This window comes from Prosopis cineraria, unplaced genomic scaffold (genome assembly GCF_029017545.1).
Source record: "Prosopis cineraria cultivar Desert tree isolate PC_DT_omini unplaced genomic scaffold, ASM2901754v1 PC11, whole genome shotgun sequence".
In the NCBI taxonomy this organism is placed as follows: domain Eukaryota; kingdom Viridiplantae; phylum Streptophyta; class Magnoliopsida; order Fabales; family Fabaceae; genus Prosopis; species Prosopis cineraria.
In genome coordinates this window covers 26022577-26166755 of record NW_026555342.1, presented here as the reverse complement: position 1 = coordinate 26166755, position 144179 = coordinate 26022577, and the positions used below count along the sequence as shown (strand labels likewise).

Here is a 144179-nt window from a genome sequence, read left to right as displayed (position 1 = left end):
CCCTACTAGTTATAGTTGATGAATGTTTATAATTTTTAAAAGGTGAGAATAACATTGCTCCTCTAAAAATAATTTAGGAGTAAAATTTCACCATAACTCTTAAAAGTGAGTCCCATTAGCTACAATTAACAAACATTTAAATAACAAAAGCAGCATTGCTCCAATTTAATTAATTTAAGGAAAACATTGTTATAATGAATAATTAGTAATTTACTGCTAACATTGCTCCTCTAAAATAATTTAGAGATAAGATTGTACTTTAATCCTTTTTTCTTAGGAGCATTTTTTTAATGAATATGAGTGCAAAAATGTTCATGAATTTATTTTAGTTAGTGTAATTTTTCCCTAAAATGTAAAATGGCAAACATCCATTAGTTTTGTAGGGTGGGTCCCATAGTCATGCTAGGTGTTAAAACCAATGGATGTTTGTTATTTTCATGGTTTGAGAAAAATTATTTTTTTATGGTTCGAGAAAAATTGCATTCGTTAAAATAAGTTCACAGATATTTTTTTCATCCCTATTTATTTAAGAATATTGGATATGCTCTTGGAAAAAAAAAATTGATGAATATTTTTGCTCTTTGATCCAAAAATGTTCTCTGGTTTCTATGTTCATTGATTTTTGGTTTCTTCAAGAAAGAGAACTGTAAAGCCATAACTATTCTCTTAGTTTACCAAAATGTCAACAATGAAGATGAAGAAATTATTACAGAAAAATGATAAATAAGTCCTTTCAAAATAGATAAATGATCAAATAGTACTACAAAATGAAATAATAGGTTTCAAACAGCCATGCATTTTTTATTTTGTTAGGTCAAAAAAATAATTTCAGAAAACATTATGTCAAATTAGTCCCTTGAGATTTCAAAGTAGTTATTTCATTTTGTGGTACTTATTTGTCATTTGTCTATTTTTTTTGGGGTCAATTTCTCATTCTCACAAATTATTATCTTCTCACCCGAAAAATAAAAAGGAAATGAAAAGGAAAGAATATCTAATAAACTGTGTGAGGTGAAAGTGATCCCTAATCTCAACTTTTAAATTGATATTAATAAAGGTTGAATAGTAAAAGAAGTTAATTTTTTACAAGATGAATTAAAATTTAAATTTTTAATAAAAAAGTACTCATATTTAATAATTAATAATACCTCGAACAAAATTACTTTCAATAAAATGATACTAATCAAGCCAAAAAAAAAACTCACCCTTCATTGGTGTTAGTTTTATATCATAGACAAAATTGACATAGATGGTTGCACCGACAAAACAAAAGGAAAAAAAAAAAAGAGTGACATGGATGGAATACAACAATCTAGAACGCCCAAAGTAATTAGGAATTTTCTGACCCGTTAGTTGACAATGCGTTGTTCATTGTTGACCAACCTTTTATTTTTCCTTCTTTGTATTTTTTCAAGTCGTTCCTTGCCCGACCGACCACCATACCTTTGACCCACACATGCGTGTAATTTGAAGATTCTTCCTATAAGCTGCCTAGATTGAAGATTCTTTTTTTTTTTTTTGTGAAAAAACAGAAGGAACAAGACACGTAGGGCACGTAAAATTGTCTTCATTTCCTTCATGATTGAAAACACTAATCTCACCTGCCACAATGATCACCATGATTTAAGGAGAAATATGAATCGTGATTCATGTCATTTCAAAGGTCTTTTTTGCTAATAGTCTTGTAACCTAGGAACATATGAACTTCCCTCCAAATAGGAGAGTTGTGGATTCAATCCTATCATAGGTTATTTGTGCATGTCCATTTAATTCAAATAAAAAAAAAAGTTATCAATTATCATTCCCATCACTCCATTATTCTATGATGATCATATTTAGTGTTCACAGTGCATTGAACAAATCAATTACTTCCAGTATAAGATGACATATATAAACAATAACAAAAATTCTAATAATAGAAGAAAACATGATTGTGAAAGACATGCACAGTTCCCTTTGAAAATTACATGGATCTGCATCATGTGTTCACCACACACACTGACAGTCACTTGTCAACATATAAATAAATGTATCATCTATACATAATCACTTGTTCAATTTCATAGTGTATTGTACATAATTCTTCACTCTTTTTCTTTCATTCTCACTTCATATTTACCTGCTTAATTTATTATTAAATAGTTTTCTTTTTCACCGTGTATTTAGTACTTGACAAATTTTTCTTTCTTAAAATAAGTAGGGACACGTCAAGTTTCATTCTTTCCGAGTGTAGACATTTAATTATTATGAAATGCATTTTAGTACCTGAATGGAAAAATTATGAAAATGACTCCCATGAAATTACGTCACATTTAATTTGTTCCGGTAGAAATATTCCTTACAGTCTCAATATACCTATGAGTTTAAGAAAAACATAAGTTAAAACGTTAAATTGATAAAATTTGCACCTAAAATTATAATCTTTTTCCCAAAGTGAACCTACTTATTTAACTTCAATATATTTTTTTCTTCGTTTTTTGTGAGAAAACTTAACTATATGTTTTTTTTTTGCCAGCAGAACTTAACTATCTAATTAATGGAGGATATTATCGAAATAAATTTATGTTTTTTTCAGATATTTTGGATTAAGTCAAGTATAAATGTCCTATACTTAAGAGCAAATTTAATTCCCACTTGAGATAGAGAGAGGAAAGATAAAAGAAAATTAATACTCCTATAGTAAACGGACGGTGTCAGTGTCAGATTTGACCTCTTTTTTGTCATGTTTTAAAAAACAAGTGTGCCTTTTTTTTTTTTTTTGGGACCGACAACAGTAAATGTGCCTTTGAAATTAAGAAGGGGGGGGGGAGGACAAAGACCCGAAGAGACGACACGAAACGGGTCCGGTCGGACGGTCTAAATTTATAGGTTTTACTTTAGAGAAAATGGCACTTAAGCTCTCAAATCAAAAAAATTTACAACTAAAGCCCAATAGTTTTAATTTTTTTTTGTAAGTCCAAATACCTTAAACTTATGTTTTCTGGTGAAAAGACTTATTTGCCCTTTGTTTAACGTGTACAAGTTTTTCAAATAATAGAATGTTCGCATATAACATGAAAAAGTCTATACATGACAACACACTGTCCGTTCATTATATATTATTTATATAATTTAGTTGAATAATAATGTACAAATTTTCCAAGCATATGAACAATATAAAATTCATGTATAACATAACAAGATCCATATATTAACAATACAATGTCCATTCATTATACATAATCTACATGGTTAGTTGAATAATGATGCACAAATTTTTCAGATATATGAATAATAGAATGTCTGTATATAACATGACAAGATCTATATATTAACATACAATGTAATATCCATTTATTATATATAGTCTATATGGTTTAGTTAAACAATAATGTACAAGTTTTTCATGTGAATGAATAGAATGTCCGTATATATGACATGACAAAATCCATACATTAACAACACAATATCCTACGTGTGGCATTACTTTTTCAAACAATCATTTCACCAAAAAATATATTTGTATGTAAGGCCTTTGGACCTGCAAAATAAATCTAGAGTGTATTGGGCTTAATGTGCTAATATTTTTGATTTAGGTGTTTTAGGTGTCATTTTTATGGGTAAAAATAGGTTAGACCCCTTTCAGGCAGCCTATGGCCTGACTGGCCTGTTTATAAAGAGGCCAAACTTAAGGCCTATTTAAATACCTATATACCTAAATAGGTTAGGCCTAAATTTTTAAAACTTGACCTATAAGCCTGCGGGCCTGGCCTGTTTTGGGGGGTGTTACATACTTATGTTATTATATATTTAAATAATTAAATTTATATACTTAATATATTTATATATTATGTTGTATTTATATATTATATTATATTTATTCTAGGTTAATTAGCTTCATTTATCATTTTCCTCTTCTACCCCAAAATTTATTTGGCGCCATGCGTTCAACCTCTCACCTTCTATTCTCTCCACTTGTTTGTCTTCCATCGCTATTCTCCTATCTCCACTTGCCTTCTATTGTTCAAACGATTCATCCCCATACCCTTCGATCAGATTACTTCTCACTTGTGCTTGTTCATCCTTCAGGTTTGTCTGCTTGCACTTTTGCTCTTGTTTTAGACTGGGAATGCTGACATTGCTCTTGACTTTTATTTTTCCTTTTGTTTCTTTTGTGCGTTCTTTCTTTTTGGCCACCCTTTTGTTTTTTTCAAATGTTGTGTTTTCACTTACTGTTTTGTCTTATATGTTGTTTTGGAGCTTTATTTAATTAATTAAACTGTGGAATCAAGTCATCTTTTTTACCATTAAAAAGTATTGTCTCGTTTGGTGTGTGTGAGATTGCAAAGAAAAAGGTAATACTGTACGTACTGCACCTTATATTCACTTTAGTCACAAAATTCATATTTTTCTTCAATTCTTTGATCTTTAGTTGGGTTTCTAATTCCTGGGTCCGTTTTGGATTATATATGTAAGTTTTAATTTTATGAAGAAAATATTATAATATGGGTCAACAAAAAGAAGAAAAAAAATTAATGTTCTAATTTTCTCCCATCAGTAGCAATATGGTTTTTTCTCAATTTCTAATTGGCATGAGAAAGAAGTTAATGCTCTTGATGGAAATTAAAAACCGATTTAGGTTATACCTGATATTTGCATATTCAACTAAAGCTATTCCTATGAACATCCAACATATATGATAAGATCATTTAGATTTAGAGGATTTTTTTATCAATTATATTATGCGATTGTCATACTATATTAACTTTTAATTAATTTCATTCTCAGATTGCTACTTGGTAGTTGTATTATAATGGACAGCAACAATGTTACAATTAAATCTACTCATCTTTAGGAGCTCTACCTGAACAACAACTTAAGGTCCATGTTACACCTCTATTAATTGCTAGTTCAACTCATCCACTAGAAAATAACCCTAGCAACACTGCTGCTCAACAAAAATAAGTCAATAAAGATGGTAAAAATTGTGTCATCACAAAAAAAAGTATAAAAAAACTTTACCTGTATGAAATAAATTTGAAGAAATTCAACTTGCTAATGGTGTTAAGAAAACAGTATGCTTATATTGTAAGGAAAAATTATCTACTGGTGGAAGAGGTGCTAGTACTAGCCCTCTCAAAAGGCATTTAGAGATTTTCTTGCACAGAAAGTTGGCCGTTTCTCGCCAAAATAAGTAAACTACTTTACAATTTCGCCCATCTAGTGAGTCAGGAAGGCATTCAGTTCCTCCTTCCAAATCAGAGTTAGAAATGTATATTGAAGATGATCTTTATATTCCAACTCATGATTCTTCTTCATCTTTTTGTGCCTTAGAGTGGTGGAAGAATAATAGTGTAAAGTTTAAAGTTTTATCAAAGATAGCAATTGATATATTACTTATCCTTATCTCAACTGTGGCATTAAAATCCACATAAAGTTCTTTAAAAAGTAATATATCAATTCATATGGAGTTCTTTAAAAAGGCTTTGAGCCAGGCCAGGCTTATCATAGGCTTAGGCTTAAGCTTATAACAAAGCTTGCATACAGGCTCAAGACTAGGCTCAAGCTTAAGGTTTAGATTATAGGTTCAAGCTTGTTTAGTTTAAGCTTGGCCTGGCCTAACCTATTTTTATCCCTATCATTTTATCAAAAATCAAAATATTAGATAAATTCCTTGAAATTAAATAATTATTATTATATTTCATGATATTTAATTGTCCTTTGCATATTTCATTGTCTTTTGGGTCATTCTCCCTTCTTTTATCCTTGTACAATATATTTTATACTCCTTTTTATTTCAACTTTGTTATGAAAAATAGAGATTAAGAGGTGAGAAGAGAGAAACCCAAAAGAAGAGGATGGAAGAATGAAAGAATTGGAAGATTTCTCATTTTAATGTGTAAAATATAACTGAAATACCTTTTATTTATATGCACAAATGTAATTGACTAAATCAAGTAAAATATAAAAAATAATAATAATAATCGAAAGATGTTAAAGTAATCAAAAGATATCATTTGTTATTGAAAGATATGGAACTAAATCAATGATAAAATTATTCAAATTTTCATAAGTTCTTTTACAACTGAATTATAAATTATCCTAAATACTCTTGCTATTCCTTTCTAACTTTTACAATCATTCATTGTAATGATAGTAGAATTTGAATATCAAAACATAATCCTTATCTATCATAAGCAAATTACAATTTGTCATACACTACAATCATTATAAGAAAAATCAACAAGTCAACTATATGTACATATAATTAAAAAAATTTAAGGAAAAGAAAAATATGTTTTCTTGTTCACCTCCTTCCAGAGAATTCTTTCAAGAGAAGATCATTCATGTCTAATTTCTTTCAAAGTTAATCTCCAAACACTCTGAGATGACTCTTAGAATTTTTCTTGAAATAAATTTTCTCAATAAAATAACTATAATTACCTATAAATAAACACTTGCATAATTTATTATTATAATGGTTTTTCACAGCTATTCATTGACATTTTCTCAACACCTTGCGGTCCTTTATGGCATAATAATCAGAATCGGTATTAGCATGAATATGTTGTGATAGATTTTCAATCCATCACTAATAATAACAATTAGTGATAAAAATTTTGTAACAGACTAAAATTTATAACTAATTACATGAATTAGTAATGGATTAATGATAGATATAGAACATCATCATATTTTTATCAAATTTTACAAATTTAATGACAAATTTAAATCTGTCACTGATTTATATCACTAAATTTTTATATTAGTGATAAATATTTTTAAATAAAAATTTAGTAAAATTTATTTAAATATTTTATAAATTTAAACAATTATAATATACATAGGAATTGGCATAAAAATATTCAAAATTTCCAAACTAAATAATTACGTAATATTTTTATATTATAAGAAAATTAAATAATATAAAATGATAAATAAAAATATTTATTTTAATAATATATATTAATTGATTTTAAATAATATATTTATTTATTAATAATATGTATTGATTTATATATTTATATGTGCTAATGTATATATAATAATGTATTATCAACATATTTACATAATAATAATAATAATAATAATATATGAAATATATAAAAAAGTACATGAAGTTAAATATATGTGTTCAATTATGTAATGTGTATATACCTATATATTAAATTTTGTATATTGAGATTGAGAGGTCATCATAGCTCAACTAGTGAACAGTGCATATGAAAAGGAAGAGGTATTGGGTGTGAGCCAAGGCAATATCACATTTAAAAGGAATTAAACATATCCTTGACATGAGGGTGTTAATAAATAATAGACATTTTGCCTATATGGTACTATAACATTCCAAATTTTTAACCTGAGATTAATAAATTAATGAGAGTTGAATTAGTAATTTAATGCATTAATTAATGAGGTGTGAATTTTTAACATTCCGAATGACTAATGTGCTTGTTGAAGTTTTTGACAATTATAGAATTGAGTCACTTAGGCTCAAATTAAGATGAAAAACTTATAATAAAGCCTTCTATGCAATATGTTGCAGCATATTGCATTTACATCATAACATAATGTCAAAAATCAGGTTTTTGAAGTCTTGAGAGCATGATTGAAATAGAAAAGAGGAAGGGGAGAATGCAATGGGGACTCTTTGGCTATGCTAGAGTTTACTTGGGATACTATTTAAAGGAGGATTTGATCATGAAATCATCAAGGTAACCCTCTCATTCTATTCTCCTCTTTCCTTGTACGAATTTCAACTAGATTTTGGGTTGAATGGAAATGACTTTGGTTCTTAGAGGAGGTTTGAACGTACCCATTGGTTCTTATGGAGCAATTAGGAGTTGATTAAGGGCCCGTTTTGTATGATGAAAATAAATGGTATGGAAATTCTTGTTTAGCATGATGGAATTGCAAAATTTAAAAAGATGAGAAATAGGAATTATGTCACCATAAATGTTGATGAAGAGAAGAGAGAAAATCAACACAAAGAATTTATCATAGTTCGCCTAACGACTTGTCTACATCCAATTTCCAAATCTTATCACTTGAAATTTTTCAAGTAACTTTCCCAAGATTTATCCGAACTCTTGAAAGCCTCAGTACAACATAGACTTTTCATCTAAATCACTTTCTCTTATAAAGATAATCAAATAACCTGCTTAAATTCCCAAAACTTAAGACTTAGTTTCAGTATATAAAAATTAGGGATAAATAAACTAAATTAGATATGTTTATTGGCATAAGTATTAATTTCCAATCCAATAATAGAAACGCATATCCAGTGATGTCAAGAATAGTAAAACATTTATGCCGATAATATTTTATAAAAATAAAGATTGAGAGGAGAGAGAAAACAAAAGAGAATAAGATAATGGAAAGTTTTTTTATTTAAGTATGCAAAAGATAATTGGGGTTTTTTTTTTTCTATTTATCGACACAAATATAATTGAATAAATCAAATAAAATATATAAAGTAATAATAATCAAAAGATATCAAAACAACTGAAAGATATAGACATCTACGAAATCCTCTAATATTCATATATAACAAGTTCAACTTTGTCAATTAATAAATTTAATTATTGGATTACTTTCATTTCATCAGCCATTGGTAGTCTTAAGTCTTCACACGGTAACTAATCTTGAGAAAACATTGAATAAACTTTCATTTTTGCATAGAAGTGGTAAATAATTTTTTTTCTTTTTCCAAAAAATACGGTGGCTTGTTATTTCAATTGATATGACTCATTAAAATAATGAAAATTAGTATCGAGAAGAACTAATATAAGTGGGTCAATTTAATTAAATAATTTAATTTTTAATAAAAATTTAATACAACTAAGTTAACTAGGATTAGATAAGGTTGGTTGTTGGTGCCCACCATAATGATGAACACTACGTGAGATTTGAACTTTTTATTTTTTATTTTTTTTTGCACAAAGATTTCAATAGCTCAAATTAGATTTACATGACTGGTATTTAAAAATTTTAAATTATAATTTTCCAATATTATTTTTTTTGTTATACAATGATAGCCATAAAATTATGTTTATTTTAATTTTTTTTATAAAATCAAAATTAGTAAAAAGAATAACTAATATAAGTGGTTTTAATAAAAAAAAATTAATGCAACCAAGTTAACGATAAGATTAGATAGGGTTGGGTGTTGGTGCTTACCATAATGATGAACATTAAGTGAGATTTGAATGATTCAAATTCGATTTATATGATGGGCACTTAAAATTTTTAATTTATAATTTTCAAATAATATTTTTATTTTGTTATAGAATGATAGGCATAAAATTATGTTTATTTTAAATTCTGCAATAAAAAACTAGTAAAAGTATAAAACTTAAATGATGATGATGATGATGATGATGATGATGATGATGATGATGATGATGATGATACAGACCAATTTTAATTTGCATAGTCTATGGTTGGTTCCTATCACTCGATAGTGATGAGCAGTGAAACTCAATCCCAATTAGAGCGTATAATGCGCAGCAAAAACAAAAACAAACCAAACTACCATTGGACCATAATCCGATTAATAAGTCCTACAACTTTATATAAACCAAATAATTTAATTAAAATTAGTTATAAGTTAATATTTTAAAATTCCAAAACTATGTTTAATTAATGAAGTTGATTAATTACATGGAGTTTTTTACTTAGTTATGATGTTATTTAATTAGTAGTGAAAAATTAAAGCAAAAAAAGATTAATATTATTTCGAACAGAAATATATTAAAGAATATATAAAAGTTTCTAATAATAAAGTGGGGAGTAAATATTACTCTATGTTATACTCCCTCAGTCTCTCCAATTCCAAATATGGTTCTATTCCACCTACCTGATTGTTTCATATTACGAAAATTTGGTTTTATTTATAATATTTTCAAAAAGAAATGGTAATTGTATTTGTTCCCTGTTTCTATCCTTATTTATTGATGCATTGAAATCAAAAATTAAATTTGGTGTGTAATCTAACATGTAAGGATTTGGTTTATAATTTATAAGATTATACATTCAAATCTTGTTGCCAATATGAGGATTTTATTGATAAGTAATATATAAGTATTTTTATAAGTGCTCTTTAAGTTTAGAGATATGTCTTGATTTTGACAAGTACTTGAAAGCCAAATCACCTAAACTTTTATTGATAAAAAAAAGTATAATTAACATGTAATAATGCTTATCACCTTCATGATATGAGCTGAGCCATTCCTTTATATATATATATATATATATAAGAATAATTAACATGAACTAATTAACATGGGTTGACTCTAGCTGGTCAAAAGGGAAAATCTTTCACAACTTGATAAACTTATATTTGAATATATATTTAGATAGGTGATCATATTTAATATCCAATCATATTTCAAATTGGATTACACCAATGCTCAATAAAAAATAGGTTAAATTATACATTATCCCCCTGCATTTTGAATCATGTACATATAACATTCTTAACTTTTGAAACTTTACAATGAACCCCCTCAACTTTTATATTTATGCGGATAATTTTATATGAATAATTTTATACATTAATTATCTACACATAACTTAAAGTTTAGGAGGGTTATTCGTATATCAATCAAAGTTTGTGAGTTTAAATGCATACAAAAATAAAGTTTAAGAAGGTTTATAATTAATGGTTAAGGGTTATTTGCATAAACTTAAAAGCTCAATGAGATTTATTATTAAGTTTTAAAGGTTAAGGGACCCTCTACACGAGCTGATCTTCATGACTAGAGACTGTCTCCTTACCATGTTGAATGTGACTTTATGTTACACTTCCAAGGATATCATTAAGCGTGCAGATTTTATGGCTAAACAGGGATATGGTGGAGCTTGTGAGACAATTCTAGTACCATCTGTTCTTAGGGGATGTGTTGAGTTTATTCAAGATCAGGGATGATTAGTTGGCATGAATTAGTGTCGAGGAGTATCTTCTCCTCATGTTGAGTTTTTCTAGATGTAATTTCCTCTTCCAAGCTTAGGCTTGCCAATTATAATAATAATAATAATAAGTTAAGGGATTTGTTTATACATGATTCAAAGTTGAGAGAAATTGTGTGTGATTTAGCCTAACAAATAATAATAATTAACATGAATTTTAGCAAAGTTGGATTCCATGACTAAGGGGTCCCTTATGCTACGTAATCAGGTCATGATCCTTTAATATTATACTTCCCACTTAAAAAAAGTAAAACGATGGCGATCACTTCGTCATTTTACGTGATTAATAATTTAATAATATTAAATTAGAAAAAATTGCAAATTGCACACCTCATCTCACCTGTTCTAATTTGACCTATGGTCATCCTTAAGTAATGATTCTGAAATACATTCATTACGGGTCGTTTGTTTAGGATTAAAAAAATAAGTTTTTTTTTTTAATTTAGAGATTATATAAAAAGTGATTTTTTTGTGGGGAATTTGGAATGATAAAAAATATTATGTGTTTGGTTACCATTATAAGAAAAATCACTTTTAACTTGTTTAGATAAAAGAATGTAAAAACTATTTTATTTACCAAATTACAATAATGGGCATGAAAAAACACTTTTTAAAATCTTTCCAGTAACATAAGAAGCATTCGAAGGGAAAAGTTGTGGTGAAGATTTCTAAGGCATATCAATTCATCTGCTTTCAATGAAATCATAGACGCATACAACATTTGAAACAAATGAATATGAAAGGAATTGAGACGGAAAATGGTGGTGGGCTTCTACCTATCTTATCTTAGTGACGATCAAAAAGCACGAAGCCTTGGTCATCAATGATTAAATGGAAAATGGGGATTTTTAGAGGGAAACTCATTTTCTGGTCTATCTCTTTCTATAATGCCCAAAATATAGATTTATATGTAAACACTACTACAAAAAAAGGAAATATTGGACAGTTTTTTTTGTCCATATTAAATGGTTATGGCACCGTCATATATTGATAAAATAAATATTAAATAGTTATTACAACCATCTAATATTATAATATTAGACGGTTCAAAAACCTATCCAATATAATTTCAAAATAAGTGATATAGGTATAGAATATATTGGATAGTTATTTTTCAAAACCATCCAATATATGGACATATTGGACAGTTATAATGATAACCGTCCAATATACTGTCAAATATTGGATGATTTTGATCACAACCATCCAATATATTCATTATGTTGGACAATCATCCTAAATAACTGTCCAATATGTTAAATTTTTTTTAAATACGTTGGCTGCATTTCTTACAGCCATCATGCAATAGTATAATGCAAATATATACCAATTTTATTCAATTCAGTCCAATCAACAATTATATTAAACTAAATTAAATTATAATAAGCTAACAATTATATTAAAATAAAAAAATTTATTTACTGTACAATTGCTCAACATAGTATTAAATAAAATAAAGTTGTTTGCTAGATTAAATCAAAATTATTTTAAATTATAAAAACTAAAAAAAAGTGCAGTTCACTTATTTTTGGCCCACAGCTGAAAAATGTACTCACACCATTCCTCAATAACTTCGTTGATGTGATGATCCTTGAATTCTTCACAGTATGAATTAGGATAATATTGCAATAATATAATATGACAACAAAGCTAATTACTTCAGCAAATTAAAATTCATAATCACATATAATTGAATGTAAATAACATACATACCATAGTGGGGATTAGAGTCATACTATAAGCGATGATATCTTTAAGAAATCTTATGACACAATATCCACAATCCTCACTATATGCTATTTGTCATGGGCACTGCAGAGAAAAACCAATAAACATGTTATTAAATTAATTAAAAAATTAAAATTGATTGTTAAAATTAATAGTAATAAGTACCTTTATTATCTTCCAATTATGATAGGTTAGATCATATGACTTGTACCTTAATGATATAAGAAAATTCTTTTCGGTGTGATAAAGCACCACAGCCTTAATAAGAAAAAAAAGTTAAAATTAGAAATTCAAAATGCAAAATATAGAAATGTTAATCAAAATATAAATTTACAAATTAAATAGTTCCATCATGTCTAGTCTATTATTTGGCTACCCACTAGCAAAATTCAAGTAGTAAAACTTTACAGTTTTAACAACAATCGGCATAATGCTTATCAACATCTAGTGGCTCCTAAAACAATTTGAAAGCACATGTTATGAAACTTAAAATAATAAGATAAATTAAATAAATTAGGATACCACTGAACTCACCTTTGTACATAAGGTACTAGAAATAATGTCCGCGTGATAAGGTTCTTTGCCTCGAAGTACTTTGGTAACATTTGAGCTTGGCTATGCCACACCTCAGTAGTGATGTTGCGATGAGTGGAGACATCATGAAGACAAACAAGACAAATTTTGACACAAGATTACTAGGGACGATAAAATTTTTTACAGGTACCTAAATAAAAAAATAAACAAATTTTCATGCTCTAATGTAAATCTAATGAACTTGTTCACCTCGTCCACATATTCTGTTGTGACTCTATTCGCAAACATCCATTTCCTGTCTATGATCTTTCTCAATCTAACAAGAATAGTTGAGGAAAATGATATTAGCGATTCAATCATATTGGAAGAGTTAGTTTAATGAATATATTAATTACTAACTTAATCAATCATGAGCTACATACTTGCACATATATGTATCATCCCTCTCTAAGCTAATTAAATTTAAAATAATACTTATAATTATATTAAACTAACTGTAAGTATTTTTTTTCTTATGCGAAAACTCGCCAACAAGTAAATTCTTTTATTTATAAATTATAAATAATTTATAATATTTATTTTCATTATTTTTTTAGCGTTGTATTCGAATATATATATATATATATAAAATTCAAACACCATTAGGGTCCTTGTGTCTACGATTAAAATTTTTTTTAAGAACTTTACAGATTTTATAAAAAGTGATTTATTTTGTAAACATCTTTTAAAAAATTGTAAATTATTTTATGTTAGTTACAACCATAAAAAATCATTTTTTACTTATAATAATAAGTAATATATATATATATATATATATATATTAATATTAACATTAATAAATAGGCCCAACTGTTACAAAAGTTATATATCATTAATTTATAAAAGATGATTTTATTGAAAATTTCCATCTCTATTAGAAAAAAAAAAAAAATTCTTGTATGAAAAAAATTGCCTTTAAAAAAAAAAGCTTAAACAGAAGAGCCTTAAAATGCCAAACTAATAATTTCAAATGAACATTCAACAACATAACGGATAAAAATAAAATTTTTCTAAATATTTTGCCCTCATTTCAATCACATTATCATCATCATCAAAAATAGCAATATCATATACTATTTAAAGCTAAAAATTATGCATAAGTAACAATTTTGAGCAAGTTAAAAGTACTCATACACAATTCCAATCACTATGAAACTTCATATGCTACTCAATCATCAATCAAAGAATCAAACAATAAAAATTTTTCACTCAAACTAGTTAAATGTTGTTCAAATGAAAAATACATAAAAAATAGACAATAAATTTGGATAAAAATAAAAACTAAATATAACTTTCATCTAATCATATATTATTGGTCGAACATGTATTTTCAAGTGATTCATAACTTAAATTTCATGTGAATTTTTTCTAAAAGTTATTTTTTCAATGAAGCATTTCATCGAACACCTTGTATGCGACAATAATAACACAAAATTAATATAATGTAATCTAACAAACTAAAGCCTAATCAAAAATCAAACATGGCCAATGTATTCCAGAAAACAATCAAATACAAAACTAAGTTAAATCATTTCAGAGAGCAATCAAAAGATTTAGAAGAAATGAGAAGAAGAGAGACATAACACTTACAGAATGACGCACTTGAGGAGAGACAAGAGGGCATGGGACAGGAAGAGACACTGTAAACCAAAGCTGAAGGTCATCATTGGTGAAGAAATGGCAGAGGAAGAGAAGAAAGGCATGGGTAGATGAGAGACAACGCACCAAACAAATCTGATTTTTGGGGGGAGATTTCTGCCAAACTAAGTTGATTCTATGGGGGCACTGAATTGAAATCTGTTTATGGGGACGGGGGTGTTGCACTGAAGTGACTTGATCTTTGAGGAGGGAGGACAATCGAAGGGGTGCTGTGCCGTGATGAAGAGATGCTCTATTTTTTTAGGAGTGGTGCCGAAAATAAACCCCTGTCTAGAGTTGGAAGATGAAATAAAGGAACATATTAGACGGTTGAATTTTCAACTGTCCAATATAATACAATCTTATTGGATTTTTTTAAATTTTTTTAAGAGGTTGTCAAATTGAAACATATATTGAACGGTTCTTTTAATAACCATCTAATATATTAAATCAAATTGAATATATTGGACGACTATTTTTAGAACCGTCTAATATAATTACTTATTGGACGGTTATAGATCCTATAAGACTTATGATTTATCTTAATTTTTGCAGTAGTGAAAGTAAAATGCTGGGCCAAAGATGAAAACTACTCAACCAATTCTATTACGATCATGGATTGGTCAATTAAATGCAAAGGTTTGGAGAGAAGAGATTGAAAACCCATATTCAATAATGGAAGAGATTGAAAAAAGAGAAGAGGGGTAGAAGGTGAGTTTCAGAGGTGGTAGAGGGTGCGGTGTTTGTTGGTTGTGTTAGAATTGATGGAGAATGATAAGTTCTTGGCAGGGTGTGAGAGAGAGAAGGAGAGAGCATGACAGATAAGGTGTAAAATGAGTTAAGGCAATTTTGTCCAGAATGTATTAATAGCACCATCTTCAGTGTTTTCATCCTCTTCCTCCCTCACCCGCCGCTTGCATTATTCAGAGAAGCTAATGAAGGTAGCTTAGAAAATTAATCTGAAAATAGCTTTTTTCATATTTTTCTTTTTGATAAAAGTTTAAACAAACAACTAACAAATTTTGAAATTTTTTGAGGGTAAAGTAGCAAATTTAGCCATAAACTATTTTTTGAGGAGCATCTAGTAACCTAAACTATCAGATGGTGCAAAATAAATCACGAACTTTAAAAATAGAGCATCCAATAGCCCGTCATTAATTTAAGCTAACGGATGTTATGTGGGGCTCACAATGACACGTGACATGACACAGGCATGACACGTTAGCATGGTAAAGGTGCAAATTTAGACACAAACTATTTTTCTCAAAGTGCTGGGTAGCCTTTACTATAAAAAAATAGATTATCCAACACCTTCCCCTCAATTTTGATCAAATACCATTTATTTTCATACTTATAAGGCCATAAAGCATTAATCTCTCCAATCTTCTTCCTTCATTCTTAATACAAGCTTCAGAAAAGAGGTTCAATGAGTTCTTATTTGAAGACATTCACAATGACGATGCTAATGAAGTAGAAGCTTGATTTTACTTTGCATGAGAAAAGCTTGATTCTAGCTTAATTTAGTCATGAATTATTTCTTCTACTTTGTTAGAGTCATCTTTATAAATATATTCAAATAAGAACTCTTTAAACCTCTTCTTCTTGAGTTGAAATTGAGAATGAAGGTAAGAACATGAAGAGACTAATACTTTGTGAGCCTTATAAGTATGAAAATAAACGGTGTTTAATCAAAATTGAGAGGAAGGTGTTGGATGATTCGCTTTTTTACAGTAGAGGCTACCCAGTACTCCTTGAAAAATAGTTCATGGCTAAATTTGCACCTTTATCATGATGACATGTCGCAGTTGTGTCATGCCACATGTCATTGTAGGCCTACATAATGTTCATTAGCTGAAGTTAATGGCAGGCTACTAGATGCTCTGTTTTTTGAAAGTTCATGATTTATTTTACACCGTCTGATAGTTTAAGCTACCACATGCTCCTCGAAAAATAGTTTGTGGCCAAATTTGTACCTTTACCCTATATATATAAGAAACTATATAATCGAAAGTGATTTAAACGTGTAAAGCCCCTTTTAGTTTGCATGAAAAGATGAAAATCAAACAGAATAAAATGGCAAGGAATGAAATATTAATTACTGTAAATTTGTTTGATAAATATATGGACAAAATTTATTCGTTATATTTACTTAAGTAAAAATAAAAAGATCAATGTACCCTCATCAGCTAAAGAAAAATCAACTAAAACCAACATCAACACTTTAGAATTTTCATATTATCTTTTGAAAATTTTAATTGCGACTTTTAGGATTTTTAATTATGCATGCATAATGAAATTTTTAGTAATTTACTTTTCTTAAAAAAAAAAGCCATAATGTCAAGACATGATCTGGTGATCATTTTGTATGTAAAGAAGACAATTTCCAATCACTTTGTCTTCTGTTATGACTATTAACAAAGGTCAAGGTCAATCATTAAGTTATGTTGAATTGTATTGTTGCATGTTGAATTGTGTTGTTAAAACTAGTTTTTACCTCATTATTGATGATAAAGATCATGGAAAATTGTACTTCTTTTATTTAAAAATATAAAGCATTTTTAACTGAATCTAGCCCTCAATAAAGTAGTTATTTGTCTTCAAATTAACCCTTTTTTTACATTTACTCCTATTTAATAAGATGTTTTACCCTATAATAAATATAAAATAATTTATTCAATAGGAGTATTTTTGAATAAAAAAATTAATGATTACATTTTAAAAGATTAAAAATACTTTACATTTTTAACATCCAACTTCTCAAAAAATGCCTTACATTTTTTAACAATATTACGTATGAAAAAACGCTCTGTACAATGCATGGGAAGGTGAACATTAGTCCTACAAATAGTAATCAAGGCTTAGAATGTGGTCAAGGAGACATAAGTGTTAAAAATAAATTAGATTTTAGGATTAAGATTCAATTTTATTTTTGTACTTGTTTTTTAAAAGCACTGAGCACCTTATACTCTTTAGTGAGGTAATTTTGCCGTTAAAGTATTTTTATGAGGTCTAAAAAAGCCCTTCTGTTAGAAGGTTGTGAAATCCACCGTGATATCATGATGTATCAACTTGTGGGACCTAAGGAAAATCTAAGATGGCCCTCTAAAATGTCTAAACTCCATTCCTTTAACCATATATGTGGCTTGTCGCTTTAAAATTGAAGGCAATCTCAACCAAGGTCATTGTCTTCCTCATTGTCCTTTTCCGTCCAATTGTATCGACAGCCATTTTAGGTGTTGAGAATGGCTAAGACTTCATCGTCATCAACAAGAAGCAATAGAAGAAGGGTCGCTTTGCTTTGGCAACGTGGCAAGGAATGAGATTACGAGGGTCATCCAGGTATTGTCATTGTGCTTGTTAGCTCTACGATGGACCTTATGGAGCGACGACAACCTAAGGAGAAGGTTTTATGGTTGCCCAATGTATCACCAGGTAAATTGAAGCTTGTAATTTGTTCATTGTATGAGTTTCATCATTTTTTATATATTTGAAACAAAATGGCAAGGAGGTGGCTGTGGGTACTTCTTATGGCATGATGAAAGATTAGGGCTAAGGGAAAAGGAAATCATACATGAGTTGCTAGATGATATTGATAGATTGTATGATTAAAATGCTATTATGGGAGGAAGAGCTGAGAGAAAATTCATATGTGAAAAGCTTAATGTCATTCGGGCAAAGGTAAAGGTATTGAAGAAGAAATAGGGGAAACTTGATAGTGAAGTGGAGCTTGAGAAGAAGAAATATAAAATGGAAATTATAGTTCTTTGTGTTTTCTTGGCTCTTTTTCTTTGTCTAGATAACTACATGACAGTCATATGTAACTTTTGTGAAGGAATGAGGAACACTTAGCAATTGTTATTATTTGTAAGTTGGTGTTAATGACTTTGGTTAACATTAGTATAATAATGTTATGTAAGTGGTCCCTGTCAATTGCTTATGAAATAATATTATGATTAAGTGGTCCTTGATAATTGTTGTTATTTGTAAGTTGGTGCTAATGATATTATATTCATTTAGTTTGTATAAAAGATGGCCAAATACATATTATAACTCATGGTTCATGAATTAATATCTAACCCTACTTTTAAAAAATAAATATCATTAGAATGGAAACCAATGCACTAGTAATCTGATACATGATGGTGATATTCTCCTATGGAATTGAAACATAGACTACTACTATTAACTCAGATTTTACACAGAAACAAAATAAATTAAGTGGAATTGGAACATGTCAATTGGAAACTTAAGTTGACTCAGATTTTACACAGAAACAAAACATGGTGATATTCTCCCAACAATCTGTTCTTTCCCCTCCAAACAAATCAATTACTGGAATTGAAAGCATTTTGAACCACTTTACAAGTATTTAAACAAGGATATGATAACTTAAGTGGTCCTTATAAAGATGTCTTAACTTAAAAGAAATCATACACTAAAATGGTCCCTGCCACATGCATTTGAATAAAAGCATCTACTAGTAATATGATATCATAAAAAGAAATTATATTAACTAACATAATGAAGTGGTCCTTGCCACATACATAGTGAAAATGATCCCTACCATATTCGTTATAGTCAAGAAGATACAAAATAACTTAATCACTGGCACATTAAAAATTAGGCAACAAAAACCAGTCAATATATGTCCTAGGCACATATACAAAATTATACAACATTATATGGCATTCTTAGATTTTCTCCTTGTTTGCATGCCAATCCTCCTCTCTTGTTCTTTTTGAAGTTTATGGTGACCTATCCAAGTGAGACCCAGTAGTGTTATAGGTAAATTAAAAAGTTGTGATGCAACCTGTCCCCTTGCCCGTAACTCAATCTTCCTAGAACAAGAAGGTGCTGTTGAAGTTTGTGCTTTATTTCTTCAAATTTCCTTATTATTAGGGATGGGGAATATAGTCTCTTGGTTAGACTAATGAGTCATATACTTCATAGCAATTCCCTTTTCAAGTACTAACTCAGATCTTTGTCCAGGCTAAAGATGAAAAAAGTTTATTAGCATATGTGAAACACATTTTTTATTAAGGAAGGAAACAGAAGCTTACATTATACACAAGCCTCCCTGTCAATAAATCTACTCTAATTCCATATCCCACTTCTTCTTATCTGATACACAGTTCTTCCTCTAAGTGTCCTCACAACAACACTTGATTGACTTTATTAAGTGGATTGACTTGAAGGATGATGTGTCTGTTTAATGGATTGGATTGAAGGAGATGTCTCAATAGTTGTTGAATGGTGGGGAACTTGACCTTTAAAATTTGAATTACTTTGGCTCTGTGGTGTTTGCTTTGGCCTGCTAAGTGGTGTGGTGGGTGTAGGATTCTGTTACAACATGAGATTGACCATTAGCACATGTAACATTATTTAGAAATGAAATAAAGTATAAATAATACTCACTTGAGGGAATTTTGCTTTTTTGTAGCCTTTTTGTTTACAGTATATGCATGTAATTGATCTACCCTTCCTTGTAATTTTCTCAGCCACCGAAGTTTGAAAAGCAGATGGTTGAGGAACTCTTACAGCATGTTTTTGCAATGAAATTCCTCTAATTCTTCTCCTAGATGCTTGCTCTATCCTTTGCCTCTTCTTTTTTTGGCCTACTAAGAATTATACAAATTGGAGGTGGCTTAATAGGCTCAATGTTGTCCAAGTTCTAAAATTTTTTTTACACACGAGTTGAAATTTTGTTTCATAACTAGCAAGGTAAGAATTCTTATGGTAGTAATGGGAAATTTGGGTTATAGGGTCAATTTTGACATGGTACATCACACACATGGTGTGTTGGCATGGGATACCAGTGATATCCCATGCCCTACATGTGTAAACATTACTATTTAGCATCAGAGTATTCCTATCTTGTCACTCTATCATCTCGTACCCTTGATCCCCATTAAATACAACCCAATAAGACATGTCATCTAACCTATTATGTTTAAATAGCTCAACACACTTGGGACTATAATCAGTTGTCTACCTTCGCACAACATGCTCACTCTCAGCCCATCTAGTCATCATCTTAACTCTAATACCATCAAACATCACAATTACAAGTAAGTATATGTACTCATCAATCGACACATTTAAACCTTCACTAAAATTATTATCTATAACCCATAACTTACACCTACTACTGAAATAGGCTCTAACCCAACCCACAGGATAATATGATATGCTAGCCTCAACAGCTTGCTTACTTAGTTGTCCAAATGCATGTAAGTTATCCTTAAATTCTTCTTCTTGTGCTCCACACACATATGAAGAATCTTTTCTTCAACTCCTAGCCCCTCTAACGTCTGCTCCAATTGGCATAAATATGTCTTGCACACAACCTATGCTCAGCTTGTGGCAAGACTTGCATCATAACATGATATAAGCACTGAAATGAGGTCAACAAAGCATGATAACAAGATTAATGCAATAATCATTAATTACATAAACATGCTAACAACTATCAACAAAGATAAAAGACACGTAGCTAACTTTACATTAGACAAGTGAAAAGAACTCAAACAAAGCACCTATCAGTAAAAAAAATTTGAACAACATGGGGAAGTAAATATGAACAACATGGAAAGTTATTTTAGAGCAAAAGGAACAAGATATTAGATGAAACAAAGTAAATGAGATGGATCAAATTAAGTAGATAACTCAAGTACACATTCATTTAAGTTTATAATAATATGTTAATATAATAAAAAAATTGGAACTCTACTAATTCAAATAGAAAATTCGTAAATTAATTAACCAACTCAAGCTGTGACTAATTATAGACAGTAAAAGTAGAAGTCTACCTTCTGCATGTTAGACATAAGGGTCACGATTGATCCATCTCTAAGGTCTAGAGACTTTTGTAACCATTGTAAGAACCACTTCTAGTTCACACCATTCTCTTTTTATATTAACCTGAAAGCAATGGGAAATAGCTTATCATCTACATCAACTCCCATAGCTATTAATAGAATTGCTCTAGGTTTGCCTTTAAGGAATTTACCATCCAATCCAATCAATAGCCTTCATCCCCTTTTCCATCCAATCTTCACATAACAAAAAACATTAAAGCAGTGAATAGTGAAACATAAGATGGGTAATGAAGCATTGAAGCAGTAAGTAACAAAAAGATGGGTTTTACCAATTACCTTAGAAGCATTGAAGCAAATAAACAACCTATTGAAAACCCTTCAACCTTCTTCCAGACTATCTCTACTAAGTTGAATAGAAATGTTAGATTCAAGATTTGAGAGTCTTAACTCATTACAATATGCTTCTAGCTTGGTGTAATATCTCGATTTTTAATTTCCTAATTTGCTAGCTTAATTAGCATAATTAAATAAGTTAACATAGTGTATGGTCAAAAGAAAATAATAAGTGTTTTTAGTTGGAATTTCATGTATAACTTAGGTCCAAAGTGAAATTGGATCACTTGGGGACCAAAAAGTGGAAAAAAAAAAGTTGAAAAGCCTCTATGCCACATGTCGCAGCACATGCATGGTATGCCGTAGCGCACAAGGCCACAAGGCGAGAGACTTTCTTCTCTTTACCACATGACATAGCATGTGGGGACAGGCACCGTGATGCATAGTGTAAATTCTATAGAGATAAGTTGTAAGCTTATGAGAAAAACAAAAGTGAAGAAAAGGGAAACGGAGGAAACTCACATTTGCTTTGCTAGTGCACAATCTAGGAGAGGATTTGAGAAAATTTGAAGCTTCAAATCATCCAAGGTAAGATTACTAAATCCTTTTTCTTCTTTTCTCTTCTATTTTCTCAAAGATTTGAGTTAGGATTTGGATAAAGATGGTAATTTCAGTTCGTATAGGTTATGGGTCCAAACCTATTAAATCAAATAAAGTCAATTGAAGTTTTTTAGAGTATTTAAACCTAGTATTAATAATTTTAGAATTTTTAGATGATGAGTTCCATTAATATCTAAAAATGGATATTAAATATGTCATTATTATGGTTGTTAAGGTATTAATAGCAATATGGGTATTCAATAAAGCTATATGATGTTATAGATAGATAATAAACCTAATGGGTAGGCTCAAATATAAGCAATATGGGCATTGGGTAATCTAGAAAGGGAAGATTAGAGTTGAAATGTGTAAGATTGGCAGTGTTAATGAAAGTTAACTTGGTAAATTGTAGATTGAGCTCTTGGACACATATTTGGCTTGGGATTTCAAGCTTGAAAGCTATAACATTGAGCAGTAAACCTTTAACCTTTCAAAGGTTTAAGGTAATCGAAAGAACCCTACTTTGGGTAGTTATTTGTTAATTGATTATTTATTGTAGAGTCGTGAACACTACATGCATGAATTGATTTTCAATGTTTGAAAGTATGATTGTGCATAATGTCATTTTTTGGCTTGAAATGCAAGATGTGAAATCAAAATGGTTTTCGAACCATGAATATGTATATGTTTTGGGAAGATGAATGTGGTATTGTGTGGAGGTAAATGCATGTTAATAAAGAAATAGATTATCGTGATAAGTGAGAATAATGTTGTGAAATTTATTGGATGCTCACTTAGGTAGCGCATGATCATGAGCCCAATATGATTATTGTGATAATGAATAAATAAAACTGTGAAAATGAGTGAGCATCATATATGGTATGATTAGTGGGCAAGAGTTTACCTAAGGATTGGGAGTAGAGAAAAATTCATATAGTATTTAAGCTACCCTCCAGTGCATGGGGATATAGCCTTGTCCTACAGTTTGTCGAGGGACTGTCCCATAGTTTGTCGAGGGATTAAAACCTAACTTTCTCTACAGTTTAATGAGGAGAATAACTTAGGGTATAAGACACCCAGAGATTCAAGAGTGGGGGAAATCGTGGTTTGAGAGTGAGTCATATGATCTTTAGCCGGGTTACACCTCATAATTGGTGAGCTTAGATAGTTCGGTCACGCGGATGGAGCCCTATTCAGTGTTACAACTCACAATTTCAGTTTGAAAAAATAAGGAAGGTATAAGGTTAGTTGATCATTGCCTATGTAAAATATATGACGTGTCATATGTGTTGAGTTGTGACAAGTTATGTGGATAATAGGTCATGGTCACATGTCTAAATGTATTGTGACAATGCACCTAGTTTATGTGAGATAAGAATGATATAAAATAAATAATGATTATGGGGGGTGTGAGCATGTTTTTAAGTACTTGGTTTTATATGCATGTGTTTGATTTACAATTGATATATAACTATATAGGGTAAGTTTTACCTTAGTTACTAAGTGGCTCGACTCACCCTTTTCATGACACTTTTTAGGCTCTAATTCTGGTGCAGAAAAGGAGAAGGCTCAAGAGGCTAGAAATTAGTACATTTCTACTGTATGCCCCTAGTTTATATTTATTTTGTGTAACAAAATGTAAATGCCAATTTTAGGTTGCATACCATCACACTTGCACTATTTTGTTATTGTAATATCTGAGTTATATTTTAGATCCTGAGTAATTATGTATGATGATATATATATATATATTGATAGGGCCAAAATACTAGTGCAAGTATAAGAATGTTGCTTTAAACTTGTTACAATGGTTTTTGAGGCAATGCAATGGTAATTGCCTCCCCTTTCTGTTTTTTGGTAAAAAGGGGTTGAAGAGTGATTTTATGCTATATTGGTGTTTAAGTGCATGTGACATGTTGTACTGATAGTCCTAAGTCTAATGAACATGATTTAGGTGTTAAGAAAGGCTTTTGGCACTTATTGTGAGTTTTGGACACCCCTTTTTGTGCGAAAGTTGTGAAAAGTGGTCAAATATATTTGGTGTCCAACTTTTTGGTGTAACTTGTTTTAGAAGTGAAACTTATGCCATTAGCTAGTTCATGAGAAGAGCTTTCCATAAACATTTAAATCATGTCATTCAGATGTTAGATGAAAAATTGGGATGAGTAAAAGTTCCCCAATTTTGTTATCAAATGACTGCAAAATCTATTGATATTTATATACAACACGCTGCAACACATGGTGCCTAAGCCACGGCACATGGCATAGAGAGTAACACGCTGCAGCACATTTCCTTGTTTCATAGTATTTAAGTTGTTTTTCAATTGTTTCATTCTTTTTCACTCCTATAAGGTATGCCATGCTTTCCTAACTTATTTTCACTGATATAAGAGATTTTGATAGATTTAAACTCTTTTTAATTTAGAAAACTTGAGATCCCTTAATTTTGAACTAAAACTAGGTAATCACCTTTATGGGTTAATCTTTTGATTACTATGAATTTTATCGGTTAATGATATTTAGTAGAGTGGGATTTTACACTTGGCAAACTCATCCTATTAGCTTCCTTCCATGTCTTCCATAATTTTCCTCTTAGCTATCTTACATTTAGACTTGCTAACATTAAGTTTCAGATCCATCTACAAATCATTCTTCATATCACTCACCTTGTGTGGTGGCTTCTCTTGAATTTTATCCTTGAAATATTCACAACTAGTCATTTCACACTTGCTCTTAGGTTGTTGAAAACCCTAAGGTACTGATGGTCATAGCATAAAGTATTTACCTTTGAACTTGGGTTGCCACCATCTCGTGAGACAAGAAGCACAAATAGGCACCCTATTCACATTTTTCCCTAACTCTTGTAGGTTCACTCTTAATTAGCCTCAAACTTACACCAATAAAAATTGAATACCTATCTATGGCTTTTCTAACCTCTTCTCTATTGGCAAATATCTGGCCCAATTAGAAGAAAGGCCTACTATCTAACCCAGTCATCCTTTGGCCTTCCATCATCTTTAATAGGCCCAACTTCATCATTTGAACACATTTCTAATTCAAAGTAATTCTCACTATCTAAATCATCATTTTTTGAGCTCTCTTCATTATTTCTTGAACTCTCTCCTCTAATTCCCTCCTCTTCATGTTCCTCATCCTCACTTTCCTCTTCCTCAGTCTCACTTTCCTCTTCCTCAGTGTCATTATCCCCTAAATCACAACCAATCAAGTCAGCAATCCTTGTGTAAGCCTCATCCAAGTACTTCGTAACATCAATAACATCATCTTCATTTCCATCGAATTGTCTATCCTCACCTATATTACTTGGACAATCTGGCTTGGTAGAGACACCCTCACTATCTAACCTCTTTTCATTCTCTCCCCACTTGTACCCCCAACTAGCATGTTTAGCTAACTCCCAACAAGCCTTTGTTTCTTCAACAGCTCTAAGATATCAGGTTACAAAATCAACACTAGCTAGGTCATTACCCTCAACTTTACCCTTCCCCTTATCATCCATTTCAGTAACAGTAAGCTAAAACTTACAACAATACAAGTAAAAAAGGGAGGGCATGGACAATATTTCACTCAACTAATATGAACAAAGAAGAGTTCAATGCTTTTACCTTAAAGATGGTGTCTACTAACTAATCTTTATCGTCTCCAACACCCTCAAGATTCCTTACCCACATGCACTCCACTATACTTCAAGATTTCATAATTGCATCATCCTCTCTGCAACTCTTATCCAAATCGCACAATCTTAACCCTCAATCGTCAATGGGTCCTGAGTAATCTCATATGTTGCTCTCCTTTCCAGTTTGGAATGCCCTAACCCTCTCCATTCTTTTCTTCATTTTCACTTTCTCTTCTGTGCATGCGGAGTGTTCTTCTATTTTTGTCCTGATGTGTCCTCTTCTCCTATTTAGATGCTAGCTTAAATGGTTAGAAAGTCAAAATCCACACCTATTAAGCCACCTTAGATTTTCCCTGACTCCTCAAGTTGCCACACCATAATATCACAATGGATTTCACGGCCTGCTAATCGAAGGGCTTTTCTAGACCTCATAAAAATACTTCAAGGGCAAAACTGTCCCACTAAAGAATATAGGGTACCCATTTCTCTTAAAAGTTAAGTACAAGGATAAATTTAAACCTTAACCTTAGATTTTATACCCATGTAATGCTAGGACATAAATCCTCAATTTGATTAGTGGGGAATAAAGATGAGGGAAGTTTTTAATGATAAAATTATAATTTTAAGTAAAATTACTTAAAATTATAAATTTACATAAAATATTGTAGTTGTCTTTAAAAAAACTAGTTAATTACAAATTAAAAAAAAATGTACTATATTTTTTAACAAAAGCAATACTACTGTTTGTCTTACAACTATATCTTTTTATTAGGAATAGCGTGTTATACTTTTATTTTTCATTACTATTTAAAATTATAAAATACCATGTAAAATTAAAATAAAATATAAGAAATAAAAGAAACAAAAAAGGCCTGATGTCCGACAACAAATACCTAAGAATATAGATATAGAAAAGAAAATTACAAATTAAATACTGTTTATTAAAGGGAAAATGATAATTATGAACTCATAAAAACATTAATGAAAATTGAATATTTTAAATTATTAAAATTTTAATAATAAATTATGATCTTTACTTGCAAGTAAAAAATACAAATAGTCAATTAAAAAATTAACAAAACATACTTAAGATTACTTATAACGTTAATTGAGAATTTAGGAGAGTCAGTTGTAAGTTAAATTTTTTTACCGCTAATATAAAATAAACAATGTACTTGGAAAATCAAAAAAGTAATTTTAAAATTATTTGTGACATTAGTTGAGAAATTATTAGAATTAATAGTGAATCGTAAGTCTATCATTATTAATTTATTTACTGTCAATATATAGATATATAAATCACTTAAAAAATCTACAAAATATAGTTAGAATTATTTGTAATGTTAACTACAAGTTATGAGAATCAATTTTGTTAAAATTTTGAACAGTAAATATTAGCGGGTTATGATTTTATAGTTTAACCTGTTAAACTAATAGTTAAACTAGTAACATAATTATTAAATATAAAAAATATTATACACATATATAATATCTATAAGAAATAAAATATTGAATTGTTAAATAATTTCTTAAAAAACAAATATAGTTCAATGTCATACTATGGTTCAAGGAATCATAATTAAATTATTATAGTTAAAATTTTAAGTTTTTTTTTTTTAAAATAATGCATTCAACTTTGAATCTCGAACAAGATAACGAAGACACATGCTCTGACTAACTGACCAAAAACAAAATTTCAGTCTCCCAGCATCACATCTTTCAATCCTGAGAGTGAAAGGTGAAAAATCCTCTTTCATCCTATTCATTGTTTCTTTTTGTATTTAGCCAGCCTCATCGTCTTCTCTGTTTACCTTTATTCTCTTTCCCTTCTCATTTTTTATTTTTGCCATCTCATCATACATCCATAGGAAGTTTTTTTTTTCTTTATTTAAAAAATATGTGTATTTTGTTTTTTTCTCCGTTCATTCTTTTCATCTAGTTTTCTTTCTGCTTCTCCTTTTCTCCCTCTTTTTTTCTGGGCCATCCAGTTTTCTTCCACCGACTTCGAATCCTGGCTCAAAAGCTAGTTCTAAATAGCTCAATCCAGTGCAATTCTTCAAACGATCCAAAGCTAAAAAATGAGCTAGTAAGGTGGTAAGGTGATAGTCGGACCAATCTGGGCTCTAATTCATTGATTCCAAATCAATTATTTATGATTGTTTGCTATTATTGGAGAAATTAATAAAAAATACTTGAAAATTTTTACAACATTATTAAGAATTTATAAATGGTTATTATAAATCTCAAGCCGGTCAATAAAGAATAATTGATAGTTAGTAAAGACTGTGATCTGTTATTGATATTTTAATAATTTAGAGTCTATAATTGTCATTAATATTTTATAAAGTCTCTAATTATCATTTTTTCCTTTATTAAATACTATTATTCATCAATTAACATCAACTTTTAAAGATATAATAGATATATAACTAGTATATTAGCCGTGAGTTCAACTACATGATGTTATTTTTGCAACTTTTTTAAGTGTTAAATAAATAATTAGTACACATTATATATGAGTTAAACAATAAAGAGAGATAACTACATGATCGGTGATTAATATTTAAAAATCACAACAAATAAAAAGGCGTAGTGATAAATTTTAAATACAGATATGCAACAATTTATTACACTAAATATAGAAGATAGATAAATTGTAAACACGGATAGAGGATAATACAACAATTCGTTACACTAAATAAACAAAGATAAATAAAAATAAAACCTAAAAAAAAAAAAAAGTACAGCACCTTAGGGGATAGATGATTGCCACAAACAGTTAGATTATTGAAAATGAAAATCTTCTTCTTGTGCACAACGTTTGCAGTAACATTTGTGAGCTTACCACTTATATTAAAAATTAACATCTTCAATCTTTTCTGACTTTTGCACTCAAATGACATCAACATATAATTTGCCATATTTAAAGACATGTCTTGGCTGATAAGTATAGTCCAGAATTAAGCAAGCTTTAACCCTTTTTTGTTTATAATCATAGTAAAGGACAATAAAATAAAAAATTGCCTTTTACAGTGGATAAATGGAAGTTGAGAGTCAATAAAGGGTAAAAGAACATTAAATAGATTATTCTTGCATTTTACAATATTGTTCTAATATATATAAGCATTAAATAATAAATTTTGCATAAATATATATTATACAATTAGGATATTAGAACTTGTCATTTATCATCCTCTAATCTACTTATAGTACACCAACCATATAATATTTCGAACATTCCATGCATTATGGCATATATCCCGTGCATTGCAAAAATATATTATTCATTAATTAACATTCAACTTTTAAAATTATAATAGATAATAGATAGACATTTCAAACAAATTAAAGCCTGTTTGTTTTCTTTTCTTATTTTTTATTTTTAAAAACTATTTTGTAATACAGTTTTTAAAATTATTTTTAAAATAAAATAAAATAAAAATTCATACAATTATATCAATTAAAAAATAATTTTATAATTAAAATTGGACTAATAGTGATGGTTATAGACAATTAATAGTAATAATTAATAATAAAAATTAATTAAGCTAATTATAATTTTAAATAATCAAACGTAGTGTATTTTTATAAATAAGAAAAATAAAATAGAAAAAATTTAAAGTTATTTCTATTTTTTTGTTTCTAAAAACAAAAAATAAAAATTTTTAAAAATAATTAAATAAAAAATATTTATCCAAATAAATTTTTAATTGTTTTTATTTTTAAAAATAAAAAATATTTTTTTAAAATAAAAAACAAACAGGCCCTCAAACTTTTTAATGTATATGTTTGGTCACTTGTTCTAATCATCTCTTGTATTCGTCCTCGCTTAATGTAAATAGAATAAAGTAATAATCCAACGACTTTGTGCTCTTCCACGTGCTATGCGAAGAGAGATTATTTCCCAATAAATCAATTTAAGTACTTGGTCCTGATGATGATCGTAAATATACTTTTTTTATCCAATAATAATTTAAATAATTATAAATTTATGAGTTTTAATTTTAAATAAAGAATTTAAGTTTTAAATATAAATTTTTAATTTTTAATTAAAATTTTTGTTTTCAATTGTTTGAATTGATATTTATAAAAAAATTTAAAAAAAAATCTTTACAACCTAACTCTCATTAAATTAATCTTCTGGGATGTAAATGTCTTTCTCCTTATCCGTTCCTTTTTTAAAAAAAAAAAAAAAGACAAAGGTGAAAGGCCCATGAGTGACGCACACTCAAACGACATTTTGATGAACCACATACGCATGCAGTTTGAAGATTCCCAAGCTGTCCAGTTTGAAGATTCTCTGTTTCAAACAACAAGAAATGTCGTGTAAATTAATTGTCTTCATTTCCTTCGTAATGAAAGCACTAATCTCACCGGCCACGCATCCACCATGACCTAAGGAGGAATATGTATCCCTAATGCCCCTTTTAAACAATTAGATGTGTGTTTGATTTTCAGTTTATCAAAAATTTATTGAGTAAAAGTTCATTTAGCAAACATCAATTTAATAAAAGTTAAGTATTATAATAAAATTTGAGTTTGAATATATTTTTTTTAAAAGTCAGTTTGATACATTAAAACTTATTTGAATTATGATAATGAAAAATATTTTTAAATATACAATTATTAAAAAGGATATTAATTTATAATGATTTGTAATTTTATTATATAAATGTATATATTTAAAATATTTAAAAAATATAATAAAGATTTTAAATAATATAAAATTTAATGTATAATGCTAAAAACTTGATCTCTAGTTATTGGTATTTTTTAATTTATAATTTAAAAAAAATGTGATGAAGATTTATAATTTTTATTATACATTAATGTTAAAAATTAACATAATTAATTATTCAATTTATAATACTAAAAACTTGAAACTTAATTATTATTAATATTATTATTATTATTATTGAAATGATAATTATATTTTTAATGAATTAACTATTTGTTAAATAAAGGATTAAGAGATTAAACTTAGAGTAATATAGTTAAATAACATCTTACTTTTTAAATTCACTTTTCAAAAGCTCTATTATTTTAAGTTGGCCAAAAACACATTTAACAACATCTAGAAAAAAACTTTTTAAATGGACTTTTTGAAAAAGATTAAAAACCAAATAATATCTGACTTTTAAAAAATAAAAAAGCACTTTCTGGATGTTAAAAGTTACAAAACTAGACAAACCCTAAGACCATAAAAGTGAAAGTATAAAAATTATTTGTTTGGTGCATGTAAACTTAATTTTCAAGAGAACCCACTTCCACCAAAATTAATGAAACTCAATTCCATCGATTTGACCCCTATAACAGAACTCGATTCCTTTAGACTTGAAAGCTGAGACAAGAGTGAGAATTATACCTTACTTTTATGTGCATGCTAAACACATTTTAAAATCTCATTTTCACCTCACTTTATCTTTTATTTCCTTTTCTTTTTCTTTTTTCACTTTCACTTTCATTAAAAACTTTTCTATATTACCAAACAAGGCATAAGCATATATGACTCGTGTGTGTTTCATCATGTAATTCAAATTTTTCCTTGGGATTTGTTTGGTTATTGGAATTAAATAAAATTAGTTATGTTGATAGTAAATAAAATAAATTAAAATAAGGTCATGAATTAATAGAGATATGTGAATGACAGAGAGAGGACAACCATTGAATAATAAAAATGTAGGAATGAAAACTTCTCTATTACTCCATAACTCTTTGATCTTTCTATCATTCACACCTTGCCATCAATCAAGATTTTATTTTAGTCAATTTTTTTTCTCTATCCACTCATGCATTTTACTCCATTTTCTCCAACAACCATACAAATCCTTAAATAATTAAAAACAATGTATTTTTTTACCTCTCTAACACACACACACATTTATGAGCTTTCAGTACAAGTTAAAATTTGACATTAATTCTCATTTTATATTTAGCTTCTAAACCATCAGCATAGTTTTTTTTTTTTTTTACGGGTAGAACAATATAGTTAAGTTTTAAAAGAGTGAATTAATGACATTTAGGTTCTGATTGATAATTTTTTAAAAAAATAACTTATAAATATCAATTCAAATAACTATAAATATGACATTTAAGTTCTAAATGTAACTTTCATATTTTAATATTAAGATTCTTGTTTGGAACTATCTAGATTAATATTTGCTATTTATTTAGAAAATTTTATCAGTAACTTAATTTTATTACTTATTGTCATTTTTTTTTTTTAGAATTTTACTACTAGTCTCCCTTTCTCGTTTACTGTAGTTAGGACTTGAGTTTTTTTTATTTTTTTAATGATAAATCTACAGCATTTTGTTCACGTCAACTTTCATTTTTCCCCAGGTACTATAAACTATTGTTATGAATTAAATTTTATTACTTGCATGAAAAATTATGAAAAATAACCCCTCAAGAAACCACATTTGTTCCCATATAGAAGTATTTCTTCCGGTCTCAAATACATGTTATACCAGTAAATATCCCACTAAAATTAAGAAAAACAGTTAAAACAGGTAAATTCATTAAATTAATCTCAAATTAAATTTCCCCCAAAAAATACCCTAATTATTTAACTTAAATATATTATCTTTCTTTTTTAGTTAACATGGAGGATATTTGTGAAATATATTAACTGATTTTTCAGATATTTATATAAATAATAATTTATATTTAGCACAAACACAAAGCGTCCTTCCTATTTCGAGTGCCCTATGGCTATATTTATTAAGAGATAGACAGTATTGTTTAATTAATTAATTCCCATTTGAGGTAGAGACAGCAGATTAATACTAAACGTACGGACGGGTCAATGTATTTGACCTTTTTTTTGAAATCGTTGTGCCTTTGGTTTTTTTTTTTTAAATAAAAATGTACAAAGATGGAGAGACGAAGCAACCTGTAAGTAGAGCTGTCAATTAGGGCCAGCCCGGTCCTAAAGGGTCGGTCCTTGAAGGGTCAGGGCCTAAACGGGCTGGCCTTAATAAGCTCGATTGCATGTCAGGGTTTCATTTTTTGAGGCCCAGCCCTAGCCCTCAGGGCTAAAGGGCCAGCCCTCAGGGCCTCGGCCCTATTTTTTTAAAATTATTTTTTTCAATTAAAAATTATAAAAAATATATTTATAATCATAAAAAAAGTTATTATTCATAAAATTAAGTTTAAGAAAATAAATTTAAATTAATTTACACCACAACAATAAAGAAAACTAAAATATTTAGTCTAATATCAAATAGTAACATCAAAGTGAATACCAATAAAAATTAAACTTAGTTAATATTATCAGCTAAATCTTAATAAATAAATGATGGATGGATGAATGCATTTAATATGTTCATTTCTTTGAGTTATGTATTTAATTTTTTATTTTTTTATATTATAATTTTAAAAAAATTATAAACGGGCCTAAAAGGGCCGGCCCTTTTATTTTCAAGCCTAAAAGGGCCCTTTTACCCGATTTACCTTTTTAAAGGTAAAATAGAAGTCCGGCCCTCAATTTTTTCGGCCTAAAAGGGCCGAAGCCCGTAATTGACGGCTCTACCCGTAAGTGTTGGTGTTGACAAAATAGGTTATAATTATTTAAACAAGAGGTTTTAAATTTGAATCCGGCCGTATAAATGTAAAAAAAAAATATTTTTGAAAGAGCTACTTCTAATAAGACCTGTTAATATTCTAATTAGATAATCTTATTAAAATAAATTTTTTTATATAATCCATATTATATGATTAAATTAAGCAAATATCTCAACATTTATTATATCTTGTATTATATCCAATTTATTATAATTATTAATGATATATAATTATATATCAATGATAAACTTCTTATAAATTTTTAATTTTTAATTTTTAATAATAAATTTTTTATATGTATTAATGATAATTTTTTATATATAAATATGAATCGACTATACTTTTAAATTTTTAAAAATTTAATTCATATTTTGTAGATATAAGATTTTTTTTTGTGAGGAAGCTAATTTATCGTAAAATAATAAAAGAGAGGGATGATACGAAACATACCTCCAAGATAGGCATTACCATTTTTATTTTTTAAATCAGCAAGGCATTACCAATTTTGATTTGATAGCTCCAAATAGGATTATACTAATTAAGTAGGATTAGATATTATTCGGTTTTGGTGATCATTACAGTGATCAACACGGCATGATGAGATTTGAATAGTTGAAACTAGATTTAAAAGATCTATATTTAAAATTTTTTAATAATAATTTTTTTTTACAGAGGGATGGTCATAAAAATATGTTTTATTAATTTTAAATTCTGCAATCAAAACCTATTCAAAATAAAAAAAATTAAATAATATCAAGTATGAATTGACCAATTTTAATTTGCATAATCAAGCTTGGTGCCCATCCCTTGACAGTAACGAGCAGTGAAACTCATTCCCAGTGAGACCATGGTATGCATGGATAGAAAGTCATCTATAAATTTTTTAAAAATTAGTTTGAATTGTTAATAATTAAAAAATAATTTATAAATTTTGAATAAATATTTATAAATAATAATATTTAAATTATTAAATATTTAATATTTTAATAATATTTATTAAATTTTATTTTAATAATATTTTAAGGTGCCAGACACTTCTAGAAAAAGATTTTAGACTATCCAACACTTTTAAAAAAAGAGTTCACAGACAAATTAACACCAAAAAAGATAATCAGAATTTTACATATTACTATATATGGACTCCACACACATATCACATCAATAGAAAATAGTGAACTTAACAACTAACTAATAAAAAGGAGTTTTTTGTTTTTAAAAAAAATAATTTAAAAGTAAAATTATTTCACTGATCAATACGGAGTATCTAATGTTTTTAGAAAAAAAATTTAAAAATAAAAATACACCTTAATTCAAGACGAAAAAAAAATCACCATATTATATTGGACCATAATCGGATTAACAAGCTTTACAAGTTACAACTTTATAAAAATTAAAGAATTTTTGTATCAAAGGAAATTAAACAATTTAGTTAAAATTAGCTAATGTTTTTAAAATTAAAATTAATTACCTGCAATAAAATTAATGAATTACATGAAATTTATTACTTAATTAGGATGTTATTAAGAAAATATTAAAGCAAAACAAATAAAAAACAGTAATATTTCGAACAAAATTAATTATATTAAAGACTATAAGAAAATTTCTTTTAATAAAGATGGGAAAACTTCTTATAATCTTTTAAGAAAAAGGTAATTGTAATTGTACCCCATTTCTATCCTTATTTAATTTATTGCATTAATGTCAAAAATTAAATTAAATTCTTTTAAACATCCCTTTCTCATTCATTCTGTTGATCCTCATTATTATTTTTTCGAACCATTATGATCCTCATTATTAATATAAAGGATAAATTAGCTTGCTGGTTGAAAAAATTTTGTGCCCAAAATTATGGACCAAATTTTTAAAAAATTTAAGAGTATAATTAGTTCACATTAATATATAAATAGTTTATGATTAATATATAATGGATTTATTATTAAAATTTAAAAATTTATAAAAAAAGTTTATCATTAATATATAACAGTATATCGATAAAAATATTATAAATTAGCTAATACAAAATATATCAAATGTTAATCTATTTTCTTGATTTAGTCCTATAAAATGAATTATATAGATGTAAAAACCTATATATTAATTAATGGTGTCAATTTGAAAATTGAGTTCTGTTCTTTCTTTGTTTTTTTTTTTTTTTGAAAATTGCACAATCACACCTTAAGTACTAATGAATCCTTAGAAAGCAAGTATAATGGTGAAATGAGAAGAAAATTTTTAATACCTCATCTATCTCAAATTATAAAATACTTTTAGGGGAATTCAGCCTCCAAAATATAAAATATTTTCAAAAAATTAAGATTTTATTAAATAAGTTTATTCTAATATTACCCTTTCCCTCTCTATAATTACTTTTCATTTCTTCTCCTTTCAATATATTAAATGAAGGGTATTTTAAAAAAATTTTGTTTTTATTTTTAAAAGATAAGGTTTTTAAGTGTATTTAATAAGATTTATTGATATGTAAGATTTTATCTAAAAGTATCTTATAATTTGAGATAAACAAATTCCCTCCATCTTTATGTATAAAATGTTTTTAATCGAATGACGCAAACTAATAAAAATTAATTATTTAATTAAAAGGAAGGAAATATTATAATTTTACCTTAATTATTATAAATAAAAAATAAATCTCTTTTTTTAAAATAAATTAATAGAGTATTTATTTTTTTCCAATTTAATATAATGATCCATTCATTAAAAAAATATGATAATAATTTTTTATATTTAGAGATAAAAAACATTTTAAAAAATTTCTTATATAATGAGATGGAAGACGGAAGGAGTATTATTTTATATTTTGGACAAATAATATTTTTAGAAATTTTCCTAAATTTAGAATAGAACGACATTAGTAGAATTAACATGTAATGAGCACTTCCTCTTTTTAGCGGGCGCAGAATAATTAATATGAATTTTGGCAAAGTTGGATTCCATGACTAATGGGTCCCTCATGCTACTTAATCAGGTCCTAATCCTTTAATAACATATTTTCCACTAAACAAAAACAGTGATTAAAAAATATGATTGGATCAGACCATCAGTCCAATCGTTGTTCGAACCGGATTTCAACTCAATCAATATATAAAAATTATTTTGAAAATTGAACTGGGTTGAGTTGTTTTGGCCGACCATCAGATTGAAAATCAAGATTAAGAAGAAAACTGGACTCGATTTTCAAAACTGAATTGTTCAAAAAAAAATTTATCAAATTTTTTAAAATGATCAATTTTTTTAATCATTTGATGTAGTACTGTATCATGTAACTTGTTGAGTCATGATAAACTTAAAATATTTAATTTTATTTTAAGTTAAATAGTAATTTCACATTTATTTTTATATTTAGATTATTATTATATATATATATATATGTATATTTTAATTTAATTATTATATCAAGGTCCAACTCAATTGAAACATGTGAATTGTAAACTGTTAACCTTTCCGATTCAATATCCAATCTGATTTTAAAAACATTGAAAAAAAAGTAAAACAATTGCCACCATTTCATTACTTAATTATGTAATTAATTAATAATTAATCATTATTCATCTCACGTGTTTTAATTTTGACCTATGGTCATCCACTTTAATGATCATTCTAGTTGTACCATTACTGCCACACACACAAAAATTTGATTAGCCTCTAGAAAATACCATTTATTATATATTGCATATTACAATTCTTAGTTTTTGTGTGACTCAAACTCTTCATCTTCCGGGTCAAAAATATTCATCTAGTTGTAATTATAAAATATAAAATCCGTGTGCATTTTTTAATTTATTATGATCTACAATTAAAATATTTAATTTTTTAATATATATATATATATATATATTACAAGAAATATAAAATCTGATAAGATATTGAGATAAAAACAATATCAAAATGTATACGTTGAAAATGTCAAAATCATAAATACAAAAAAATATTTAAATGAAAATAATTCAAACTTAAAGCCCTTAGGTTTGCATGAAAAGATGAAAATAAAATGGAATAAAATACAAGGAATGACCGACAGGCATGGAGCCTACTAGAAAGGGCCATAACTCTTTAACGAGTATGATGTTTTGAGTTTGTATAAATGTTAGAAGAGTTATTTCAATTGTACCCAATAATGTTTGAATTTGACATAATCAATCAAATAACTACGTAAGAACGGTAAGAAATGAAATATCAATTACTGTGAATTTTTGAATTAATGAATATCCTACATTTTAAACTATTATGTGAATAGTATCTGAAACTCTAAACTATTAAAATATGTAAAATCTTCTATCAACATCTAAATTCTAGGCATCTAAAACCTTGCACCATTAAGTTAGAGAAAATGAATATTAATCGTCTATTAATGTAACACTTATTTTGACTTTTAAAAATAAATGACATTTCTCCAACTCGATGGCGGTGTTCCAAGCACTCAAATTTAAAAGTTTAGGAGAGTTTTTGCATATTTCAAGAGCTTAGGGTTCATAATACTATTTCTAAAAATAGTTTAGGGTTTAGGATGCTTATTAATTTTAATTTTTTTATAAATAAAGGGATGAAATTTACTTTTTATATTTAATTACGTTAAAATAAAAAGATCAAAGTGCCCTCATCACCTAAAGAAAAATAAACTACAACCAGATATCAACCAGATTTTTTTTTAGAATTTACATGTTATCTTTTGAAAATTTTAATTGTGACTTTTAGGATTTTTAATTATATACTATGATAATGAACATTTAAATATTTTAGTATATATTCCTCCTCCATTTCTATTTATAAGAAAAATCACTTCTTGTTTTTTATATAATTAAACTCACATTTTTTAATAAATATTTATTGCAAATTTTTTAAATTGTCTCTTATAATTTTATTATTTATAGTTATAAGAGAAAATTAATGAAAACTTGATTACACAATTAATGAAAGGTATTACAGTCTAATTCTTTTATTTACAAATACAATTAATATAATTAATTGATTTTCTTAAATTATGTGTTATAATTTTTTTCTTGTATAAATAAAAATGGAGGGAGTAATACATTAGAAAGGTTTAAATATTTGAATTTTACTCACCCTCAACCTCTCTGTCCTTACCATTTAATTTGAACAAGTAACTGACATATTCAAATTTTGTGATGTGAATTTTCCCGATTTGGAAATCTATTTCAAATCTCTTCCAAGCTAGCGCTTTCATTTTATTATTTAAAAATTAAAAAGGAAATCAATTTCAAATAAGCTATGGTTTTTTTTCAGGTGGGAGCCACTAGGGTCAATGTTTAGTCATAAACTCATAATCTATGTAATACAAACATTAATTATTATTCTGTTTAATAGAGAAATCCTCCGTTCGTATCTCATTTTTAAGATATAAAAATAATATTTTTTGTTTTTATTTATAATCATGCAATTAATTTTTTATTGCAAAATTTTTATTTTATTTATAGGGAGAATTTCACTAACGTTTCTTGGTCATAACATAATTTCAATTGGGTTTCAAAAAATTGCTTGGAGCACTAAACTTAAATAAATTCTTTAGCTCGAATGACTAAAATACCCTTCAATTATATTAACATTACTAACATAACAAATCAAGTTATAATTTTACAAGTAATATTATCAGACTAATAAGTCAAATTATGGTTTTTACAAATATCATTACTATAATAACAAGTTAAGTTATGATTTTTACAAGTAATATAATTGAAATAACAACTCAAGTTATTATTTTTATAAGTAATATTAGTAAAGTAACAAGGCAAGTTATAATTTTTATAAGTAATATTGCTATAATAATAAGTTAAATTATAATTTTTACAAGTGACATTATTAATAACAAGTCAAGTTACAATTTTTACTAGTAATATTACAAGAATACTAAAAGTTAACATTTATTTTATTAATATTAATATTCCTTGTAAAATATGTAACTTGACTGTTATTTTGTTAATATTACTTATAAAAAAATGTAAGTTAATTTGTTATATCAGTAATGCTAATTATAATTTAAGGGTATTTTTGTCATTCAAATAAAAAATTTACTTCATTTTAGTGCTTCAAACCTACAGTAAAATTTTTAAAATTTAATTGAAATTATGTCACATTTAAGAGATTTTAACAAAATTCTCCCTCATTTATACTAAACGTTAGTAAGAAAAAGTAGGTGATTAAAGTAGTACGTCTACCAAACAAAAATTAAATTTAAAACTTATTAATTTTTTAAATAAAATTATTAACTGGGAGAATAACACAAAAATCCCTCCCAAGTAGACAAAATAAGATGACGTAATTATTTTAAAGTCCAATGGACTTCTTTGTCATCATGTTTTTCTGCGAAATGACTGTCATAGCCCTCTGCACAATGAAATTGAAGAATCACATCACGCTTTAACTTGCGCGGGAATTTATGCAACGGGAGATCAAGCGCTCCAACAACATTATTGGCAAAAATTATACTTCGAACCCAGATTTTTAAATTTTTTTTTGAAATACTATTTTTTATTTTAAATATGATAATTATTTTTAAAACCAAATTATTTGGTTTTAAATTTTTATACAATTATTATATTCTAAAAGTTACTATATTAGGTAATAAAAATATTTTTAAATAAGAAAAAATGTTTAAAAAATAAATTGTTAAAGTCACAACATTTAATTTTTAAAAATAATTTCGATATTTACTCTCAAATTCATAAATAAGATATAGAGATTTTGTCATAATACTTAGAAATTATCAAATCTCAAACTTTTATTAATTTTTTTACTAATCATAATGATTATTTTTAATTTTTGAAGACTAATATAGTTTGATAATTTTTAAATATTGATAAAATTTAATAGTTATAATTGAATACTCGTTGAATGAATTTAGACCACTCATGAAATGCAATCCATTTTTTATATATCATTGGTTTATTATGAATTTATATTTATATTTAGATTGACTTCTATTTGCAATTTTTAAATAATTTTTTATTGTTTTTAAAAACATTCATATGACACGTGTCCAATTAAAAATTGTGTTTGGTTCCCAAGTTTAAGACCGAAATCTTAATGACTGTTTCAGTTCAGAAAATTACAACTTTGATTGTGCTAATGATTACAATAGATTAACCAATGATATATAAAAATACACAAGATTTTATGAATTTGAGTTAAAAATAAAATTATTTATAAATATTAAATTTTATGACTTTGGTAATTTATTTTTAGTATTTTCTAGCTTATTTAAAATTTTTTTACTAACGGGTAGTCGTGACTTTTAAAATATAATAATTTTTTAAAAATTTAAATACCAAATGATTTGGGTAAAAAAAATAATTATAAGATTTAAATTAAAAAAATGCAAAAAAAAATTGTATTCTAATTTTTTTTAAAATTTTGGGTTCAAAAGTATAATCTTTGTCGAGGCCATTGTTGGAGGCTGGAGGCGTGCATGTGGCTCTTCAGTTTCACCGTGGTGGGGGCTATAAAAGTCATTTCGCAAAAAGATGTAATAACAAAGAAGTGCCCTGGGACTTTAAAATTATTAATTCATTTTATGGTACTTTTCTATCATTTTCCCTTGTTTATTTTTATTGGATAAATATACATTTTTGTTCCTAAAATATTTTAAAAAAAGTGTCCAGCACCTTAATCATTAGTTGGAATAATTTTGATTTTAAAATAGTTAAAATAGAATATTTTTTTTCTTTTTATCAAATTTTCAATGTTGATTTTTTTAGCCAGATTTCAACGTTGATGGTTATAAATAATAACTGGAATTTTAAAGTTATCGTTAAAGAATTTAATAAAAATAGTATAAATATTTTTTAATTATTTTAAAAATAAAATTACTTTAATAAATAGCGTAGGGTAATGGGTATTTCTCGAATAATATTTCAGTGATAAAAATATATTTTTATTTATTTTTAATTAAATTTTTTTATTAGTGTACATTGAAAATCACATATAGTTAAAACTGGGCGACTAATAAAAATGGTAATTGGTTCACGCCTTTTCATGAACATTGCTTTTGAATTTCAACTTGCCCCTCGATCTCATTTGGCGTCATTGACCAACTGGATTCACGTCTTCATTTTCTCCCAAAATTCGCACCTAAAAGCGTGTCTGTGCCATGGAGAAGAATCACTGGAGCATTGTCTTCTCTCTCTTTCGTTTTCAGCGCCTCACTTAATTGAAACTTCTTCTTCCACTTCTACTTCTTCTTCGTCGATTATCACTCTGTTTTCGTCGCACCCATTTTCAGAACAACAACCAGAGACATGATTTTTACACACACAACTATAGTTCTTCTTTTCCCACTCTTCTTCATTCTCTGTTTCCCTCCTTTGTCCTCACAGGCAGCGAGTTCCATCACACCAGGCAACTTGATTAGAGACGGACCAGACCCTGACACTTTACTCTCAGACGGACTCAATTTCGAACTTGGATTCTTCAGTAAAGGTAACAACAGCTCCTTGAGATACGTTGGAATTTGGTACTACAGAATTCCCAAACCAGAAATCGTATGGGTTGCGAACAGGGACAAGCCCATCAATGGCAGAGTAGGGGTTATCAAAATTGGAAATGATGGCAATTTAGTAATCTTCGATGGGGATAAGAATCAAGTGTGGTCGAGCGATGTATCGAACCCCAATAATCACACAGAAGCTGTTCTTCGAGATGATGGAAACCTTGTTCTTTCCTCCACGGATGATGCAAAAGAAATATGGAAAAGCTTTGATCATCCAACTGACACGTTTCTTCCTAATATGACTATACCAGTGAATCCTTCAAAGGGTGAGATTCGATCTTTTGTGTCATGGAAATCAAGCACAGATCCTGCTCGAGGAAATTTCTCAATGGGAATTGACCCACGAGCATCGACCCAGATAGTGATTTGGGAAGGAGATAAAAGGAGGTGGAGAAGTGGGTATTGGGACGGAAGAATATTCACAGGAGTTTCCAACATGACAGGAAATTATCTCTATGGATTCAAACTCAACACTGATGCAAATGGAGGAAGGCATTTAACTTATACCCCACTGAACATCGCTGACAAGGTGAGGTTTCAGATAGGTTGGGATGGGCTTGAGAGACAGTTTAAGTGGAACGAGGGCGAGAAAAATTGGATCAAAACACAGGAAGAGCCATATAACAAATGTGAGATTTATAACAAGTGTGGGAGTTTTGCAGAATGCAGCTTGCTTTCTCCAATGACATGTGCTTGCATAAGAGGGTTCGAGCCGAAGGAAGTGGATCAGTGGACTAGAAGTAATTGGTCTGGTGGGTGTAAGAGGATGACACCATTGATGGCTGAGAGGAACAATAACAGCAATAATGCAACAGAAGTGGATGTCGAAGAAGATGGTTTCTTGCAGCTGCAATGCAGGAAGTTGCCGGATTCCGCGAGCTTGGTCAATCCTCAGAACAAGGGAGATTGTGAGAGTTATTGCTTGCAGGATACAAATTGTACTGCATATGCTTATGTTAATGGAATTGGATGCCTGATTTGGCATGGAGAGCTACTTGATATTAAGCACTTCGAAAATGGAGGAGGAAATACACTCTATATTCGCCTTGCTCATTCTGATTTAGGTAAGGTAAAATAATCCTATAGTGTGATTCAGAACTTTTTTCTTGATGGGATAGGTATTTCTCCTTATGATCAATCAAGTTTTGTTTGGAAAAAGTAACTATATCAGTCAATCTTCTTCAAAGTTTTCAATCTAGGAGAATAGCTCAGGCATTTCTGTTGCAGATAATGTAAGTTTAAATTTGTCTTAGTGTGGTAAAAATATTTTAAGATTTGTTCTCATGATTGAATTGATCTTGAAGAAATTTCACCATCTCAACAGTCAATAGATCCAATGATTTCTCTTCTGTTAATTTTATTGTCAACAAGAAGTAGATGAAAAAGAGGATACCACTTTTTAATGTCAAGAATCTCAGATAAAAACTTGCTAGTTTCTTTGATAGCCAGGTTGTGAATGTTGTATCTGAATTGTTTATCTGCAAACACAGGTGATGGGAAGAAAAAGATGAAGATAGTGGTAGTATTTGTTATTGTATTGGGGTTAATCTGCCTTGGAATCTCTCTCTGGCTGGTGTGGAGGTTCAAGGGAAGAAAAGGTAAAACATTCATTTCCCAGATTATTTTTTCCTCCTTGATGGAATAATTTATATATATATATATATATTTCTATATATGCTTCTCTTGCTATTCTACTCATGTATGTTTCTCCTTCTTTCTTTCTGTTTCTGCCAGCTGTTGCTGCAGCTTCATGCTGTAAGATGAGTGATATTCCGGTTTTTGATACTACAAGAAGCAGGAGTAGACAAGTTTCAGCAGAATTTTCAGGATCAGCTGAACTGAGTTTGGAAGGTCATGAACTAAGTGGACCAGAATTGCCATTGTTCAATTTTGATTGTATTGCAATAGCCACAGACAATTTCTCAGAGGAAAACAGGCTTGGGCAAGGAGGTTTTGGTCCAGTCTACAAGGTAAAAAGGCTTTCTGTTGAGCTTCCTTTTCAGAACGTAAGGTTAAATAAAATCTGATCAAGTTTTCTTCATTCATTTTAATAGGGAAAGCTTCGTGGGGAGGAGCAAATTGCTGTCAAGAGGCTTTCAAGAAAATCTGGGCAAGGTCTAGAGGAGTTCAAGAATGAGATGATGCTAATTGCCAAACTACAACACAGAAACCTTGTTAGACTATTAGGATGCTCCATTCAAGGAGATGAGAAGTTGTTGGTATATGAATATATGCCAAACAAAAGCTTGGATTGCTTTTTATTTGGTTTGTTTCTCTCTACTTTGCCCAGTCTTTTATATTTTTTCTGCATTTTTAGAATTATTGGACCATTTCATGATATATGGATTGTACTTTTAAGTTATTTTATACTTTCTGGTGTAGATCCTGTCAAACAACTACAATTAGACTGGAAAAAACGCTTTGAAATCATTGAAGGGATTGCAAGAGGGTTGCTTTATTTGCATCGAGATTCAAGGCTTCGAATCATTCACCGAGATTTAAAAGCAAGCAACATTCTTTTGGATGAAGATATGATCCCAAAAATTTCAGACTTTGGGCTAGCAAGGATATTTGGAGGAGGTCAAAGTGAGGCAAATACCACTAGAGTGGTTGGCACATAGTAAGCACACTTTAATTTTCTCTTCAAACCATACCTTTCTCTAATAATTTCTCACTTAGAATAGAACTAGACTAACCTCAATATAAAACCATACACTTGTAGTGGCTATATGTCCCCTGAGTATGCAATGGAAGGTCTATTCTCAGTTAAATCTGATGTCTATAGTTTTGGCGTGTTATTACTTGAGATTATAAGCGGTCGCAAGAACACTAGCTTTCGTCATTCAGATGACTCAAGTCTCATAGGATATGTGAGTAATTCTTATTCAAAACTATTTACAAACTTTTGAAGTTGCTGGCATGTTTCTTCAAGTGCAAGTCTGAAGTACATGCTTTGTGATGGGATGTATGCAGGCATGGCATCTCTGGAACGAACAAAGAGCGATGGAGCTTGTCGATCCTTCGATTCAAGATTCATGTACAAAGAACAAGGTTTTGAGATGCATACACATAGGGATGTTGTGTGTGCAGGATTCAGCAGCTCATAGACCAACCATGTCTTCTGTGGTGTTGATGCTTGAGAGTGAAACAACCAATCTTCCTTTGCCAAGACAACCTTTGCTTACTTCCATGAGAAGAAGATCAGAAGACACTGATTTTTACGTGGAAGGTCTTGATGTTTCCTTGAATGAACTTACGGTTACAATGGTGGTTGGAAGATAGACCTAATTAATTAACTGCATTGGTTTTCACTTCCCAAGTCTTTTGTATCAGTTTTGTTTGCTTTTCCACTTTTTCTCTGCAAATAAATGCAAGGTACATAGATATATAGTTTTCTGTTCAGACTGTGCTTTTGAGTCTTTTGTTTATCTTTATCCATTTTTTGCACTATTTAAGAATTTTATGAAAATGAAGTGCTGGTTCATTTTTTTTATACATTATGCTATACATAGCGCGTGTGTAAAAAATCAAGGAAGAACTTTGGAGTCTAAGAATACTTATGAAAATACTTACAAACTATTCCCTTCGTGCCAAATTATAAGACAATTTAAAAATATTTTATGGTCCCAAAATATTAGACCATTTAACAAAAATAAGGATTTATTAATAATATTTTTTTAATATCACCCTCGTCAAGTGGAAACAAAATGGATATGATTGTAGTGCAATGATTAAGAATGTAAATTTCAGGTTATATTAAATGAAAAGTATTTTTAAAAGTTTATATTGTTGTTTTAAAAAAATAAGTTTATAAAGTGTTGTTATTGAATTTTATTAGTATGCATAATCTTATCTCAAGTTATCTTATAATTTGAGACATATAGAGTACTTGTTAATAAAATTTTCACATCGGCAGCAACAGAACTATGGAATTCTTGCTCCTATGAGTGTCATGTCAAATTTGGATCCTCTTAATTTGAAATTCTCATCCCTCGTCGCAATTATAATTATAATGTATACTCTTCTTCATAAATTAGCTATTGATTCTTAAATTTTGTTGTCTTCTCTTCATAAACTAGGCATGCGATATTTATTTCTTTTTCATTTTCTTTGGACTATAAAGGTATAAAAAAATGATTAATCTCAACAGCTAGATTAATAAAGTGATTAGAAATTAGAATTGAGACAAATTGAGGGAACTTCTCCAAGTAGTGGGCAGAAGTATAATTTGGAAATTCAAACTAACTTGGATGGCATAAGACCAAACTATGGTGAATTGGTCGTAATTTTGATACCATCAAAGCTAAAATTCGACAGGCAAAAAAATAAGTAAAAAAAATTGATAATAAAAAATTAAAATCCTTTTTATATGAATGAAAAATTGATTAATTCGAGGCTAAAAATTTGATTAAACTAAATAAAACTCACAACAATTGGTAAAAACTAATGAATCTTTGGAAACTAAACGAATTAAAAATTGTTATATTTTTCCCCCAACCAAAATTACTCTTTCCACAAGAGTTGCAAGGAAAATTCCTAATCATTTGCTTAAAAGACAAGAGTCCTCACCACTCATGAGTCATCATGAATTGATTAAATATAGTTCCATTATTTATTAAATATTTTCTCAAAATACATTAGGTGCATAAGAAAATTTGACCCCAAAAAAAAAAAGCCTAAAAGAAAATTAAAAACCACGTTAACAGCCTGTTTGTTTGAAATTCAAAGGGCGCTTGAAATGGGAATAAGGATTGCTTTCCTACTGATAGTCCTTTCGGTTTATCTCATATATTTTGTGTAAATCCTAATCCCATAGAAATTACTAGACTCATGAAAGTGATTATTCTCTACAAACAATGTGATCAATCTAAATACATTTGGATTAGAATGAAATTCATTAGAGTCAGTCAAGATTGACGAGCTAGCTTGAATCTACCTAAAAAAAGTTAGGACGGGGCTTGACAATATAAGGCTTTTTTAAAAAAGTATGATATTTTAAGTCTGATCGAAATAAGCTGGTCTATATTGGGCCCAATCAAAATAAGTTGGGGGTGTCATAATTACTAGTTCTATATGTATGTAGAGTTAATAATTTAGATTAAGTTTGACAAGTTAGCCAGAATTCGTCTGAAAAAAATTAGGGTTGTACTTGACTATATAAATTTTTTTCAAAAGCTAATATCCTTTAAATTTGATCCGAATAAGCTCAACAGCTCGACCTGCCTGAATTACTAGCTTTGAAATGTATGTGCTGAAATGGAGAAAATCCACTCTGAATATAGTGCCAATTTCTCACTAAAGTGTTCGTGAACTCTTCTTTGGGACCTTTTGGTCATGTGATAGCAAAATCAAACTTCAATTTGATTTGTCACGGGAAAAAATACTTCAAAAGCTTCCTACTTAGATCTTGCAGATCAATGTTAATTTTTGACATCCATAGCTTATTAAGATCTTTTCCTTCTTACTGCTTTCCAGTCACAGATGTTAAACTGTTTGATTGCTATACTTTAACATTCATGTTAATATATTCATCCATTTTATTAAAAGAGATTATTATTAAAACAATTGAATCAAAATTTTAAAATCCAAATCCAAACCAAAATTCATTAAAAAATATAAATAAAAATTGAAGATCAAGCTACTTAATTAGATCAACCATATTTGACCCTCAAACAATTTTGTGGATGGAATTTGATTTGGATTTTGAAATTTTGTTTTGATTATATAATCCGTTGATGAAATTTAGTTCAGATGTGGTTGTTGAGAAAGAGGGGAGGTGCAAAGGACAAGTGGGTGGGGGGTTGTTTTTTTGGACGGTACTTTGGTCCTAGCGTTTTTGTCTTTATTTAATTAAAGATAACAAATAAATTTTATTCCACCAATATTTTTTTTGACCTACTTCATTCCAACAATATAAATATCATATACCCAATATTTTTTATTACTTATTAGTATTTTTATTAGAAATAATTTTATTTGAGATACAGTCTGATATTAAATATGACACCTCTCCCAACCATCATTCCATTATATTTCATTATCATCCTTTTTTTAATTGGAACCACATGATTTTATTGTTGGGTTTGCTGGAAAGGGGAGAGAGACTTACCCAAGAGAAACCATGTGGAGGAGCTAAAAGCCACCCTAATTTAATGGTCAAAAAAATATAATTGCAAGTATTTACAGTTTCTTTAAATTTTGAATTTGATTTTTAGAGTTTATTTAATTTTAATTGAGCTTTTATAGTTTGATTCATTAGATTTTTTAGTCCTTGAAAGTTAAAATCCTTGAATTTTTTAAAAAAATAAAATTAAACAATTTTATATTTTTCTTGAAAGATGATATAAATTTATAAATGCAAAATTTTCATAACTCAAAATTTATATAATTAAGTTGTTTTATAAATAATTTTTATACATATAGAATTTTTATAAAAAATTTAATAAAATGCAAACATTGTGTTAAATAATTTTTTTTAAGTTGTTTTCAAAAGTTTCAAACCAAATTTTCTATAAACTCCAAAAAAAATTATTTTAAAAAAATAATTATTCATTATTAATTTTAATCTTTAGAGATTAACATATCTAATGGATCAAACTTTAAGGGATTAATTAAAAAAAACTATAAGGACGTAATTGAAAAATTGTGGGAAATCATAAGGACTTGCAATTGTATTTTCTCATTAATGGTTACATTATTATTTATTATTTTAATTTTAAATAGAGGGTGAGAGAGGGGTATTTTTGTCTTTCACCTTTAAAATCATTTCTCTATTTATTTTATTTTTCTGTTCAACCAAAAATCTGTCGTAATCGAAGGAATATATAAAATATACGTATACTAATAATGGTCTGTGATGGTGATTATCCAACTACGATATGCATACAAGAAGTATTTGACCAACCTTTTTTTTTTTTTTAATTTCAATGCTGCTGAAATTTGATTGATTAAAGTCAAATTTCAAACGCAGAAAATTTAGAGAATCTTTTGTGTCCGAGTCTGTGTGCGTGTGTGTTGTGACTTGTGACAACATGCGCAAAACAGTCTTCTAAAACGTGTTTCAAATGTGAAAATGATGTGAGAAAAATTAACAAGAGAAAAATAACTACACACAAGTATGAAAATTACGTAACTTAATTTTCAATGTAAATACAATCCAAAAACAAAGTAGGTAATATTCCACAATTCGTGTGAAATCTCTATCTGGTCGATTATATTGACCTAGTCATGAAAATACAGCGATTTATAATTGTAAGCTTTTCACATACACAAATGTACTCCTAATAACACACACACACACATAGTCCTATATACATACATGTACACACACAAATCAAGATTATTAGATTGGCAAGTTTAAGTGGACTTGAGTTAGAGATGAATTCATAATGTAAATTCGTAAGAATTTATTTTTATTATTGAATTATTTAAAGTTTATATTTACAAAATTGAAATGCAATATATAACAATAATTTTATTTTATTTTTGGTGAAAAACGATAATTTTATTTAAGAATCATTCAACAAATAATTTATTCAAATATAATATAAATCATATTAATTTAAATATATTATTTTGATATTTACTATAATTTATAGGATTTAAAAATATATTAACTAAAGTCATATATGAAGTTTTTAAATATAATCAAATTTGGGGAAAAAATTGATGTTCCTTGTCAAAATCAATGTAACAAATTTATTAATTTATGGAATATTTAGCCATTACATTTTATATTGGTGGGTTAATCACTATTTTTTTTGTCAATCAATTATATATTTTTATAAACTATAAATAAGGAAATTATCTCTTAAACTTTAGGTCTAGTAACACTATAAACTCTGAAATTGTATATTGTGCAAATTATTCTCTTAACTTTTAAAAATGATACAATCCGGCTCTTACTATTAATAAAAGTTAACTTTGATCATTAGTTAGATTAAAAAATGATCTCAAGAATTACACAAAAAAAAAAAAATTGATCCTTTACTGTTATTTTGGTTTTTTTTTTGTAACTTTTGAAATCTTTTTCTATTATTTTTTAGTCAATTAACAATTAAAGTTAATTTTTGTTAATAATATAAATTAAATTGCACTGTTTTCAAAAATTTTAAAAATAATTTACACAATAAAAAAAATTAAAATATATATTATTATTAGATCTAAAATTTAGAGATAATTTATTCATTTATTTTTTTATAACTTTTTATAAATTAGTGCGTATGGATACTCTCATGTCCACACACTAAAGCTGCACAACTTTACGTGAGTGTTTGTGGATACTCTCATGTCCACACGCTAAAACTGGGAAAGCTTTGCAGTTTTAGTGCGTGGATATGAGAGTATCCACACACATTATAACCAGAAGCATATTTTTTTATTTATTTATTCACTTGATTTAGTTTTATAGAAATCAGATTTTACATATAGAAAAGATAACTTCTATGAATTAGGTTATTTGTCAATTTCAAGGCAATATTTTTTTCCTCACAAATGCATGCAACTGGAAAAATATTTACTGTACAGGATCAAATAATCCCTGCAGATTTCCAGAGGAAAGATATGCGCCTTCTGTCCTTTGTTCATATATTTCACACGATCTTGCTACCTGCAGAATTAAGCTCCACTTGTTTTTTTTTTTTTACTGTACAGATTTAGTATATTTTTCACCTTTCCCCTATTTTTGAAAAAAAAATGAAAATTCTCGAATTGCATTAAAAAAGACACAAGAAAAGAGAAAAAAAGTAGATTTATTTGATATCCGAGGGCTTATTTGATTGACAGTGTAATTTGATTCCTATAATTTACATCTATGAAAATAGTATAGGTCCTGTGTGTATTGTGAAATTTAAGAAATCTGCCACATTGATTATCAACATGACTTGCTAGAATATTACATATAAATTTGATGTTGTTTTGAAAATAAGAGAATATAAGAGATTGAGAGATGGGATAAATAAACAAGACAATAAAAAATTAGGGAAAGAAAATAGGGATAGACTCTCATTCCCTTCAAGCTAACAATCACTTGGTATATGTCCACTAATTAGAAGCCACAAGCCCTTAAATTTTATAACAAGAGTTAAATACAAATAATAAATTTATGTAATCATAGAATATATATATATATATATATATATATAATATGTACTCATTCTATTAAAAAATTTAAGGCATTTTTTAACCAATTTTTCTTTTTAATAAAGTAATTAATTGTTTTCAAAGTAATACTAGCTTTTTATATTTACTCTTATTTATCAAAATATTTCACTTTAAGATAAACATAAAATAATTTATTTATTATAGAAACTTTTGAAAAAAAATACATTAATTATATCTTAAAATTTTAAAAATACCTTATATTTTTTTAACATTCAATTCATCTAAAAATACCTTATATTTTTTAAGGAAGGGGGGTATTAATCATAATAAAATTCTAAGAAGCCATTCATGTTGTAAGTTGTTTAGTTTTACTTGAAGTCCAAAAGATAAATCTTGGAAATTTATGGAAATCCACACTTATATTATAATATTTATAACATATATTGAATTTATCGAATATTCTTGAAGAGGCTAAATTTGATATAGATTAACTTATGTGCAAAATAATATTAGAAAATGGTGGAAAAGAGAGAAAAGAGTAATTTGATATAATAAAGGTTAATGAGTATCCTAAATTTTAAATTATTGTGAGAATAATATTTTGGATCTATCAACTCTTGAAATGTACAAAAATTTCTCCTAATTTCTAAATTCCAAGCACCTGAAATTCTATCATTAAATTAAAAAAAAATGACTGCTATTTTTAAAGATAAAGATAAATGCCACATCAGCATATGATTAAGCCCCACATTATTACAAAATAATGGTTGTGTAACAAAAAGACATTCTTTTACGCCCGCCGTCAATATTGTTATCAGTTACAAAAATCATATAAGTACTTACTGTTGCTGGAAATAAGAAAGACCATTAAGAGACTTTGGAGTTTCGTAAAGAGATATTAAAAATAAATTTTATGATTAAGGCACATCCCGTTTAAATTATTGTAATCTTGCATTTATTTAAGATTATTATCTTTCAATATTTATTATTATCTTTACATTTAAGTTTAGGATTTTTAAAATATTCATATTTTTAATTTTAAAATTAGGTTGAGGCTCATAAATACTAGTCTAATGTAGTATGTGTGAAGCAACTATGACATATTTAACCTGCTTCAGCCGTTTGCACCGCCTCTTAATAAGAAAAAAGTCGTTTTAATGAAGCTTTATTCTACAGGTACTCCCTTCATTTTATTTATAGAAAAAAAATTATATCATACAATTTAAAAAAATTAATTAACTATATTAATTATATATAAAAATAAAAAATTTGGAATAAAATACCATTCATTAATTGTGTCATTCAAGTCTTCATCAATTGTTTTTTAAGATTGTGAATGATGAAATTATGAGAAGTAATTTAAAAAATTTATAATAAATACTTATTAAAAAAATGTAATTTTACTTATATGAAAAAAAATTAAAAATGATAGTTTTTTCTATAAATAAAAATGGAGAGAATATACTCCCTGTTTGGGGATTAATATCAGACTTAATTTTTTGAATGGAATATCAGACATTAAATACATATAAAATTGATTAGCCTTATTAAAGGACTAGTAAAAATTACTTGGTTCTAATGATTAGAACTCCCTATGTATTCAAATATAAGAAAAGATAATTAATTCATATAGTTTAAGAAAGTTAATTAAGTATAATAATTATATTTAAAATTAAAAAATTTAGAGTAAATTATTTCTATAATTAATAAAAAATTTATTTAGTGAAAATAAAGATTAACTTTGCAAAAGATAATTTGGAAAAGATGTGATACTCTCTCTGATCCTATTTATAAGACAAAGAAAGAAAAATTTTCTTGATCTTATTTATAAATCACGTCTTTAAATTTTTATTATAACTTTCTTTTTTTACCTTCCATTGAATGTAGGAGAGAGAAAATATATTATTGAATTGTGTATATTTAATAAAAATAAAGTTAAAAATTTATTAAATTTTAAGACAAAATTAATGAATTTTAAAATTTTTTTTGGTACTAGTGAAACATGTTGAAATTAATTTATAAATAGGACTAGAGGAGTGCATGCTTCTTGAAATTTGTAATTTTATGTATAAATAAAAATAAAAAAATACATAATAGTTTATCTTATATTTAAAAACAGAAAAAGTACAGCTACAACCTAGGTCATCTTCTTATAACCATGATTATTTTGACAATGATTAGTATAGATACAAAATTTTTTATTGAATGTCTTCCCATTTTTGAACAAGCCAGGCCCATGATTGCCCCAACGATTGGAAATCCATTATAAATTATTGGGCTAAGAGATACCCAATTGAACTGGACAGATCCCAAAACATCCGGGACTATTCCATGCCAAAAAAAAGAAAAAAATCAGTTGGGAAAATTTCGGTGAAGAGACTTAATTTCAATCAAAATCTTTAAAATTATAAAATTTTACTATGCATGTGAAGCACTGACGTGATCTAATTGTATTTGATAAAGTTAGACACATGAGCTGTTAAAAAATTAACGACTAATGTATGAAAAATAATTAACTAACATAAATAAAATTTACAACTTTTATTAATAACACTACACTACTATAAATTTATTATTTAATTATTTAAAAAATTTTATAATATATTCATATATCACATTTTTATGGTATTTCTTCTCATTTATTGCATTAGATTATTTTCAAAAACTATGACCAAAATAACTTCTCAAAATAATTAAAAATATGCTTTTTTTTCTTGGTTTCTAATTATTTTTAAATGTTTAAATAAAGATAATAATTTTTTTAAAAAATAAGTGATTTTTATAGGAAAAAAAAGCTCAAACAAATGAGCCCAAAGTCAGTTATCAAAATTTTTTAATATAATAATCAAACTAAAGTACATTAATAATGACACTCCCTCGGCAATTTTTATTACATCTTGAAAGGGTGGTTAAGGTTCACATTTTTTAGTAATTAAACTAATGACCTTAATGCACTCATAACATATACCAACTATTGAAGCATACTCATTTATTATGTTAGTAGTAGTAGATGTTTTAATATTTATGCTGATCATCTTACTAAGATATCTCATTAATTAGATGTTAGTTTTTGTACCTTTCATCATTTTCCACCTTTATCACAAGAGGTGGAAAATGATGAGAGTGATTTAGTAAATCATAAATTATTAGCGTAATCTCATTTTAATTATAAATACATTTTTTTAGTTAAAAAAATTGTTTCCTTAAGATGACCAGCCAGTCAGAGACGCATCAAGTTTCAGATATTCAAACTATGGATTGAAAACAATGGTTTATCTAATTAATTAATGTCCTCTTCTGTCTGGAAACTTCTAACGATTCATTATTGTTTTTTACCAGTTGAATATAATAACTTTATTGAATATTCCGTTGTTTGATTCCAAGGTTCTTTATATCATTACATTATTTTTATATAGGTCAAGTTTTCAACAATTTTCTTTTGGTGATGAGGTGATGGTGATCTAGAAGCCAGCCGCGAAGCTACCAGATAAATTTGGTTATTTTTTCTTCTCATAGGCACATTATTATACCAATTGGTCACTAAAACATCACTGTTTAACTGACTGACTAGGTCAGTGAATTAAACTGAAATTAAATAATATATAGATTAGACTTTCATGTCCGCTATATGAGACATAGAAAGAACAAAATTAAAAGATCCTAATGACAGATTGAGATAGATACAATTAATAATTCTATAACTAGTGTCTGATACTGGTAAAATCAAGTGAGTTTCCTTTGTGTTATATATATATTTATATATATTTAAAAAGGAGCATATAATGCTAGGACATAGAAAAATAAAAACAAATAGTTTCAAATTAAGACATCAATATATAAATATATACACTCTCTCCATCCCAAAATGTAAGACAATATTGGAGGAATTTTATTATTCTAAAATATAAGATAATTTAATTAGAATAAGGCTTCATTAATAATGATTATAGATTAATGGAGAGAAAATTGAAATGATTATAGATTTAAAGTTATATTAAATTAATGGTGTTTTTGAAAGTTTATAATTTTATTTTAAAAAATAAATTTATAAAGTGTCACTATTGAATTATGCTTGAACTTGTCTCAAATTATTTTATTATTTAGGGGGAGAGAGTAACTTACGGGAGGCCCACAATACACAATTTATAAACCTGTAAGGAGATGTATAGTTGTATCAAGAATACATAGGTTGTGATCCAAGCTGACTGGACTCAGCTTCCAAAAATAAAAAAAAAGTAAACAACAAAAGTTTCTATTAGTTTAATGTACTACTCATTTTTATAAAGTCTATTCAAATGTCATGATCACATGCAAATAAAAAAAATAAAACAGTCCAAATAACTTTGATGGGTTAAATCAACTGATTTAGTTCCCTTAATGTTAATCCATTACATGAGAAATTGAGGTTGAAATTAACCACTTGACCTAATCATCATTGATATATGAAAAGATAATATAAATATTAATAAAAAAATAAAAATCCACGTGACATAACATATGAAGAGATTAAAGAAAACTGTCTAAATATGAGAATATTCCTAAACAATGGGCATATTACTTTTAGTTCTTTATATAGGCCACTTTGTAAAAATTTGTGAAGCATTAATTGCTTTATTTAAAATATCCTTCTCAAATTTTAAGGTAGGGATGGAGATAGTACATTAACTAACTTTTTTCCTTTCTAATAAATTATTTATAATGAGTAGAGCAAGAAATATAAGTTAAGCCGTATGATCCACTTATTTATCCCATATTTTGATAAGGGTTGAGTTTGGCTAAAAAATCATTTAAAGGGTTTTTAGGCTCAGCTAATAGCTCAATCCATTAGGAGTTAGCCTTAAATAGCTTGAGCTGGTCAATTTTTTTAAATATTAAATAAAATTATTTTTCCAAAAAATATTATTAATATTCATGGTAGTTTATAAGTTTGATATTCTCTTAGAGAAATGTAAGTTTATTTATTTTATTTAATTATATATTTTCTTAAATTTTTAGATGGTGATAATAATTTAAATTGAATGATCAAATTCAAGAACATTGACATTGATTTGTAGTTTTATTTATTCTTTAAAGAATTGCAAGTTGGACTTTAGATGTTAGAATTTATATGTTATATTTGTATTCACTAATTTATTCATTCAACATTCAGATATCATATTTAGATTATAATAAATATATTTTTATTGCTTTTTTGTTGATGAAAACTTGAAATTAAATAACAATATACTTTCATTTGTAAGATGGAAACTTCACATTTTTGAAGCATTAATTGGTGGGAACAAATCCCATGCAATAAAAACGGTGCAGTAGTTGGGAAGTGGGGTAATCTTCACCATCTATTTTGTCCAAAGGATGGAAAATGAGAGGTGCATTGAAAAGGCTTCTCATATGAAAAACATGTAATGTCCTATAACTTAATTAAATAAAGTTAATTAGGCTAATTGAGAGTGAATTAATAAATTGGGGATTCACTCAAGTAAAATGTGTTGTACAGATAACAATTTGGTCTATTAGACCCTATTATAGGCCTAAAATTGGACCTTATGTGGCATTAGGCCACATTAGGCTCAAATTAATGGACTAGAATTGGGCATCACATTTCTGTGTCATCTGTCATAGTTGATATACAATGTGCCATTGCAAATATGTCATAAACTAAAACACTAGATTCACAAAACGAATGGAGAAATAAGAAAGAAAGAGCTATGAGAGGCCATTTAAGACTTGCTAGGGCTTGAATAGTCTATCCATTTGAGCTTATTTAGAATCTCTAATCACTTAGATAGGGCTCATACTATCTCCCTTTACCCTCTATATGTGTTTTCTTAATTGTTTTTAGGTGTTGTTTGTATCACTCTATTTTTTCAAACTAATTTATTTAACTTTGCCATGCTAATTATAGGTTTATACCATGGTAATTAAAGGTCTACCATGATAATTAAAACAAAACCTATCTTTTCAAAACACTTACCATAATAGAAAAATGCTTACTATGACAGAAAGAACAAAAAGTTACTTTTAAAAAAATGCTACCGTGGTAATAAAGAGTTTACTATAGTAGAAAGAGTTAAACTCATTTACTTTGAAAACACAATCACAACATAAAAGAAACAACACATTTGATAAAGATTAAGTAAAGAAAGATTTTTTTAACTAAATAAAACAACTTCAAATCCCACTACTATAGTAGAAAAGTATTAAACTTAATAAATAAAACCTACCATAGTAAATGAAAGTTTATTAAATAATAAAAGTCCATCTAATGGGATCCTATTTCAAAATTACAAGAGTTGAAAACTATAATATGATAAGAAATCACAAAAATATGAAATTAGAGTTCCTAGGAGCAATTTAATCAAAACATCAAATCATCTCTTACAATTATCCAATCTGAGTGATTCAAGTATCCACATAATACATACAACAAGATTTTGCCTTTGGTTTGACACAAAAATAATACAACAAGATTTTGCCTTTGGTTTGACACAAAAATAATTCTATCCACAAAAACTCATCTTGCACTATTATAGGATAGACTTTTAATAGAGGGTAAAAAATACTTTTAATAGTGGTTCTGTAACTGCTGTTATTTTATGAGATGTTAAAAGTATGTGAATTTTAATAGCAATTGTCCAATCGCTGTTAAAAAAAACTTTCAATAACGAGTCTATGTTCGCTGTTGAAAGTTGGTCGTTGAATTTTTTTTTTTGACAAAAAGAATTTTAATAGTGGTTAAAGCTATAACTGCTATTAAAAGTGAAAGCGCTTTTAACAGCAGTTTTTGTCTTAACTGTTGTTGAAAGTGATTTATTTTTGAAAAAAATTAATTTTGTTTCTACATATTTTTTCAATCTCTGCAAATGAAAATATTTTATATAATCTATTACTTGCTAGCTAGTTTCAGTACATATAAATAATCTAAATTTTAACACAAAATTTTATAAAAATTACACAAAATTCAAATGGTCTTATACAATTTTTTAAAAAATTACCTAAACCTCACATATCATTCACAAAATATTGTGCTAAATGTGTGAGGATATCATCAACCTCTTTTTCAAAAAATAGATCTGTAATGTCAAAGATCTAAATTAAAGTGCAAAATTACAATTAAAACATTAACCAACTAATTCAAGTAACAATAAAATTAGCTTTTAAAAAATATAGTTACCTCATTTGTAAATTCAATAATTCCTAAAGTGATGATGTTGAGCTTGTGTCTCATCACATATACACAGCACAAACTAGTCTTCTATAGTTGCTTATGACTCTCTCTCTCTCTCTATATATATATATAAGCAATTGGGAATCGGCAATAAATATTAACAATTGAATATGTTAATGAAGTGTTAGTTTAACTTACCTTTAGCTCAATCCATGTAGGATCCTTTAGTTCACGTGCGTGCTTTTTCAAGATTATTGTTTGATATGTTTTTATTGTCTTATGATCAACATCATGAGATTTGCAACTAATATATCCATAAAAATTAATACTTTTTGTACAGGTACACTTACGAATCTATCATCTTCTTTATGTCCTTATTTGGTTTGTAATGAAGGGAGTATAAGAAGAGGACTCTGTTACTCTTTAATGAAAGAACAATTAGTTGCTAATGATCCCTATAAAATGAAATCCACATTTAAAAAAAAAAAACTATCAATCGTAAATTGGTCCCTACAAGTGCACATATGGAGCCACAAAAATATCCTTTTTGACTTCATATATCCATGCTGGAGGTATTAGGATCTTATTTTAGGAGTATCCCTTTTCTCCATCATGTGATGAGGGTAAAGAACTATGAAATCATCACCTTTGCCTGATATACCACATAAACGATAGAGGTACCTGTGATGATGTAATCATATTAGTTGACCAACTTTGATAAGTTAATTATATTTAAGTAAAACATACTTGTAGCATAAATAGCTCAATTGACGTTGTGGTAAGCTATTCGAGAAAAGCCAATTTAAATCTTTTTGTTCAATCATTACTGGATTCTCTATACCCACAACATCCTTTTCCTTTGCAAATTTTTTTTTCTTGGAATGATTTATCATAGGCTAATAAAATCATTTGTTGGAGAGGAGTTAACTGTGATGGTCGCAGTTGCAACGGGGGTTGTGGAAGTTTTAGTAGGGGATCATTTGGCAAGGGAAGCTGAAAAGGCAAGAGATAGTTAATTAAAAAACAATATAAGAAAAAAATATTTTATAAAAAAGTATGAAATATTTAATAAAACGTATCTCAGCTTGAAATATACTTACAAGCCTGTTAGGCCACATGATAAGAGTAGCAACCACTTTCGACACAGTCTTGACCTCATCAATAGGAAATGGAACGAGTGCATCTGCTACTTTTAGATCTTTTACCACCACTCTGACTTGATCTTGTTGCATTTACTTGTGGCTTGTGGTGGATGGTTTGTCCTAAAGTGTGAACATTGTCAAGAGTGATCAAGCGTCTATTAGGATTCTCTAGATATATCTCACACGGTTCACTCATGTTTCTTACTGAAGGAACCTTTGACATGCATTCAAGAACATTACTCTTTTTTATGCTGTGAAATCTAAGAGACTGTATATGAGGTACATTGACAGTCATCTCTTATCGTGAGGATAGAAAGGTTATCATCTCCTCTTTCATTTTTGCAAGCCAAGCTTCTAAGTAGGCTTCCAAATGAGCTTGAAATGAAGCTTCAACATCCTCCATTGCTTATTGCCTTATATTTGTCATTACACTTTTTAGCTCTTCTCTTGTAACAACATCCGAGTTGCTAGGGCATGTATGTGCTCTAAAGTAATTTTTGATTCCCATGCCAAATCCAACACCTTCAACACATCTTGGATGCTCTAGTTTTCCTGTAATGAAGGATCCTTGAGATTGTTATTCCTTAAGGGTCTCCTATAATAAACAAAACAAATATCATAACATTTTGTATTGGTAATTGAATAAAAAAAATAAAAAATTAAATGTTACTTATAATCTTTTCAACAATCTCGCATGCCTTCGCACTTGACACTTATATATACTCTTTTCTTATATTGATGACTATATCTCCATTTATCCTCACAAGAGATAGGTGGTGGTGCGATAAGAAAATAGAAGGATTGAATTTAGCTTCTTCTTCTCTTTTCTTCAACTTCTCATCCATCAAGATATCATTGACATGATGATAACCCCCATGAGGCATTGTGTGGGAGCATTCATTTCTCCAGGAAATTTCTTTACCTTTTGCTTGTTTTTCCTGTTAATAAAAAATTAGCAAATTAATACAATCAATTGAATTAAGTTATTATAATTAAATCAATTAGAAATTGACTAACCATAGCTTTTTTAAAAGTCTGAATCTTGTATAATTCCAAACAATTAAACATGCTTTCAAACATAATAATTCCATACCTAGTATAATCATATATAATTTTTTTTATCAGAATAATTCCATGCCACTAAAAAATTGTGCCCTAGTAGAGCCCTCACATTGCTTTCCATTTTTCACTTCTCTTCTCATGTGTTCTAATCTAATTTTCATATCAAGATCTGATATAAATGCCTTTATCTTCATGCGATCGTGACAATGCAAATCTTGTTTGTGAGTAGAGAAAGCCACTTAAATCAGGTTTGTCTCTCTTGTCAACATCCACGAGCAATCAAGCCATGCACTAGTGTTGTTCGCTTGTGGTCACCAATAGAGACAACAACCTCAATAAGCAAGGCCCGTTTATGAGCAAAGACACCCTTTAGTATCATATTCATGAGTGGTGATCAACAGAATCACCAATTCTTCCCTTTATCATCCCCAATTATTAATTTAGTCATTTTAATTCCTAAAAAATAGTTACAAATGAATTCCTAATTATTCATTGACCTCAATAAACCTTAAATGGGCATAATTCCTTCAATAAGTGTTTTAGATAAAAATTAGGACATTACATTGTTGGAGGTGTCCAAAAATGGTTGATGTTTCTACCTAGTTTCTGATTTCAGTAGAGTTAATAGATGTTTATTTAAGTGTCTAATCACTAGGTTAGACTATTAATGGTGATTTAGGGTTTTAATGATGGATTAGAGCAACCTTAAAGCTAAGTAAGTGAGTTAATGTCAATGAGGTTTTCTAATGATGGTAATTTAATTAATGGGAGTCTAACTAAACCAATACAAGTGAGAAATATGTTTTGTTAAGGTAGATGGTCGCAATGAGGAATTTTGGTTGGGTCATACTTTGATAAGGTAAATCAATGATAATTGGTCATTAATGATGATTGACATATTAGAATGTAGATTGACCACATGCAATTGGGTTAGGTTATTGGTGTACTTAGGCTTGTTGGAGGCTCAACTTGGTTTACACAGATACTCTTGGTTTGTAAAACTAAGAGTTGAGATAACTAGGAACCTACATTATTATATATGCTTTTTTATAGTTATGAGTTATGTGAAATTCTTACAATGTATTTTAATATGAAAATTTATATTTTTTATTTTTTAGAAAACATTGTTAAGTGGGTGAATATGTTATATAATGCTAATGAGATGATTTGTTAATTAACAAGAAATTCAAGCATGTTAATGGTTGATGCTATAGTTAAGCATGAGTTTATGAAATTGTACATAAAGAGCAAGAATTGTACTTTTGGCATTATCATATTTGAGTGAGAGTTCACTATAAAGAAAGTAGAGACTTTAAATTCATATGATAAGCCTTCACTATGAGTGGCCCTAGTGGTTAGTGTGATTGTATTTAAATTGCTTGGTATTATTATTGTCCTTTAGAAAATTGCATGAGTTGGGTATTACCTTATATCACTTGTTCCTAAGGGGAATAATTGGGTTTGGCATTATCACAACCTTGAGATTTAAGAGAGGGGGAATCCATGATTTGAAAGTGAGCATGAGAGCCTTTAGCCGGATTACTTCTCACAATTGTAGAGCTTGAGTTAGTCTAGTCACATGAACTAGTCTTATTCATAATAGTAGGTCATGGGTTCAACTAAAGGAAATAAGGAGAGTAATAAGGTGGTGCATTGATCATGCATTTCATATCTAGCTTAATTGCATGCTTGAATACTTGGATAACCTTGATTTGAAATACACCATTGCATGCTTATGACTACCACACTTGCACGTGTATGAGTTTTAGTTTTTTTGTTATTGGGATGTTTATCTTTACTCTTGTGGTTTAGCATTTTATAGGTGAGAATTCAACTAAGGGAAAAAGGGAGGCCTTTGAGGATAGAGATGCTTGATTCTAGATTGTAATGTCCCTAGATTTTATTTTGTGTGGATTAAATACATATTTTCCAATTAGGGGTCATGTATGAATTTAAGCTTGCATATAGCTATTAACATTAATTATTTGGCATTTTAGGGTATTTGGCCCAACATTGGGGTTTGTCCCATTGTTGGCTTTTGTTTGGGTCCAATTTATATGCAGGTATATTTAGATGTGACAAATTCACTTTGAATGCCTTGATATGTTGATGATATCTTATGAGAAAAATTCATATGGTCAGACCCTTGATTTGTGGTTATTGGATGGTTGATTTTGGTTATGTGATGTGTATGAGTTGTTTGGGTATTTAGGAACTTTCTTTATGGTCCATTGAGTGTAGTTTAAAGCATTGTGTGGGTTAATGACTATTTGGTAGGAGTTTAGACACTTATTGATTATGAAAGAATGAAAATTAATTGAAATGGCACCCTGAGTGTCCAAAATCCCTATATGATATCGGATTTGGTGAAACCAAAGCCAGTAATATTAGCTAGATTATGAAATCGTCTACGTGTAAGCTCTTGAATGATCTTAATTGGATGCCTGACTTAAAAGGTATGCGTGCTAGAAATTTGTTTTGAAATGTTGTTGTGATAGCATTGTTATCATGTAGCGTGCGCTACAGTGTATAACATAGTAGGTGTAGGCCATAATGCATCGTACCTTTAGCTGCACATGAATGGCTTTTGTATCACATGTTACGGCATATTGCATTTGTCACGTTGTTTTGACCTTGTTTGATCTTGTTTTGGATTGTTTTTAGGCCTAACTAATTCCCACACTTCTCAAACATTATTTAACTCTTATTTTTTTTAACGTGTTTGGAAACCTTTTAGAACATGCTAATTTCAAATTTATTTAATCATGAGATCCTGACTTTAAAGTGGTTTTTATACCTAGGCTTTTTCGTTGAAACCTTTGACTATGTTTAACCCTTTTTATTATGGTAAATATTTGGAAACATTGCTTTTGTTTTATTTACTATGGTATGGTAGAGTTTTAATTAATGATTAATTATATGTGGCTAGTAAGCAGTATTACTAAACATACAATCATGTTTAACTAAAAAAATTATAATTGTTAAAAAGTATATAAATTATACAATTCTTAATAAATGTCTTAATTACTAATTTGGATAGTACAAATTTAATCTATATGGTTCAATTTAATATTGTTTTTAAAATTTTTATAAATTGACTATTTAGATGTACACGAAACAATTCATATTTAATATTAATTTTTTTATAATTTTTACTTTGATAAATGAAATAAAAAATAATGATAATATCCTAATTGACGGCTTCCAAAAAATATTATTTTTTAAAAAACACTAATTAAAATTTCTAAATTTGAATTGTATTCAAAATAAATTTAGATAATCAATTTAAAAAATTATAGACATTTATTATTAAATTTAAATCATTCAAATTAAATTTTGATTGTTCGAATTGGTGATAAAGCAAATTTATTAAAAAATATTTTTATAAATCATAGTGTATATAATGTGATCAAGGACTTATGTAGGTAACCTTCAAAAGCACATTTAAATCACATTTAGGATATGTTTTTACCAAATCCAACAAATAGTTGGATCCTCTCAAATGTACTTTTGTCAGATGTAAATTAAAAATTAAACACACACTAAATAGTTGATTTCTCAAATGTGTTTTGCATGTGAAAAGTCTTTTTATGAATATTTCTCTTACTAACCATTGGATAAGATACACAGAAAGGATTGTTCACTTCCTAGCCACCACACCATTTTTACTGTATTGGGATCCATTCGCTGAATTGGTTAGTAAAGTGTTTGATTGCATATGTGATTAAGGAATTGAAAAGAAAATATTTTTCATTATAAATTTAAACTTTATTCTTTGCTGAATATTATTTGAGAATTAATTTAATTAAAATTTGCAACATATATATATATATATATATATATATATATATAGATTTCAAGCTAAGCCCTACGTCTTGATAATCGACATCGAGCTTTGGAAATAGGCATATGTATGACGATTATAAGGCATACTTCCTCCTTCAATACTATAAAATATTTTTAAATCATCATGTTAAATACTTTAAGGCAATTTGAACTTTTTAGTGTGTAATTAATAAATTTTTTTATGGTAAATGCAGAAAGAGTGTGTAATTTTAAATATAATTAACTAATTCATTGAAGGATATAAGAGAAAACTTAGGTAGACCAAGTGCACTACATTTATTATTAATAGATATTTTTCACATTCAGAGAAGATACAATAACACAACTTTTTAAAAGGTTGAATACACCTTTATTGTGTTTAATTAAAATATTGAAATATGTGATATTTTCTATTTACCAATAAAGTTTACTTTAGTTGTTAAGGATAATAACTTATAAAGTTGTGAAATCAAATTTCTTTACTGATGTGAGAATATTTTTGAGGGATAATATATCAAGACTTCTGTAAGCGTTTTGAATATGAAAATATGCTCAATCTATGATATAAGTTTAAACACTAGTTTTAGAAATTTAGTATATTTTTCTACAAAAAAAAATTCTTTTATATTATATAATTTTAATATATTTAAATCATAACTTTTTTTATATCCAGAAATTAAAAAAAAAAAACGTTTTGAAGTACCTTAATAATGAAATGAGATTTCAAACACAACCTTTCTATCATTAATTGATTTATTGAATGATTCATACCGTCCCCCTTTTTTAACATAAAATCCAGAAGATGATGTCATGGAATCGATGTATTAGGAAAAATGATCAAATCTGAGGAAATTAACCATTAGCTAGGTCACAGAAAGCACATGTTGCGCCATAATCTTACCAATATATATATATATATATATAATTGTCCTTTTCAAATATGGGACTATGGAATGCATTATTCAAACAAGAAACATTAAAGCAAGTGGAACATGGAATGTCGAACTAAATGTGAAATGCATTGTCGTTGTCAACTTGTTCAATTTTCTCATCTTGCATACCTAAACCAACTAAAAGTTAATTATTTACAAATTTGGATTCTGCGTGCTTCTCTTTCTTTTCTTTTTCCCCTTCTAGAAGTGATTGTCATTTGATAAGCTTGGTCCTACTCCTCAAAAATCTTCGGGCCAAGATCAAACCTGGCTCAGCCAAACCTACTGTGACCGCCATAATTCACAATTTATCAAATAATTCACATTTGAATAATGTTATAAGGCCGCCTTCTTGTTTGAATTATCTCTTAAAGAGTACTTATTTTATATTACACAAGAATCAAATTCATGACCTTATTATTAAAGTGATATTGGATTGAATATATGTTGGTAATTCTTTTTCTTATAATTTAGACCAAATTTAGATGATTGGAATTTAATATATAATACAATAATTAAAATTAAAATTAAAGCTAGTAAGACAAATCCCTCAATTCTAGTAAGACATTTTTTTCTAACTAGGCTTGATCGAAAATGTAGCACATTTAGTATTTTCCAAAATTATTATTTTTTAAATTTATCCTTGTATTAATTATTGTGATCATAAAAAATATAATATATACACTTCTTTTGTTAAAAAATATAAAATATTTTAACCAAATCTCACCTCTCAATAAAAATAGTTACTTATTTTTAAATTAACCCAATATTTTCACAATCTCTCTTGTTTAATAAGTATTTGATCTTAAAATAAATATAAACTAATTTATTCAATAAAGACACTTAAAAAGATAATAATTATAACTTAAAAAATTAAAATTTTTTTATATTTTTAATATCTAACCCCTTAAAAAATACTTTACATTTTAAAATAGAGGGAGTAATTAAATTTTTTTTTTAGGTCAAATAACTAAACACTTCTTTTCACTATTCATAATAAAAAAAAGTTAAGGGCAACAACGAAAAACATGTAATTTTTTTCATAAAAATAAAAATTAATATGTGAAATATAATTGAAAGTATGTCATAATTTAAACACTTAGAGTAAATTAAATTAAATTAAATTTAAAACGGCCCAACAGTCTAAATCAACTATATGAAAAGTAGGTGAGGAAAGAAGAGTTAAGGAGAAAATTGGTTTCATATATAAACGAAATCCAACTACATAACCTACTTTTACAATCTAAAGTCTCTCACTTTTTTCTGGTTCTGCAAAACCAGCCATTGATTATGGGAGGTGTCACTAACCTCCTCCTCCAATATCATTTCTGGTTCTTCTTCATCACTTTCCTCTCTTGCTTCCCTGCAATTTCATTCTCTTCATCAGATACCTTGAGCTCAACCCAATCTCTCAAAACCAACGAGACGCTTCTGTCATCCAAACAGGCTTTCGTTCTGGGTTTCTTCTCTTCAGATGATTCAAAATACTACCTGGGAATATGGTACAAGAACATTCCAGATCGTACACTGGTTTGGGTCGCAAATAGAGACAACCCACTTGAGGATTCTAATGGGATTCTCAAGATCGGAGGAGAAACAGGAAACAATATGCAGATTGTGGATCGAACCGGGAAACCCATATGGTCATCGAACCAAACCGCAGCGAAAAACCCGGTTCTTCAGATTCTCGATTCCGGGAATCTGATTATCAGAGAAGCCAACGATTCGAATTCTCTCTGGCAGAGCTTCGATTACCCCACAGACACGCTCTTACCAGGCATGAAGCTTCTGTATAACTTCGACACAAAAATGGAGAAGCATATAACATCATGGACTTCAAGTGAAGATCCATCCACAGGTCTTATCTCCTTCAAGCTCGATTTCCATGGCCTCCCAGAGATTTTCCTGTGGAACAACCAGACAAAACTGTACAGAAGTGGACCTTGGAATGGGGTAAGATTCAGTGGGGTTCCAGAAATGAAATCTGACACAGACACAATCAAGTTCGACTTCTACGAGGATGAACACCAATTATACTACACATTCACCATCGGAAACGAATCGTTATTTTCAAGACTCATCGTAACACCTGATGGTCAGCTTCAACGATTAACCTGGGTACCAGATAACCAAGTTTGGACCAAATTCTGGTATGCTCCGAAAGACCAATGCGATGACTACAAAGAATGTGGTCCCTATGGGTTATGTGACACGAATGCTTCACCAGTTTGTACATGTATGAAAGGGTTCAGTCCTAAGAACAAACAAGCATGGAATCTGAGAGATGGGTCTGATGGGTGTGTGAGGAACACAGAATTAGATTGTGGGACTGATAAGTTCTTGAAGGTACAGAACGTGAAGTTGCCTGAAACAACCTCGGTGTTCGTGAACAGAAGCATGAACCTCGTAGATTGTGGAGGTTTGTGTCAGAAGAATTGTTCATGCACTGCTTATGCGAACATAGAGATCACCAATGGAGGAACTGGGTGCGTTATGTGGACTGATGAACTCGTAGATATGAGAGTTTATACTGATGGCGGCCAAGATCTGCATGTCAGATTAGCAGCTTCTGATGTAGGTATGTTTCCAATAAATCCTTTGTTTTGATTGATTTTATGTTCTGGGTTTGATTGATTATCTGTTTCCTGTTCATGTTAGAATTTGCAGTTTGATTAATATTATTCTTAAATAATTTAGGTTATATATGGGTAATGAACTTCTAAATGTAGAACTCTGAATGAACAGAACATGTTTTGACAACCACCCCCCCGCCCAAAAAAACAGAAGTCATTTTCACGTTTTTAAGATGATGAACATTATGGTTAGTAGACTGTAGGCATAGGGGCATATTTGGAGAACATTACATACTAAAGTGCAAACTTTTATAATTTGCATCCCTTATTTTTGATATTTTAAAATTTAAACCTATTTGATTATTTACTATTTAATTATTTATCAAATTTTTAATGATTAAATTATTTTTTTAAATTTTAATATTTAAGTAAATTTGTGGCCCAGGGTAAGGCTTTGCCACTGATTAGGGTGTATCTCATTTTGTTGGTCCAGAATCATTTGGACAGTCTATTTTTTATTTTTAAATTAAAATTATATGTTTAAGTTTTGAATAAAAATAAAATTAAAATGATCTTAATTTTATGATTATCAATGTATAAAAAATTAATTTAATAAGAATTGGATCCGTGAAATCTGGTGAGGATCTGTATTATTTTGAGATGACGAACACATGTAAGTCCAAGAAGGGGATGGTTTTGGGGGAAAAGGACAGATCGGTTGGAGTGTTCGATTGCTGTTTTTCTTAGTTGTGAATTCAGATCATATTAACTTTGACTTGACTTGCATACCTGTCTATTTTTAGGTCAAATTTGATTATTGGTTATAGAGTTTTGAAGAGAAAATATATTACTTTTCCTTCTTTAACGCGGAAAAATGTGGGAGAATTTGAAATTATTGATGTTTTTGTTTTTTTTTTGGGCCTGAAAACCGTCGTTTTTTTTGGGAATTCATTGACATTTTTTGTTACATTTTGAAGCTTTGATTTTAAATTATTTGAACAACAGAGAAGATGAAAAGTAATTCTTTTAAAAATTTCTTAGCTCTAAAATTCTCTTAATTAATTACCCTAATTTTCAGGAAATAAAATTGAATAAAATTTATTTTTGGCATTTTCATTAATTTTACGCAATTTTTTAATTTATTCTCATTTTTTTTTGGGACAGTAATATACTCTTTCTTGTCATCATTTTTTTTTACTCTTTCTCATTTAAAAATATGTTATATCTTTTTAAGAAATTAATGCTAGTTTTGAAGTCCTTTCTAGGACTTTTTCAAGAGGATTAATTAAATTAAAGAAATTTGAGAGTATCATAAAAAAAGAGACTTTTCAAAAAGTTTGTCGACCCACGAGAGGGTGGCATATGTTTTGCTTCTGGATGAAAAGCAACTGAAAATGCACTATATGGGCCCATTCAATTTTAAGTTTGGGCCGACCTCTTTTACTTGTGTATATCTTGGGCCCCACAATTAGTGGCTATTTCACATTTTGTTTACATAATTAAAGTTGAAACGTGAGTGAATTGTCTACCCTGCTGCAAAATTGTTGATTTACCTAATTTTCTTTAAAAAATTAAATGAAAGTTTTATTAATTATAATTGAACCCTACAACAGGTTGAATTCATAACAAGAAAAAATTTGATTGAGCCACCTTGATGCTAAGTGGGCTGTTGGATTCGAGTGAGATGGGTATGAATGGAAGTCAATGATTTAAAACTTTAATATATATATATATATATATAAAGGTGGTTGAATTGATCATTTATTTGCATGTTATTGATGTGTAATTACGATTGTATCACTTATAGTTTTAGTGGTTAAGTCAAATAGAAAGAATTTGGTACTTTTTAAATAAGATTTTGGTTTTGACTTTTATGGTAATACTAGATACCAAATAATTATCATGTGAAAATAAATTATTAAATCAATTAGTCAAATTTAAAAAGATGTATTGAATTGTCCATTTGCATATGTATGATCATATTTATGGACCTCAACATGTTTTTGAACTATGCACTAATACCTAAAGCACCATATTAAACAAAACTACATTCTAAAATGAGAATGGAGCTTGGAGTTTGGTGAAATGTAACTCATACCAACTAACTTTTATGATGGGATCCAAAAAAGTTGTTTTTCAACAATTATTATGGCGGGAGTGCTTCTTTTCCCACATTGCTATGTAACTATCAAGCAATCTAAAAATTCAAAACTAGCCAACTTTGTGCCTTCTTTTTCTTCTTTTCCTTATTCACCTTTTTTGAAGACTCTGTTTTCTTTGAAGTTGCGTAGTTCTTGATTACAAGTGGGACCAAACAACAGAAAAACAGAGCCAATGCAAGTTGGTTCTATTGCTACTCAGCAAATTTCCATTGTTAGTTTCAATTTCTCATGCCTACTTTGCAAAAGAGCTTTTTATGCGCAAAGCCGCTTTTGCATCACAGTGAAGCTCCGGAGTAATTTCCATGACGTGAGCTCATCGTCTGCTACAGAGTTTTATTTCTGACTTAATTTACACATTTTGACGTTAGAACTTGCAGTTATCAACTAAAAAAATATAATATATATAATTATGCACAAAAGTGAATATATAATATCTCTACTTAGATATCAGTTATACTCAGATTATATAGAATCTGCAGGTGGATCTGAGAAGAACAATGTGGAAGCTAAGGCTATAGGCATTACAGTTTCCATAGCTGTTGTACTATTGGGATTACTCATTTATTTCATCTGGAAGAGAAGGAAATTGCGGAGATGTTGAAAGGGAGGACTGAATCTAGAGGTAATACATAAATAATATTTCTTGTATGAATGCTTATTATCGTATGCAGATGAGATGTTCGACAAAATGTTTCGCTTGTTTTTATAGGTGGATTTAGTCAAGATTCTCTAATGAATGAGCCAGTGTTCACAAGCAATAGAGGTAAATCTGGTGAAAGTGAGATGGATGAACTAGAGTTGCCATTGTTTGATTTTAACACCATATCAACGGCTACAAACAACTTCTCCGAAGAAAACAAGCTTGGAGAAGGAGGCTTTGGCAGTGTTTACAAGGTAAAATTTCCCCCCTGATATGATATCTCTTAAGACACTAACCTTCAATATTACACAGCAGAATTAAGAAACTAATAGGGAGAGACTGGTTGTTGTTATGCCAGGGTAGATTAATGGAAGGCCAAGAAATTGCTGTGAAAAGGTTATCAAGAAACTCTGGGCAAGGAACTGAACAATTTAAGAATGAGGTCAGGTTATTAGTGAGACTTCAGCATCGAAATCTTGTTCGGTTGTTTGGTTGCTGTGTTGAGATGGATGAGAAGATGCTAGTTTATGAGTACATGGAGAATAGAAGCCTTGATTCCATTTTGTTTGGTAAGTTGTAATCACATTGTGTATTTTTAAGCTTTGTTGTGATTTTTATTGCAGTCAAGTTTGATTCATTAGGAATGAAACTTCTACCTGTTTTCCAGACAAAGCAAGAAGATCCATACTAAATTGGCAAAAGCGCTTCCACATTATATGTGGCATTGCAAGAGGACTTCTTTACTTGCATCAAGATTCTAGATTTAGGATCATCCATAGGGATCTTAAAGCCAGCAACGTCTTACTTGATGAAGAAATGAATCCAAAAATATCGGATTTTGGAATGGTTAGAATTTTTGGAACAAATCAAACAGAAGCAAATACAATAAGAGTTGTTGGAACATAGTAAGTGTTTTCAAAAGTATCTTACACTCCTTAAGACTCAATATCGTGACCTCATATTTAATATGTTCTCCCATTATGCAGTGGTTACATGTCTCCAGAATACGCCATGGATGGACTCTTCTCAATAAAGTCTGATGTTTTCAGTTTTGGCGTTCTAGTACTTGAGATCATAACTGCCAGGAAGAACAGAGGGTTCTATTACTCAAACGACGAATTAAATCTTCTTGGACATGTAAGTGCAAGAGTATCTGTCATTAGGTAATGACTTCAGTTCATATTTTGTCATATCATCTTGTGCTGAAAAAGATCTGTGCTTCAATTACAGGCATGGAATCAATGGAAAGAAGGAAAAGCACTTGAAATGATCGATCCATCGATCGCGGATTTATATTCGCCATCCGAAGTTCTTCGATGCATACAAGTCGGACTCCTATGTGTCCAAGAGCGTGCAGAAGATCGACCTACCATGCCCACCGTGGTATTGATGTTGAGTAGTGAAACTGTATTGATGCCACAACCTAAAACCCCTGGCTTTTGCGTAGGAAGAAACCCTAATGAAACAGAGTCTTCTTCAAGTAAACAAGACCAATCATACAGTGTGAATGAAGTACAGTCACAATGCTACATGCTAGGTAGTGAAAACAGGTATAGTTATTCATAAAACAAATCTGTATATTTCAAATGATTTTGCTGAGAGTATGTAAATTTTTTTGCATATGATAGTTGCGGCGTCTTTCAGATCTTTGATCTTGTTTTGGTGTATATAAGGGAGAGATACCTTTACTGAATAGTAATACATATTTCTGCTGCCTTATAACTGGCATTTGATTATATTGTGTATTACTTATTTTTATCCTCATTTTTTTTTTATAGTTACAAGTCATTTTTAGAAATGGGTGATGAATTAATGTACTGTGATTCTGCATGAGATTGGGCAACACAGTTCTTATTAGCAAGGCAATTAAAAAAAATACACAAAAAAAAACATAATTATTAGTCTCAATAGTTTTATTATGTTTTCTTATTGATCCTTGTACATTTTTTTTTTCATTGTTCCAAGTACCTATAGTTTTTCTGTTTATAATGTTAGTTTTTTTATTTTTAAATATGTCCAAAGGAATAATAATGTAGCACTAACAGTGTTAAATTATCTGACTTATAGCATAACTTTTTAAAGTTAAGCTATATGCTACAAATGAATGATAATTTAGGCTTTGTTTGGAATGGGAAGAATATAAGAATAAGGAAAAAATTAGGAGAGAAAAAAAAAAGATATTTTTCACTTTGGTTTTCCGTTAACACAGCGAAAAAAAAAAAAAAAACTTTTCTTCCGCGTGCAATTCTCTCTTTTCTATTTTCGTCTCATTTTAAATAGAGGGATATATAAGACATGCAAAAAAACAGAACGTTGAAAGACTAAGATCAATATTCACATGCATAATCAATTTTGTTTTTAAATTATAAGTTCAAGAACTGAGACCCTGAACACTTTTTTTTTTTTTTTGGGTGTCATGTTTACTTGCCGTTGATAAGCAACATGCCAACATTAATGAATATGATGGATGGGGTATGATCACAATGTACATATATAAATATGTGTGTTGATATAAGTGTGTGTGTATAGATATTCAAATATAAAATAAAAGATCATGAAGGTATGAGTGTTATTTGTTCCCAAAAGTTTCTTGAAGGCATAATATATTTAAATGAATCCAATTTTTCTCTCTCTGTCACAAGGTCAGATTCATATCTATTCAGAGGTATGACTCGTGTGATTTACACAAACTAGGAATAATTTATTGACCAGGTGCTCTGCTTTTCAAGTCTTCTACCCTATTGAATTTGTTAACATACATAATTCGAAACAGCTGTCAATTTCTAAGTCTCTCCTAAATGGTTTGCATTTAAATATATAATTTTGACAAAGCTTTGTAATTTTTGTTTTTTGTCTTTTTTTTACCTAACCTCTCTTTTTTATGGCCATCCAAACAAAGTTTCAAAGTCCTCGGCTTGCATAAAAGTTGATAAAGTCCCACCTATTCACACTTTCAAAGGAATTAAAAAAAAAAAAGTTACATTAGTCAATCGTTAATAGAAGTTGAGTTTAATTAAAAAAAAAACATGTCTTTCACAATATGGTAAATCAGATTTAATTTTTTATTGAAAGATATGTTCACATTTAATGATCAATAATACTTCAAGTAAAATTATTTTTAATAAAAAGATTTGTGGATTAAAAAAAAACCAATCAATCACTTAAAATTATATTCAATGCAACACATTCGTTTTAAAATATAAATATTTAGTGCACTATAATAAGAGAGAAAATACATCTTAATTTGTCTATAGTTCTCTAACTTGATAGCAGTATTGATCACCAACTTGCATATATATAGCTATCAAGGCGAGCAATATTTTATTTGAGAGTGGGACAAATGTGGAAAATATTTTTGTTGGGACACACTGAAAAGTTGAGACCTGAAATGTAAATCGAATTTCCTAGTACACTATCACGATTTGCATTAACCCTTAATTTGAATAGTTAAAAAATGCTATGAAGAAAAACTCTCAAGTAAATTTTACTATTTTGAGAGATTTTCCTCTATCCTATTTTTTTTCCCTCAGTTTTTGTTCTATCGAAGCCAAGCCTAAAAATCTTGAGGGAACAACATGTTAATATTATCTTCAAGAAAGCAAACAGAGCAAGGCTTAGTCACAGAGTAGATGCTTTCTTGATAGTTGATAGTTTAAAAAGCTTTTAGTTATCTGGCATATTTATATATTGCAAATAACTTCCTGAATTTATGGAAATTTTCCATTGTTTAATGCTTGTGGGATCAATTTTTTTAAATCTAATTTTCGTGTTTTTCAGGTTGATTGAATCCCAAAGACTTAATAGGGCTAAAAGAAATTTCACAACTCAACGAGCACTTGTAAATATATTTACAGAGTAACCACTAACAAGATTCTCACATTACTAGCAAAATTTGAACCCATGCATTTGTAAAATATAAAATCAATTTTTAGCAACTAAACCAACCTCAATTAACTATTTTGGAAAAATATAATTATAGATTCCCATAGTTTTAGCATGTCTTGGAATACATCCTTGTAGTTTTTTTTTTTTTTGTCAATTCCAAGTCTCCTAGTTTATCTCATTTGCAACATTAGTCTCTCTATTTTTGAACAAGCCTAGGAGGACACTAAGATAGTACTAATGGTGTTAAACATGTTGACATATGACTAATACTATTAATTTGTGTTAAAGGAGAATTATAATTCAATAGGTTAACAACGTTGTCCACCCCATTTTGTTTTATGTTTTAATTTTTTGAATCAAAATTCCTTAACACAAAGATTAATGACATTAGACAAACGTTAGCATATTTAATATTGTTAGTGCCACCTCATTGTCCTTTTGGGCATATTAAAAAAAAAAACATAGGGACTAGTATTGTAGACAGGATATATTAGAAAGGTCTAAAGCAACAAAAATAAAAACTATAAAAATCTATACCAAAACACATTAAAACTATAGGGATCAATAGTTATATTTTCATTTGATTAAGATAGTTATGAGACAACTGTTTTACTTTCATCAAAATGAGACCTCCCAGAGATTAAGACAAACTGTCCAAGCTTTTCTCTCATCACCTTGACATAGGAACTGGAAAGGAAGAAAGAAGAATGGTTTTAGACATTTGAAGAGCATTAAGTCTTGCATTTCTGTATATTACAACTACAAACATAAAAGAATAAAACCACGGCAAGTTCCTAATTCCGGGCTTCCAAAAGTGTAATAGTCATAGCATTGTTACTAAAATGGTCCTGACTATAATCACCAAACTCCTCCATGAAAAATCCAGGAACCTTGGGTTCGGGAAGTGCCATGCATTCATTGGACAACATGAAAACCACAGACAGCATAGTTGGTCTATCTTCAGGGAACTTTTGCACACATAAGAGACCAATTTGCAGGCATTTGATTAGTTCAGTTGACATATCTGTCAAGTCACAATTTACATCCATAAAATCCAAGGGCCGTTTTTCTTTCCACAGTATCCACGCCTAGATGCAGCAAAAGAAGTTAGTAATGGAGAACAAATCACAAAAAAAGAGAATACTTACATGCAATTCTATGAAGTTCTTCAAATGAATTGTCATGCGAGGAAGAGCTCTTTCGATGGGTACAATGATGTGCAGCTAAGTTAAAAACAAATATTCAAATATAATATCATAGAAAACTTGAGGGAAATACCTGAGAAACAAGATGTAAGTACCGGTTCCCAAGAAAATCAATCAAAGGAAAGGCTTTAACATAGATATTGCATCGCATGTAGCTAAATGAGGTTACCTGCCCCAACAGATTACGGCAGTAATCTGGACTTCTGTAGCGACTATTTTTATGCCACTCAACATCTCTAACACTATAACCCCAAAGCTAAATACATCAGATTTAGGACAATAGTCCACGTAGTGCATATTCAGGTGACATGTAACCACTGCACATTATCAAACACAACAAAACATTAGTTTTTCCATTCCACAACTAAGACATTTTATTAGTCTTTATAATGGAAAAACTTTTATTAACCCATCATACAACTTACTATGTCCCAACAATTCTTTGTGTCTTTACTGCTGAATTTACTGATGAATGATCTCCTTCAAAGATATGAGCTAAACCAAAATCAGAGATTTTGGGGAGCAAGTCATTGTCTAAAAGAATGTTACTTGTTTTCGAGTCCCTATGAATGATAGTTAATCTAGAATCTTGATGAAGATATAATAACCCTCGAGCAATCCCCATGATGATTTCATACCTCTTCCTCCAATTCAAAAGACTTCCTTGTCTAGGATCTAAGAAAAATTAGCCAAAGCTCAATTAGATGTAACAGAGAAAATTAGTAAAATTAAAAGAGAACATATGTTGAAACTTCTATCAGGAATGTATTCAATTAGCAAGCAATCCCCATAATGAATTTCATATGTTGTTATGACAAATTATAATTTTGAAGCGGTGGTCTTACCAAAAATAAAACGGTCCAAACTTCCACTAGGCATGTATTCATAGACCAACATTCTTTCTTCTCCCTGAACACATCCGCCCAAAAGCCTGACAAGATTTCGGTGTTGGAATTTGGCAACCAATCCAACTTCATTCATAAACTCTTGGATCCCTTGTTTTGAGGTTTTTGATAGCCTTTTCACAGCTATTTCTTGTCCATCTGACATCTTGCCCTGAATTTTAATATGCATATGTAAAATTTACAACGTTAATAAAAGAATAGTTAATGCATTTTTATGGAGAAGAATCACCTTGTAAACAGGCCCAAAACCACCTTTTCCAATCTGATTCTCCTCAGAGAAATTGTTAGTTGCAGCTAGAATGGTATGCATATCAAAGAGAGGCAATGAATGCTCTTCACTATGGTTTCCGTGCCCTACAATTTGGAGAAGCAATTCCCAGTAAGACAACCATAATTGCTTAACATGTTCGAACATTTCATGATTTTCCTTGACAAACCTTTTTAAAATTCAATGACTATTTGACATTAGCTGCATTACAGATTTGCCAAATGGCCAAAAAAGGGACCCAACTAGCATTACACAATTTTTGAAGGAATAATGAGAAACATCGCCGAACTATGTCAATCATCTGCTCTTTGCCTCAATCTCTGAAACAATCATTTTTTGTTTTTTGCAGCAAACCACATCCCCTATTCAGATTTAAAGGAGATATGAAGTAGCTATTGGATGGCACAATCCAGGTTGACAAGACAAGTATCCAAAAGCAATTCAAAGAATCTTACCCAAATTGGCGTTTGTGATCTTCTGCGTCTTCTTCTCTTTAAACTTCTTGGCAAGGTACACTATGAAGCACAACACAAGCAGTGAAAATGACACCAGTATAGCCACCATTGCTACTTTCCTTTTACTAGATGTAGAAGTGAACCCTTCACATCCATGAAAAAAATGAAGACAATAATGATTCTAAGCATGAACGCATCTTTAAAAACACGCACGCGTGTGCAAGAGTATCAATAATAAAGTCCACTGAAGTATTAGTAGATGAGCATATTGTCTCTATCAATGCTGCCCATGTCAAATGGTTGGCTATGAAAATATAAGTTGAGCTAATAACATAACATGTCACTGCAACAGTTCAATGCAAGATAATTACAAGCCTAGGCTGAAGTTTGTGAGCAAGACTGAGAAGAAGCTGGGATTCCAATTCTCTGCTTCTATACTAGAACAGACATTGTAAAAGCAGCAATTTCTACTGTACTAAGGCAGCAGTAGAATCAGTACATACCTACTTCTGATGCGGCTAACCTCACATAGAGGTCCTGTTGTGGACCTACTCTAGTTTGGAGAACCTTCATGTCAACCAAGTTGCCAAACCAAATCAAGCAGCCATGAGGCCCTCCATTGAGAGCGGAGTTTGCATAAGCTGTACAAGAACAGTTCTCCAAGCACTTCATCTTACATTCTTGAAGAGTCATATTATCTTGAGTCCAATATTCCAGTAACATTGGCAATTTCACCCAGCTTAACATTTCAAACTTGTCAACCTGGGTGCAGTTTAATGGCTTCCTCCTAGTGCATCCTCCAGACCAATTAAATGCATTCCATTCTTCTTGAGATTTAGGTTTGAAGCCAATCAAGCAATCACATAAAACAGGGATCCTATTGATATTGCAGATACTATTTGCCCCACAAATTCCATAATTATCACAAGAGTCTCTTCTTGCCTCATAGATATTAGTCCACTTTAGAGTATGGGTGTCCCATATATATCTTTCAGCTAGCCCATCATATCTCATTACATACCTTGTAAGTAAATCTCCTGGGTCATTCCAATATACTACCTCATTGTCACTTACTGATAGTTCTGGCTTGAAGGCTGTAAATGATGTCCAAATGTCCGCATTTAATCCAACACCATTCCAAATTCCACTCCGAAACTTGATAATGGATCCCTCGCGAAGAACTATTTCAGGAAATTCAACACGGTCAAAGATGTAGATAAAGTTTCCTTTAGATGGGTCATTTTCACTCTTCCAAGAAGTCAAGTACCTGTTTAGGCCTGAATTCTTATCCCAACCTAGCCTCATGCCTGGTAACAAAGTATCAGTAGGGTGATCAAAGCTTTGCCACATATAACTTCCAGAATCACCTTTTCCATTAATCAAAACAAAATTCCCAGAATCTAGCAGCTTTGCAATTGGAGCTTGAATTGCTCTTGAGGAAATTGAAGACCACATAAGGTTCTCTTTTCCATCCAAGAGAACAAGATTCCCATCAGCACCGAATGCGATTTTCCCACTTGAGTCATTCAGTGGTTTCTCTCTGTTCGCAACCCAAACGACAGTTTGGGGCGTAATATTTTTATACCATATCCCTACATATCGACTTTTGGAGTTTCCAGGGCTGAAGAATCCAAGAACAAAAAATTGTCCAGCAGAAGTAAGCTCTTGGCCATCTATAATAGATTGCTTTGGAGTTAAGGTATCTGCTGCTGATGAAGTTTTATGAAGGACAAATAGACAAGTAAGACTAAAACCAAAGAGAAGAAGATTACGCATATGTACCCTCTCCTTTCTCCCACAAAAAGCAGTGCAACCAAGAAACTGGGGAAGAAAACGAAGGGGAAAAAGGAGTTCAAATAAAAGCAAAACTTGTTGAAGATATTATTCCTGCAAACAGGTAGTGAAGAAAGAGAGGGACTCAAATAAAAATAACTCCAGACTCTGTGAACAACTGTTTTCCAAGCTAAGGCCAAATTCTATGGTTTTGACGGAATACAACAACGAACAAGTCAGGAATGGGGATATGAGCGTTACTCGTTTCTAGAAATTCCTTTGATTGCATTAAAAGTTAATGGTAGTGGAGATTTTTAAGGGGTAAAAAAGGAAAGTCATTTGTTTTCAGCTAGGTCAAGATGAATTTTCTTCTTCCAATCTTTGAAGTATTAAAATTTCTTCATAGATTATCGACCATTTATTGGTGGAGTGCTCAAATTTCCATTTCTTGTCATCGTCCCTCACTTAAACATTTGAATTTGACTTTAGAGATTAGTAAAATAATTACCAGTTCAAAGAAGAACAGCCATCCAAATTTGAAAAGAAAACTGACCTTACCGTCACTGGAAAGGCATCGATCATAACAGCGGCAGAAAGGTGCGGTGGCATGGCTGTTGGGCGTTGCATTTGTAATTGCGCCGACAAAATATCCGTTGTCAATACTGACTAGTTAATTGTTGAAACTCAAACAGGTAAATGAACAAAAATACCTAAGAAGTGATCCATCAGGAGTATTTAGTAATTTTAAAAAAGAAAAAAGAATAAAAATATTAATAAGATTACTTAAGTTGGCGTTAGAGCAATAAATATGTTAAATCTCTTCTTAAATGTTAATCATTTAGTTAACACCTAAACAGACATTGACTATTTTTGTCACTGACGTAGACTTAAAAAAAGTAAAAATTTTTATAAAGTCGTCGACCAAAGACATTCAATAGTCTAAAGTAAGAAAAATGACATAAAGACTCAACGTTATTTTAGTAGTTGTAACAGTAATCAATCTGTTAAATCCCTCAAATGTTAACCATTTAGCTGACATCTAAGCAGAAGTTGATAATTTTTCACTGATGTGAATTAAAAAATATTTCTAGGTAGAATTTTGCAAAATTTAATAGGTCATTATATGATGATGAGTCTCCACTTGAAGCTTAGTTTTGATAATAAAGGTAGCATTGGAGGGCAATCTGCCTCTTCTTCTTCTATAATCTCTTTAGTTCCACTTCTATTATATCCACTACCACTTTTTCTTTTGCTACTTTCCCTTCTTCTCAAAGCACCTTCATTTTTTTTTCTTCTTCCTATTTTTCAAATGTACAAAATATGAATGTAAAAATGTCATTTTAACCGAACAACAAATTAAATCACTCATTTTTTAAAAAAAATATTGTACTATTGAAGTTTCTTCTTAGTGATCGAATTGATAAAGAAAGTTCCTTATAGCTCAATTTTCTTCCAACTTCATTTACAATATTGCATCTCTTTCTGGCCAGCTTGCTAGCTCAAATTCATTGCCTAAATAAGAGAGTTCTAAAAGATCATGCTAAATTATTAGAAATTTCTTCAAAAAGTCTTCGCTCGAGAAATGTTTGAAATCTCTATTAAGGTATTGTCAAATGGAAAGAAACTATGTAGTATCGATTTTGATGGATTAGTCACTATCGCACCTATTGAAGTAATATTATAGGCATTCCTATCCCTTTTCTCACTTTAGGCTACTAGATGTCCTTAGTGAACGACTTTATAAATATTTTTACCCTTTTTTACTCCATGTCAAAGGAAAAAAGTCAATATCCTTGGGCGTTCGCTAAATGATCGACATTTGAGGTATTTAACAATTGGCCACTCTTGTACTAACTTAGGTAACATTATGGATATTTTTGCCTTCTTTTTGTCACTTTAGACTACTCAATACTCCTGGCAGTCAATTTCATGGATATTTTTCCCAACTTAAACATTTGATTTTAAAAAATAATAATATTTTGTAAAATGCTAATTCTTTTTGGCGAAATGTTAATTTACATTTTAGGGAGACTTATAGTTAAGTTTCAAGGGATCAATTAACTTACGTCAAATCGCAACTAATTTAAGAGTCTCAACAAAAGGGCAAAGGGACAAAAAATATATATATATATAAAGTCATCGATTAGAAACATCTAGTCACCTAAGTGAGAAAAAGGGCAAATACTTATAATGTTACCTGATTTGCTACAAGGGTGACCAATCCATTAAATTGCTCAAATATTGATCGTTCAGTAAATTCCCAAGCAAATATTGACCATTTTATTATTGACATGGACTAAAAAAGGGGGGCAAAAATACTCATGAAATTGTTAGCCAAAGATATCTGGTAGCCCAAAGTGAGAAGGACAGGAATACCCATAATGTTACTTTAGTAGGTGCAATAGTAATCAATCCGTCAAAATTTATGCCACATAATTTCTTTCCATTTAGCGATACCCTTAACAAAGACTTCAAACATTTCTCAAGTAAAAGCTTCTCATAGAAATTTTTGACGATTAAGCATGATTTTCTAAAACTTTCTCAGCTAGACATTGAACCTGAGACATTGAACTAGTAGAAAAAAGATGTGATGTTGCAAATGAAGTTGGAAAGAAAATTGAGTTGCAAGAAACTTCCTTTATCGATTCAGATCATCAAGAAGAAGCTTTAATGGTACTAGAGTTTTAAAAAAGCAAATGATTTAACTTGTTTGATGACAGCAATATTTTCCAGCCATCAAAATTAGAGCCTCAAGTGGAGACTCATTATCAAATGATAACTGATCAGCATTAACAGAATTTCACTTGAGAATATTTTTCATTCCATATCAGCAAAAAAATTGTTAATGTTTACTTAGATATATGTTAAACAATCAACATTTAAAGGATTTGATATATTGGTCTCTATTGCACCTACTAAAATAACATTATTGGTATTCTTATCTTCCTTCTTACTTTAAGTTATTGGATGCCTCATATTGACAATTTCATGGGTATTTTTCCCCCTTTCAGTCCATATTAGTAAAAAAATGATCAACACTTGCTTAAGTGTTAGATCAACTATCAACATTTGAGGGATTTAACTAGAGGTATGTAATTCTTTTCTTCTATGCTTGGCTAAGCGAGAGAAAGCAGGTGGAATGAAAATTGTTAATTTCATATGTACAATATTAACCTTATTATTCATAGAAAAATATTTATAAATAATAAAATTTAATATTTTAATATATTATTTTATAATTTTTATTATGCATGTTAATGATTAAATAAAAATATAACTATAAATTCTTTTATTCGATGCTAGAAAAAATATTTTGTCCAATTTTTAATTTTTATTTCTTAAATTATTAAATATATAATAATTTAAATTCTAAAATGGAGGGAAAATTAGAAGGAAAATGGAGGGAGGCAACATGTAAGAAATAAAAAGATTCGTCAGTAAATTTGAAAATTAAATTTTTCCTTTAAAATTAATAAAAATATGTGGGTCCCACAATTTTCTCTCCCTCCCATTTTTCTCTCTATATCCAAGGAGGAGAAAATCTCAATTCTCCTCATTTTCCCCTTCCCCATACTTTTCTCTCCTGCCAAGCACAACATTAATGTTGAATAAAAAAAATTATGTCTAACAGCTTTAGTGATTTGGAAGTTTACCTCTCAAATTTACAATTTTATTGTAATGCATTTGCAACTTATTCTTTAAATTTTAACAAGAAATACAAATATTCATCTTTATTGTTGAAAAGTATTAAGTATAATAGCTCTAAGGATTTATAGAAGACCTTACGTCCTTGATATTGTGCACATCTTTGATATATTGTTGTTGTTTTTGATGCCCTATTGAGAACCAGCATTTTGTGCTCTTGTAAGAACCAACTTGAATAATTGAGTTTGATATCATCACAAGCTAATTTTTTCTCCAATTTTTCAATATGTATGTATGAGATAATATTGACGAAAAAAATGAATGCAATGGGATATGGGTGGGCTTATCAAGAAAATAAATAGATCCTCCATTTTTGCATTGCTTATTTTTTATTTTTAACCTTGTTAAAATGTGAAAAATAAGTTATAAATTTATCATAATGAAATTGTGAAATTGAGAGTTAAACTTACAAATTCCTAAAGTTAGTAGGCTTAATATTTTACCACTGAACAACCAAAGAACTTTGTTAATATTGGGAAATTAGTTGAAACTTAACTTGAATAAATTGTATTCTTTAGGACCTATTTGTCATTCTCCCTTCATTTTAGTGACCAAAAGTGCCAATTTCATTATCATTAGGCTTTTTTAAAGAAAAGATTTGGGTGAATTAAGTCCTAGAGCTTACTAGTATTTAGGTATATTTCTAAATTCAATAAATATTACAAAATTACTTATAGATTGTCTACCAAAACTCCTCACATGAACTAGATTTATTTTTGTGATATTGTGATTTTTGAGTCAAATTATAATAAATTGAATTAATATCAATTAATTCCTTTTTGAGATTCTTTTTTGTAATTTTTAGGTCTTTTTTTTGAAATTTGTTGGGTCAATTAATGGTTAAAGTTAACTTTTTAATGATAGGATATTTAATATACCATTTTCAAAAATTAAAAGGAAAAGTTACACCAAATAAAGGTTTAAGATATTAGATGTTCTTAAGTTGAGGGGCAAAAATACTATTTAATCCATTAATCTATTGTAATTTTGCATGAGATTGGGCAATATAGTTCTTATAAGAATGGCAATTAAAATAATACATAATCATATACTTCTATGCAAAATCTTTAGTAATCTCTTGAACTATGTAGTTATCATGAGAAAGTTTCAACTTTCAACTAATCTGAACGTAATCAAGTGATATAATCAAGTCAAGGATATATATCACTACTAAAAAGTAGTATGTATATAATGCCCCTTATACAATGGTTATTTCAAAAATCATAATATAAATGAGGCGGGATTTGACTTAAAAGACTATAGTAGGTATTTTCAATAATTATTAGATAGTCTCTTGGTCTATATAATAGTTAATATAACGAGAGAATTACATCCAAAAACCTCTCAAGAGAATTATTAATAGATAAAGACTAACAATAAGTCACCATTCAGAAAAAGAATAAGTTTTTATTACCATTTTAACAACAAAAAATTTTACATAAGTAAAGATTCATTTTTGCCTTTGAAGCTTTGTCCCTTAAGTAATTAAATCAGCGTATTGGCTAACCTAACGTTAAATCCTCCAAACGGTAGTTACAAATTCTCTAGTGGGCCCTATTTTCAATGATAAGTGGCCTTTAACAGGAGAATGTCAACAGATGGGCCAGGAAACAAATGAAAATGATCCGTCTCCATGCCTTGCTATTTGATGATCACCGCAATTTATTCACTAATGATAGACACTCTTCTTCCTCCATCATCTTTCATGAGCTATATATTCTTTCTGCTTCTGATTTCATCAATCTCAATTGGCTTCTCTCTCTGTTCTTCCATGACTTGTCATAGAATCCATGGAAAATATAAAATGACCAGTGGCTTTGTAATAATCCAGTAATTAAAAAAATTATTATGTAATATTATGTTTTAATGATAATTGTATTAATTCATGGAACAAGTATGACAAGAAAGAAAGTCGGTGCAGTGGTAGCTGTACAAGCATCCTCTCGATAAGTCTCAAGCTCGAATGGCTAAAGGGAGATTTTTTATCCTCTTTATTTTATGAAATTACTGAATTATGTTTCTTGAAATCTGAATATATTTCCTCCTCTTGCTCGATTTTTCTAGATCTTGGAGGAGAGAGAAGAGCTGATTCATCCATTTCTCCATCTTTCCCCTGCACTTCATCTCTTCCCTCCCGTTCCTGGTGGTCGCTGGCAGAAGTAGAGCCTCGTCAAAGCTGTGCAAAGCTCAGGTCCTCCATCGTGTCTCCCTGACTCTGTCTGTCTTCTTCGGTTGTTCTTTTGTCTTGATCGTTTGCGTTCCAAGTTTGCTGATGGGGGTGCGAAATCGAGTTGCAGGAGCTGTTGGTTTTGCCATCGCGAGCTTGATCTGCTGCTGTTAATTCAATTTCTTCTCTCTTTTACGAGCTGTGTTCGGTTTCCCTCTCCCCTGTGCAGCCATCTAAACCATCTCCTTTCTTCTTGCTTTCTACCGTGGATTTAAGGTGAAGCACTTCACATTTCTCTCATTTTTCTTGTGCTGAATCTCTGTTCATGTTAGGAGTGACAAGAATTTATGATTCCCTCTTCCTTGTTCAGCTGTGAATTTGTCTTCTCTTTTTCTTCGGCTAGCAGTGCCTCTTGTTCTCTTCTTCCTCTGCTATTATTGGGGATTAAGGTGAGAATTATTGAGCATTACTTCTTAACAGCATGTGGGAGTTAAAGAGTAAGTTGATGAGTAAAATTATAGAAATTTTTATACTTGCTCTGTTGCTGCCCGTACTGATGAAAGTAGGAGAAGATTTAAATTTGAGTTGGGAATTTATCTTAAAGTTTGATAATAATATTTACACACAGAGACATGTATATGGGTCATAAGTTTCGAGTTAAATTAATTTTGTTTGGATTGGTTATTATTGAAGAATTTACTAAGGTAAAAATTAAAAGAAAATAGCTTAAATATAAATTTAAATATTGATGGATGTGAGACGGTTGTTGAAATGTTTGTTAGAAGAATTAAATTTGATGTTGAAATTTTATTGATTCTCGTGGAAAGTAGTTAGCTTAGATGTTAATCTATAAACTTAATTTGAAATTTGCAAAGACGTTTGACTTTGTAATTTGTGATTATTGAAATTCTTGGAGATCGATAATTTGTTGAAAAAATATTTTAATATGAGAGTTGTTATGAGAGAATTTGAGATAATATATATATTTGATACTATGACAAAATACTAAGGAGGAATTATTTTTTTAGTATAAAATTTTGGTTATAAAGTTTTAAATTTATTATAGTTGTTTATTGGGGAATGTAAAAAAGGAATTATTGTTCTGGATGAGAGTTGAATAAAATTTTAATGTAATTTATAGAGTGTTGGGAGAGGAGAAAATTGTTTAAAGTGGAGAGGTGAAAAATTTAAATTCCAAGAATTTTAAGTAAGTGAATAGCATTTCAATTAATCTATTTATAAAATATCTTCTATTGAAATATTACATTTTTATGTGGATTATTTTTAATTACTATGATAAGTGTTGGATACATTGATAATTAAACTATTTTATTCTTTGAAAATATAAAAAATTGTGCACAAGGAATAACTGAGTTATGGAATGCACATGTATTTTCCTTGAGTTATATTTTCAAGATGTGTGAAATTATTTTGACTAGCTTTGGAGAATTTTGGTTATCTGTTCAATGTAATAATGCACATTAATTATAAAATTTTATTTTGACGAGCATTGAATTGAAGTTTGAAATGATTCGTGCAAGTCTAATATTGAGAATGTAAATGGTATTTCAAAAGTGACTATTCTTCTCACAGGGTTGAAAAAAATAATTTTAGAGGACTTTAAGCAAAACACTGGTTGCTAATGGCAGTTTTGTTAGCTCTTGACGCGCCTTAGTGAATTACTAGCTAGTTTGATTTCATGAGCTCTATTTTCATATTTGTTATTTGTGGGTCTCATACATGTGTATGTTTTGTAGTTTCAACTATGTCTGGTTAGTTACCCTTGTGGACTGTGTGTTTACGTCTGTTTCATGGTTTCAGTCATGTCTGATTACTTATCTTCATGGACTATGTGTGTACATATGTTTTTATGGCTCAAGCCACATTTAGTTATTTTATTTTCGTGGATTATGTGTCCATGTTTGTTACTTGTTCTGTTAAGTTCTCAAAATTTTATATTTTTACTAAACATTTGTTATTTGAAATTTCAATGCTTTTAATTGGTGAATTTATGACTTTAATTTACATGTAGATAATTTGTTTTCTTCAAGTTGATAGAATAAAACAATTTTTAGTTCACTTTCATTTTATGGTTATAATTAAAATTTACAAATTTAATAAGTTTATTATATTGAATTATTGTCTCTTCAATTTGTTTATTTAATTGTTTGAGTTTATTATTTTACTCTTTTAAATTTTATTTTTGGGGATGTTATTCACTGAAAAAATATTTTGACCTCAGATTCATTAGCTAACACTGGACCTCCTGTTGATCATTGAGGGGCTTAAATTGTGTTGGGTGAATATTTTATTTTTGAAAATGCCTTTTCTTTTGACAATTAAATGTTCAATTATGTGTTTTATTTTAAATTTATGTTTAGGTGCTCCATGTTAACTATAACTAGGATCCTAATTTTTTTTTATTATGCTGACTAACTCTAGATGGGGAGTGTATCTTTGAATTGTTGAATGTATATGATAATATTTTTTGTTTTAGAGATTTAGGGAGATTCTATTTGTAGGGAAGATTTTGTTGAAATTTTTAAAAACTTATTAAAGCTTTCATTATAATGAATATTATTGAGGGTGTCATGACTTTATTATAAAATTTAATATGTTTTGGAATTGGAAAGATTTTTTAATTTGAAGCTTAAGAGATGCATGGTACAATTCACATTTCGTTTCAATCATCCTCTATTTTAGAGCGTGACAGGCTTTGTAGCTTGAAGATTTTTGCAAATGTAAAGGTTTTGCAATAAGAAGATTGGAGATGCAATGAGAGGAGTGTGATTATGAATTAGTAAATGCAATACCCCGAGGAATAATGTCATTTTAAAATAGCCTAGCTCTCTATGCTTAACTTTATTTTTGAGACATAAAGTAGAGATGAACCATCATCATCATTACATAAAGTAGAGATGAACCATCATCATCATTGACGTCCATTGTGACAAAAAAGTTGAGTTAAAGGTTTTACTTACACCATAGACTACACATTGATTTATTGCTATACCTCTCATTCTTTCCCATCATTTGTCAATATTGTGTCTCTAACTTTGTGATTTTATGTTTTGCTTGCCTTCAGCTTATTTCTCTCAGTCTCGCTGTATGTTTTGGTTTAGAAGGCGATGTCTTTCTTTTTTGGTTGAGGAGAGATAGATTCTCTTCAACTACTAAAGGATTTTATAGATGCCAGATATAATAAAATAGTATTTAGATCTAGTTAGGAAATGCAAGCCACATTCCTTCTCCTTTTTCCCATGCATTTAAGTGATGTGTTCAGTCCAAATGTCACAACATAGATTGGTGGTGGTGGTAGTAATAGGAGCAGTGGTAGCAATAGCAAGAGTAGCAACAACAATAATAACAGCAACAACAAAGCAGTAATAGCAACACTAACAGTGGCAATAATAGTAGTAGCAGGGGCAGAAATTCTAGACGAAATATTTTAGAGTATTGGGTGCTCTTCTAGAAAATTTTAGGGGCAAAACACTCCTTTTCCCATTTTTCATTGGTCTTTGTTTGCGGATAATTCTCTTGGGAGATACTTAAATGCGATTATCCTAATATGAATCACCATTTTATAGTCTTATTTTTTTTATTTTTTTTCTAATAGACTATATAGTGATTGTTTATCAACAATCGTGATTACTTTAAATAAACACTATATAGAGTTCTTTTTTAAAATTTTTAATCCCATAGACTATATAGCATCTATTTGAAATAACAGCTATATTGTTCCTTTAAAAAAAATTCAGCTCCTTATATTTTTATGAATTGTTATGTCTTGTAACCTTTAAAACTCTCTCTTCCTCCAATAAAACCTCTCTTATTCACGACAAAGACACTCCCCTATACCAAGAATCATTGTTTTTTGCCAACCCTCGCTGTTAACTACCAAAGGTACATCGTGGGTCATTATCATTGTCTCCTTCATTGTCGTTAAGCAAGGGTTTCGCATGCCATGGTTTGTTGATGTCTACCAATCCCCTCCATTATTTCTCCTCAAGCTTTCTCTTCTATTTGTTCTCAAGTTGGTATTTCCTTTCCTCCGTTGTTGCAATCTTTTTGTCCTCCAATTTAGTCATTATACAGCTTGGAAAAAGGATTCTTACACTAGGAAAAATGTTGGTCATTAGTCGAAGGTTCCAAAGTCATCTGGATTTAAAGCATCTATGCATCCCTTTCCATTAAAGTTGCCAATGCCTACCAAATTGGAAGTGGTCATTGCTTTTGCTCTAGCTTGTCCATCGAAACTCGTTTAGATCTAAAGATCGTCCACATATTTTAGCCTAAATCCCACAATCATTTGGTTTCAATTTCTATCCTTACTCGTGTTTCAACCTTTAATTCTAGCCTGCATCATTTTCTCATCCCAATATTTTCAAATACCTATAAGTTATTTGATGAAATTTGGATGTCTTTTGATAGAATTGATGCTCCTGTTTTGTTGGATGAGATATTTTATATACCCAAGCTTAGAAATACTATATGTTTTAGAATTTTGGGTGCTCTTAGAATTTTATTGCTAGATTTGTTGCTAGAATTTGTTTCTATATTATATCATGCAGACGACAATAATAAACATAGCCCCAGATTTTTTTTATAAAAAAATTTAAATGTATACTGGTTATTTGAAGCAAAAGTTTATTTCAAAATAATAGTTATTTCAAAATAATCGTTATATAATTCAATTTTCAAACTATAAAACAATTATTTCAAAATAACTATTATATATATTTCTAATATATAGCAGTTAAAAACTGCTTCATATTTGCTTGGAGAATTTATATTGCTACAATATATAGTGGTTAAAAATCATTATGCATATGTAAAAATAATTGTTATATAAATCTTTTTTGTAGTAGTATGTTCATGCATGTGTACGGATTGTTCCATAAACTGCTACCAAATTCTCCTAATTTTAAAGATTATATCATGATAAATCTTCACTTAATTTTCTTTCTAAAATGTATTTTATACTTAAGAGTAGCAACAAAACTAGTACAAGAATATTGCTTTGGAATTATGATGAAGTATATAGCAAGTGATATTACTATAAAAAATAGTATCCATAATGGTTATTTTGAAATCACCATAGTATATTGGAGGTATATATAATGATTATTTTCAAATAATCATTATATAGTTTGGAGACTAAACTATATAATAGTTATTTGAAAATAACCGATGCATAGCTTGAACCATACAGTGTTTATTTCAAATTACCACTGTATAGTTTCAACTATGCAATGGTTAGTTTCAAATAACTAGTATATGTTTGAAATTTTTTTTTTTAAATATGTGGCTGCATGTCTAATAGCCCCTTGCATTATGCAATATAGAAACAAATTATAAAAACAAATCTAGCAAATTCTAAAAGTACTAAAATTCTCGTAGCAATGAAATACATCTAAAAGTAATCTAAAATTCTAAAAACACGTAGTATTTTTAAACCTCAATAAATGAAATATCTCATCTAGCAAAACAAGAGTATTAATTCTATCAAAGACAAGCAAATTTTATCAAATAACTTATAATTATATTTGGATATATATGAATTTGGATTTAGATTTGAATTTATATTTAAATCAAATCTATTGTTTAGATTATGGGAATTTATGGATTTAGATTTTTTGAAAATCCAAATCCATATTTAAATCTAATTCATTTATAATTTAAATCTCTTTTACACACTAGGAATTTTAAATTTCAATTCACTTTCAATCACCCTCTACCACCACCTAATGCCAGTCCTCTGTTGTTGCTATCATTTAGTGTTAGTCCACTATAGCCTTTCAATATTGGTGCTCTGTTGTCTTCTGATGCTTATTCGCTGCCTCCAACTAGTGTCTATCCACTACTACTACCACCATCCAGGACCAGTTTATGATCATCATTTGCAATTTGTTTTCCTTCATCATCTAACACCAAATATAGCTATTAATAAGGAATGGTCTAGAGCCGAACACTATAACCCATGACCAGACTACCACTATTAACTAGGATCACATTGTCAACAACAAACGTGACCATATCTCTACTAATGGGATCGACCGTTGATAGTGGCTGAGACTTGTATTATCTGTCATTTAGGACTAGATCGCTAACGTTGACTAAGATTGGACCACGGTGTTGAATAAGACTAAACTATCAGTGTTGAACAAGATGGGATCATCAACATTAACTGAAACGAAGCCACCGTTACTGATTAGTACCCGACCATTGACTTTGATTAAGATCAGACTGTTTATGTCAACTGAGACCAAATTACCACTATTGATTGAGACTAGTCCACTGATGTCATTGGCATTTGGACAACTGGCATCAACCAAGACTAGGCCACCACCCCTAATTGGGATTAGACCATCAACTTTGACTTGGACTGAACCATTGACATCATCCAAGTTGCCTTTAAATTTAAACATATAATTTTTTTATTTAAAATTCAAATAAAGGATTTCAATATTATGATTTAAAAATTTTTTTATATCTTCTAAACAAAAAATTTAAGATTTATGAATTTTAAATGTGAGATTTCAAATTTCAATTCCTAACCTAAATCCACCTATCCAATACAACCTATAGGTATTTGCAATTATTTTTTTCTACAAGTTTCAATGAGTTTGTTTATGATTTAGAGGAGCATAGATAGAGGCTAGAAAAAAATTTCTTCAAATAACTTATAGGAATTTGAAAATACCTGGATGAGAAAATGAAGGTTAGAATTAAAGGTTGAAACACAAGTATGAATAGAGGTTGGAACTAAATGATCGCAGGATTAGGGTTGAAACATGTGGATGAGTTTTAGTGGATGAGCAAGAGCAAGAGCAGATCGTGATGGCCACTTTCGATTTGGTAGGCATCAAAAACTTCAACTGAAAGGGGCACATGGATGCTTTAAATCTAAGGGATTCTTAATATCTAGTTCATCTTGAAGCCTTAGGCTAATAACTAACTTTTTCCAAGTGTAAAAATCCTTTTCCTAAGCTGTATAATGATAATTGAAGGATGAAAAGATTGCAACAATGAAGAATGGGAAATACCAACTTGAGAACAAATAGAAGAGAATGCTTGAGGAGCAACAATTATCACATTCAAAAATCAGGTGAGACAAGCATGGCATATATGCACAAACACACATCCCTCATGCCTTAATTAAGGAAAATCCAAATTAACGCATTGGACACACTATTAACATGATTGTGTGGGTGTGTAATTTTCACATAAATCAAAATATCAAATTTTTTGTAGAAATTTCAACAGCCCTTCTCCTATAAATGAGACATCTTCAAATCTCTACAAAATTTTTACTCCCTCCATTAAAAAATATAAGGTATTTTTAATTGAATCTCACCCTCCAATAAAGTAGTTATCTACTTTCAAACTAATTTTATCTTTTTATATCTACCCTTATTAAACATTCCTAAAATAAATATAAAGTCACTATTAATAGGTATACTTCTTAAAAAAGGCAACGATTACACCTCAAAAGATTAAAAATACCTTACATTTTTAACATTCAATTTTTCAAAAATGCTTTACATTTTTTAACAAAGGGAGTACAAAATAATAATTAGAATAAGGAGCTATGCTCCCCAATAGCAGATAGACAATGTAATAAAAGATTGAGACCCTAACTATAGTAATCATGGAGCACCCTAACTATGTTCCCAAAAATGTAATACATAGACTTCAAAATTTACATCGAAAGGAAAGGCAATTCCAAAATAAGTATTCACCCAGCATAATTGTAAGTCCTTTAGTGATAGGCAGGAGGTTCAGCGTCAGTTAATAAATTTGAGACCAAAAATAACTTTTCAATGAATAGTAGCCCTAAAAATATAATTTAAAAGAGTAAAAATAATAAACTCAAATAATTATGTAAAATAATTAAAAGAGGATAATTCAATATAATAAACTCACTAAATTTAGAAATCTTAATCATAGCCATAAAATGTGGGTGAACTAAAATTACTTGATTCTATTATGCTTGAGGAGAACAAATTATTCATATGTGAATAAAAATAATACACTTAATAACTACAACCATTGAAATTTTAAATACACAAGCTTATTAAAAATTTATAATTTTGGGGACTTAACAAAATAAGTAACAAACATGGACACACAATCCATGAGGCTAAATAATAGAACAATGCTTATAACATGAAAACAAACATGGGCATACAATCCACAAGGATAATGCTAACTAATGCTAACTAAACACAACCTCAACAATTAAACCAAGCATGGGCACATGGTCCCTAAGGGTAATATTAATCTAATGCCACTTGAAGCCTTGAAAATCATACACACATGTGGTACACATGAATATCAAATGGGAGAATAGAGTTTAAGAAAATCAAACTAGTTAGTCATTAACTAAGGTGTGCCTAGGGCTAATCAAAATGCAATTGGCAATAGTAACCTGTTTAAAGTCCTCTCAAAATCACTTTTCAAACATACAAAAAATAGTTATGTCTAAAATACTAATTTCATTCTTAATACCAAACTCACATAAATCATCTTAAGAATTAATTCAATACTTGTCAAAATAAAATTTCATAAATAATGTCCATTCTTGCATTTATTTGGTAACCAAAATTTCTAATGCTAGTCAAAATAATTTCATCAATATTGAAAAAATAACTCATAAGGAAAAATATATGTACAGGTCGTAACTTAATTATTCTTTGCCACTAATTTCATATTTCCACAGGATAAAGTAATTTAATTAACAACTTACCCAATATTTGTCATAGTTATTAAAGTGACTTACATAAAAATGTAATATTTCAATAAAAAACATTTAATAGTAAGCTAACTAGGACACTACTCACTTACCTATAGAGTTTTCAAGTGTATAACTTACTTTCAACTAATCTTTGAGTAACAATGCCTTGTCCTTAAATTTTTAATATTCAAATAATATCATTGTCACTTCCTCAAGCATTCTTTACCATCCAAACTCTTACAATTTAGAGAAATAAAAGAAAGAAATCCTTTCAATATTATTTAATCAACGATGATATAGCTATCACATATATTTTACACAATGCTTAGATCAAATGACCAAGTTCTTTTCCTCTTCAATTCCCTTTCCAATGGTTGTCCTATATTAATATTTGAACTAATCAAACTTCCAATTCTTATTAAAGAGAATAATTTTCTTTTATTGATGGTTTATTTAATCAACAATATAATCATCTTATATATCAAGTCATTAGATAACAAAACTCCCTCTTAGTCATTTTATTAAACACCTTGTGGGCTATAAACCTCAAACTATTACCAAACTTCTTCCTATCCCCTTCCATTCCCCAAAAAATTTCTAACATGAACATATAAATAAATTAGCTTTCCAAGTTCCATTTCTTCAATGGATAAATCAATCTTGACTCAAGAAAATTAAATCCTCATCCTCCACATTTCTCATGGAAGTAAAGAAAGGAAAGAAATAAGTCACAATCTTAACTATTTAAGCACCCACATAGCAAAACAAATGAGAAGAAGGCAGAATGATGTGAATCAAGGAACGGGTTAGAATCTGACATTTCGTACATTTGATTCATTACAGGGTATTGAAGGACTAATGACTAGATCTAGAGCCATGATGATGAAAGAAGCCTTGAATTCATTAATCAGGGATGTTATAAATGATCAAGGAGTCTTGAAGGTGAATGGAATTTTAGGAGACCCAAGATAGACTCTTAGCATGTTAGGCCTAACTCAAGATACTTAGACCCATGAGTCCAATTAGTTTAGTTAGTATTCTTTTTTAAATTTAGAAAATTATTTTATTTTATTCTAAATTCAAATTTGAGTTTAGGAAAATTAATTTATCTTATTTTAGATTCAAATTACGATAAAATATATCAATTAAGAATATGATCTATCAATTTGCAATCCTAGATTAGCTAGGATTATGTCATTTAGGTTTCAAAAGTCTAGCCATTTGTATTTTTAAAATTGATTGAATTTTATAATTTTCTTTCAATTATGAAGCTATTTCAATTAGTGGCGTTCTCCATGAAATGAAACACTATGGGATTTTGAGTTATCGTGAGCAATCATTTAGTTGCCTACTATCTTTTGGTAATCAGAGCCTTGGTTTCCTTTTCAAGTTGTGTCCTTAAACCATGTTCTTCTGTTGTGTTCTTCATTATTTACCTTATTAATATTTCTCATTCATTCTATCTTTCTTCCATATGTCATTTACTTTCATTGCGGTTTTCATTATTTATTATATTCATCTTTCTCATTCGTTCATTCTTTCTTCCACATATCATTCATCCATTTTTTTCCATATATTTATATTTTTTCTATCCATTCTTTTAGTAAAAAAATTAAAAAAAAATATTTCAATTTGTTATTGATTTTTATATCTCTTTCCCTTATGTAACACCCTAAATTCTTAATTCAAAAACTAATTACTAATTGAGGATAGATTAGTGAATTAATTAGATAATTAGGATTTTGGATGGTGAATTGATATTTTTGGAATATTGGTTGATTGAACGGATAGGATTGAGTGAAAAGATGGTATTCCAAAGTGAGGCGTGCGAGTAGTAGAGATTCTCCTTATTGTGTCACACATCGTGACATACGCCACATGCACCATAGCATATGGCACAGAATTTGGATTAATATGTGCGTGAGTTAACTTGTGGATAACGGAGGAAAAGACAAGAAGAGAACAAAGGAGAAGGAGAAGGGCATATTGGGTAAGTTTTGGAGTTTTGGAGGATATTTCTGACTTGTCACTTATTGGGTAAGTTTTGCATCATCCTAAGTTCATGTTCTACCCTAATTTCTTTTGATTTAAGGATTATAAAGAAATTATATTAGAAATTTTTAAGGGGTTTTTTTCTTACCCTTGGTAACTAAAAGACCCTCAGGTGTTAAACTAAAGTTTTACAATTGGTCAAGAAATTAACAACTAAGCTTTGAGACTATAGGCATAGCTTAGCTTAACTTGAAAGGTTTAGAAGGGTGAAAATGTTGGTATGAATTATGTTTAAGCTAATAGAAGAGGTGGAAGGTTTAAAGAAAGTAGTTGGGACCTAAGATAATTAAGTAAGAATGTTTGGGAGGTTAGTTATGATTAATTGTGTTAATTAGTGCTTTAGTCAATTTGATAATTAACTTATAGTGTTAATTATGTGGATCAATTATGCATTGGCATATTGAAAAGGGAAGCTAAAGGTTTGAAAGCACCATAGGTAATCTTTTTAAAAGCAGAAGGGTTAAGGTAACCAAATAATTTGTTATATTTATTAACTAGTTTCACTATCTATAAGTAAATGTGAAAATGATTTATGATTCATGCTATGTTTTATAACTTGCATGTCTTAGCATCCAATTAAGGGTTTAATGTACTTATTAAGTTATATTTACATATGGTTTTAAAATGTAAATTAGGGGATATATATATATATATATATATAAATGCATGTGTGTGAAAACACATGGGATTCTATGCGTGTAAAAAGTGGCATGATTATACTAGAGGTGGAAGTTCACTTGAGTGTGTAGAGATGCATGAAAATAAAATTTATATAGTCAAACTAGCATCATGGGACCTTTAATATAGCAATGTATTTGAGATTATTACTATGGGACATTTAAGTAATCTAAAAATTCCTTAGTGCCCTTGAGGGTGCGACCATCATCTCATGTGCATGCGTGTACACGTACATGCGGGGGTGGGGGGGATAGATGATTTTGCAATTGTTTGTAAATGGTTTTATGAAAATGAGTATAAATAATAGCATTTGTGAGTCCATTACAATTATTTTGTTTATTTGTTTATAGTTATTCCTATTAATAAATAATGGTGAATTATCTTAATTGCTGAAATATTTATCTCACTTATGGTTATCATATTTTTTTATAGGTCCTCATATTGGAAGTAGTAGAGGTAAAGATTTGGGCCAAGGGTAGTGGGACTATTGTTAGCCCAACTGAGTTGATGTGATGAATTTGACTACTTAGGAATTTTATTTTGTACATAAGTTGTCTTAGAATTACATATATGCATAATGTTTAAAGCATTTGAATAACTATTTGTCTAACTTAGCCCAAAAATATGTATATGTGTTATGTATGGTAAATTTTGGTAAATGAGGGTTAAGATACTATTTCAAGTGCATAATGGCACATTTGATGTGGTTATTATGTGTAGTTTGGCCTAAAGTGTGTCTATGTGTGAGAATGTAAAAATAGCTCTATTGTGTATGGTAATAGGCAATTCAATGGCCAAACTTGTGATTACACATTTTTTTTTATGATATCATTGTTTAATTAGGTGTTAAAAGTCCCATTGCATGTGATGAAGGTCTAAAAGTGGCTAATGACATTAGGTTTGGTTTTGGGACACTTAGGTGAATGAAAATGATAGAAAACGATTATTTTACATCTGGGTGTTTAATTTTCAAATAAAATATTAGATTGAAATGAAACCAATGTCAATAGTTATAATTTTGAATAAGTTTCATGTGGGCACCTGAATCACCCTAATTAGACATCGTATGTGGAATTGACATATGTTGGAAGCTCACACCAGTTGTGTTATCTGATAGCAAAATCTAATACATGAGCTGTGGTGTATGGTGTACATGTTTTAGTGCATGGCACAAAGCAAGGGATTGTGGTTCTGTACCATATACTGTAGCATATGGCCCACTTTGTTGAAAAATTACTATTTTACCCTCTTTGCTTAATATTTATTATTTATACATTATGTTCATTTCTGTTCAGCATAAATGCCTACTTTTGATGGATTTTGTAACATCCTAGAAATGTAACCCTGATTAACTCAGCCTAATTAAGCTAATTGTGTTAATTAAGATGGTTTATGGCCAAAGGGTTAAATGAGTGGTTTTCATGGTGTGTTTAGCCTTAAATTCAAGTTTGAAGTGAAACCAAGTCATTTGGATGTTAAAAAGTGAGAAAATATGAAAAGGGAAGTTTTTATGCCATATGTAGAACTAGGAACAAGGGCCAAGCTTGGAGACCATATTTAAATAAGGGTTCGAGCTTTGGAAATAATTTTTTTAAAATAATCAAGCTTGAGGGCTTGGTCCTGATAAATCTTGTAAAAAAGGGCTTGGACTCAAGTTGCACTTCAAGCCCTGTTATATTATTATTATTATTTTCTTTAGTGGAACACGTATTTGAAGCTAATGACATACTTACCTGATCCTACACGCATTATATTATTATTAATTTTAATTTATTCTAAAATTAATGTAATATTATTTAATAAATATCAATGTATAGTATAAAATTTTTTATATTTTTATTTTTCTATAATTATTATGTTTGTGTATTTATAAAAAATAAACTATTTTTTAACCAATATTTAAATTTTATTATTAGACTTCTAAATGTGTGTTGTTTAATTTCTAAAAATTTATGAGGATTTTGATTTTTTTAATTTCAAAATGTTTTAATTAATTTATAATGCTTAATTTTATTTTAATTTTTTATTCTTTAAAACAAGGCTTGCGAGCCCGACCTAAGCCCTTCACATAAGGGTCAGGTTTGAGAAATGGGGTTAAAAATGAGAAACCAAGCTTTAGAGCTCAGGCCCTTAAGGGCCAGACCTATAAAGACTAGGCCCACCTATTTTCCCAACTCTAGCCACATGCTACAGCAAGCAACACAACCGTCGTGGCATAAATGTGGTAAAATGTGAAGAAAGGACCTTTCAATGCATGGCCAAAATTTTATATAAGTTGCTCTGCATTAGAGTTTGAAATTAGAAGGAAAGGAAGGAGAAGACGAAGAGCATTAACTAAGCTTTGCTAGGGTTTAAGTATAAGGATTGTTGAAGATATTTTGGAGCCTCTAAACACTAAAAGCAAGTCTCTTATGTCTTCTTCCTTCATTATTCTTTATTTTATTGAAGAGTTGAGTTAGGGTTTAAGTTGGATTGATGATTTTTGATCCAAAATGACTATGGGTTCGAATCTATTGACTAAAATAGAGAGCTAATAGTAGTTTTTTAGGTTATTTAAACCTAGTAATTATGATTTTACACACTCTTAGTGGTTAGAGGTTATTAATGGCTAAATTTAGGTCATAATGAGGGTTGTTGAGAGTGTTTAATGGCCATTAATAGTGGCTAAATGATTCATTAATGATAATGTGAGTCAAAGAAAGCTAGTAGACCAAATAAATATGCTTGAAAGTGAGGTTATGATTTTGGGTAAGCTTGGCATGTTGACTTAGAGTGTTTAAATTATCCAAATAAGGATATAAATTATTATCCTTATGGTTAAAATTGTAGACTAATCGATATTGGCAATGTTAAAGCCATTAGAGCTTTGGAAGTATTGGTAATTGAGGGGTAAATTTTTGACCTCTCAAATATTAGATGTAACCGAAAAAAATTTAGCTTGTACAATTGCTTATTAATTAATCATTTGTTGAACTATATTTAATTGGTGTTAGTAAATCATTGAGGCTTGAGTAAGCATATGCATGCACACACACACACATATATATATATATATATATGTATGTATGTATATGTATGTATGTATGTATGTATGTATGTATTTGAAAATAGATATTAAGATGTGTGTAATATGGTGGAGATTATTTATAATAAGTATGGTATGATGTGATAGTTGTTATTAGTTTCGCATAATATGTGTTAACGTGTGCATGGCATGATCATTTTGGCAGGAGTTTGCCTAAGGAGAGAAGTAGTGTTAAGTCTACTTGGTAATGGTGACTTATCGTCGGAATCGAAAGTCAGCTAGCTGTCAACCATTGGAATTGAAAGGTAACCATTATTTCACAATTTATTGAAGACTGTCCCACTTATTCTTTAAGAGACTGTCCTATAGATTCAAGTCCTACTTGTTTATTAGGGACTTAAACCTAATCATGAATCACAAGTGAGTAAGGTAGTCTTGGCCAGGTAAATTCTTATGAGTGAAAGGTTTGGTTAGTCTGAATCAGGGATATAGCCACTAAATAGCCACCAGTTTCATGTCAGAGGTATCAGAAGTATATAAGGTTGTTATTGATCATGTATTTCATATTTACCGACCATATGATTGTTATTATTATGGTCCAATGTGATTTAATAAGGGCACATAGTTGTTACTATTATGCGCCCACATGTATACTAGCGATTGTATGTGTTGTGAGATAATAAGTGTTGTGCCCGACCACATGGTTACTAGTATTGTGCTCATGAAAAATCATACAAAATTGTGAAAATATTGTTGTTGCCATTTGCATATATAATTAATTACAATTGTATAAGCTAGGATCACTTCAATTACTAAGTGATTGTACTCATTCCTCATTCTGTAATATTACATAGACTAGTTCATCAGATCAAGACCAGGAAAAATGAATAGAGGCATAGGATTCTATGTAGGTCCTAATAGTAGCCTCATATCATTTTAATTATATGTATATTATGGATAATTTTCCAACTAAGATTTCATGTGATTGTTGACTACTTGCGAATTTGATTTTATTGTATATTTTGTGCCCTGGGCTATATTCAAGGTGATTGTAAAGTTTAAATAGGGTCAAAATGCTAATATAAGTAAGAAGTTATGTAAATAAATGATTATGGTTATTTATATGTTGATTTATGAATATCTGGCTCCCCCTCATGTTTTTGTAATCAAGGAGTTGAGTATTGAAAAAGTGATTTATCTATGATTGGTTGGTTGTGATATGTTGCATGAATCCATTACAGTCTTTTAAGTGTAGTTTAAGGGTTGGTGTTGGCTTTTGGCACTTGTATTATGAAATAGACACCTTGGTTGTGCATTAGTAAAAACAAGAGTGAGTTTGGAAATGAATGTTTATATTTTAGTTGTGTATTGGTTGTGAAATTGGTGCCATTAGTTAGAAGTAGGAAAAAAACTTTCCGTAGATATCTAGATCACCTCAATCAAATGTCAGATGGAAAAATGAGGCATGTTAAAAATTTGCCCCTAGAGCTATTTATGATAACAAAGTCGCTGTCAAATTTTGTGCAATGCACCGTGGTGCATAGCACCTACACCATGAAGCATGGCATAGAGCCAAATGAGCCATAGTGCATCTACAATAAGCCATGACACATTATACTATGTTACGTTGAAAAGTGATTTTGACACTCCAAATGCAAATGCTTTGTTATAAATAGATATCTCAGGCTTATGTAAATGTATCGCACTCTAATTTGTGAATGATAAAAGTGTATTAGAGTTTGAATTTTGAAAACTTGGGATCTTACTTTTGTAATTTTACAAACCTGGTAATTCTTTTGATTTTTTCCCTATGATTACCTTGACTTTTGAAATTAAAATGTGGTTTAGTAAGGGTAACCTTGCTCATTAATTTGGAGATTTTACAAATTTCAGATTGTTTTCAAAATATTTTTTGTCACACCCAAATTGTGACTTTCTTAAAGACGAAAATTAATAAATATAGGAAAATGAAAGTCAACCACTAAAGTTTTTAAGGAAACCTTCGAAAACTTATAAAGGAAAAGGATGGTTTACGAAAAGGATTTAGGAGTTTACTGTGTATAAGGAAGGTGTTAGGCACCCCATGACACCTGCACATAAGAACGATTATCCTAAGTTAATTATATAAAATTAATTGATCTTTTAATAATATCTTTAATTTACTCTTTACATTCACATGCAAAATAAAGATAAAAGGAAATTAATGAAAACAATGAGAAAATTATTTATTTACACAAGAGGACTTGACTTAGGATTAAAGCCTAGGGTTTACATTCTCTATGATGGACATTAAAGTCTACATAGTTTGAAGGTATTATTCAATTGAGTTCCTTTTATTCTTTAAATTTTTTAATTAATTTATTTTATGAAGAGAATGTTATTTTGGGTTGTATTTTTATTTATTGTTTTTTATAAAAATTCATTCTTTGAAAAATACCTTTAGGGAAGAAGAAAATACCAATGCTAGAACTTGTGGTGATTTAGCACTTCTCGCAGTCTACTAGTTTACACTCTGAGTACACTTATGGCAAACCCTAAATTTAGTACACTCATGGCAAACCCTAAAGGAATTGTCAAAGTGAATACTTTAACTATGAAATTTTAATGCAAAACTTGATATCTTTGATAACTTAGTATTATTCACAGTATCTTATTTGATAATTTAAAGAATCCACGATAACTTAATATCACTCATGACATGACCTAAAATGTGCTACAAATTTTATTATTTTTATTATTTTTTTAATAATTCACAAGAGGGAAAATTAACCAGTGTTGAAACATATGGTAATTTAGTACCACTCATAGTCCACTGATTCATACTTTAAGTGCATACGGTGATTTAATATCACTTGTGACAAACCTTAAAGGAATTTTGATTGTGAATTTTTCTATAGAATAATTTAATTATGAAATTTTGATACAAATTTTAATAACTACAATGACTTAGTATCATTCATGGTATCTCGTTTAATATTTTTAGGAATTCATGATGATTTAGTATCACTCATGACATATCCTAAAATGTGCTAATAGATTTTATTACTTTTAAAAGAATTTTTTTATTTGACAATTGCAGTGATTTAGTATCACTAATAATGCGTCGAAATATCCACAATAATTTGATATCACTTATAAAAGATCATTAAGATTACAATTCATAAGAACTCATGGAAAACCATTTACCTTTTTATTGATGAATCAAACGATTTAATAAACCATTGAATTTTTTTTTTTAGAAAGGAACAAAACAGGGACAATCATGAGAACATACTAGCTCCCAATATTCATATTTAAACATCTTGACTAATAGGACGGTGTAATGTATGGCAATGGATTCAGATCATCAAAACTTGTCACAAACATAAACACCGATATTGAATATTTAAATTCTATTCTTAAGATGAATCCATGGATTGAACTTGACAAGAATATCTAATGTTAAATAAATATAATTTGCCTTAACGCTCAAAAGTTATAGCAATGAGACTCGTCATTAGCAATATTGGAATGTATCAGGCGCGATTTGGATGCTATGAATGCCATGTATGATGTGTGGGTAAAGCAACTAAATTAGTATAGGCATCACGATTATTCATAGGATTTAACCAAAAAATAAATAAATAAAGATGTACAACAAGTCTCACAGTAGAATCAGCATTATCGGTTTCAACTATAACAGCTCTAGAATTAAGTTCCTCAATTCTGCTTCTATACTATATCCTCCAAGATGTCTTGGATTTGGCTGCATCACGCGTTGGTCTCTCTTTCCCTTTTACTGGAAGGGAAGGTAATTTTGCTGCTGATCAAATCGCAATTTCTATTCGCAAGAAGGTGTGTCCTGCGGGGTGGGTGGAATCACCAACACTTTCTCTTAATGTCATTTTAGCTAAGTTAAGGGCTTCTAATGTGCCCTTCTCTAATGATCTTTATAGTGTTCCAACATCTCAATTTTGTTTTTCATTTTTTTAGATCATTGGCTTCTACATAAAATAAGAGACATTTGAATATTTTGATGACCCAAAATGATGAAAATTTTTATTTTTTATGATTTTTCAAAAATAAAAGGGTGTATTTGTGATATTTTTCTTTAAAAAATTATAAAAAATACAAATCTTCATCATTTTAGAACATCAAGATATCCAAATGTCTTTTATTTTATGTAGAAGCCAATGATTTAAAGAAAAATGAAATATAAAATTGAGACATTAGGACATTGGGCATTAGAGAAGGACACATTAAAGACCTTTGGCCCATTTTAGCTCGTGATGTTGCTTAATCAAACTCAACTTTTAAAGTCATCTATTAGGGACTCATGGAAGCGAGGAGGCATTGGCTAATGGCCCTCTATGGACTAAGTTTTTCGTTGTTTTGATTGTATTTTTGCTTTTGTTGTTATTTTCCTGTATTGCTGTTTTGAACTAAGCTTCATTGCTTTGCATTGTTGCGTTTCGTTCCAATTATTATAAAAAATATCCTTCAAGTCAAAAAACAAAAGGTCTGACAGTAGAATGAATATTCAAAAACATTCGGGACCAAATTTCGAAAAAGCAATAACCTGTCAAACATGAAGAAGGACAAGTAAGATATGCCCAAAAACTCACCTTGATTAGTAGCACTTATGTCTTGTCCCCTTCCTTCTTTCCTGAAAGTTTTCTTCCCATTTTATTTTGTCCGACCCCTTTTCCTTCCTTGGTATCCGTTTCATAGGGACTCAACTAAGATCTTTTTTTTTTATCAATAGCCCAATCATATCAAATAATTTTTATTTGACTTTTATTAATTATTTTAAATTCAAATCAAAGCATTTAATTTGATAAAATCATAATTGTGAGGATTTGGGGTCAAATAAAAAAAGAAAGGGGAAGATTCTTCTTTTAAAATCATTACACAATGAAGTATCTTTTTCTTGGCCCAAATATTCTCTATTGGATTAATTACGGAATCATTATATTTCTCGAAAACAACAACAATAATAATATGTCTAATTCCATTAAATGAGATCAACTACATGAATAATGCGATGCCATTAAACTTTATCACTGACTAATGTTCTCTTCACCAACTAAAAGTTCAATGTTCCCATCATGGCCAATAGTGACATCCTAGTTTGAGTCATTTACAGCATGCTTGGCATATATTTTAGTTTGTTGTTGAATTTGGAAAACGTCCATTTTGGGGTCCTAAAACGGATTGGCTAACAAATTCTGGAGAGAAAAAAATATGTAAAACTGAACTAATGATATGTTTGAGTGCATAAAGATTTAGATTTAAATTTAAATTTGAATCAAATCTTCTATTTGGATACATAAAAGTTTTTACAGCTTGCTTTGTAATTTTAAATTATCTTTAGATTTTAATTATTTGAAATTCCAGCTATTCCAACCTTCTCATTTTCTTTATATTTTCACTATCGGTATCCCTATTATTCTCAGTAATCCTCTAATTTCTCATTCCCATCTCTTACCAATTGAAGAAAAGAGGTAAACTCGTCACTTATGATCTTCTGTTTCTATTTCAAATCTTAGCTTGTCTCTCTTTTATTTTTATTTTTTTTACATTATTTAAATAAAAAATTTTAAATATATGAATTTTTAAATGTGAGATTGTAAATATAAAATATTAATTCGAATCTATTAATTCAAATGTTACCTAAAGTTATTGCTTATATATAGCAGAACATTTTGAAGCTAAGCTATTTGCTACATATGAGATGATCACTTCGAATTTGTTTGGAATGACAAGAAGATAGGAAGAGAGAAAGTTAAAAGAGAAAACAAGAGGAAAAAGATATTTTTCACCCTTATTTTTTTCTTAATTGCCTTGTAGAAAGAGGAAAAAAACCAAAGGAAAAATTTTCTACTAGAAAAGAAAAATGTCTTTTTGTTTTTTTTTTTTCAAACGATTCTCTCCTTCCAATTTTCTTCTCATTCCAAATAAATGGCTCCAGAGGACAAGTAGACAAACAGAACAACAAAAGGGTAATTTTGCTTAAATTCATATGCACAATTAGTTATCCATATGCACAATTAATAATGAACTATGTTAATGTTTATTGGTTAAAGGGTAATTTTGCTCTTAAGCCATATAAGTCTAGGAGGACTCTAAACATTTTTATATGTCATGTTTATCTGCCATTCATAAACAACGTTATAGAATATGATGGATAGGATATGATCAATATGTGCATACATATACATGCATACATGTAGATATTTAAATAAAATAAATAAAGGTCCTAAAGAAGGTGTGAGTGCTATTAGAGCCCAAAAGTTTTCTTGGAGGCAAAAAATATTGAAATGAATCCAATTTTTCTTTCTTTGTGACAAGATCAAATTCATTTATCTTCACAGATATGACTCATACGGTTTACACAAACTAAGAATAATTTATTGACTAAGAGCTTTGCTTTTTATTTATTTTATTTTATTTTTCAAAACATTACCTCCCACCTTAGCCCTTCTCTATAAGAAAGGGGGAGATACACACCCATACATGCACATGTACATTTTTTCACACACCCATGTACACAAACATGTCAACACTGGATTCAAACCCAAAACATCTTTCAAGTCAAGAAGGTGATGTTGTCATTAGAATAACTAATCGTTGAAAGGTTCATTCTCCCTTTGCTTTTTATGTCATCTATTCTATTGAATTTGTTTGCATAAATAATTCTAAACAGCTATCAGTTTCTAAGTTTCTCCTAAATGGTTTACACAGCCACTCGCTGCAAAGCTTGGTAATTTTTTTTCTTTTTGCCTTTTTCTCATATTCATCCAAACAAATCCCAGCTAGCATGAACATTGATATAGTTAGTATTGGACACCTATTCACAATTCAAAAGGTGTTAAAAAAAAAAAAGATTGTGTATAGGTCTTGTGAAATAGATTTATTTATAAATAAATCTCATAAAATTTAAAAACTACAACCAAATCATTTGGGACTTGATTGTAATTTGAAATCAAAGTATAGAAATAATAATGTCCTTATTAAAAATATATTTAATCAATCAAATAATTTATAATTACTTTATCAATAATTTACAGCTATCATATAGAAATAATAATGCCCTTATTAAAAATATATTTAATCAATCAAATAATTTATAATTATTTTATCAATAATTTATAACTATCACTTTAACTTTTTGTAATTATAACTTCAACTTTTTATATCAAGCATGCTAACATTTTTTATTATTAAATATGTAAAGTTACAATTATAAAAAATTAAAGTAATGGTTGTAAATTAGTGATAAAGTAGATGTAAATAATTAATATTAAACTTTTTTAGTAATGCATGATCAGTTTAACTGTTAGACATATAAAGTTATGGTTGTAAAAAGTTACTATTTACAACTGATAAAATAGTTGTAAACAATTAGTGTTAAACTTTTTAATAATGTATAATTAGTTTAAATATTAAATATGTGAAATTACTATTGTGAAAAGTGAAATGATGGTAGTAAATTATTAATAAAATAGTTATAAATTATTTGATTGATATAATATATTTTTAACAGGGCATTATTGTCTCTGCACTCTAATTTTAAATTACATTCAAGTCTCAAGAGGTCTGGCTGTGGTTTTTAAATTGTGAGACTTATTTATAAATAACTTTACTCCACGAGACCTACACGTAATTTTTTCAAAAAAATAACCTAAAAAAAAATTGGTCTAGTTTGTAAGAATTTGGTTTTTAACTCACAAAATCATGGGATTAAGTCCTGCTACAAATGAGGACCTTGCTAGTAGGCTATCTGTAAGTATGTCCTACTCTTAATAAGTTTATAAGATCTAACTCACCTAAACTTTTGTATAAACAAAAAAATTACGTAAAAGTCACTTAAAGCAAATTTATTTATAAATAAATCTCACAAAATTTAAAAACTACATCCATGTCCTTTGAAATTTGATTGAAATTTGAAATTAGGGTGCAAGGGCAACAATGCCTCTATATAAAAATACATTACATCATATAAGTAATTTTCAACTATTTCATTATTTATAACTATCATTTCAACTTTTTACAACTGTAACTTCACATATTTAATAATTAAATCAATTATGTGTTACAAATTTACTATTACTTGTATACAACTACCTTATCAACAATTTATAACTATTACTTCAATATTTTATAGTTATCAATTCACATATCTAATATTTAAATATATTATAAATAACTAATAAAGTTTAACACTAATTATTTACAATTATCTTATCATTAATTCGCAAATATCACTGCAACTGTTTTACAAATGTAACTTTATAAATTCAATATTTAAATTGATAATGTGTTTTCAGTAATCATAGGATCACTTAAAACAAAATTTGTTCTCTTTAACTTTTTCCCCATAATTGAACTCAATCTCCCTCTTTTTTTTAACCAAAAAAAAAATTGTTCCTAGCAAAGCAGATATTCAAACCTTTTTGCAAATTAAACTGTCAAATCTCCTTTCTACTACCATATACCTAGTGACTTTGATCATAGAGTGGTCTGAAAATTGAATAATAAAAACTAAAACTTAATTAATGAAAACTTAAACTGAAAGATGAAATTTCACCGGTTGATTTAGATAGGGCATTTAGCATGCAAAGCAAATATAAGAAAGACAAGTAGCGTTAGTCACAATCGATTGTGAAGATGAAATAGTTGCTTATATAAACAAGACACAGAGATCGTCGATCATTAAAAATTTCCTCAGCTTCAATTAGTGAGGAAGAAAAAGGCAAACAGAGCGTCAAGAATGCGACTGAGTGATCGTGAAGGTGATTAGAGTGATTATGAACAAACATGCATGAGATTTAATTGAGGGAGAGAGACATCTTTGTCATTGTATCTTAATAAGTCTACTTCACAGGACCTATACATAATTTTTTCTAATATTATATTTGATGCAACACATTGATTTAAAAAATTAAATGTTTAAACTATTGTATATGAGGGAGAAAATACATCTTAATTTGTCTATAGAATATCTATAGTTCTCTCACTTGATAGTAAACTTAAAATGGAAAAGAATGTCTAAGTTGTGTTTATCAACAACTTGCATGCACAGGCATATCAAGATGAGTAATATTTTATTTTATTTGAGGGAGAAACAGAATATGCAAATTATTGTTGTTGGAACGAAAAATGAGTAACAATTTTACCGACTTGAAAAGTTAAGAACTGTAATTTAAATTGAATCTCCAAGTGTACTATTAAAATTTGCATTGACCCTTAATTTGAATAAGAAAAAAAATAAGGAGAGAGAAAAACTCTTAAAAATAGTAAATTTTACTGTTATAAGAGTTTTTCCTCCTTAATTTTTCTTCTATCGAAACAAAGCCGCTTTATTTTGATGGGAAAAACATTAGGAAGAAAGGAAAATCAAGAGGTGAAACTTCTCAAAATAATAAATTTTTTTATTATTTTTGGAAATTTCTACTTCTAATTTTGTTGTCTCTATTTTTTTCCTCCATCCAAAACAAACTTAAAGAGTCATGAGGGAACAGCATATTAATATTATCATCAAGAAAGAAAACAGAGCAAGGATTATTCACAATGCTAGATGCTTGCTTGATAGTTAAAGAGCATTCAATTGTATAGCCTCATCGCAGAAATTTTCCATCGTCTAATACTTGTGAGGGTATTTGGGACCAATTTATTACCTTTTCTGTTATGTTTTTCAGGTTGATTGAATCCCAAAAACTTGACAGGGAAAAGGAAATTTTCCATTGTCTGATACTTGTCATCTAGCTTTTTTTTTTTTCCCTTAAATAGGAGTAGGCTTCACCAACAGCAGAAAATATTTCCCTCAAGATACTGAGAGCAATGGATAAATTCCTCTCAAATAAATTGCAACATGTACAAGGACCAATCAACCCATTGCTTTCAGTATTTCGAGCGAGAGATTTTTTACTATCAGAGGAACCTACTCCTAATACTGACAAAAAAAGAAAATAGAGTGACTAATAACAAGATTTTTACATTGGTAGCAAAATTTGAATTTCTTTGTGAAATATAAAACCAATTTTTACCAACTAAACCAACCTCAATTGGCTATATTTTTCATGAGAAGACTGTTTTACTTTCATCAAAATGAAGCTTCCCTGAGATTCAAACAACCTGTCCAATCTTTTCTCCGATCATCTTGACATAGGAACTGGAAAGGAAGAAAGGAGAATGGTTTTAGACATTTGAAGCACATTGAGCCTTGCATTTCTGTATATTACGACTACAAACTTTAAAGAATAAAACCCTGGCAAGTTCCTAATTCCGGGCTTCCAAAAGTGTAATAGTCATAGCATTGTCACTGCAATGGTCCTGACTATAATCACCAAATTCTTCCATGAAAAAACCAGGCAATTTTGGGTCAGCAAGTGTCATGCATTCATCGGACAACATGAAAACCACAGACAACACAGTTGGTCTATCTTCAGGGACCTTTTGCACACATAAGAGACCAATTTGCAGGCATTTGATTAGTTCAGTTGACATATCTGTCAAGTCACAATTTACATCCATAAAATCCAAGGGTCGTTCTTCTTTCCACAGTACCCATGCCTAGATGCAGCAAAAGAAGTTAGTAATAGAGAACAAATCACAAAAAAAAGGGAATACTTGGATGCAATTCTATTAAGTTCTTCAAATGAATTATCATGCGTGGAAAAGCTCTTTTTAAGGGTACAATGATGTGCAGCTAAGTTAAAGACAAACATTCAAAGATAATACCATAGAAAATTTGAGGGAGAACACTTGAGAAACAAAATGTAAGTACTGACTCCCAAGAAAATCAATCAAAGGAAAGGCTTAATCTTAGATATTGCATCGCATGTAGCTAAATAAGGTTACCTGCCCCAAAAGATTATGGTAGTGATCTGGACTTCTATAGCGATTATTTTTTATGCCACTCAATATCTCTAACACTATAACCCCAAAGCTAAATACATCAGATTTGGGAGAAAATAGTCCATGTAGTGCATATTCAGGTGACATATAACCACTGCACATTATCAAACACAGCACAACATTAGTTTTTCCATTTTACAACTAAGACATTTTATTAGCCTCTAGATTGGAAAAACTTTTATTAACACATCATATAACTTACTATGTCCCAACAATTCTTTTTGCTTTTACTGCTGAATGATCTCCTTCAAAGGCATGAGCTAAACCAAAATCAGAAATTTTGAGAAGCAAGTCATTGTCTAATAGAATGTTACTTGTTTTCAAGTCCCTATGAATGATGGTTAATCTAGAGTCTTGATGAAGATACAACAGTCCTCGAGCAATCCCCATAATGATTTCATACCTCTTCCTCCAATTCAAAAGATTTCCTTGTCTTGGGTCTAAGAAAAATTAGACAAAGCTTAATTAGCTGTTACAAAGAAAGTTACTAAAATTAAAAGTGAACATATGTTGAAACTTCTACTAGGAATGTATTCAATTAGGAAGCTATCCCCATAATGAATTTTATATGTTGTTATGACTAATTATAATTTTGCAGAGGTGGTCTTACCAAAAATAAAAAGGTCCAAACTTCTATTAGGCATGTATTCATAGACTAACATTCTTTCTTCTCCTTGAATACATCCACCCAAAACCCTGACAAGATTTCGGTGTTGGAATTTGGCAACCAATCCAACTTCATTCATAAACTCTTGGACCCCTTGTTTTGAGGTTTTTGATAGCCTTTTCACAGCTATTTCTTGTCCATCTGACATCTTGCCCTGAATTTTAATGTACATAAGTAAAATTTACAACGTTAAGAAAAGAATAATTAGTGCATTTTTAAGGGAATCACCTTGTAAACAGGCCCAAAACCACCTTCTCCAATCTGATTATCCGAGGAAAAATTGTTGGTTGCAGCTAGAATAGTAAGCATATCAAAAAGAGGTAATGCATGTTCTTCAATATGGTTTCTGTGCCCTACAATTTGGAGAAGCAATTCCCAGTAAGCCTACCATAATTGCTTACAATGTTCGAACATTTCATGATTTGCCTTGACAAACCTTTTTAAAATTCCATGACTGTTTGACATTAACAGCATTACAGATTTGCCAAATGGCCAAAAAAGGGATCTAATTAGCATTACACAATTTTGAATTTTTTTTTTATAAATATATTATCATCTGTAAAGTAGTTATCCTAATAGTGAAATCATGTTCTTATTCTTTAAAAAGACAGAAGGAATAATGAGAAACATCACTGAACTATGTCAATCATCTGCTCTTTGCCTTAATCTCTGAAACAATCATATAGTGCCCTTTTTTTTTTTTTTCATTTGCAGAAAACCACATCCCCTATTCAGATTTAAGAGAAATATGAAGTAGCTATTGGATGGCACAGTCTAGGTTGATAAGAGAAGTATCCAAAAGCAATTCAAAGAATCTTACCCAAATTGGCGTTAGTGATCTTCTGCATCTTCTTCTCTTTAAACTTCTTGGCAAGGTACACCACGAAACACAACACAAGGAGTGAAAACGACACCGATGTAGCCACCACTACTACTTTCCTTTTACTAGCAGTAGAAGCGGACCCTTCACATTGATGAAACAAATGAAGATGGCAATGATTCTTATCATGAACGCATCTTTAAAAACGTGTGTGTGTGTGTAAAAGAATATCAATAATAAAGTACACTGAAGTATAAGTGGATGAGCACATTGTCCGGATCAATGCTGCCCATGTCAAATGGTTGGCTATGAAAATGTAACTTGAACTAATAGCAAACATGTCACTGCAACAGTTTAATACATGATAATTACAAGCCTAGGCTGAAGTTTGTGAACAAGACTGAGAAGAAGCTGAGATTCCAATTCTCTGCCTCTATACTAGAACAGACATTGTAAAAGCAGCAATTTCTACTGTACTAAGACAGCAGTAGAATCAGTACATACCTACTTCTGATGCGGCTAACCTCACATAGAGCTCCTGTTGTGGACCTACTCTAGTTTGGAGAACCTTCATGTCAACCAAGTTGCCAAACCAAATCAAGCAGCCATGAGGCCCTCCATTGAGAGCAGAGTTTGCATAAGCTGTACAAGAACAGTTCTCCAAGCACTTCATCTTACATTCTTCAAGACTCATATTATCTTGAGTCCAATATTGCAGCAACATTGGCAATTTCACCCAGCTTAACATTTCAAACTTGTCACCCTGGGTGCAGTTTAATGGTGTTCTCCTAGTGCAACCTCCAGACCAATTAAATGCATTCCACTCTTCTCGAGACTTAGGTTCGAAGCCAATCAAGCAATTACAGAAAACAGGGACCCTATCGGTATTGCAGATACCATTTGCCCCACAAACTCCATAATTATCACAAGAGTCTCTTCTTGCCTCGTAGATATTAATCCACTTTCGAGATTGGGTGTCCCATATATATCTTATTACTAGCCCATCATATCTCATCACAAGCCTTGTAAGTCTATCTCCTGGGTCATTCCAATATACTACCTCATTGTCACTTACTGAAAGTTCTGGCTTGAAGGCTGTAAATGATGCCCAAATGTCTCCATTTAATCCAACACCATTCCAAATTCCACTCCGATACTTGATAAAGGATTCCTCACGAAGAACTATTTCAGGAAATTCAATATGATCAAAGATGTAGGTCAAGTTTCCTCCAGATGGGTCATTTTCACGCTTCCAAGAAGTCAAGTATCTGTTAAGGCCTGAATTCTTATCCCAACCAAGCCTCATGCCTGGTAACAAAGTATCAGTAGGGTGATCAAAGCTTTGCCACATATAACTTCCAGAATCACCTTTTCCATTAATCAAAACAAAATTCCCAGAATCTAGCAGCTTTGCAATTGGATCTTGAATTGGTCTTGAGGAACTTGAAGACCAGATAAGGTTCTCTTTTCCATCCAAGAGAACAAGATTCCCATCAGCACCTAAAGTGATTTTCCCACTTGAGTCATTCAGTGGCTTCTCTCTGTTCGCAACCCAAGCTACAGTTTGGGGCGTAATACTTTTATACCATATCCCTACATATCGACTTTTGGAGTTTCCAGGGCTGAAGAATCCAAGAACAAAAATTTGTCCAGCAGAAGTAAGCTCTTGGCCATCTATAATAGATTGTTTTGGAGCTAAGGTATCTGATGCAGATGAAGTTTTATGAAGGACAAATAGACAAGTAAGGCTAAAACCGAAGAGAAGAAGATTATGCATATGTACCCCCTTCTTTCTCCCACATACTAGTGAATATCAAGGCCACAAAGCAGTGCCTATGTTTTATATCATCCGATGCAACCAAGAAACAGGAAAAGAAAACGAAGGGCGAAAAAGAGTTCAAATAAAAGCAAAACTTGTTGAAGATATTATTATTCCTGTAAACAGGCAAGTGAAGAAAGAGAGGGGCTCAAATAAAAACAACTCTAAACTTCTGTGAATGACTGTTTTCCAAGCTAAGGCGAGACTCTTTGAATGCATCATAAGTGAATGACAGATGGGTCATTTTCATGGTTTTGATTGAATATAACAACGAAGAAGTCAGCAAGGGAGATATGAGTGTTGCTTCCAGAAACTTCTTTGAATGCATCGTAAGTTAATGATAGTTGAGACTTTTTAAAGAGGAATAGGAAGGGGTCAGGAAAGTCATTTGCCATTTCTTTCATTCAGCGAAGTCAAGTTGAAGTTTCTTCTTCCCATCTTTCAAGTATTAAAAAAATTGTTGTAGATTAGCGACAATTTATTGGTGAAGTGCTCTGATTTCCATCTCTTGTCATGGTCCCTCAATTAAATATTTGAATTTGACTTTAGAAATTAGTAAAAGAGTTACCAGTTCAAAGAAGAACAGCCATCCAAACTTGAAAAAAAAAACTGACCTCACCGTCACCGGAAAGCATCGATCATAGCGGCGGCAGAAGGCAGGGTGCCATAGCAGTTCGGCGCCGCATCTGTAATTGCATTTTGCACCGCCAAAATATCGGTTGTGAATGCTTTTGTTTTGTTTTTTTTTTTTTGTTTTTTGTTTTTTTGATATTAAGTCAAAAGTTAAAATAAGCAAATGTTCAGGAAAAATTCATGAAACTAGATCATCATAAAATAACCAAGGAAAAAACCTAAATACAAAGCAAAATAAATCTTTTATGCCTTTATGGACGAACTTTGAAATCAGATGTGAATACTGAATAGTTAAATGTTGAAATTTAAAACTCTAATTTTTAAAAATAAAACTGCAAGATTTTTTAAATAAAATTATATATATCAATAAAACTTATTAAATATATTTTTATAATTTTATTTTTTAAAATATAAATATAAGCTTATAAAACTGTTTTTTATTTAATACTTCATGAAAAAATATTAAAAAGAAATAATATAATAGAAAGATAATATTAAAAAATTATTATTAATAATATTATTTTTTATCAAAATATCTTATATTTTAAGACATTAAAATCCTCACAAAAATATTTTATAATTTAAGACGGAAGAAGTGATCGTTCATAACAATGTTAATTTTTTTGACAATATAAAATGCTATGGTGGGTTTAGATTGATGAAAATTTGAATTTAAATTTGAATATACAAAAATTTGTGAAATCTATTTTTTATTATAATATTTTTTTAATTTTAAATGTACTTTACATCTTAATCATGTTAAATTTTAGTCATTTTAAATCTTTTGTTCTCTTTAAGATTTCAATATGAATTCATTTATCACTTTTATATTTTTTCTCATCTCTCATAGTCATATCTTGTTATTTGAAAAAGAGAGATAAATTCATCAATCTCAATTTTTCATTTCCAAATTTTTACTTATTTCTTTTCTTCATTTAAAATATTTTAAACTATCCAAATATAAAATTTTAAATATATAAATTATAAATGTGATATTTTAAATATAAAATTTTAAATTTTAAATCTAAATTTAAATTCATACATCCAAACACTATCATAATTCATTTTAAAATTAAAATTTATTTTTATCATTGAACTATAATCCTCAAAACATCCAATGTCTTATTACTTTGTTTTGGCCTATTCTGATCCTCAAACTCTCAAAACTGAATTACCCAAATAAAACTGAGGACGTTAAGTATTGTAAGTGGGGTCCAGAAATTTGATCTGAGTGGTGATTTTTAATTATGTGGCATGCTTCTTTTCTTTTAAAAAAAAAATATAAGCTGGGGCAGTAGGAAGCACATCATCATGACCTAATCAATAAAAACATCCCAACTAAAAAAAAAAAAAAGGGGTCCCACAAATTATTCCCGTTCTTCATCTTCGATGGAAGGAGGAGAGCTGAACATGTTCAATCCGGAGGAAGTCACATGTTTCCTCTCATAAACAATCACATACTTTTGTGGCAGACTAGAACTCACCATTATTGGGTCTATTGGGATGGACAGCTAAGGTTGTGTGGTTACAACTAACATTTTGAATCTACTCGCCACTTTCCTGAAAGTCAACTTTTATGCAAAACCCTCTGATCAAGTTCAAAATACTCCTGGCTGGCAGACAACACATGTTAAGGTTTTTTTTTTTTTTTTGGGTCAAAGTTAAGGTGTATTAATTGGCTAGGAGGGTCTTTTTCTTTTTATTGTTTTTAATAACTTTTAATTATCCTGTAATTTCCTTATTTGGCTTTATATATTAAAGAATTAATAAGTAAATAGAACCTTAAATTATTACTTAAAAATCACCTTAAACCCTGATTTTTTATAATATGCAAAATAAACATTAAGTTTTTAAATTTATAACAAAATAAATCATGATCGTTAACTTTTTAATACTATTACTATTCACATAGGTATTGTTTACGCTTTATTTTCCTACGAATTTAACCCCAACTATTACAGTATCCGCGTGAACAGTAACGACATTAAAAAGGTTAATGGTTAAAGTTTATTTTGTTATAAATTTAAAAGTTTAGTGTTTATTTTACATAATTTAAGAGTTTAGGGTTTAGGGTTCAAGGCGATTTTCAAACAAGAATTCAAAGTCATATTTACTAATTAATCCTATATTAAAAAAAAAACAATCACATATTCATATTGATGCACACAGACTCAACCAAAAAACTTCAATTCATCACATTCACATGTGCCTATGGGCTGCGTTTTTTTTTTTTTTTTCAAAGAAAGATGAAATAAAGGGATTCAAATGCTCCAAAGAAGCAGCTTAAGCTTCCTATAAAACTATAGAGGTTTGGTGACACCATCGTTGGCAACCAGACAACCCAAAAAATTATTGTATGTTTCATCGCGAAATCCAAAAAAACTCAGAAAATTATTTCATTGAAATCAAACCCCCCCAAAAAAAACCTGAAACTTGCGTCTACGTCTTTATATCCCGAACTGCTCAAAAATGCATGCAGGTTGAAATCAGCATCCATCATCAGGCAGATCTGGAACTTGAGACTAAGAAAACCATTGTTGTCCATGAAGATCCATGGAAGCTCCTTAAACGATTATATTGAATGGGTTGGATTGCAAGCCTTCCCTCGAATGGGTCGGTTCGCAACAGAATTGACGGTGTGGCCCTTTGACTTGAAGATCTGATTTGGGGAATGACAAGAGTGACTATCTCTAGTCTAGATGGCATGGGCAAGAACTCACTGAAAAATGAGGTCACCGTGTTTGTAAAGTTTTCCTTACTATTTTATAAATAACTCTAAAAGTTCAAAGTAATTAGGGAATTATTTTAATGGGATTATCAAATTTGTAAAATCACAAAATAGACTCCCAAGTTTTTGAAATTCAAAATGTCATAAGTCAAAAATTAAAGTGGATAAGTGTATGCAAAAGTATGGTATTTGAAAAAGGATCAAAGCATCTGCATCATGGTTGAAAACCGCAACATAATGTGTGTTTGGATTAAAAAAAATTTCTAACTAAAGTTAGCAAATTGAGGTTAGAATAAAAGTATGTGATTGTAACATGATTTATGTTTGGATATATTTTTTTTAGAAGTGAGTTGAACAAATTAAAACTTATTTGAATGATTTGATTCAAAAGCCAATTGAAATGTATAAGGATAAAAATGGATATGAATTTTCTTGTATATATTTTTGTGACCAATTTCATATTTTTAAGGAAAATATTAAACTTAAAATTACAATTTTTTTTAAAAAGTAAATTAAAATTACAATTTTACATGTGATTGGTTGGCTTGAATGAATTTCAATTAGATAAAATTCAAATCTATATCAGGAAAAAAGGATCTTTGATTTCTTATTATAATCTATTTTTATGTAGTTTTATTATATTTTACTGTAGAAATTTTTTTCGTGATTTGATATTCTTGGGAAAAAAAACATTGACCCTTAAATTACAATTTTTAATAAAAAAAACTCTATATATAATTAAGTATTGTTTATAAATTGTTAAAATATTGAATAAATAATAAATTACAAATATTAAATTACAAAATAGTTAAAATAAATTGATAGATAATAAAATGTTAAATTCTAAAAAGCTAAACTAGATTGATAAATAATAAAATATTAATTATAAAAATGAAAATAAATTAATAAATTGGTAGATATATTTTCCCATAAAAGTTCAAAAAAATTTGTAAAATTTGCCACAAAGCAAAATATCTTTTGCATGCAAGAAAACAATGTGTCATTTGTTTCCAGGGGTCATGGATGATTAAGTATCATAATAATACATCTACCACACCCTTTACCACTTGAAAAGAGAAATTTGACAAGAAGCTAAAGATGCATTACCATCTATATTCACTGATGCGTGTTGAGAAGAGAAGCTCCTTGAATTAGCTTTAACCAAAACGAGCTTTTCCCCTCAAAAGCTCTTTTCAACTTTTTTTTATCCAAACAAAATTTTTAACTTATAATGAGCTTTCAACAATCTCAACTAAGGTTTAGGCCACTTAAACCTCAGTTAAGATTTAAACCAAACATAGTCATAGTATAGGAAAATAGAGGTGTGCCACAACATCTGATATGTGCGTCGTGGTACATTCCTTTTTATTTCATGTATTGCAGTGCAAGTGCCATACGATGTAATGCATTGCACAAAATAATAGCATTTGTTACTTTTATTTGTTAACAATAAGGGCGAATTTCAAACATGTCTCATTTCTCCATTTGATGTCTGATTGAGATGATTTGGGTATTTATAAAAAGTTTTCTTTTAACTCTAACTAATGGCAGTTGTTTCACAATCAAATTTATCCTCAATCAAAAGTTAGACATCAATTTTCAAAATTACTCCTTTTTCAATTAAAACCCAACTTAGGTGTTCAAATTGCAATCCAATTGTCAGAAGTTTAAACTTGATCCTAGAGCACATTCAATGGATCCCAGGATACCTATGCAACACCCTACAATATACAAATAATATATCTTTCACATTCTTAATGCTTAATCCCTTAATAACAAAAATAGAAAGGGGAGCCTCAATTACATCATTCATAACTCAGCTTAATAATCATATAGTGCAAGTAAGTAAAATATGAAATCTCTTAATTAGCAGCGTCATAACAAATTATATACATAATACTTAAAATAAATTAGGCCTACAAGTTAGAATGATTATCTTAAGCCTCAAGTTGTTTCTCTCAGTCTTGTCATGATGAGCTAACTGTTGTAATATTAAAATAAAAGATAAGTACAACCATTCAATAACATAGGTACATGTATTCTATATTAATGCATGTTAGTTAATTAGAAAGCAAGTGGCATAATAATTTCTTGCTCATGGGAAAATAAAGGCACATTTTTAGCATAATACATTATTTTGTTGAAAATAATTACTCCTTTTGTTTATATATATATATAAGAGAAAAATTATATTACACAGTCTTAAAAAATTGGTTAACTATAATAATTTTGTCTAAAAATAAAAAAATTAAACTAAAATACCATGCATTAATTAACACAAATTTGCATTAATTATTTCTTGTTAATGTGTGAATTATGAGGAGTAGTTTAAAAAATTTATAATAAATAATTATTAAAATATGTGATTTTGCTTATCATTGTTTCTCATCAAAAGTGACACTTTTTCTAGCAAATAAAAATGAAATGAGTAGATCTGATGACAATTATATTTTTAAGGTACTGAAACAGTTACATTATATATATTTAAAAGACTACATATAAAATTGAAATAAAAATTTTATTTAATTTCTTCATATTTCTATAATATATCAACTTAGAGAGCTAAAAATATATAAACCTTATATTTTACTATGAAAAAAATAAAAAATTAAGGGGTTGTGGCTGCTCTTTCCCTTGTCTCCACTTTTGATTAGAACTCATTTGCTCATATGTATATTAATCTACAAAATTATTTTATTTTTTATGTCTTAAAGTTATAATTGGCTTAAAAATATGACTTGCTAAACAAGAATGAGAAATTATTACATATTTTTAAGTTTTATAACACAAATAAAAATAGAATAAACAATTAAATATACCTCATCTTCCATCGTATAAATGACGTAACATTCTGAGACTAATTAATTTATAGTAGTAATTTTTTCAAAGTGAAGTTAAGATGTTACTATTACTAGTTTAGAAATATTAGATTCAATTAACCAATTCGTTGACAACTACTTTAATATTTTATTTTTGATATTTCATTTTTAAGGGAGATAGAATGATTTATTTATTTTTATTATCTTCTTTGACTTTTGATCCACGATTAAATCAATTAATCACATTTAATCGCTCGATCGATGTTAATAAAAGTCTCATATGTAATGACAAATAATAGAGTCATGTCTATATGTCATGAATTCCACATTAAAGAGTTTCACAGTTTCACAAATGATGTGAGGTTTATGAGTTTAAGAGACCCTCCCTCCTAATAAGCTAGTCTATTGGGTGTTGCTACCACTCCCTTTGGACTTGTAGTCTTGAAAAGGACCTCCCACGGAGGGTTCTAATAAGTCGCGGTCAAGTGAAGTGCTGTGAAGCTGGAGTCGCTGGAATTATAGGTTTGGGGGGCACTCCTAGTAGGCTAATTTTTTAGGATAAGCTCTTTTTTTGAGCTTGTGTTCATCACATTGTGTTTTCATTGAGAAGCTTGTGTCACGGAAAGGGCTACGCATAGAGGGTTCTGCCTGGTAGGAGGTTAAGTGCTGTGTCGTGGAGTGGAGTCGTAGGGTACATCAGCTCTTGATCGAGTGGTATTATCATGAGTTCCACATTGGAGAGCCTTACAAATGGTGTAGGGTTTATAAGTTCACGAGGCTTTCTCTCCTAATAGGTTGGTCCCAAAAGACTAGCTTGGTAGAAGTGCCTCCAACCTTATAATTCCAGCGGCTCCTACTCCACAGCACTTCATTTGACTGTGGTCAATCGGAACCCTTCGTGGGAGGCCCTTTTTGAGACCACAAACCCAAAAGGAGTGGTACCACCACCCAACAAACTAGCAATTAAGAGGAAGGGCCTCTTGAACTTATAAATCTCACACCATTTGTGAGACTCCTCGATGTGGGACTCATAACAATAACATTTTGTCAAAAATTGATGTCTTTAGCGGCTCTACTCCACAGCACTTCACTTGGCCTCCTGTTGGTCAGGACCCTTAGTGGATAACCTTTTTTGTGACACCAACCTCTCAATAAAAGCACCAATGTGACAAGTACAAACTCAAAGAGAGAGCTCATTCCAAAAGATTAGTCTATTAGGAGGAAGAGCCCTTTAAACTTATAAACTTTACACTGCTTGTGAGGCTCTTCGATGTGGGACTCGTAACACTATAATATTAGGGGCACAAAAAAGTAAATATTACTTATAAATTTGATTTACATAAATAGAATTACACATAACTACCCTTGAAAATTTTACTTGTCCCCTATAAAAAATTTCATTTTTCCCCCAGCCCAAAAAAAATGAATTTTTGTACCTATTTATTTTTTAAAAACATGAAACACATATATCTAAAAATATATTTTTCTATTATATTGATTATAAAAATATACTAATTCTTTAATAATTAATTTTAGTAAATGTTATTTTTATATTAATTTAATAAATATTTAGAATTATATTTTTATAAAATTTTAATATTTATATTTGGTTAAAATTTGCCACTACTAACAAATTTTTTTGGGTAATTGGATAAAAGGCTTTTTCAAATACTTGATTATTATTTTTTAATGTTGCTTGTCTTTTTACTGTTGCTTAGCTTTTAGGAATACTTGATGGTCTTAATATCCATCGAAGGAACATATTTATCAAAGTCAATATCTTTTAGCATGACTTCATCTCGAACCATTTGCTAGCTGAAAGCTATAGAGAAGCTCTGGTACTTGGCTGTGAAAGACAAGACGATTGACTTCAATCACATGTTTATAAATTATAAAAAAAATCAATGCCCGAAATGGCTTGCTCGTTGGGCTTATAATGTGAACCTTGATATTATGATGTTTAATGACCCTTGATATTATGATGTTTAATGACCCGTCACCTAGTTGTGGAGTTTGGACATATCCTAACTACTTTCTCTTACATGTACCGTGGCCTTATATTAAATAAAAAAATATGTAAGCAAAACATAAAGGAAGAATAGGATAAAACTAACAAAAAAAAAGGTTAATTTATTTAAAATTTCTCTAAATTTTAAACCATTTACAAATAATCACCTTAACATTTAAAACTTAATAATAAACCTATTTAAGCTCTATGCACATAACCCTTAGCCATTCATTATATATCTCCTTAAATTTTATTTTTATTTGTATTTAAACTCCCAAACTTTAGTTAATATATAGATAAACCTCTTAAATTTTGAGTTATGTGTAAATAATTAATATATAAAATTAATTATATAGAGTTATCTATGTAGATATAAGAATTAAAGGGAGTTCATTATAAAATTATAAAGATTAAAAAAATTATGTATACGTAATTTAAAATTTAGAGAGTAATATATAATTTATTTTTAAAAATTGAATACAATTATTATTTCAGAAATGTAATTACTCAAGTTTCTTTATTTCTTTCTTTTTTTGGTAACAGGTAACTGCTCCAGTTTTTATTGTTCAATATTATCTCTAAAATTTAAAATGATTTTTACTCCATTGCCCATATATTTTAAAAAAATCTGTAACATTATTTTTTTCCGCTTGCCTTCTACATAAAATTTAAAAATTTGTATGTCATTCAAAATTATTTAAACTATATAAAGGTAAAACAGGTTAAAATTTATTTTTAATCTTTTAATTTTATATAATGTTCAATTTTTTTTTTAAAATCTATTTTTAATCTTTTTGTTTTTTGGTTGTTCAAGGTATCTCCATAGCCAATAACCATAAGACTAATCCTTTAAAAAAATCTGAGCATCATTTAAAAAGAAGTCCTTTTTCAAGTAATGCTTGTCCGTACATACATATAGGAATCTAACCTTGAAATAATGCTTAAAAGATTTAGACCACTATCATTTATACCACATTTACTTGGTTTATATATTATCTTTTTATACATTAAACTTTTAAATGTTGATAAAATATTTTTAAATGTTAACATATTAAAATTTATTTATTTTTAAATAACAATGATTAGTATAAAAAATATCTTGCCCATGTTAAGATCAAAAGCTAAAAAATATTTTATAAAATTAAAGAATCAAATCATATTAAAATAGTAAAAGCAGAGTTTAACCATTTAAATATAATCTTTTAAATGTAGAATTAAAATCCAATTTTCCACCAATCTGGCAACATTTTCATACATCTCGCTGCACGAACAATACATGAATAAAAACGACAAGGAAGGGCATGATAAAACGCAAAAAAAAAAAAAAAAAATCGAATGAAATTACAAAAAGAGTCATCTATCCCTCCCCGGTCACTCACACTGCCAGATCCGAGACTACCTGAACTGAAAGGTGGGAATGGGAAGTGGACTCGCTGAAGAAGACAAAACGTCCTTCGCAAAGGAGGGGCTCCACGAACCAAACCGTCGGATAGAACTTCAATTCGCTACCTGAAGTAGAACAATGGTTTGCCTTCATGATCTCTACGAGTTCGGGGAGCCATCAGTGTTGATTTTGAGTTCTGCATGTGGCGTCTTCATCTAGATCTGAACATGTTCATTCTGTTGATTAGGTATGTGATTCTCCTCCATCAAACCAGTAGCTTTCCAGCACTCTCGATCGAACAGCAGCGTCTATTGAGCGAGACTAATTTAACAGAACCGACATCTTGTTTGTTAAAAACAAAATCACTGCGGATCTTCCAAATTTTCCAGCGCATCCACGCAACATAGACTTTAGAGAAATCATCAAGCTAAGAATTTCATTCTCCACAAACATATTGAAACACCATATGTCAAAGCTGTTAGTATTTTTTGTAGCTTTACTTTTTGCGAGGTATTATTGTAAATAATTCAATGTCTTGGTCATTAACTGTCATTTCATGTTTTTACCCCTAATAGAGTTACCGCCTTACCGATTCACCGTAGCAGAACTCGTGAGAAGGAAACAACGTTGTAGTGTGACGCATTATGAGAGAAAGAGACAAAATGCGTGTAGGAAGTTGAAAGAAAGTGACTTTTTGTCTACTCGTGTTGAATTTATGAGAACTATCTCTATAACTTATGGAATGGGTTCCCATTGACTCCAGTCTTCCGTTGAATTGGAAAGTGACGCGTCACAAGAAACAGTGTATGGAGTATGAATGGGTGATGATAGTTATAGCTTTTAAATATAAAGTATAGAAGAAAGCCCTCTCCCTATCACTCTCATATATATATATATATAGTATATATTATAAAGTTCATTACCATAAGAAGCAGCTCAATTTTGATTTCATTTTAGGCATTTCTGATCATGAAGATAGCAAATGGGATAGTTCTTCTCTGTCTTATATTATTCTCTTACCACTACTTGTTTTGTGCAGCTTCTGATGCCATAACCATAGGTAAACCCATTAGAGATGGAGAACTTGTCATTTCTAAAGGAAGAAAGTTTGCTCTTGGGTTCTTCGCTCCTGGCAAATCGAGCTCTCGCTATGTTGGAATATGGTACTATAACTTGCCAAAGCAAACTGTTGTTTGGGTGGCAAACAGAGACAATCCCATCAATGACACCTCTGGAGTTCTCTCGCTCAGCACAGATGGGAATCTTATACTCCACCACAATAACACCAACTTCCCCATCTGGTCCACAAATGTTTCTGTCACTGTTCCTATTACCAGAATTATAGCTCAACTCTCTGATTTAGGTAATCTTGCTCTAATTCAAAACGACTCCAAAGCGGTGTTCTGGCAAAGCTTTGATCATCCCACCGACACCTTTCTTCCATATGGAAAACTGGGTTTCAACAAAAGAACTGGTCAAGACTGGTTCTTGCAGTCATGGAAGACCGATGATGATCCTGCAACAGGAAGCTTCTCAGCTAGGTTCAATACTTCTGGCAAACCTCAGTTGTTTCTGTACGAGCAAAATGTTCCAGTGTGGCGAATTGGATCCTTCAATGGAGAAATTCTTGTGGGTCTGACGGCTTTGAAACGATTAATGGTGCGTACTTTGAATGTCTCTTTTATGGAAGATGATAGTGAGGTTAGAGTCGTGTATCATGCCTTGGACAACACCTCCATATTGAAGTTTATAGCTAGTCCATCTGGATTCATGCAAACGCATAAATGGGATTATGCGAAGAAAGATTGGATGCGATATCGATCTTATCCAGAAGTGGGCTGTGACGCATACGGAACTTGTGGCCCCAATAGCAACTGTGACTCTTATAACTATGGATACAACAAGTGTTCTTGCCTACCTGGGTTTGAACCTAGAAACCCAACCGATTGGCATGAGAAGAATGATCAATCAGCAGGTTGTGTGAGGAAGAAAGGACAACCCTTGTGCAGAAATGGAGAAGGCTTTGTTAAAGTAGAAAGTGTCAAGATTCCTGATACATCTATAGCAAAAGTTAGAAAGGGTTTGAGCATGGAGGAATGTGAACAAGAGTGCTTGAGAAACTGTTCTTGCAGTGCCTACGCTGCTGCTGATGTGAGAAATGGAGGAAGTGGGTGCTTAGCATGGCATGGGACTCTGATGGACACAATGGTGTTAAATGAGGAAGGCCATGATTTATATGTTCGTGTTGATGCCATTGAACTAGGTAGATATACTACTTTTCTTAATTTCTGTATTTGTTCCCTGTTTTTCATTTTACTTTGTGTTGAACACTTTCTTGTTTCCACTTTTCTCAGCAAACTATAATAGGAAATCGAAAGGAACACTTTCTATGTCTGGAATGGTGGGAATTCTGATAGCTACTCTGGTTGTAATTATTCTTCTGGTTTCCCCGTGTGTTTATTGCTTTTGGATGAAGAAAAAGAGAGGTGCTTGCTTCTTTTTCCTTCTTTATTTCTCCAGGACAAGTTATGAATTTAACAAGAAAAACATTAAATAAATGATCTCAACTAATTTTAGGTGAAGTGAAAACATGAAATAAATTGCCTTTTAGATGCTATAGCTTGTTTAAGTCACTCAGTTGTAACTGATTACAGTGTGTGTGTGTTCTGCGGCCTTCCCCACAACAACCTTAATTAGTCTTTTGAGATGGATAAGTCATTTTTGACATTTAACAGATTTTACCTTGCTTATTTAACAAATGTATTATCATACTCAAAATATTGTTGCTGAGTGCTCACCTTTAAACCTTTAACAGATTTTACCTTGCTTATTTAACGGATGTATTATCATATTCAAAATACTGTTGCTGAGTGCTCACCTTTATATTAAGAGAAAATTACATATAGGTTCTATGAAGCTGGCTTATTTACAAACGAGTCTCTTGAAATTCAAAAATCACAGCTAAGTTTCTTGGGACCTGAGTGTGATTTGAAATTTGGATAAAATGACAATGATGTTCCTATTAAACATATATACATTATATCAGTCAAATAATTTACAACTATTCTATCAGTAATTTACAACTATAATTTCAACATTTTACAACTCTAATTTTATATATCCAATAATTAAATTAAATTGATTAGTTTAACTATTGAATATGTGAAGTTACAATTGGAAAAAAGTTGAAATTATAGTTGTAAATTATTGATGAAGCAGATGTAAACAATTAATGTTAAACTTTGTTTAATGGTGCATGAGTGTTTAATTATTAAATATGTAAAGTTATAGTTGTAAATAGTTGAAATTATAGTTGTAAATTGTTGATAAAGTAGTTGTAACTTAATTATTTGATTAATATAATGTATGTTTAATAAGGGTATTATTGTCTTTGCATCCTAATGTCAAATTATACTTAAGTTTCAAGGGACTTGATTGTGGTATCCAAATTTCACTGGGCTTATTTGTAGATAAGTCTATTTCAATGGACCTATACGTAATTTTTCCTTATGTTAATCATGCGTTCATATTTGTACTAAACTATGTATTACAATTTATTTATTAAATTACTAGTATAATATTATACTCCCTCCAGTTTTTAATATAAGATATCTTCTAGAAGTTTTATTTGGTATTTCACCACCCTATAAAACTTGATAGAGCATTATGAGTTATTTTAAAAAATGCCCACATATTTAATTGGTTCATTTGAGTGGCATGCATGACTTTTAGATTAGGTAAAGTTAATAATCTTAATTAAAGGTAACTTGGGATTTCTGTAGAAATTTTTGAAAAAATAAAGACTCTTAACTAATTTTAACCACATTTCTGATTTCGTGCGATTTGGTTAAAAGTGTTTTCTACATAGGACCAGAAGGAGTATGTATTAAAACTTTTAATTAAGATATACACACATATATATAGTTAAAATAATTAACTTCCATTAGACTATGATCAAGTCACAGAAATGTGAACAAATTCTAGTTCGATGATGGATCTTATTAAAATGTTTTAAATGAATTTGTTTTTTTCCAGCACCACGTGTTCAAAAATTCGTATTGTATCCTCTTGTTTTTGCTTATTCCAGATCAAATGGCTGAGCAACAAATAAACATTGAATCTTCCTCTGAAGAAGAGCATGGTGAAAATAGAACCCAAGCAAGCTTACCATTTTTCAACATCAAAACAATACTGGCTTGTACAAATAGTTTTTCAATTGAGAATGAGTTAGGGCGTGGTGGATTTGGCTCTGTCTACAAGGTAAGTGAAATCTTATAAGAATGCAACTTCCTTTAATCTAGTTATATTTTAATTCTTATGAGACTAATATCTTATGTAATGCTAATGTTGATAGTCTTGCACAAGTAAGCATATGATATCCTAGCACTTTGATATTTCAGGGCATATTAGTTAATGGACAAGAAGTAGCAGTGAAAAGATTGTCTAAAGGTTCAGGACAAGGGACTCGAGTTCAAGAATGAAATTAAACTTATTGCTAAATTGCAGCACAGGAATCTTATAAGGTTGCTCGGATATTGCATTCATAAAGAAGAAAGGATGTTGATCTATGAGTACGTTCCCAACAAAAGCTTGGACTTTTATCTTTTTGGTGAGTCCTCCTTTTTTTCTCCGACTAGACACGTTTATATAGATGAGGCTTGAAAAATGAGACACTATTTATGACTTTTGAATAGTGTAACTTGATGTAGATTTTATTATATATATATGTATATATATATATTTTGATATGTTGATAATTGGTTGGAATAAATAAGTCAATTTTCATCCCTAAAATAAATTAGAGAAACATTTGATCAAAAACTGTTTTATTATAACATTCTCATCATGTCTTGCTTGTTTAATTTGTACATGTGCTTGATAGGACATTAGGACTTGATTAGTTTCCCACCATTTTTCAGTATTAAGAAGCTTTTCTGGTTGATTTTCAGATATGAATCAAAGATTATCTTTAGATTGGGATAAGCGTGTTCATATTATTTTTGGAATTGCTCGAGGTCTTCTTTATCTTCATCATGATTCAAGATTGAAAATAATCCACAGAGACCTTAAACCTAGCAATGTTCTCTTAGATGCTGCAATGAACCCCAAAATTTCAGATTTTGGTATGGCTAGAATATTTGCAGAGGAGCAAATCCAAGCAAGAACAAGTAGAATTGTTGGGACATAGTAAGGACCAAATTCTTTTACATCTCTTGAAATAAAAAGTTTGATTTGCACAATGATACATCATAACTATTTTGAGTTGTTGCAGCGGTTATATGTTCCCAGAATATGCAATGGAAGGACAATATTCGACAAAGTCTGATGTCTTCAGCTTTGGTATTCTTTTACTAGAGATTATTAGTGGTAGGAGAAACACAGATCGTGAGAAGGAAGGATCATCCTTGAATTTGATTGGACAAGTAAGACAAAATCTATAAGGATGAAATATAAACTAAACTTTTGTTTTTTGGCCATATCCTTTCATATTTTACCTCAAAAGCCTAGTGAGAAACTGCGTTAACAAATATCAATGTCATTTTTTCCCTACTGATGATTGTATAATGTTTCATTAACTTGCAGTTATGGGACTTGTGGGGAGAGGGAAAGGCCTTGGAAATAGTAGACTCAACACTTGGCGAATCATATCCTGTTGATGTTGCCCTAAGATATATCAAAATAGGGCTCTTATGTGTGCAAGAAAGTGTCATCCATAGGCCATCCACGTCAGAAGTTATTATCATGCTTGGCAATGAAGTAAGCCTTCCCTCGCCTCAAAAGCCTGCATTTCTGTTAAATTCTAATAATTTGTTTTCAGAGGCTTCAACATCTAGAGAAGTTTCAGCTAATGTCCTCACTCATTCTACAATTAGTGGTCGATAATTATAAATTGAACATGGATAACGTTAAGTGATTTGAAGTGAAGTGAGGAAGGAGATAGACACTATTTTAACCAGTCTCTGATAAAAGTTGGATCCAATTATGTTATATGTATGTTACTCCTTACTTTACGTGACGCCACTTCAGATCCATGTTGATCATGAATTAGTCACGAGTACTTTGTGCTTTAATAACGAGTATATATGCCATTTTAGAATTTTTGATTTAAAAATGGGATTTTAAAGTGTATTCCACCATTAGTGCATTACAAACATGTCTCTATAAATATAACCTAGGTTATCTTTACCTGTTCTTTTAGTGCTCATTCGTGGCCCCTCTAGCTAGTGATGAAAAATTGAAGATTGTCACACCACCACCATCATGCAGTTTTGCAGACGTAGGGATAGTGAATTTTCTATATATATATATATATATATATATATATATTGTAAGAGCATTGATAAGTTTTGGGCTGGGTCCTAAATATGTAGGGGACCATTCTCTCTCCATGTGTGTGTGTGTGTGATAGAGAAAAAGAGAAGGGAAAGGATTAAGCATGAGCCATAAGGAAAGGGTGAAAATAGACATGGAGGTGGGAATTAGGGCCAATCAGCCCTTTTACATAAAATCGACCTTATTTGTGAAGCGGCCATAACTCATAGGGTTCAATGGCCAAACCTTCGAGCATTCAGCCCCTTTATTTTATTCATTTGATTTTTTAAAATAAATAAATATATAATTAATAAAATTTATTATTAAAACTAAAAAAATGGCAATTTAGATAATTTAAAAATAAAAACACATAACAAATTAAAGTTGATGAAGAATGCTGCTTTGAATTGCAAAACAGGTTGGGGTTAACTCGATACAAGCGTCGAATGATGTATGTCTTGTTGGAAGAATGACACCTAAGTCCTGAAGAAATCATTTTATTTAGATAAACCTTCAACAAATTTTGAAATATAAAGTAAGTCTTTTAGATTCTTAGCTGGTATTTTCATATAATGCAATATTTTTTAATTTTAAAATTGAAAAAATGAATTGTAAATTTGGAAGACAAAAATATAAATCCCTGTAAGTTTTCAAGTAAAACATGTTATTTTTTAAATTTAATGATTAATATTTGTGTTTTTTATTAAAATCAAGAAAGAGAGCTGCAAATTCAAGAAAATGAAATTTTAAATTTGGAAGATAAAGTTGTAAATTCTTAATGACATGATTTTTTTTTAAATTTAATCATTAAGATTTGGATTTTTTATTAAAATTAGAAAATTGAGTTGTAGATTGAACAAGATAAAATTGTAAATTTGAGACAAAATTGCAAAATATCAAAATTGGGAGACAAATTTGCAATTTCATCTTGAATTTGCAACTTGCTTTTTTAATTTTAATAGGAAATACAAATCTTAATAATTAAATCTAAAAATAATATGTCATTATTTGAATGCTTGTAAGAATTTACGACTTTATTACCTAAATTTATAATTTTGTATTGTCGAATATATAACTTATTTTTTAATTTTAAAATCGAGGATATGTTGCATTATATGAAAAGGAATTATGAAAATTTTAATCCTTGATCAAGTTTGCATCAGTTATCGGGGAGAATTCATAAACCAACACGGGGGACAAAAATAAAAACTACTTAAAATATGGGGAGCTAACACTAATTTTTACATTTTTTACAAGTAAAATAAAATTTTTTTTCAAAGCAACAATTAAATTCGGGGGTTGACACTTACATACATATCTTTCGTTTATTGATTTGATTATTTGAATTTAATTTTTATTGATTTAATTTTTTATATTTTCTTAAATTATCATGTTAATTTCTTATATTTTAAAATACAAATTTATGCTCAAATTATTTTAATGTGTAAAGTATTTTAATGATTTGACATGTATGTATAGTTAAATAAGAACAAATTAGTACTTGAATCAATTTAATATTTTAATTAATATAGTCATTTACATTGCGTTTTATTCTATCATTTTTAAAGGTTTCTGAGTCTGTTTTTCTACTATTTAAATAATTATAGTTTTTTGTTAATTTATATGGCTACTATTAATATTTTATTATTCATATTAATATAATTTTACCTCTTATTTAGACAACTTAAGGGTTGACGTTGCACTGATGCATTACTTTATGGCGAGCCTAAAAAAATATAAGGATAAAAATATATTAATGTAACCCTTTTTATAAATTCAACCTTAAATTTATGAAATTATTCTATTGAATAAAAGATTTGTGATGATCATAATGCCAGACAACAAACAGACATACATAGAGAGAGGGGCTCCCAAAAAATAAAAAGAGCCAACTCTATGAACCACGAAATGTTAATTATGTCAGCGAGCTTGTGGTTGTGGGTATATATTTTAACAAACAAATTTGTTGTTAGATCAAGAAAAAACATAATTTTTTATCTCTATAATTTTATCAAGTTTTTTTTTTAATTTCTATATTTTTTTTAAATATTTTCAATCTTTATAGAGACTAAAAATATTAAAAAAATTACAACTATATGAACATAAAAAATAAATGTCACCCAATCTTTCTAGAACCATATAGATTAAAAATACTGAAAAAAACTATAGGGATTAAAAGAAAAACTCAATGAAATTATAGGATCTATGATTGTGTTTTTCCTCAAATCAATCTTCAATTCATTGTCATCTAGATCACACATGACTTGCCTGCTTTGTAGGTAGAGGTGGAAATATTGGCCAACTTGGCTCATATGGGTTAGGTTAAATTCAATATGTTTTTATATAGGTTTAAAAAATCACAACCCAACCCAACCTTTAAGGGTTGGTGGATTAAATGAGCTATCTTGCAAACTCATTTACTTATTTTTTATGATTTTTTTTAAAAATACACCCAAATAATAAGTTTTAATTTTATTCTTTCATGATTCATTTTAAATATACTAAAATATTAATTTATAATATTTGTACAGAATATATAAATTGATACAACTAAATAAGTCATGTCTAATATGGTTTATATCCATAAATTTTTTTAATTTTTTGATTTTTTTAAAAAATAATATGAGTTAAACAGGCCAACCATAACATCAGGATTGACTCATATGGTTCACTGGTTATATGATCCGAGTCAGAAAAAACTCTTTTTTTGGTCAAATTTTTTCAAACCTAAACCAACCCTTATAACCAGTTATTCGAGCTAACTCACATAACTTGACCCATATTTTTGACTCTATTTGCAGGTGCCAGTTCTTTCAATTGTTTTTTGGCAAAAAAAAAAAAAATTGCTACAGTAATGGCTTGTTAGGAATGCATAGCATCTGTTAAAATATGCTTAAAGTGGGTGCCTTGTGTGTGTATATATTTGGCATGCAGCATCCCCTAAATGTATATACTACTTTATTTTTTAAATATAAGAAAAAATAACTCTTATAGTATAATTTAAAAAATTAACTAACTATAATAGTTATGTTTAAAATTGAAAAATTTAAACTGGATCAACAATCTATCTATAACCCATTGTAAATATGGTTGAATGGGGCTAAAGTTCGCCATCTGAAAATTTCTTTCTTTTTTTTAAATTTTTTATGATGTTTTTTCCCAAAAAATATCTATATCTTTCTACTTATATTCATACTTTATATATATCCATAATATATGGCATTTTCTATCAAATGGCTATAACAGATTATATGACTTTTTTAAAAATATAATATGTTAATTTTTTTTAATATAATACAGAAATTGAGAAGGACAATAAAAGTCCCCTAATAAAGAAAAATGTGAATATGAGATCTATGGAAAAAAAAAGGGGAATAGATCCTTTAACATTGATAAGATATAAAATAAGAGATGTGCCAGAAGAGCATGTCTTCAAAAGTATAAATTAGATTAGATAATTGTGTAAGTTCCCAAATTCTTTTATTACAATTTTCTTGAAAAGCCAAGTGGATGTGAGAAATGATGATTGTGCCAAGTAATATAGAATTTGATTGTGTTACCGATGTATTCATAGTACGAGATTCCCATAAATTGCACGAATTATACATGAGGTAATTGAGTAAAGTATTTTAAACACCAACATTTAAAATATTTCAACAAATCTTTTTTAAGATTCATTTTAAAAAAATTGATGTGGAAAATGGGAATAATGTTCTTTTTTAATATCTGTAATATATTCAACATAATTATATTTGATATTCAATTTCATATTTGTAGCATATTTTCAAAATAATTATCACACAAATTTATTTCAACAAAATTATATATAATTATGTCGTATAAATTAAATGTGAAAAAATTAAACTGTATAAATTTCTAATCTAAGTATAATAATAATTATCACACAAATTTATTTCAACGAGGTTATATATAATTATGTCTTATAAATTAAATGTAAGAAAATTAAATTGTATAAATTGTTAATCTAAGTATAATAATCATTTTTAAGACATGATATTATTAATTGCACATTCTTATAATGGAAAAACGGTTGTCTTTAAAATGTACATTTGATATGAAATTAGAATGATAGCATTAATTACAAGTGCCACCATGTTAATTAAATATGTTAGAGTAGAAATATATCTATAAATTAGTATTTAATTAAAGTTTGATTTAATAACTATACTTGAGTTATAATTTTCAAAATTTGATTTTTCATTCAACTTTAATCATGAAAATAATTGATTATATCAATTAAAAAAAGTTCAAACGAATTTAATTTTGGTTTTTAATAAAACTTTAAAAATTTCAAATCTATAAACTCTTTTACATTAGTGGAAAAATTATTATATGTTTTCAAAAATAAATTTTACAGAGTAGCTAAAAATTTAATTTCATTTGTTTTCATTTTCAACAATCTTTTACTGGAAATAGTTACATAATTAACTTTAATAATGGCTTATGAAAACATGACAAAGAAATTGAAAGTGTTTTTTAAATTTTCTCAGAGTTAAATCCCACGCATTTGAAGGAAGATGATTAATTTAGATGAAACGAACGCTTTCACGGGTGTAAATAAATAGTTTGAGATCAATCATATAACATATGCAAACATTTTACGTTTGTGTGAAATATGTTTGACATCAACTTTCTTATAATATTCATCCAAGGGAATAATCTGGTAATTAATTTTTATACATTTTTTCAACATATAATAAGTTATAGAAAGATAAATTTTGTATTTCCATTTCATTTTCCCTTACACTATTTTTTTATTTCTATTTCTTTCCTCTAGCATATTTCGTGAAAATCTCACACTAATTTCGTTGTTTGAAATCGTATATAGTTACTCTTTCTGTTAAAAAATATAAAATATTTTTAATCAAATTTTATCCTCTAATAAAATAGTTACCTACTTTTAAATTAATTATATATTTTTATATTTACCCTTATTAAACATCCTATAATAAATATAAAGTCATTATCAATAGGGACACTTTTGAAAAAAAACAATGATTACACTTCAAAAGACTAAAAATATTTTATATTTTTAAATATCTAACTCCTCAAAAAATAGTTTATATTTTTAAACGAAAGGAGTCTATTTCCTAACTATAATATATTGAATAGTTTTCAAAAAAACGTGATACAACAAATGAAAGATAATATCATAAAAAAGTAAAGATACACGAATATTTATAAAATTTTAAAATAATTAAATATCATTTATATTTTATAAATAGAGATACATGAAGATATTGTAAAATCTAAAAATAATTACCTTAAGATTGTGTTTGGAACATTATGATTGAATGTAAAAGAATGGTCATTAATAGAATGGAACGGAATTGAGAAAAGTGGAGTGGAAAAGAAAAAAAATTTTTATTATTTGAAAGTTTTATGATGGGAAGGAATAGTTTTATATGGTCATTACTTGAAAGTTATTATAAAATGAATGAAATAGAATGGTTTAGAACTTTTTTCTTCAAATATTACCCATATGACTAAATTTAAAGAAAATAATAATTCCCATTAAACAATTATACTATTTATGCAGCAAAGCAGCAGTAGTAATAACAACAAGAATAATAACTAATGGTTAAATAAGATACTCAAAAATTAAGAATAAAAAAAGCAAGTAATAAAGCTATTTAAGCAAACATTCCTGTTGGACAAGAGGAAAACATAATAGAATCATAGTGTTGAAAGGCATGACAGATAGAGATGGTAAGAGCAAGAGAGATATGACGGGAGGTAAGGTTATGTACTATGCCTGAATACCCAGTCAGCCTTGCCTTGCCTGAAGCATTTGGATACATGGGGCCAGGCATTAACAGGGGTCAAACCTTACCTTGCTTGAACATATGCAAGTATTTTTTTAAAAATTTTTGTGAATAATATTTATCGCATGACATTATTTTTTATTAAAAGTTATCATGAATTGTATTATTTTTATGATCTTTTAGACATTTTTTATCATTATGATTTTTTAAATCTCTTTCAAAATTCAAAATTTATTTTTAACTTAGGATAAATATAATTTTTGATCTCTATACTTTACTCGCATTTTACTTTTGGTCCCTATACTTTTTTTTTATGTTTTAGGTCCCTACACTTTTGTTTTCCATTATTTTCAGTCCCTCTATGAGCAAAGTATAGGGATCTTGAAAGGATCCAAAATAATGAGAAACAAAAGTATATGGACCTAAAACATAAAAAAAAGGATAGAGACCAAAAGCAAAACGCGAATAAAGTACAAAAATCAAAAGTTATGTTTACCCCTTAACTTATTGTTGTGTAAAAATAATTAGCAATTGTTATTCATTTGAACTTTTAATTTTTTTATTCTAATATTAGTTTTATGGAGAATATATTTTAAATAATAATAATAATACTTTTTTCAAGGAAAATTTTTTTATATATTTTTCAAAAAACACTTATAAAAATATTTTTGAGTCAATTGGGTTAACCTAGTGTCCAAGTGCACATCGAGCTGGGCACCAGGCTGGGGTGATGCCTGGCCTGACTTTGCCAACTTGCAACCCCAGTAGGAGGTGAAAGAGATGGTTGAAGAATGAAAATAACAGATAAAATTTTTTTATTAGGATAGGTGGTGGAAGGTAATTTTGTAAATGAAATAATTATACCGTGCCACTTCATCCTTGACCCTGCAATTTGGGAAGATAAAAAATATTGAGCTATGGATGGCAAATGAGGGCTTTAGAGGGCCTTTCTTGCCATTCCATCCTTCTTTAAAAAAACTTACAAACAATAGCTTTTGTCTTTTAACCATCACACTCAATTTCATTCCTTCTAAAAAAATCTCCCAAACATAGTTTAAAGCTTTTTCTCGATCTGCACATGACCCTCCTTAGTTGAAGCTTTAAAGACGCGCATTAGATAATAAGAACAGCGTGTACCCTTGGTGAGTGTCACTAGAAGAGGCCCTCACTTCATAGTTCTTATATCCTCTTCAGTTGACTGATTTTCCATATCACTGTTTTAGATAATACAATGAGGCCAGCATATACCTATCATGTGACAAAGCAAAACATGTTTAATTGCATTGACCTCGGATCCTTTATGTGGAAGAGATGCCAAGTAAGCACTACTACAAAAATTTGAATATAAAATGTAAAAAAAAAAGGATAGTTTAGAAAAAAACATACATCATATAAAAGTGAGATGGGTGATAGTTAGGAAATAAATGACAAGTATTTAAAATACTCATCATTTATTATTTTAAAATAAATTATGAGTGTTTGAAAAACCTATCATATAATGTTTTAAATCTAGTTTTTTTAAATTAAAAAAATATTAAACTTTAAATAACGGGTGTTTCAAACAAACGTTATTTAAAATCTTCACAATAATGATAAGTGCTTTAAACACTTGTCATTTAAAGTACCCATATTCAAACACCCGTCATTTATTCCCTAACTATGTGTGACAGGAATTTAAAAGCTCATCATATATGCTTCTTTTTAATGTTATGTTTCTTCTTTCATTTTCATTTTCAACTCGTGCCAATAATTTTCTCTCTTTTTCTCCATTGCCTCACCCAGTTTGTTCGCCCATAATTTAGCATGATTTTGCTGTTGTTCATCCAGATCTACTCAGTCCATTTGAAGCTCTAGCCAATTCATTGTTTTCATTATCCGTTCACTTAGATCTAAAACGAAGCTTGTCATCTATTTGCTCAGATGTAGAACGAAGCTCATCATAAATTCAAGAAGAGAAGGTATGAGATTTTAATAATACTAATTGGTTGTATAATGCTCATGATTTTTGCAAGTAAAGGACCATAAAAAAAGAAGGTAGCTTTAATTTGGTTGCCCCTTTTCTTCAAGATTTGTCTCTTGTTCTCATCCAAGCTACCAAACATCAACAGGTGTTGTTCAGTTACCACTTTCTTGGATGAAGAATTTGAATTGATGAATTTATTCATAATTAATAAAATATTTATTAGTTAATTATATTATTTTCCTTTGATTTTTTACAGATAGAATGTGAATGAGTACTCTGCAATTGAGCAAGAATGTTAATAAATTTAATTTCATACTTATTTTTAAATTTTTGTTGAACTTCTTAGTAGTGATGAGAGTCCTTTCCCTAATTTTAATGAGTTCTATTTCTTGTTTCATTTTGAATTGATTTTAGTATAAATTCAATTGGAATTATTATTGTTTGAAAATACTATATTATTGTTTGGATATAGATTTTGCATGAATGTTGTAGGGGTATATAAAAGAAAAACAATGTAAAAAATAACAATTATTTAAATAACTATCATTTTTTCCATAATATATGATGGTTATTGTAAATAATTGTCATATATTGTGCCCATATATGATGATTCTTTATAATAACCGTCATATATTCTTTTATTCATTATGAATGATTATAATGGAAGAATCCTTATATGATGGGGATATTTAACCATTATATATAGTCAAGTATATATGATAGGGATATAACCGTCATATAAAGGGGGAGACTTTAAATGACAGGCCTATAAATGACAGTTGTTAACCATGATTTATAGACAAAAATAACCGCTATTTATACCTTTTTTTTTATAATAGTGAGGGTAATCCTAACTTGACAATGAAATGGGTATTATCATGTGTAATGTGTTGATGTCCATCTTGTATGTTGCGTAGATAAAGGAGACGAGTGAGGCAGATGAGTGCCTGCTATTAAGTTTATAAGGATGACAGTGACATAAATAAAGAAACAAAATGTCCCATCATTATGAGCAAATAACGGGTGGGGGATTAGTAGAACTTTAAATTGATCTAGAGGGTTAAAAAGTGCATTGTAGCATTTTTGAGCAATTTATATGTAAACCAAACATACGAGCACATGCCACTGATGGTCTCCCTCATTTGCATGTAAACCTAAGGCGCTTACATGTAAACCGAACACACCTAGTGCATGCCATTGGTGGTGTCCCTTGTTTACATGTAAACCTAAGGCATTTACATCTAATTTGAACACACCTAGTGCATGTCATTGGTAATGTCCCTCATTTACATGTAAACTTAAGGCATTTACATATGTCAACTGAACAGACTAATTGCATTCCATTGATGATGTCCTTTATTTACATGTAAATGTCCCCCAGATTATATGTGAATCAATATTTTACCTGGGTTGAGAAAATAATTACATGTAAACAACATCTAATTACATGTAATTTGATGGTTTAGGAATATGATAGGCTAATTGATTACATGTAACTCATATATTTTACTTAGAATACCCTAAGGCCAACCTTCATTGCTAATTATAGCACTCACCCACCATTCACAAAAAATTTGATAAACCATTCCCACGTTCTCTATATACTATGCCTGTTGCTCGAAGAAACCTCTACCTCAATGTATCCCACATACACAGTCATCAGTGAGTGAAATAAAATGCAGAAAGCAAGATCACCTAACACACGAAACACTCCATCAGCTTTAATGGTGAGGATAAAGCTAGCGAATATGGACTAGGATGAATCAGGGGGCAAAAAGGAAAAGGCATAACAGAACCCCATTGAAGGAAAAGGGAGATACATCCCGCAAAAAGGGATCATCCACTCCTAAGCCTGCATCAGGTTAGAAGAAGGGGTCCTTCTCTATAAAGGTTGACTCCTCTAAGAAGAATGAGCTTGCATCTTCTTCACAAGGATTGAATAAGGAAGTCCTTTGGAATGGAGATCAAGTAACCAACTACCTAAAATATTATGTTTAAAGGGATGTCATTGTCCCTCACTGTGTGAGCCTTGATGAATTCATTTCCAACTACTTCCCTTAGATTAAAGAGTGTTTGGGTCTATACAAGAAATTATTAGAGTTGAACTTATCATATTCTCAGACTGTGCTTTATGTTTTTTATAGTAACATGAAATTAAAGCAATCCATGAGTAAGGCCATAGTTACCCTTCGAGGGTACACTATAGACTTTGATGCTAGTTTATTAGCAATGCTTCTGGCTTGCCTGGGGAGGGTGGATACAAGCTGTCTAACAATTAGATTGATGAAAATGATAAGGCTTTTAAGTCTGATAAGCCTAAGTTTCCTTATATCAAGAAGGATTGTTAGGAGTTATTTATAGGAGACATCCTTCCTCTAGAGGACTATGAAATCATGCCCTTTGAGTTGCTTGTTCACTTTAGAATTTTGGATTATGTTATCATGAGGATGCTATTCAATAGGTCCAGCAACTACCAATATGTCTCTTAGTCTAACATTGAGGCCATGACACTGATATTAAAGGAGCAACCAATTGACTTAGCCAACTTTATATATCAAAAGATACTCTAGGGTAATCAATCATAAGAAGGCTCTCCTTCCCTTTGCATCCATTATCTTTGCCATTTTGCAGCACCATAATGTATACCATTTGGAATGTGCAAAGGAGGAACCAATCAATGAGCTTAATGATGAAGGGATGCATAAGATGCATTGTAAGCTAGAGAAGGAGACAAACAAATAGGTTGTGGACCCTTACAGAGGTCACAAAAGGAAGAAGTCCTCAACGGTCACTGTTAGCTCTCCTATCACCAATGAGACATTATACCATATGGTGCTTAGATTGAAGATAAAGGTTGATGTTGTGATGAGGCACCACAATATTGAACTCCCTATCGATGATGTCATAGAAGGTCCACAAGTTAATAAACTTGCTAGAGATGGTGTACATGTTAGGGAAGAGACAATCGACAATGCCAGAGAGGATGACGAAGATGAGAGTCAACACAATACTGACACCGAAGAAATTATTGGGGGTAAAGCAGAGGTCAAAGTCTAGGAAAGTACTACAAAAGAAGGTCAAGGTAGAGAAACACTTAAGGATGACACTGTTAGAGAGGATGACACTGTTAGAAGAGCTAACACAGGTGGTGATAACATGGGTGATAAAGGTGAGGAAGATGTTAGGGCTCAAATTCTACAAGTCTCTCGTGCGATGGTTATAGGGGTTATTGAGTCACAAATTATGGACATCTAAGAGTTGCCACATGAAGCCCCACAACTACTGGTGAAGATAAAGCAAAGGAGGACAATACTAGTTTGGGAAGAGTTTGTTCAAAGTCTGACTGAAATCTGAGATATATGCTAGCTTGTGTTATTTTTGTAGTGTTTTTGTGAACTTGTGTAGTGGACATATCATTGATTAACATTAAATTCATGCTTCTTTTTTACCATGGCAATCCAGTTGTATAAGATTTAATGATGTTCAAAATTAGGTCACATGACAAAATAGTATGCACATGTTGTTGATATTAAGTTGCTATTATTTTTGTTGTTTGGTTGCATATAGTTCATTCTTTCCTTAGATCCACTATGTTTGCTGATGTATTACCTATGTTAGTTTGATGTTGTTTTTAGCTTACATGTAAACACTTGGTATTTACATGTAATTTCAATTGGGCTTGTTTGATTTACATGAAAATAACAGGTTTTACATGTAAATGAGGATCTATCATTTTTTTGGATGCAACTCCCTAAAAGTTTTACATGTAATCAGGGTCAGTTCCATGGAAGCCACTCAAGCATGATAGTGGTTGCTTCTCTGTTAGTCACATTTACATGTAAATGCTTGGTATTTCTATGTAATTTCAATCAAGCTTATTTGATTTACATGAAAATCATTAGTTTTACATGTAAATGAGGATTTGTCATTTTTTTTGGATGCAACTCCCTAAAAGATTTATATGTAATCAGAGTCAGTTTCATGGAAGCCATTTACTCATCACAGTGGTTGCTCCTCTATTAGTCATACTTACATGTAAAGTATTTCCATCTAATTTCACTCAGGCTTGTTTGATTTACATGAAAAATCACTGTTTTACATGTAAATAAGGATCTATCATTTTTTTGGATGCAACTCCCCAAAAGATTTTCATGTAATCAGGGTTAGTTCCATGAAAGCCATTCATTCATCACAATGGCTACTCCTTTGTTAGTCATACTTACATGTAAACTCTTGGTATTCTCATGTAATTTCACTTTGGCTTGTTTGATTTACATGAAAATCACTAGTTGTACATGTTATTATATCATTCAAAAAGCTAATATAATGGTAAGGTTAATAAAAAAATCTAGATTTCACAAACAGATTAAGGGAAGTGATGAATCCAGATTTAGTACCAATAATATTTAATGGTTTAAGTACATAGAAACTTAATTGTGGGTAACAACAACATATGCCCTACAAGATGCTTCATGATGAATGACAAAACAAGCAAAATGCACAATTGATCAATCTAGTCAATCATAATTTCTACTTTTAATGTAGCTTTGATGACAATAACTTCTACACTTGGTTGACCTTCACTTTTTGTCACCTCATCTTTTGAGGCAATATCTTAAGGCCTCTCCCATTTGCACACATGTTTGAGGCATACACAATCATCAAATTCAAACTTCTTGATCTTTATAAGGTCTCCCTTACTTAATCATATATAACTCTATAATTAAGATAATTAAGGGATTAACCCTCAAAGAATTATCAAAGTTATAAGATTATATAAAGGACAAGAATTCTTAAATCATTTACAATAGGATCCCTAAAATTTGATTTTCAATTTCTATCACACACTTAAAATGTTCAAATCAGAGTTTAAAAATAATGTGAAAGCTTAAAAATTAAATGGGACCTAAAACAATGAGTTTCAAAACTCAAAATAATGTTTTGTGCAGAAAACGATCCATGTGTCATGGCTTATGGCATATGCACCACGACTTACTCACCTTTGAATCATATATCATGGTGTGATATGCCATGCATCGTGATGTATTGCATGAATTTGACAGATATCAGCTATCAAAATGATAGCACACAGAGAAAACTTTAAACACGTTCTAAATCTCCGTCCGACGTTCGATTAAGGTGGTTTTGGTGTCTATACGGAGCTTTCTCCTAACTCTAGCTAATGGCATTAGCTTCACACTCAAATTCATTTTCTATAAAAAGTTGGATATCAAAACCCATTTTTACCACTTTTCACATAAAACAAATAATTTTGGTGTCCCAATTCAACCACATGTGCCAAAAGCTTACACTGACTATTCGACCACACTTAATAGACTCTAATGGTCCTATACAATGCACTATACACAACCAACAACACATATATCTTAAATTCACCACTCAACCTCAATTTTTACAAAATACAAGTGGGAGGAAAATCATGCACTAAACTATTATTTTCATTTCAAATCATTCAAAATACATATAGTTTTACTTGCACAAATATTTTAGTCTTATCCATAGGTTTACAACCAAAACTCACTAACCCAGGATACAAAATACATAAGTTGTACTCTATAGTAATGCAAATAGTACGAAATAATGACATGTGATCCTATTTGGAAATTATACAACATTAATACATAAAAATAGAGTGAAGAGGCATGAAAGTAGGATTTCACCATAATTCTATAGCTCATAATGCTTTCCCTAAACTGGATCTGATAAGCTAGGCCCTATAAATAGGTAAAAACACACCAATACAATACATATTATGGGCTTAGCCATGGTTCACAATACTAACAACCATGTGACCGGGCCCAAGGCACATATTTATATCCACAAAATGTCAATGCACATCCTAGGTCATAATAATACCAACCATGTGCCCCTAATACTTACTGGACTACAATACTGACAACCATGTGGCTGGATTTAAATGCATGATCAAATGCCAACCTTATACTCTCTTGTTACCCCTAATATGAAATTAGTGGCGGTCACGTGGCTACATCCTTCATGGACTAACCTAGCCTTCTATTTGTGAGGAGCTACTAGGGTAGGGTTAACTCACTTGTGTAATCCGGTTTCCCTAATACTAACAACCATGGGGTGTCGTACCCCTAATATAGTCTCTTCATGAACTGGTGAAGATTAGTTAGCTTTTAGTCCCTCATAGAACAAGTAGGATAGTCCCAAATCAACTATGGGACACCACTCCCCCTTGGTTAGTGCCAAGGTGAGTTCCTGATTTTAATGGTAACTGCCATTACCACGTGGATTTAAATCAATCTACTCCTTTCCCTAGGTGAACTCCCACTAATGATTATGCTATGCATATTTTACACATAACATGCATTCAAAACAATCAATTTATGGCATATAAATTCACATACTCATACTCAAGTACTCCACATGCTTAACATATTACACATCACAATTCTCCACCTATAATAACATGCCATAATAAATTCATAAATCAAAAATGGGTGGTATGTAAAAATTTTTCATTTATCAAACTATTCA

General features: G+C 29.6%; 4 protein-coding genes, 1 long non-coding RNA gene and 1 pseudogene across 6 annotated transcripts; 4 read left to right on the top strand and 2 right to left on the bottom strand.

Annotated features, from left to right (window-relative positions):
• The first annotated feature begins 41903 nt into the window (after positions 1-41903).
• Positions 41904-45831, top strand: LOC129285104 (G-type lectin S-receptor-like serine/threonine-protein kinase B120). 2 transcript variants are annotated; one of them, XM_054920660.1, is made up of 7 exons: positions 41904-43422; positions 43849-43956; positions 44093-44328; positions 44413-44623; positions 44741-44978; positions 45081-45228; positions 45332-45831. In XM_054920660.1, the coding sequence occupies exons 1-7, from the start codon at positions 42108-42110 to the stop codon at positions 45638-45640; spliced, it is 2565 nt and encodes an 854-aa protein (XP_054776635.1). In that variant the 5' UTR covers positions 41904-42107; the 3' UTR covers positions 45641-45831. The 2 variants fall into 2 exon arrangements, with proteins under 2 accessions (XP_054776635.1, XP_054776634.1); XM_054920659.1 differs by having other exon boundaries at positions 44413-44978.
• Positions 45832-66847: 21016 nt separating this feature from the next.
• On the top strand, positions 66848-72697 carry LOC129285105 (receptor-like serine/threonine-protein kinase SD1-8). Its single transcript, XM_054920661.1, is given in 9 exon segments — positions 66848-68164; positions 70801-70911; positions 70914-70943; positions 71031-71215; positions 71320-71530; positions 71629-71866; positions 71948-72098; positions 72192-72471; positions 72474-72697. Coding segments are annotated over 9 exon segments (2523 nt in total). The 5' UTR covers positions 66848-66876; the 3' UTR covers positions 72503-72697.
• A 2847-nt stretch (positions 72698-75544) lies between these two features.
• On the bottom strand, positions 75545-114560 carry LOC129285502 (G-type lectin S-receptor-like serine/threonine-protein kinase At4g27290; annotated as a pseudogene).
• On the bottom strand, positions 77831-79909 carry LOC129285503 (G-type lectin S-receptor-like serine/threonine-protein kinase At4g27290). Its single transcript, XM_054921243.1, has one exon. The coding sequence runs from the start codon at positions 79453-79455 to the stop codon at positions 78172-78174; it is 1284 nt and encodes a 427-aa protein (XP_054777218.1). The 5' UTR covers positions 79456-79909; the 3' UTR covers positions 77831-78171.
• Positions 84934-85960, top strand: LOC129285505 (uncharacterized). The gene is made up of 3 exons (XR_008587226.1): positions 84934-85348; positions 85455-85600; positions 85695-85960. It is a non-coding gene; the product is annotated as an uncharacterized LOC129285505 (long non-coding RNA).
• A 9614-nt stretch (positions 114561-124174) lies between the features above and the next one.
• Positions 124175-129725, top strand: LOC129285040 (G-type lectin S-receptor-like serine/threonine-protein kinase RKS1). The gene is given in 8 exon segments (XM_054920584.1): positions 124175-125856; positions 125948-126079; positions 127681-127853; positions 127994-128058; positions 128060-128202; positions 128543-128780; positions 128866-129016; positions 129177-129725. Coding segments are annotated over 8 exon segments (2496 nt in total). The 5' UTR covers positions 124175-124562; the 3' UTR covers positions 129477-129725.
• Positions 129726-144179: the final 14454 nt, after the last annotated feature.

What these genes read in the sequence shown, in the direction of transcription:
- LOC129285503 (XM_054921243.1), bottom strand. Translation starts at nt 79,455, where the DNA reads ATGCGTAATCTTCTTCTCTTTGGTTTTAGTCTTACTTGTCTATTTGTC.
- LOC129285104 (XM_054920659.1), top strand. Translation starts at nt 42,108, where the DNA reads ATGATTTTTACACACACAACTATAGTTCTTCTTTTCCCACTCTTCTTC. An exon ending in GAGGTTCAAGGGAAGAAAAG is followed by an intron (nt 43,957 to 44,092) that starts GTAAAACATTCA and finishes TGTTTCTGCCAG; the next exon opens with CTGTTGCTGCAGCTTCATGC. An exon ending in ACTCAAGTCTCATAGGATAT is followed by an intron (nt 45,229 to 45,331) that starts GTGAGTAATTCT and finishes GGATGTATGCAG; the next exon opens with GCATGGCATCTCTGGAACGA.